General features: G+C 37.1%; 1 protein-coding gene across 2 annotated transcripts; it reads right to left on the reverse strand.

Moving 5' to 3' along the window:
- Positions 1 to 27,728: 27,728 nt before the first annotated feature.
- PROS1 (protein S) lies at positions 27,729 to 108,939 on the reverse strand. Of its 2 annotated transcripts, XM_028116947.2 has the most exons (16): positions 108,789 to 108,939; positions 89,084 to 89,241; positions 86,132 to 86,156; positions 79,634 to 79,720; positions 77,080 to 77,202; positions 76,849 to 76,980; positions 73,238 to 73,363; positions 70,258 to 70,379; positions 67,264 to 67,379; positions 56,955 to 57,144; positions 49,039 to 49,206; positions 47,568 to 47,736; positions 43,605 to 43,753; positions 41,317 to 41,542; positions 38,008 to 38,202; positions 27,729 to 28,120 (listed from the first exon to the last, which is right to left on the reverse strand). In XM_028116947.2, the coding sequence occupies exons 1-15, from the start codon at positions 108,862 to 108,864 to the stop codon at positions 38,042 to 38,044; spliced, it is 2,028 nt and encodes a 675-aa protein (XP_027972748.1). In that variant the 5' UTR covers positions 108,865 to 108,939; the 3' UTR covers positions 27,729 to 28,120; positions 38,008 to 38,041. The 2 variants fall into 2 exon arrangements, with proteins under 2 accessions (XP_027972748.1, XP_027972739.1); XM_028116938.2 differs by lacking the exon at positions 27,729 to 28,120 and having other exon boundaries at positions 37,831 to 38,202.
- Between the last annotated feature and the right edge of the window lie 3,749 nt (positions 108,940 to 112,688).

Here is a 112,688-nt window from a genome sequence, read left to right on the forward strand (position 1 = left end):
CCCGAGGCAGGAGTGTGCTCAGCATTTTGAGGAAGAGTAAGGACGAGCAGAGCAGGCATGGAGAAAACGAAAGGAAGAGAAATGTTAAAAAAGGGCAGAAATCATGAGAGCATGAGCTTGCAGGGTCTTACCTTTGTATATTCTTTGAATCAGTAATAAATATGGCCTAGAAAATAATTAGAAGTTTTATTATCCTACAAAATATGGACTCCAGATTAAGGTACCCTAGACAGAATATTTTAAAGGAGGAAATATATATATTATAATATATATAATAGAAATAATATAATTCATCATATATATGTAAGGATAGGTAGATATGTATAGATATATAAATAAGGACAATTACTTAACAGACTTTAAGGACCATTTACTTGGAAATGACTTTTTGATATTCAAACTCCTTATCTGCATGTGTATTACTTATGGTGTTTTCTATACGTCATCCTTTTTTAAAAAAAGATTTATTTGAGAGAGAGAGAGCGTGCGCGCGCACATGCACGCGCACAAGCGCAGGAGGGGCAGAGGGAAAGAGAGAGAATCCCAAGTGAACTCTGCCAAGCTCAGAGCCAAACGCGCGCGGGGGGGGGGGGGGGGGGGGGGGACGGGTTGTTCTTACGACCCTGATCATAACCTCAGTCCAAACCAAGAGTCAGAGGCTTAGCCGACTGAACCACCCAGGTGCCCCTCATTCTTCTTTTAATCTGAAGTTAGAGCTACATATTGGAGAAAATATGACCATTGAATCTTTTTTTTTTAACCTTTTGAGATAAATCACAGGGTTATTTACTTTTAGTTTAAAAATATGGCAGAGATTATATCGGGATAGTCTATAAAACAGAACCGACTTCAAGTAGCAGTTAAGCAGTTCTACCCCCGTAAAAAGACAGGTTACTCCCCATGGGTGAGGAGTCCAAATCCGTAACACTCAGTGAAGAAGATTCCTTCAGAAACTCCTTCAATTCACCGTAGGAGAAAATTATGAGCAGCAGACCGTTGACATGGGTATAAATGATCTAATTCCTTTACAATTTTAGGACAAAAAAATGCTCAAATGAAGCATGAGAACTTTTCACCCCGAAAAGACAAGTACCCCGGGAAAGAGTGAGGCACTGAGAAGTCTCGAGGTCCCCGGACATCAGTCAGGCCTGGGAGGAGACTCATGCTGTACACACAGAGGAGGAGCATTACCATATAAAGGAGGAGACATATATTTCTTTAAAAAAATTAAAAAATGAATTTTAGAACCAAAATGAAACCAAATGTTTACAGGATCATTTTTATAATTTTAAATATGAATTTGCTGAGATGAAATAGAAATCTTTAGCTAGGATATATGAAACAAATACAACTTATTCCTCTAAGCAATACTGTATTTCCTTAGCCAGTGAGCAGAAAACATGTTCAGTTTCCCTTACATTTGCTTCCAAAATTCTGAAACTAGCACACTATGTCAAGAAAATGGGAAATCCAGGAATGCTGTTGGATCTATGAATTAGCTTTAAAAAGTAGCCTCAGGGGCGCCTGGGTGGCTCAGTCAGTTAAGCTTCTGCCTTTGGCTCAGGTCATGATCCTGGGGTCCTGGGATCGAGCTGTAGGTCAGGCTCCCTGCTGGGTGGGGAGTCTGCTTCTCCCTCTGCCCCTTTCCCCTGCTCATGCTCTCTCTCACTTTCACTCATGCTCTCTCTCTCTCCCTCTCAAATAAATAAATAAAATCTTTTTTAAAAAAAGCCTCAATTTATGACCTTTTCATTTTTGACAGTTATACAGCCTTGTCATGCTTAATATAAACTAGCATTTGATACAAAATAAATTTTGATTCAGTTAGTAAATTGCTCCCGTAAAACTAGAGAGGCATATTTTTTATAATTTGGCAAATTATGCCACACTTACTAGGTATTATAACTTGTTTTCAGGTATCTTCACTCACCGCCACCAACAAAAATATGGATAGAGGCCATGAAAACTATTGTGTAGGCCCATCTGACCATAGAGCATGAGTTTCCCTACAGTTACCTCATGTCTGAACAATCCATTTGGGTTTTTTCCCCCTCTGAAGTGGAAGAAATGAGAGTTATCAAAAAGCCACTTGCAGGGGCGCCTGGGTGGCTCAGTCGTTGGGCATCTGCCTTCGGCTCAGGTCATGATCCCAGGGTCCTGGGATTGAGCCCCGTATCGGGCTCCCTGCTCCGCGGGAAGCCTGCTTCTCCCTCTCCCACTCCCCCTGCTGTGTTCCCTCTCTCGCTATCTCTTTCTCTGTCAAATAAATAAATAAAAAATCTTTAAAAAAAAGCCACTTCCAAGTAAATTAGCCTAGATGTCTGATAAATAATTGTCCTTCTCTGCCTATCCATCCGCATCTATATATACATACATACATACACACGATGAATTCTGTTACTTCTGTTATTCCTCTATAATTGTAAGATTATAATATAATCTAGTACAAATCAATTCTGTTGCACAAAATTCTATACACTTCCTCTCACTACCAAAGCCATAGCTAGTCTTCTCCTTTCCTTGCAGCATGACTCACTTCACACCCTTAAAATGGTTTCCCATAACATTCCTGTTGAAAACAAAAACCTTTTTCTCAAATGTTCACTTGAATTCACACTGCCCTCTCTCTTGTTTTCAGTGTCTAACTCTCTTCCACTCTCTCCACACATTCTCCTCAGCAGCCACTATGTCAACCGTCAGTCTTCCCAGGATCGCTCTCTCCTCCCTGGAGCTTTCCATAGCATAGAAAGAGGTTGGCACATTCCTGCAACGTAAAATCCCCATGATTTCCCTTCTACCCTTTTTTTCCAGATTATGCACTCTCTAGCCTTTCACACATGTCATCAGTTTCAAGTGCTTCTCTAATTCATTATTTTTTTAAATAGAGCTAAGGCTTTCACATTTTACATGTGTTTACATATTTAATCTTCACAACCACTCTATGAGGTAAGTACATTGTTAGTCCCATTTTACATGGGAAGAAACTGAGGCACATAGAAGTTATTTGCCAAATGTCACCAGTTAGTATGTAGAAGAGCTTGTATGTGAACAGAGACATCATGGCTCCAGAGTTCATGTTCTTAACCAGTTCACTAATCTGCTACTTTGTGTTCGATATTTGTCATTTGTTTATATTTTTAAAGCCTACGCCACTGTGTTGTCTGTTCTAGCATACTAAAAATTATCGTTACAAAGACGTTGTAGCTTAATTCAAACTATATTTGAATTTTTTTAACTTTTATTAATCATTAGGAGCTAATGCGTTCAGAGGACTAACTGACTTGGCCGGTGCCATACGAGATGTTAATACACAAGGAAAAAAGACAAAGAAGAGACAAGAGAAATATGATGAAGCTGTATAAATAATATATTGGCTGAGATTTTCTTTAGGAAATTCATCATCTCCTTTCAAAGTTGTCTACTGCCTCAAACCATTGCTGAAAGATTATATTAATATTCTAGTCCCTTCAAATGGATTACTAGCTTTGTCAGCAATATTTGTGGGGCTTTTTTTTTCCCTTGGAAACTAAAATACACTTCAAATGTTAAAATTGTGTGGCTATTTACAGTGTATTTTATATAGACAATATCAGCAATGACTTCTTCCTTTTTCCTGACAAGGAGTAAGTAAAGATGACGTAAATATGAGAACGAATTTCTTAACGAAAACCTTTATTTTTAGCAAATGAAAGCAGTTCCTCATGATATACATACATCGTGGCTTTCCCAAGAACTAAATATCTATCTTAATCGATAAGAAGGTTTATAATACCATTGCAGGACCAGCATTTTTTTTGTGTTCGTTTCTGCTAAATAAATTCAAGGCAAATGAATGAGAAGAGTTGGGAGCCAGTATCAATTGGCACACAGCGGTAAGTCAGGTACAATTCTTTCTTAACCATGCTCTTAACATCTTATGGGAACATATGTAGGGCTAAATCACCACATACTGAAAAACTCTCACACGTACACACACATAAACACATGTAAATATAAAAGAATCATTTTATTAATGTATTAATGTGTAAAGTTCTTTAATGAATTTTTTCATATAGTAACAGCTGATAGAAAATAAGTAGGTGGTCTCCTATCTAAATTATTTACTCCTCAATTTCAGAGAAAATGTGTTAGGTTTAACAAAACAACTGCTGCTAAGCTAATTATGAGTGAATTTACTTTGTATATATTGTGCCTCCTTGGATTCTTATTATTTGGGGGGAAATTTTATACTTTTTATATTGTTTTTATATTTCATACTTTCAAGGGCACTCTTCAACTGAATTCACAATAACAATAACTTAAAGATTTTTACTAGTCAGCAAAGAACCGTAGGTGAAGTTAAGAACCTCATTAAAGAAAAGATCAGTAATGCCATTCTTTATTCTGCAACCAATAATTTTACAATTAACAGGAAATAGGTCAGTTGTTTCTCCAGTATAGACTTTTTCATAGGAATTCTTGTGATGTGATTGCCAAGAACAGATTTCCACATCTGCTTCGTGGTCACTGAAGAAATGATACATTTTCAAAGTTAACTGATCTATGTCTTCAGAAGCTCTCTTACTTTAATATAATAAAAACAAAACAAAACATATAACCAAGGATTCTAACATGCATAAAGAATGTTTCAAAGTCCAACTTTTACACCCATAACATAAATAAGCACCCAGTGTATCTCTAAATTGAGAAAAAGTTATTATTCTCCCTGAGCAGGGGACTAAACCACTAGCTAGGATACACACCAGCTTCATGTCTGTGAGTTTGCCTTTCGCAGAAAGGGAATTACTCAGCACATTTTTACCACCAAACAACACAGAGAGCCCTCAATTATGTTTAAGACAAATCCATATCGTGGAATCCAACAATCATGGCTGTATTAAAATTCTCAACTAACACAAAGATCGTGTTAACATACAAAATCAATCAGATTGATGTTTGAAGTCCACAAAGAAGTCACTGTAGCTATTCTTCAACTATTCCTTTGATTTTTCTTTTTTGCTTCCTTCCCAAAAATCAGACCCTGATACTGGCAAGTTGAATTAAAAACCTGTCATAAGACATCTGTAAATGATTCTGTAACCAATGGCCATGGCCAGACCCCAAATTTAATTACGTGTAAAATGATAAATAAAACAGAAAAAGTTCCAAACTTAATTAACATGGTGAACATTAAATAGCTTCAGTGGATATTATATCTAGAAAGGCCCAGCATTTAACAGGCACATAACGCAAAGGCGGTATTTTTCTTTGCATCACACACACTGGTCATGAATGAGAGCATGCAACAATTGATTTAAAACCTTTCTGAAATTGTGGGTGTGTTTTTCTCCGCACAAACACATCATTGATACTACTACACAGCTCCATTAATGAAGAGGCTAGGCCAGTGCCAGGCTAATGATATGAAGAGAGAGGACAGTTCCTTCCTTGTCACCAAGCAGAACCTGCTCATTTCTCCTTCCTCTGGGCTCAACACAAAAACTTTCATGTCACTCAGATTTCATTTCTTGTTTGAGATATTTTCCAGGAGTTTATTTTGGTTCAAGTGCTTGAGGAATGGTAACATGTTCTGGTCTTTGGTTGGGAATGTAATACCTGCAGAGATCGCTGAGAGCAACTTAGCAAAGATGGCAAATGCCAGCATTTCCTAAGTGGTGAACTGGCTGCAGCAAAAGCATGCATGCAGTGACAGCAACTAATATTTGCAAGGCAGTAGTGATTAATAATAAAGAACAAAAAGCCCTGGAACCAAGGGCCTGAGTTCAAGTGCCTGTTCTGCCACTTTTGGTACCTTTTGCCAAAGTACTTAACTTCTCTGTACTTCAATTGCCTCAATATGTAAAAGGAGGATAATTATAAAGGTGTTATGAAGATTTAAATGAGTTCCTATATATATAAAACTCTAAAAAATGTTTGCTATATTGTTATATTTTATAATTTATAGTTACTCAGAGGACATTTTGATTGTATGACACTGTAACTATTTTCTCTATTCCCAGAAGAAAATGAAACTTCTTTATGCTACTGGTTTCAAACTTGGCTACACACTGGCATCATCCAGGCAATGTTTGGAAATACCATAACTGGTATAGGCTGCAGCCTAGGCATTAGAATTTTTAAAAGATTCCTAGGTTATTTTAATGTGCAGCCAAGCTTAAGAACCACTGATCTATGTTCCTTCTTACCTAACTGGAACACCTGTAAAAAAAATACAGCCAGAGTGAGGTTGTAGGTAGATGATTCTAACTCCCAAGTTTCCCTGTGGCCTATGACAATTGTTCTTAATCTTTAGTGTGCATTAGAATTATTGGGAGGACTTATTAAAATAAAGATTGCTAGCCACACCACAGAGTTTCTGAACCAGTAAGACTGGGATACGGCTCAAGGATTTGCCTTTCTAACAGGTTCCCGTGGAATGCTCATGTTGTTGGACCAGTGACCAGGAGTAGGGGCAGATAAGCCCATAGTAACCACCATGCTTTTCACATCTGAAGTATGGCCTGTACTAGTCAGGATTCTCCAGAAAATGGAACCAACAGGATATGTGTGCACGCGCGCGTGTGTTTCCTATAAATGCCTTTGACTGATTGGGTAAGACCCACCTGCATTATGGATGGTGCTCTGCTTTACTCAAAGTCCACCAATTTTAATGTTAATAACCAAAAAACACCTTCACAGAAACATCCAGAGTAATGTCTGACCAAATATCTGGGCACCGTGGCCCAGATCAAGTTGACACACAAAATACACCATACATGTTCTCATCTGTCCACAACTGTTGAATCCAATATGAAAAAGAAATAATTTCTCATCTCCAAATCTCTTTATTATTGCAAGTTACCATGGAAAAAGTTCTAATTAATCAAATGGTGATAGAAACCATAAGAAAATTGAATGATCCAAAAGTGATGGAGTTTGGCCATAGTCAGTGACAAAATTCTGTGTATTTAGTGACCCAACAGGTACAGCTTTCTAAATAAAATTTTAGGATGCTTATGAAAAACAGACACAGGACTCATTCAAGGTATTGAAGCTGACTCTTCTCCTTTCCAGCACTCCTCTGCCAGGTGACAGGACTCCAAAACTGTTTGAAGCCCTCTAGATTGTCCTGTTCCCTCCATCAAAACCTATATGTCCTGTGTTCCTATCCCCAAATTTCCTAATCTCAGCTGTAAATATTATAACAAATTAATATGCCATGAAGTACAGAGATAATATGATGATATTGACTGATTTTGGAGGCTTAATAAACCAAACGCCTGCCAACATTATTTTTCCAGAATTGCAAATGGACAGCAAAACTAAGAACATGAAGGAACTTATTTTTCACACTGGGGTCTATTACAAGATTAGCATTAGTGGGAGAGCTTTTTCAAAACATAGACCATGTCACTATGCACACAGGATATACTGATATGCCCAGTGATGGGTTTGTTCCAGATAATTCAAATAAAATCCCTCTCCCCCATCAGTAGTTCTCAGTCCTAATTATATATTAAATCACCTGGTGAGCTTTTATTATATACAGATGCCAGGGCTCCTCCCTAATCCAATTAAGAAAGAACATCTACATCTAGGATGGCTGGGGAATCAATGTATTTTAACAGCTCCCCCAGTGATTCTAATATGCATCCAAGGTTGAGAACCACTGCCTTACATTAAGAAGCGACTGTAAACCATGAAGTCACAGAGTTTGTAAGGAAAGCAGACCACACTATTTATCATAAAATAAACAAAACCTTTGTGGTATCAGTTTTACAATATATAGTTACAAACTTTATACTTATAGCCAGCTGAAGTTAGAAACAGCCTAGCATGGGAAGAAGCTTTGGGGGAACTTGAAGATCTTCAGCACCTTCTAACCTCTCATTCTCTCAGCTTTATCATTTTTATCCATTGAAAAATTCTTACTCACTGAAAATTACCATTGTAAATATGAAACATTCCAGGTACTTAGGCAGAACAATTTTTTAAATAGAATAATGATTCAAAATAGAGGGATTTTTTTTCCCTCCTCATCGGGCTTTTTGTTTGCTAGTCTAATGTGCTTAAAAGACAAATGCCCTGCAACCATCCTGAAGTTTTCTTGTAACCTTTGATCAACTAGAGCAGGGGGCATGTCCTAAATCAATTGAGGCCTCCCTGCAGTTCAAGCCCAGACAGGAGCTCAATAAGTGTTATTGATTGGCTGATGGAGGATGAATTGTTTTAACTGGTTTATTTCCATTTTTAAGGTATTTTAAACACATATCTTTTAGTGCATATTTTTAAATAAGATATATACTTAAATACTTTAATTTTAGAAAAGCAATGTAAACCTTCAGAAAACATTTATACTGCAAAAGATTTTGTTGGTCTCAAAGAGGTAAATTTGAAAAAGATTGAAAAACCAATGCATACAAAGAATAGGAAATACTAGATTGTACTCAAAGTATTTCAGATTTTAGATTTAAGAAAGTTTTAGGTCCTTGGGGGGAAAATCATCACAGCTGTTACAAATCTTTATACAAAGGAAACAATCTTCAAATAAAATAATACACGTTTGAAATTGTAAATGAAGTTGGTCCTTATCCACATAGTGGATCATAGAGGTAACTGGCATTATGCTATACTTCCCCCTCAAAACCATAGCAATTATGACTGAAATCCCACCAATTTTGTTAAGTATAGCTGTAAGCATGGATCACTTACAGCAAATACTCCTGAGAAAACTAGTAGTCCCAGTGAATTAAAGTAACTTTACTGGGCTCTGCACTTGAAAGCACCTGGTGTGAAGAATGGGATTAGGGGCTCCCAGACAGCATCAAAATCCCTTTGTCCCCTTTTCAGAAACTGAAATTATGAGACTCACACACACAAGTCTCTCTGTCTGAAAAGATGTGAATAACACTGTGGAGTTCTGGAAAGCTGAACTCACGATTAGACATATTTGAACATAATTTTTAAAGCTGGAAAATCTGACAATCTAATATATTTTTCATGTAACTTTAAATGTAGAAGGAAATACAGAAAATGTTTGACAAGGGTGCCTGGGTGGCTCAATTGTTTGGGTCATGGACTCTTGATTTCGGCTCAGCTGGTGATCTCAGGGTCATGGGATTCAGCCCCGCCCAGCCTTACTGAGTGCTGAGTGTGCAGCCTGCTTGGGATTCTCTTTCTCCCTCTCCCCCTGCCCCCAACTCATACTCGGGCTCTCTCTCAAAAAAAATTCTCTCTCCCTCTTCTTTTGCCCCTGCCCCCCTCCCGAATAGCACTTGGAGCCCTCTCTCTAGAAAGAAAGAAAGAAAGAAAGAAAGAAAGAAAGAAAGAAAGAGAGAAAGAAAGAGAGAAAGAAAGACAGAGAGAAAGAAAGAAAGAAAGAAAGAAAGAAAGAAAGAAAGAAAGAAAGAAAGAAAGAAAGAAAGAAAGACAGAGAAAGACAGAGAGAAAGAAAAAGAAAGAAAGAAAGAAAGAAAGAAAGAAAGAAAGAAAAAGAAAAAGAAAGAAAGAAAGAAAGAAAGAAAGAAAGAAAGAAAGAAAGAAAGAAAGAAAGAAAGAAAGAAAGAAAGAAAGAAAGAAAGAAAAAGAAAGAAAGAAAATGTGTGGCAAGAACAGTGTACTCAATAAAACTTGAGGGAAGACATCAGGGTAATTAACTTGTTAACAGCAAAAAGAAAAATTTTCAAAGACTACCAGAATGCCAGGGGCTAGTCTACAATAAATATGAACACCACACTGACATTATTTCAGTACATTTTAAGATGACACGGATCATTAATATGCAATTTTCAAGTGGGTAAGGCTGGTGACGTTTTTAATGGTGCATTTTGTTATACTCATTTTAAATCATTTAACTTTTCAGTAATGTTTCATTTTGTTTGCAGTTGTGCTATGAAATAGTTGCAACCATATTTGCAAATAGGAAAAGCATGAATGAGATTGTAAATATAATTAATTTGCATAATATTAGTAATTATTATATTTATGTGATTTATATAATTTTATAATTGTTTATTTATACAACTACAGATAATAATTATATTACAATATTAATGATACTGTTATAATTAAATGAAAATGCTAAGTATTTTAAATGCACAAAATTAAAGTATTTGGCCATATCATATGTATGTGTTATTTGTACGAATCAATTTTGATGTCAACATCCTAATACCACTTCCTTCCTAACCTTGCAATAGAAGTTTTTGTCTTATTTTAAAAAATGATTAAGAAACATTGCATTCAAACATTGAGTTCAATAGATCTCTTTAGGAGTAAAACTAAACTGTCATGGAAAACTTATGTTAATTGCTCTTCAATTTTAGAGATACATGGTAAAATGGTAATTGAATTTGAACACGTAATCGATAAATAAAACATGAATTATTATGACCCAAAAAAGGTTTTTGATTTTAAATCTCTTACAGTTCACAATTTCAGTAAGTGGATATACATACAGACCTCTGTAAGTGAGAATTCCCCACCGGTGTTTAGTCAGCATTAATATGCCTGTCACTGTCTACATAGTGCTGGCCTTGTTATCAGCAAGTTTCTAAGATCTCAAATTAAGATATCTTTGAAAGAATGAGAAATGCCATTTATCAGGCAAATCCCTTCATTGATTTCATTGCAAGATTTAGGAGACACAGAGTCAGAAGAGAAATTGTTAACCTAGTTTATGATTTAAAATGTTTTTATATTAAAACTAATAATAATACCATGGAGAGAAGAATAAGATAATTCCCCAGAATTTTGAGGATTAAACAGGATATATCAAACATATTTGATACAGCCGCCTCAGGCTACCCTTCAGCCACATGCACTTACCCTTCAGCCACATGCACAGCCACATGCAAAGAAAATTAAAAGTGGTACTAAAGGGGTGCCTAGGTGGCTCAGTCGTTAAGCGTCTGCCTTCGGCTCAGGTCATGATCCCAGGGTCCTGGGATGGAGCCCCACATCGGGCTCCCTGCTCCGCGGGAAGCCTGCTTCTCCCTCTCCCACTCCCCCTGCTTGTGTTCCCTCTCTCGCTGTGCACTTACACATGCACATGTAAGTAAGTGTCCCCCACTGGGGACAAAAGTGGGCAGGGATAAGCACACAACACTTTAAGATTTGTTGTTCCCATCACATGTGGATGCTTAGTTTCAAAATAATTTACTGTTAGTATGTTTTGTTTTGTTCTCAACTCCAGGCTCTTCAGTGACCCTGGGTGGCTGAGTCGTTAAGCATCTGCCTTCGGCTCAAATGACCAAACAGTCATTTGACTGTTGGTCAAAGAAACAGTTTGATCAAAATATGTTTCCTTCTGCTTCAAGGAAAACATATTTTGAGAAGTACGGCTGTGGTCCCTTCCTCTTGTTCATTCAACTGTCAACTGCATCTCTTACCCTGCACAATGCAACTAAAACTTCGCTCTTTGATTAAATTCAACAGGTAATGTGACCTTATTATGAACCTGGCACTTTAACATACATTCAAAGAGATACTCAAGGATAAGACACAATAATTGAGGAAAGAAAGAAAGAACAGTAACTTTTATAGCTTAGAAACTCAATAGGCATCTAGGACAGATACACATGCAATAATGCATTTTGGTAAGCCACACAATAGTTCCCACAAGTGATGCAATAATTACTAATCCCATATAGGAAAGGGAGACAGACCGGAACACTGGAGGGAGCGTGGGCAGTACTCTCAGGCAAAAGACTTACTTTTGTTCTTAGAAAAATGGATAGAGAGGAAGGGGCCAACCTTCCCCATTTGGAGGAAAAACTTGAGTAAAACTGTATCACTGGCAATAATCAAGGTCCAAGAAACATTGTAAAGGAAGAAATTACTGGGCATGAAATACCAGACAAGGGTGAAGACAAAAAGAAAAGATTATTTCTAAGGCCCAAATCTGGGAGACAAAGAGAACAAAGTCAAAACAAATCTGAAGGGAACTTTCACAAGAGAAAAGCTTGAGTTGGGCTTGCATATGTTGAATTTTCAACCATTTCTGGGACAACCAGAAGAAAATTAAAAGTGGTACTAAAGGGGTGCCTAGGTGGCTCAGTCGTTAAGCGTCTGCCTTCGGCTCAGGTCATGATCCCAGGGTCCTGGGATCGAGCCCCACATCGGGCTCCCTGCTCCGCGGGAAGCCTGCTTCTCCCTCTCCCACTCCCCCTGCTTGTGTTCCCTCTCTCGCTGTGTCTCTCTGTCAAATAAATAAATAAAATCTTAAAAAAAAAAAAAAGTGGTACTAAAGCTTGGCCAACATGGGAAGTAGTGACAAGAGATCACTACTACCATTTCTGCTACAGGGAAAAGCATAATTACTAAAATTTTTAATTTTTTGATCATAGCATCTCTTCTTTCAATATGAAACACAGAGCAGTGAATATTTTCAGTGAAGGTTTCACTGGGATCCCTAGAACTCCTGAATTTTCAGCATCTCTGAGGAATGAAGTTCAATTCAGGAACATTCAGTCAAGCCTCCTTCTATGACTTTTCTTATAGGGTCCCTTTCCTACACTCATCAAAAGTTGTCCTAATTCTTCTAAGAGCCTTCTAATTCATTAACTTGAAATTTACCCCAAGAATGTGAGAAAACTATGTGTCTAGTAAAGGGACCTAGAGTATCAAGGTGAAGAGTAAGTAGCATGATCACACTTCCATTCTTGTACTCCCTAGAAAGATGGCATGGTGCAAGCTCCCCAAGAGAGACACAAAATGACCATAAGCTTTGCCTACATTTGGCAACCTGATGTCTTCTAGAAATCAAGAGTAACTCAGCTACCAACCAGGCTCATATGATCCAGGCTCAGCTCAGACTGTTGGTCAAAGAAACACAATAGTGTAACCAGAAGGAAATAAAAGACATTCAAATTGGGGCACCTGGGTGTCTCAGTCAGTTAAGCATCTGACTCTTGATTTAAGCTCAGGTCATGATCTCAGGGTTGCAAGATGGAGCCTCTCACTGGGCTCCAGGGAACCCGCTTGATTCTCTCTCTCTCTCTCTCTCTCTCGGCCCCTCCTCCCACCCCCTCTCTCTAATAAAAAAAAAAAGACATTCAAATCATTTAAAGATGTCCTTTTTAAAAATGGTGACAAGATGGAAATAGATTTTAAAAACCACAAATCATCTGAAATATTCATTCTCCCCATCTTTACAAATCTTAACATTCCCCACATGGATAGCAGCAGCTCCTAAAAATCTTCCTCTCTGACGCTCTCAAGGCCCCACCACCATCCCGTGAAGGGCTTTGTTTTTCCTTCTAACGCTATTCTTTTTTCTCTTCCCAAAGTAAATATTCCATCTTCCCTTTTTCAGTTCTTTTTTTTTTTTTTTTTAATTCATTGGCCCAAAACAGCATCAAAGTAACATAGGAATTGAAAGAATTTTCCTTGGAGATCAGAGGCAAGAAGAAAATCTGGGGACAAAAGTGGGCAAGGATAAGCACACAACACCTTAAGATTTGTTGTTCCCATCACATGTGGATGCTTAGTTTCAAAATAATTTACTGTTAGTATGTTTTGTTTTGTTCTCAACTCCAGGCTCTTCAGCGATCCTGGGTGGCTGAGTCGTTAAGCATCTGCCTTCGGCTCAGGTCATGATCCCAGGGTCCTGGGATCAAGTCCCTCATCGGGCTCCCTGCCTCTCCCTCTCCCACTCCCCCTGCTTGTGCTCCCTCTCTCTCTCTCTTTCTCTGACAAATAAATAAAGAAAAATTAAAAAAAAAAAAAAAACTCGAGGCTCTTCAGAAGACAATTCAAACTCAGGAGATTTCTGGGTCATTCTCTTTTAAGATCCCTTGGGCTTTTGGAATCAGTAAGAAACTGAATAGAAATCTCCATCGTTGTCAAACCACAAAGACCTCAAGATGTCTTTCATCTTCAGTGCTTCTCTGGCGCATGAGATGAAATGCTGGGGCACTGTGCAGTGTCAGGTTCTCACTGGTCTGTGGCTTTCCACATTGCCACTCACCAGAAGACAAGCATGGAATTTCTGTCTGCTCTAAGAATTAGTGCTCCACGAACTAGTGCAACATTTCTATGTTGCCTGTTTTTCTCACACAGACTGTGTTTTTGTCCTAGTTTGCTTCTAATGAGTAAGAAGTTTGATAACGTGATTAATCAAATTTTATTTAATTTTTTAAGTGTTAGAGTACTACCAAGAAAGAAAAAAGCTATAAAAATGTAGAATGTGCTTTTTCTTTTCTAAATTGTCCAAGGAATTTTAGGTCATGGGTAGTGAACATCTAGTTAACTAAAGATTGTGATATCAATTAGTAGTTTCTATGACATAAAGTATAAAGACACAACAACAACAATGTGTTAAATATAATTCAAAGTATCCTTTGGCACACAGTGAGAGCTCCATAAATATCCATAAATGAATCATTCTCCCTCAAGAGACTAAATTATTGATGGTGATTGCAGACAATATTCTCTTTGCTAGAAAACTAAAATATTACCTTTTTCTGAAAAAAATTTAAGGAAATTTGTTCTTAAGGAGTTCAGTTTTAAGTAGCTTATTTGAATCATGTTCTCTATAATAATTGTTCTTTAAAATAATAATTATTATAGATGTACCAGGGAGTACTACACTCTTAATCTCCATTTACAGAACAAGAAACCAGAGGATAATGAGTCCAGAGAAATAAGGGTTCTAACTATGGTAGACTATGTACTTCCTACTCCTTCAACCTGTCTCACACTATTTCAATGATGTGGTGTATAACTATCCATTATACCTACACAACTGTTTATTCAGCTGAGTAAAGAGACCTCAACCTAGGTAGCACCAAGCAGTTTCAGAGTTTACCTAAGTCCTAGAGAACTTTAAAGACACCAATTAATTAAAATTGCATAGCAGATAACAATTACACGAAATAAATGCAAATCATCCAGAATGAATGAATTCTTATTTAAATCACATTATGTACCATTTAAGAGAAATGCTTGAAGTGGGATGAAAGAAAATTTGAAATAAAGTTCCTTAATTTTAGATAGCTATTCTGTGAATGTATATTTTAATAGCATTATAAAGTATCACTTCTGAAACACCATTATATTTGCAGACAGCATATTCTTAGGTCACAAAGTTATGATTCATATATATCAAGTCACTTAGCACTGCTCGCAAGTGTTGCCAGCCTGAAATATAAAACAGAGAGGATAATAAAACTTTAACAAGCAGCAATAAAACTAATGAAATATAATCTCAAATATACTACTCTAATTCATCCAGAGAGGAAACACAATCACCCAATCCTGGGGATGAGGAAATGAAGCCAGCTCCATAAAAACACATACTCATCACAGTAACATGGATCATTTTAGAATTAGAATCAAAGAGAATTCAAGCTGGTTACAGTAGTGTAATTATCATGGCCAAGTAGATGAGGATGACAGGATGAAGCAACAGATCACAAAAGCTTATTTTGGCTCCATATTTAAAGCTATGGAAATGAAAATATTGATATTATTTTTAACAGAGATAATCTTCGGGGCTGAGGACAGAGAAACTTCATGATAGTCAGATTGAGCAGCATTTAGGAAGTTAAGACTTCCAAGATCAATATGCAAGTGGGTCACGAGTTTATTTACATACAGTTCACATGTGCCTGTAATAACCATGCAATCTAGCCCAAAATAACTTCCGGTTGATGTTTATTACTGTGTCCCTTGAGGTTGTAATTTAACAATTGTGAGTTTCCCGCTCCCCATGCTCCACTTATTTCTTGTCATTCTCCTCTGTTTTTGAGAACCTAGATTTCCAAATTGAAGGAGAAGCGAGGAGAGGGCAGGAAAGGAAGGGTAAGAAAGAGCAGAGTGAGGAGGGAAGGGGGCAGAGGAGAGGTGCAGTTTGTGCTGTGAGCCCTTCCACGGGAGCTTTGGTGTTCTGCACACAGAAGTGATTTAAGGGAGCAAGCTAAAGAGAGCACAGACCTCTCCAAAGATGAAATCAGAAAAGACAGGTTTTGTTTTGTTTTGTTTTTCCTTTTCAGAGACAACCTGCATGATTGTGCATATAGTATAGTTTACACAACCAGGTAAATTAGTAAAGGGAAACAGGTTAGCAGCTGCCATTCTCAGAAGCATCCACAAGACAACGAAGAGTTCTGGGCTTAGTCCTCCACTCTGAGAAGATTTAGGGAAAAATTAGAGGAATTTGTATCAATGATTGATTTCTTTTATCTAAGGAGGCTGAGGAAACACAAAATGTCAAGGGGGGGTCAAAGAATGAATGAGACAGGATATGGAACTCTGTTCAGGTGTGTTTAAGAGAAAAATAATGGAGAAGAGTAAAATGTGTACAGGGATTATATAGGAGTTTGGAATTTCTATTAATCAAAGGGCAACTTGGTGGGAGTATTTTCCTAATAGAAAGAACTCACAGAGAGTCAGATTATCTGCAGCAAGCTGAACTGACTAAGGCATTTTTAAAAAAACTCTTAAAGAGTTTTGTTGAAAAACAACAACGGAAAGAAGATGTCACATGAAAAATGTATGAAAAATATGGAGTTTCTTCTTCTGTTAACCCTACATTTAAATGAATACAAAACAGAATATGAGGTTAAATTCAAGTATTAATAACCAAATTCATTTTCTATGTCTCACTTTTCTTTACAAAATATGTACACTTCTACCCATTGGCTTTATTTCAGTATGTTTGATAGGAGTGCTAATGTCGGCCTCGAAATTATTCCCTTGGAAAAGACAGTTTTCACTATTTCCCACCTGTCCTGAAATTTTAATATCTAGGTACATGACTTTCCATCTTTAAAGTGGCAATTATTTAGGGGCACCTGGGTGGCTCAGTCAGTTAAGCATCCAACTCTTGATTTCAACTCAGGTCATGATCTCAGCGTTCTAAGATTGAGCCCTGCATCAGGCTCCATGCTGAGCGAGGACTCTGCTTGAGATTCTCTCTCCCTCTCCCTCTTCCCCTGCCACCCGTGCTTAATCTCTCTCTCTCAAAAATAAATAAATAAATCTTAAAAAAAATAATACAAAAGGAAAAAGCACTTTATAGAAATGAAATAATAAGGTTTGTAAGAGTTATAGGTTGATAGTCAATGCTATTATTTTCCTTCTTAATATAAATGCCTGATAATTCTTTTCACTAGAAATAAAACCAAAACAATGCCTTTAACATCTACCTGCTTTCAAGGTTTACTAATAATTCTATCAGCCTATGGTGGGAGAAGGGGAAACTTCAATATAAAGAGCATAAGTCGACAATATTTTCAATATGAAGGACGTTCCGTGGCAATTGAGAACTGAATCAGGCCACATTTATGCTTTAAGTGAATAATTTCAGTTGTTAACATTATACAGTTTGAAAAGGGGCCTTTTTAGGGCTTGCTTTCATTGTAACATATTCGTGTAGCACCATCGTGTGGTAAATCAAGCACATACCAGCTTATTTAAAATAGTGCAAAAAGACCCCAAAAGAGAAAAAATGTGCTATTTGTTTGGGTTCATTCTGATCATCTTCATTTTAGCCAAGAGAGCTTAGAAAGAGTTACCTGCGCTAACTTCATCCCACAGATCTAAGCCAAGTGCTTGTTTACTAGCAGGCTTAGATAGGCTGTGCTTGAAGTCAGAACCACGTCAACATAAATGACGAAAATACAGGGAGCAAATAACATTTTCCATTTCAAAAGTGTTTAATATTCTGGGTCTCTTGTACAAAAGGTCTATCAACTATTCAGAGTTGGGTCTTTTATACATTTTGAAAATCACAAGTTATAGTTAAAATGATATTTTATAACCACGGTGCCTCTCTTATCGGACTGAAGAAAAAAAAAAAAACCTGGGTACATGAATGGACAAGTTTAAGTGCACATATAGGGTGTTTGAAAGCAACTTAAATTAGAAATGTTAAACATACAGCCTGCCATCACACTTTTCTCAATTAAATCATTGGCATGCATTTTCAAAAGCACAAAATCAAACTTTAGTTTTAATTCTCTTCTACTTAATTTTCAATATCATCTCTAATACTGAGGAATGGGTATAATTATGAGATTATTTTAACACATTTATATTTTACAAGTTAAAATTTTTCTTCCAAGATCAGAGCATGGAAATCAAAAACACAAGTTGGTAAGGCAGTTATTCTGGATTTAAATACAGAAGTTCTTCCTATAAAGCATTTAAAATTTTTTTCAGAAATAAAACATAATTAAAATTTAAATATAGCATATTTAAACTATAGGAAAGTACAATTCTGTTAATGATTTCTCTCACTTTAGAAAGTATTAAATGAGCTGATGAAATTTTTGCCTTTAATTAATAATGGAAGGAGAGAAATGTAATTATTTAAACTCCATTATCTTCATATATTGTTTTAAGAAATGACAAGTGCTTTCAAATATATTGCCTCAGATTATTAATTTAAATACAACAAACAACACTTAACGTATTTTCTTCTTTTCCTTTCACCACTGAACACCAACCACAAATTGCTTTTTAGATTTAAAGATACAGTTATCAACAGATATAAAATCAGAATAGGAGAGAAAAAAACACCTAGTAAGTAAATAGCCTAATGTAGAAGGAAAAGAATGTATTGAGTAGAGATGGAGATGATCTAATCCAAAGATTAAATAAACACTATTATTGTGGTTATATGAGTGTCTATTAGGGAAAACAAAACAAACCCAGTAAATAGACATAATAAAACAAGTTGAACACCTAATGGAATCTTGACACTCTTAAAGGACTTAACAATTAAGGGAGGCAGGACCACAACTAAGACAGTCCACTAGTTATTTAATTGCCTGCCAACGCCAGAAAATTTTAGTTCAGTCACGGTGGCTTTGGTTCAACAGGAGGGTCAAGGGCAGCTGCCAATGGCAGGGCTACAAATCTAAAGTCTCCTGAATCTTCAGCCTCATGAAGATGAAAGGCTTCCCAAAGATCTGACTATGAAGTAATATCAAGGAAGGAGCACTGTCACCTTTATAGATACGTCTGTTGTCTTAAGGAGAATAATGAAGGCAATCTTGGTCAACATTCTTTTGACTGCAAGTTACAGAAACTCATTTAAGATAGTTTTTACACAGAATGGGCATTTTGTTACAGGAATAGAAGTGTATAGCGCTACTCAAAGAGCAATCCAAAGACAATGATGGGATTGGTTATGGAAGTTTAGACTAAGTATTTAGAAAGTCGTATAGCATTGGATACAGTACTCTTTTGTCTGCTGATTCTTTAATAAAATCTGTATTAGTTTCTGATGGCCATAACAAACTGCCACAAATTTGGTGGCTTGAAACAACAGAGATGCATTGTCTCATAGTCCTGGAGGCTACTCCAGCCATCTTTTTTCAAGAAGGGCCTTGAGCCAGTGAAGCATCTTAGCCAGCATAAGCAGAGAGCAGGAAGTGCTTGAGAGTTTACAATCACCACTGCCTCCCAAGATGGCTGTAAGCCAACAACTGATTAGTCAGGGAGTATGGAAGCCCAGCAACTTTGCTTGAATCAGGACAAACAGTGTATTGTAACACATTCCAAAATTCCCCTGTTGAATAAGGCTGTCACCACCCTTGCTTGAAATAGCACCCTTGCTGCTTACCTTCCCTCTCTTGCTTCCCTCACTCCCTTACCAGTTTATCTGGGAGCACTTTCTTAATAAATGACTTGCATATGAATCCCTTGCTTAATGTCTTCTTACACTGAAGAAAATGACCTAACACTAAAGGTATTTCACAGAGACCTTGTTTAATGTCCCCTTAGACTGGGAAATCCAAACTAAGACAAAAGTGATCTAATATAAATGAATGGCAATATGAGCATCCAAACCTCATTGAAGAACCAGAACCAAATCATCCAGCACTCTCTCTGCGCCTCCCGAGCTTCATGAACTGTTCTCTTCGCATGCCTATTTTATTTTTGTCTCTGCATACATCCATATCTGTTTTCCTGCACATGACCATAACTTTCAATCTAGCTTTCTGGTCTCTACTTATAATTTTCTTCCACTGAATATAGTAACTTTCCACAATCTGTTAATGACTTTCATAATAGTTTTATATAAAAGAAGCTTATTTTAATGAACTTTAATAGAAGAAAAGGATCACCCCACAGCTTCAGAGATTACAGTACTCTTCATAGTGTTAAACCAGATCAATTACTTCTCAGTCTCATTCAACTGTGGGATAAAGGTGGATCTGACTGACCCGGATTCTGTTGAGATGATAATACTGGGTAGGATCAGTAGAGATATATAGTATACAAATGACTGTCAAGTTTCATCCCTTTAAGACAGCTCTTCCCTTTTAAGAAAAGAGGTACATGCCAAAATGAATAAAAATAACTAGGAGTAAACTTAACCAAGGAGGTGAAAGACCTGTACTCTGAAAATTATAAAACGTTGATGAGAGAAATTAAATAGGGCACAAACAAATGGAAAAATATTCCATGCTCCTGGCTCAGAAGAATTAATATTGCTGAAATGTCCATATTACCCAAAGCAATCTACAGGTTCAGTGTAATCCCCATCCAATTACCAACATCATTTTTCACAGAACTAGAATAAATAATACTAAAATTTACATGGATCCACAAAAGACTCCAAACAGCTAAAGCAATCTTGAGAAAGAAAAACAAAGCAGAAGTTATTACAATTCTGGATTTCAGGATACACTACAAAACTGTAGTGATCAAAAGAGCATGGTACTGGCACAAAAATAGATACATAGATCAACAGAAAAGAATAGAGAATCCAGAAATAAACCCATTGATATGGCCAATTAATCTACAACAAAGGAAGCAAGAATACACAATCAGGAAAAGACAGTCTTTTCGATAAATGGTACAGGGAAAACTGGGCAGCTACATGCAAAAGAATGAAACTGGACCATTTTCTAATACCAGACACAAGATTAAACTCAAAATGGATTAAAGATCTAAATTTGAGGCCTAAAACCATAAAAATCCTAGAAAAGAAAACAGGCAACAATTTCTCTGACACTGACTGTGGCAAAAAAATTTTTTTTGGATATTTCTCCTAAAGCAAGGAATATAAAGCAAATATAAACTATTGGGATTTGCACAGAAGAAAAAAAAAACATCAAGAAAACAAAAAGGCACCCTACTGAATGGGAGAACATATTTGCAAATAAACTCCATTAAGGTGTTAATATCCAAAATTTATAAAGAACATATACAACTAAACACCAAAAATCAAACAATCTGATTAAAAATGGGCAGAGTACCTAAATAGACTTTTTTGCAAAGAAGACATATAGAGGCCAATAGACACATGAAAACATGCTCAACATCATTCATCATCAGGGAAATGCAAATTAAAACTATAATGAGATATCACCTCACATCTGTCAGGATGGCTAAAATCAAAGACCACAAGAAACAAGTACTGGCGAGGATGTGGAGAAATAGGAACCCTGTGCACTGTTGGTAGAAATGCAAACTGGTACAGCCACTGTGGGAGATAGTAAGGAAGTTCCTCAAAAAATGAAAACTAAAACTACCTACCCTATGATCCAGCAATCGCACTGTTGGGTATTTATCCAAAGAATACAAAGACACTAATTTGAAGGGATACATACACCCCTATGTTTACTGCAGCATTATTTACAATAGCTGGATTATGGAAGCACTTAAGTGTCTATCGACTGATGAATGGATAAAGAAGAAGTGGTATATATATTCCACTATATATGTATACATATAGTGAAATATTACCCAACCATAAAAAAGAATGAAATTGTGCCATTTGCAACAACATGGAAGGAGCAAGAGAATATAATACTAAGTGAAATAAGCCAGTCAGAGAAAGACTAATACCATATGATTTCACTCATATGTGGAATTTAGGAAACAAAACAAATGAACAAAGAGAAAAAGAGAGAGAGACAAACCAAGAAACAGACTCTTAACTGTAGAGAACAAACTGATGGTTACCAGAGGGTCTAGGAGTGGGGGATAGGTGACAGATGAAGGGAATTAAGACTACACTTATCTTGATGAGCACTGAGAAATATATGGAATTGTTGAACCACTATACTGTACACCTGAAAGGACTATAACTGTACATTAACTACACTGGAATAAAAATTGTATATATATATATATATATATATATATATATATATATATATATATGGCATAAAATGTTTGGCCAAAAGACAGACAAGAATGATTTATTCTTTCTAGAGTAAAAATAAAGAAAGAAAGAAAGTCTTCACAGAAAGAGCATTAAACATGGACTTGAAGAATGAATAAAAGTTCACCAGGAGGCAAGTGATATTTTATGCAGAGAAAATAGCATAACCAAATCTGTGGAAGCTTACAATGAAGCTCTGAAAGCAGAAACTCATTTGGTGCTTTTTTTTCTATCCTCAGTATTTATCATAAGGCTGGTCATAAAGTAGCTGTTCAGTAAATGAATTGTTCAGAAAATAAGTGCATCCAGAGTTACCTGAATTGTGGAATGCATAAAAGAAACTCGATATAGAACATGACAATGGAAACACAGGCAAGAAGAAATGCAAGAACCCAAGTGAGAGAGAAAGTGAGCATCGGGCAGAAGAACTACAGTGGTGAGTGAGAAGAGATAACAAATCCCAAAAATATTCTAGTGGTAAAATTGACAAGACATGGTAACCAAACGAATATATATGAGGGAAGCGAGGGGGAAAAGCAGCATGAGGTCACAGAAGAAAGGATCCAGGAGAAAGTGCCCAAGTGAATGACGATCCTTTTATTTCAGATAAAGAACACAACAGGAAAAAAAAGACTTGCAGGAACTAATAAAGAATGCAATTTCAGGCTCTGTTAATTTTGAAATGCCAGGTGTCTGTTGGGGATATTCTAGAGATACAGAACAGAAGCTCAACAGAAGTCAGGCCGGAGATACACCTTTGGAAGTCATCTCCAAAGAGTTTGACCTCTCAAAATGGAATATGCACAAAAAGGGTATGTATACTCAGCAAGGCAGCAAGTTTACAGTAAAACACAGGAGATTAAAGGGTGTTCTAGGGCAACTGATTTCAAGCATTGGCAATGGGAAAACAAATTTTCACTAAACTCACGGTATGTAGTTCTTGCTGAAAGAATTCCATTTCCAGGAAAAGGTTAAGATGATTCTCAGAACATGTAGATAAAGAAAATCCGTAGAGAGAGAAGAGGCTGAGGCAAATGGAAAAGTATCACATGATGGGTTAACTGAGAAAATTTATGAACAAGAATGGCTAATATCAATTTGTAGTTACTTTTTTAATAGTCGTCATCAGGTGCATCAAACCTTTATTGAGTGCTGCACCTTCAAATTCATTGTGTCAGCAACAGTTGAGAAACTCTGGAGAAAGAAATGGATCTTCTGCACCTGGGGTGATACTGTCCTGATAGGGCTGGATGGTACTAAAAAGACAGTGAAATCGTATGTAAAATGAACATTAGATGCAGCAGGAACTCGAAGTCAGAGGTGACTACAGAAAGCTTCCATGCCTTTCTCTGCCACACACAGACACCAGGTCCCCAGTTCCCAGAGAGACGGAGAGGGACTCAGAGTACATGTACATGGTACGTTTAAGCAAAAACAATAATAATTCCCAAGGACAGACTACCTCATCTGACATTTTAGTTACAATTTTACAAATTAAACAATGGTAAATATAGTATCAATTACAGTATAAAATCTACCCGAGTTAAGATAAAACTCAGAACTTCAGTGTGGTTTTGTGCTTAGGGTGAACGACTTCAGGTTATGTTTCCAAACCTTCAAGAGACAAAAGCTCATTCTCATTTGCTGTCGGAGCTGTTTTTTCAGTTTGCCAAACAACCAAAGGAGAAGACAGGAGATGTAATGAGAGATTGTGAAATCAACCACGGAAGTGTATAAAGTGAAGAGAAAGCCAAACACAAAGTTTTGAAAAAATTCATACCTAAAAGATAACTTTCCTAGAGTTGCCAAATAAAAAAATTTTTTTTCAGAGAAGTTGGAAAAGAATCCTGAAAGACACATGACACAAAACCGAAAGACTAAGAGTATTTCTAATCAAACAGGAGGCCCTGGTCAGCAGGGTCAAATTTGGTTAAAAGGTCTTCGAGAATTACGATTAAGATCTTCAGTTTCATAAATGGGAGGTGACTTTTACAAAAGCAGTTTGAGTGGACTAGCTGATGTGGGCCATGGGTTAAGTTGTAATAGGTGAGTTTTAAAATGAGCAAGAGAATATGGATTACTCTATTGAGAAGTTTAGAAAAACACACAAAACCACATTGAAGTTCTGAGTTTTATCTTAACTCAGGTAGGTTTTATACTGTAATTGATATTATGTTTACCATTGTTTAATTTGCAAAAGAAATAAGAGATAAGAATGGACTCAAAGCCTTTTACAGAATGGATAAATAGTGAATAGGCTTGTACACCAGGGGAAACAGTCTGAAAGAAGAAAGGACTGATTAAGAGTGCTTAAGGAACGGAGGGTATTTGGTGGCACAGGGTGCCAACAAAATGGAGGCGAGGAGATAGGAGACACACCGCATTCCCTCTGTGCAGAAAACGAAGGGGTACAGGAGGGTAGAAAACGCGGTAGTCTGGGAGGCCTCTCAGATCATTTAGACCCTGCTTATCTGGGGAGGGCTGAAGGCACAGGGTTGAACTCAGTCACGAGGAGATAAGAAAAGTTTGTTAAATTTACAGTCACCGAGAGAGAGAAACAAAAGAATTAGGGAGTACATTGCAAATGCGCTAACTGCCACCGAAAGACTTTAAAATGGCTAATTTTATGTTCTGTGAATTTGACTTCAATTAAAAAAGAGAAAGTGGTGAGCAAAAGTGAGAGCCTGAAAAGCACACAGTCGAGGTTAGTACAAAACAATAGGAAAGAAGAAAAATAGGATGCTCAAAGCCCATGACATGTTCTGCCAAAGACGTTACAGTTCTATTTTGACTGTACTGACCTGAAGCAAAATTAAGACTGAAATATGAGTCTATCTTCAAAGGCAGACAGAGAGAAAAAGCAGTATTGTAGGCAAAAATATATGAACAAAAGGAGAAAAATCTAGTCAGATACTGGGCTTTTAAATCGGGGGGGGGGGGAAACAGGTCTGTTAAATGTAAATAATGGGAGATTTTTTTCCTTTGTGACTGAGTAGAGTTCATTTGAGTTATTTCCAGGGATGTCAGAGTCATGATGAAACACTCCTTTTGTAAAAGTATTTGAAAAATAATGACATGTCCAGGTTGATAGGAAAGTTGAGGATTTTCTTTGAGACAGTTGTGGCAAGATTTGTGGGTGTGGGCTGTTCTATAGTAATATGAGTCATCTGTTTTGCCTGGGACATGAAATTCCAAGAATGAGGAGGAAAATAGGAGGCATCTTTGCATGTCAATATCTTCCTTACATGATAATCTCTCTTTAGAGTGCAATGCCTTTTGCCCTAAATCATCTGGTGTGGGCTTGCGTAGAACTGGCTCGTTCTTGCTTCTTTATATGGAGAACAGAAACACAGAAGTCTTCAATGTTCCCCTTTATATCCTGCAAAAGTTCTGCCATAAACATTCAGCTCCAAAAGACTTCATTATCACGATACTTTGTTTTAGATGAGGTAACAGGTGAAGCGTAACAGTAACATCGTCTCCATGTGCTAAAGAAATGCTAAAACTCCCATGCCTTGTTCTTTTCCACCTTATTGCTTGATCTCCATTTGACCTTCACTACTGTCCCATGATTTTCATGAACCTCGATTTCTCAGGTATCCATGAAGTCATTGGTATTTTAGGAAGCAGAGAGGTAGTCCAAAGGCATCTGTGGATTCAGAAACAACAGTGGGTATTTTCCAGCTGTGTAAATGTTTGCAAACTTGTTGCAAGTTGGAGAGGAGGTAAAGCAAATACGTATCAACAAAAGAATCTATTTTTTTAACAAATATATATTACTTAGCAAATGCCAGGCACTAGGGCACAGATAATGCCCCTCCTTTCATACAAATTACAGTGTACAAAAGGACACATTGTAAATAATCAGAGTATATGGAAGTAGGTAAATGTGACTCAGTGCTACAAGGGAGAATGGATGGCTGTATTTGAGATAGTCTGAAGAAAAGTAGGGAGGGCTTTCTCGGTGGAATGAAAAAGCGAAAGGATGAAGACAAAGGGATTAAGGGGACTTGTGAAGAGCCACAGTCACTGACCTGATGAGGCAGAGATAATGGCTGCACCAGGAGGATGGAGATAAGATGATGAAGGACCTTGGAAACTTTGGAGAGAACTTAAATATAAAACAAAGCAATTCGTGGCCAGGGAATGAGTCTGTTTTTTGTTTGGTTTTGTTTTTTAAATGAGCTTAACCAGACTCATCTCTTTTGTCTATAATGAGGATTTACTCTTCGCCCTTTGACTGGAGAATTTTGCAGGTGAGGAAAAAGGTAGGCGTCAGAGAAAGCTACTGAGGACACACAGCAACTTGTCATTTTGTCCCTAGTTGCCACGGGTTTTACTTATGTACTAAACTGAAAGCATAAGTGGACAGAGAGTGGATGCAAAGGGCTACTTTAAAATCTAAGTTATGAAGAACAAAAATGAAAGACATCTGATCATAGTATTGAATTTGGACAATTCATAATAAATATTTTGAGCTGGTTTTCTCAGTCCTAAGATTCACTTTTATATAGTACATTTTATCATGCAATTGATGGAGCTAGATATTTTTTCAACTTGAGGTATTACTGAGTAGTGCCATATGTAGAGTAATAGGGAATCCTTAGACTAACTTTGAAATACATATTATTTTCCTGACTTTACCTCACCATGGTCATGAGGTCATTTTTCGGGATCTGATAGTCTGGCACTTTCTAGTTTCTAGTCAGGAACACAGCTTTGTTAATTAAAACTGATTTTTTTCTTACTAATTATTTGAATTATTTAGTATCTCCCATTTTGCCCACGCCAAAGTCCCAGCCACCTTGGCAGCTGCTCTTGGTTTGGGCCATCGTACACCTAAGGCAGCAATATGGAGGCCACAAAGAAGTCAAAAAAGTCGCTGGAGTCAATCAACTCTAGGTTCCAACGTGATATGAAAAGTGAAAAGTTATCTGCTGGGGTACAAGCAGACCCTGAAAATGATCAGATAAAGCAAAGCGAAACTGGTCATCCTCACCAACTGCCCAGCTTGAGGAAATCTGAAATAGAACACTGCCCCCTGTTGACTAAAACTGGTGTCCATCACTACAGTGGCAACGATACTGAACTGGGCCCAGCGTTTGACAAATACTGCAGTGTGCACACTGGCTATTGTTGATCCAGGGATTCTGATATCATTTGAAGCATGCCAGAACAGACTGGTGAAAAGCAAATCATACAAAATTTTTCTTTAATAAAACTGGCCAGAGCTTTTTTTTTTTAAAAAAAAGAAAGAAAGAAAGAAAGAAAAGGGGTTTTAAATATTAAAAAGCAGAACAGAGCATTAAACAATAACTGCCTATGTAACTGGTTACATCAGTAAAATAATTTTTATTTGAACAAATCTCTCTGGTCAACAAATGAGGGTCAATTTGAAAATGAAAGTGTAGAGGTTTTCTTTTTTTACTTTCTAAACCGCCTAATTAGCTATCTGAAAATTATATAGAAAAGCCATAATATAACAATGTTTTAAGTAATTCCTAGAGGAAGCACCAAAGACATTTTAATACTTTCAGAGGAAATGCATCTAAATGAATTATGCAAGTTAATTATAGTTTAGATTTCTTACCTTCCCCCTCCCATAATTTACAAGAGAGTCAGAATCTATTTTTTTTATTAAATGAAGATTAACATGAGTACTTAGTGGATTAACATTTCTGCTCTTGCACCATTATGAATCTGAATGAATGTTCTAGCCGTAGTGATTAAAACTGTGATGGTGAATGCATCTTTCAAGGTCTTCAAATTTTGCTTTTTCCTAAATCTGGCACTATTGGAGAAAGGGACACAGTTAAGTCCCATAGTTTTGATCAAGTAAAAGGTATACAATCTCTTATCCGATGCAAAAATGGAACCAGGAAAACAAAGCAGCCTGTTACCATTTTCAAGACAGGCCTGAGAAAAAATTGGAATGTATCAATGAATGAAGTTGGATCTTTAGGAATCACTTCTTCAAGCCTAGTTTGTGGACTTCCACATGGCAAGTTTCTGGTCCTGCAAAGTAGAAGATAAGACTTTCAACCTTTAATAAAGACCATTATTTTAATGAATCTTGGGAATCCAGCCAATTTTCCTCTATTTAACAATAACAGTAATAAAAATAATAATAACGAACACATATCACTTACTATGGACAATTTAATCTTCACATCAACCCAATAAGCCAAGTACTATTATCTCACTTTACAGATGAGGAAAGAGGCGCAGAGACAATAAACAACTTAGCACTAACAGCTACTTAGTTATGTAACTGATATTTAAACTAAATAGTCTAGGGGCACCTGGGTGGCACAGTTGGTTAAGTGGCTGACCCTTGGTTTTGACTCAGGGTCCAGCCTCTCGTAGGGCTCCACGCTCAGTGCGGAGTCTGCTTCAGATTCTCTCTCCCTCTCCTTCTGCCCCTCCTTCTCATGCTCTCTCTCTCTAAAACAAATAAAATAAATCTTAAAAAAATAAAATAAAATAAATAGTCTGGCTCCAGAATTCATATCCATAACAATAACAACATAATATTCCTCTCACTTTCTATCTCTGTTCTCTTAAATTTTAACAGCAATCCAAAATGAATTTTAGACATAGAGTAAGTGTCATGGGATGAATGGTGTCCCCCCCCACCAAAAAAAGATATGCCTACATCTTAATTTTTTAAACTGTAGGTGTTCCTTTTCTTGGAAAAAGAGGCTTCTTGGGTATAATTAAGTTAAAGATCTTGTGATGAGATCACCCTGGATTATCTGGGTGGGCCCGAAATTTAAAGGCAAGGGCCACTGCAAGAGACAGATACACAGAGAAGAGACGCCACGAGGGGAAGGCAGCGTAAAGATGGAGACAAAAATGGAGTGACTTGGTCACCAGCCAAGAAAACCGAAGAAAGCCGACAGCCACCAGAAGTGGGAAGAGGTAAGGAATGGAGTCTCTTCTAGAGCCCCCAGAGGAAGCAGGACCCTGCCAGATCTTGACTCTGGCCTCCAGAACTGCCAGGGAATAAATTTCTGTTATTTTAAGCCAGGAAGTCTGTGGTCATTTGTTACAGCAGCCTCAGGAAACTGATACAGTAAATAATGTGTTGCTTTGGGATGACTACACTGGAAACACATTTTAAGAAACTATTGCTACTGATATGCTGGAGCCAGCTCAGACAGACTTGCAAGAGCTGACTTACGAATATTCGAGAATTTCGCAAACTGGTTGTGAAACTGCTACCAATCAGGCGTCCCCTTAACCCAAGGAGTTACTTTGCCGGTTCACCAGCACCTCTACTTTAAGCAGTGCTGGAGCTAAGCGGTTCTTCCTTGGCCCCAGTCTCGTCTTTTCAGTCCTCACTCACTGAGGCTAGCAGCGCTCTGAGTTCGGGCAATAAGAAAGTTCTCCTTTCTTCAGGACAGGCATCTTATGCCCTTTAGCAAGTTTTCATTATTCCTGTTAGTGTGTATGGGGAGAGGAAGACGTGTGGATAAAGCAGGACAGGAATATGAAGTGTTGCTAAATACCAGGACAGGGGCTTTTATAACAGACCTGTTAGAAAAGCTGGTTAAGTGTTGGCATATTCAACCCCTCCGCGCAACTTCTGTCTACTGGTCTCAAACACCCAAATACTTACTTCTATTCTAAGATCAGCTTTGTATTTTACAGGATAGAACAATAAAATCAGAAAGTGTGGTAATTTACAAAAGAACCAATCATGTAAACAAGCTTTACCAAGACTCTCCAAAGCAGTATAAAGATAAAATCAAGAGAAAATCTGATACTGCAATCCAACATGGGTTGTTTTAAAACATTTCTTTGGGGGCGCCTGGGTGGCTCAGTCGTTAAGCGTCTGCCTTCGTCTCAGGTCATGATCCCAGGGTCCTGGCATTGAGCCCCACATCGAGCCCCACATCGGGCTCCCTGCTCCGCGGGAAGCCTGCTTCTCCCTCTCCCTCTCCCACTCCCCCTGCTTGTGTTCCCTCTCTCTCTGTGTCTCTCTCTGTTAAATAAATAAAATCTTAAAATAAAAAAAAATTTCTTCGGAGTTACAGCAAGCAGAGCATGGCAACTACAGAAGAGCTGGTGACAGCAAATTCCACTGCCAAACTGTTGCTTCCTACACAATGGAGGAAGATAATCTAGAAAAAAGAGTTCTTAGCTAGAATAAGTGTAATGCCAAAAATTTGGTTTGTTTTAAAAGCATACACATTTTCAGACTTTTATTTCTGTATGAAAAGTATAAAGTTAGGGTTTTTTTTTACACAACTATTATTTTTATAAGGTGTATATATTGCATGCTAGATAGAGTAAGTTACTTTTCTTATCGTAGAAGAGATTTTTTTTTGATATTTGTTTTAATAAAATCAGAAACATGGCAATATAAGACATAAGTTAAAAATGGGTTGTAGAAATGTAACTTTTACTGGATAACTTAAGAAGACTCCTTAGAAACAACAGAAAGCTTTATTTCATAGTGGGCATCTATAGGTGGTGGCCAGGACCCCTTCTTTGCAGTTGCTTGCACACCCACCCCCCTCCCAGCCACCTTGCCTCATGGGCGATGCATGTTTCTGTGATGTACTTTAAAATCACCTGTAGAGTTTTAAAACTCTCCATGCCCAGGATGCACACCAAACTGATTAAATTAGAATCCTGGGCTGGAGGTTGGAGCCTGAGGAGTTGGGGGGAGGGGAGGGGAAGGGAGATAAGTGGTCAGTATTTTTAAGGATCTGCAGGTGATTTCACTGTACAGCCAGGTTTGAGAACCACTGATCTAATGTAAGTTCACTGTTGTTGCCTTCCCACCATTTTTGATGGTTCAGAATGAATACTTGACCCAGGTTGGGCAAGTCAAATATTTCCCTTGGAATTCTGGAACTGAGGATGAAAGATAAAAATTATTATTGATCTGCCATTTCTGAGCTGTATGTGACATGAACACGTAAATTCAGAAATGGTTGGCAGCCATATTCTATGACGTTCCAACTGAACAGTTGAGGAAACCAGTATGTATTATTACGGCAAACTCTAGTTGGTCAGAGAGAAACAGCCATGAGAAACAATGTGAGGAAACTTCCTTAGTTCATTACAGCAATCCAACCCCCAGGAATAGTTTTTATCCCTTAAATTCTATAAGTTAATCAAACACTTTTCAAAAATTCTCTTTTCGCTTACACTAGTTCCAACTGAATTCCTGCTGCTTGCAACCAATAGAATCCTAACTCATTTATGGCTGTAATAGAGGAGCATTTCGTGTTAAGTATGGAGATTCTGATTTTTTTTTTAGAGTTTTCTAAGAAAGCTGACTGTGACAGATATGAAAGCATGCAGCTTAGACCACTTCTAAGAGACCCTGCTGCATGGAACACAGCTGACTGATAGCTGAAGTTATTATCTCTCTGGATCCATCTGGGATTCCTCCCAACCAATGACTCAGCACAGTCACAGTATTTCTGCCAGGCCACTCCTGCCTGATGCAGAACTCTGCTGAGGAGCAATACTTCCAAGCATTCCTCATTGACCTAGCTGAAACTTCCTCAGAACTGCACTGAGATATGAGACTCTTCCTATCAACCTATTTCCTTTCTCCTTGTCCAGGTATCAGACATACCTTGTACTTGAGGATTCTCCCTACTCATTCCTGCTCTCTCCCACTTTTCCCTTCACTGGTGATTCTCCCAATAAATCTCTTGCCTGTGGTATTAGTTTGCTACGACTGCCATAATAAAATACCACGTACCAGGTGACTTAAACAACAGAAATTTGTTTACTCATCGTTCTGGAGGCTGTAAGTCCAAAGACCAATGTATCAGCAGGTCTGGTTTTTCCCAGGACCTCTCTCTTCTTTGGCTTGCTGATGGCTGCATTCTTCTTGCTGTCCTCATATGGTTTTCCCTTTGTGTGCGTACATCCCGGGTGTGTCTTTCTCTTATAAGGACAGCAGTTGTATTGGATTAGGGCCCCACTCTTATGACCTCACTTAACCTTAATTACCTCCTCAAATGGCTTATCTCCAAATGCAGTCACATTAGGGTTTAGGGCTTTAACATATGAATTTTGTGGACATGCAATTCAGTTCGTAACAGCTGTCTATTACCTTCTTGGTATCTGCTTCTTGAAGCTTCCAAACTAGGGCACTGAGCAAGGAGGAAAGTGACTTTCTTAGACAAATAGTGAGCCCTGCATCTGTGAAGGTGTTCACACAGAGCCTGAAAGATCACTTCTCAGTGATATCATTTGGTCCCACTGATTAGGTTTCTATCTGAATTCCAGACCCACATAACTTTTTTTTTTAATTGAACATGAACAGTAAAAAAAAGTAACCTGAAATCTGGAATATTGAGGTAAAAGCTGATTTTACTAAATCTAAATGAAAAACTAAGCCATGATATGCAAAGAGTCATAGAAGATACTTTTGCTTTCTGGATTTGACCTCTACAGTTCCTTTCTTTTCCATGACCATTTTTGTACATAGGCGAAAGGATATTCACTCAGAAGCCCAAGCACCTAGAACAAAGTTTGGCATATTATATGTGTTCCACAAATACTTGTTGAATCAACGAATTTATTGTTGCCCTCCAAACATGTCCATAGTTATTGTATAGGTGCTCAGATTCTGTATGTTAAAAGAATTGAATTGGAGAATTATAATGGTAAAGATGTGAACAAGAGATCAGAGGCTAGTGATTTTACTGATTTTTCTCCCTACATTGCCTATCCTGGAAAGTTCAGCCCAGAAAACAGAGTTAACTGAGAAATCTGGGAAGTTTTCCCATAATGATGTACAGTTGCTTGGCCTTTGAAAACCCCCCAGGTAGTTCTCTGGGGTAGACAATCTGATCACCAGGAAAACTTGATGGTGTCATGCCAATAGCTTTAAGTAATCAGGGCTTACCAGCTACAGATCCCTAGTCTTTTCAGGCATTTCTAGGGTATTTTAAACAACAGAGGGGAAAATACCAAGGAGTGTGAGGGCTCAGCTCAAAATGGCCTGGCGTGAGAAAAATTTCTTTGAAAAACTACTGTTTTTAGTTTCATATGCATTTGCCAAAGCCTCTCAAGAGAAAGTTTCAACAGCAAGTTTTGTGCTTTGGGGAGATTCTGGAAAAATGTGGTGCCTGAAAGAAAAAAAAAAAAAAAAAAACAATACTTAAAATTTCCAGACTAATTATTCTACATATTTGGGGGGCTAAAACAAAGACAGGAATTTTAGAAATGTAGAGGAGCTCTTCCGAGGAAGTAGAGAACACATACTGAGGAGGATGCTACAGCATCACCTCAACAATCAGTTCTACCGGAGGGGGCCAGTCAAGCAAGCTTCTTCCCTCATGGACTATGATAGATATGACACTCTCTCTAACTCAGTAGCTTCATAAACTTGTCATTTTGGCATACCACTGGATTTTCTTCCCTAACACTCCCAGGAGTTGCATGTGTATATAACTAGCCCACTATTAATATGCCAGCCATAGCCTGTGATGCTTGGATTCTCATATGGCCATAGGCCTGAAAGTTCTCACTGTTCTAATTCTAACGTCGACTTCACACCATGTTGAAGAGAGCCCTCTCTCTCCTCTGCATTTCCCCAGATGTAATCTCCCTTGGTGACCACTCTCTTTGGTATAAACTGGCTAAGCCCGCGATTTCAAGAGGTCTGAAATAAGGCAAGAAAAGGCCAGTGATAGTGATTGCAAGCCCTTCCACCATTCCTGGCAGAATGTTACAAGACCATCCTTATGAATTCCTACAGAGGATTCCTTGATGATTGACTTTGGAGACACTTTGGCATATACACTCCCTAGCAGCTACTTGGCCGAGAGCTCCACCCCTAGGACATGGAACATCATTTCCACACCCGTCTTACAGTTGCCATCCTCACCTTGGATAAACTAGCTGAGTTCCTCTCCTTCCTTCTTGCCTCACTGTTTATTTCCGTATCTCTTTTTCCCTTTTAATTATTACCATGTTCTTCTTGTTTCTGCTTTCTCTTCCCAGACACATTCTTCTTGTTATTTCTATGTCTACCTCTTTCTTGTTTTTCTCCTGGCACTCTTTCCCTCTTTCTTTCCATTTATATTTGGTCCTTCTGTCTGTCTATGCTTGGTTCATCTTTCTCTACCTATTTTTTTTTCTCTTTCTATGCTCATCTAGTCTTTTGTTTCTCCCTTTTTCCTTTCCTAACCTTTTCTTCTTTCACATTTTCCTTTCAAATTTCTTTTCTTATAAATTTCTCTCTCTACTTAATTATCTCAGTCTCTCTTTAATTTCTTTAATTCTCAGATGTTACTACGAATGTCACCGACTCCTACCTAAGTGTCTACAAAAAAGTAGGTATTTCTTTTTGTATTTTTTTCTGTCTCTATCCTCTTCACCCAGTATCATTCTGTGTCCTTTGCTTCTTCTTTTTCCTTTTCTTCTTTATTTTCTATCTTACCAAATCTTTCACTGAATCTGCTTTCGTATCTTTCTCCTCGTTTGCTTCTCTCTTTGTCGTCCTTTTCTCTCCTCCTGGTTTTGTTCACACACACGCACTCACTCTAACCTGTTTCTCTCCCTTTCTCCTGTCTCTACTTTCCACTCATTTTTTGTGTTATGTCTGCCCTACTATATGTGTACGTGTGAACTCACATGCACATGGGAGACATAAGAAGACAGAAGGGAGTGCATGGGGTTAGGGAAGAACCCAGAGCCTGGATCTGTGGTTTGCTACTCTGGTTATCCATGGGAATCTTCTGATTCAGTTGTCTGCAATGGGGTCAATGAATCTAAGGTGACTCTCGGGTTGAGATCTACCGGTTTAATGATGAAAGCCCTTGAAAGCTAGGATTAATTATCTGTACTTCATGCAATAATCAATAGGGAAATAAGGGAGATTTTGAGAATTATTGTGAAATACGATCTCTGTGTGAGAGATTATCTGAAAACATTGTGGGAAAGACGACTTGGAAGCAGAGAAACGGAACTTCATATATATTTTATTGAGCCTAATTCAAATAGCACTTCTCTAAGCTTCCATTTGTAACCCATTTCTTCCTCCCCATAACCCCCTGCATACGGTTTATTTCTTTGTTGCAGCTTTACCAAACTCAGGCTCATATTTGAATTACTTGTCCCACTTCTCTGCTATCTCCTAGACTGAATTTTTTGATGGCAGGACTAGAGCATTTTCTCCATTGTTTTCCTAGGACAATATGTAGCCCAGAGTTCTAATTATAAAAGTTTTCAGAGTCATTGTCAGCATTTCCTTAATTTAATTAAATAATACCACATTTGTCTTCAAAACCATTAAATTGATGATATTATCATCTGAGAATCAAAGACACAGCAAGTTATATATAGAGCTAAGAAAGAATTTGTTCACTCCAACAATTAGCATTTACTGAGTGATGGGATAACCAGTAAGAATAGAGGAGCAGTATAGAGTTTCGAATTTGGGCATGGACTCTTGATTCAGACATCCCTGCCTGGTAACCTGCTAGCTACATGTACAAAGAAGGCTACAACTGTATCTTCTAGAATAGCCAGCTGTTAGTCCTGTGTGGCTGCCTTGTACATGCTGAGTTGATTCAGTAAGACACTCATCCCTGAAGGCTCCAGCTTCAACCCCAGTGTTCAATATGACTCTGTTTAATTAAATTTTTTATATCTACTATACTTATTTATACTTATATAAAATAACTTATTATATTTATTTATTATTTGGGAACTCCAGATAATAACCTTAGATTCTTCCTATGTCATTTAAATATTGGCCCAATCACTCTTCTCTTAAGATCAACTTGAAGAGGATCAGATGTATCAAATGGTTTTTCTATCTGGAGACTAGTTACAGAATGAGATTTTAGACTCCATCATTTAAACCTTTAGCAGGAAAGAGGATGATTTCTCTTGTTCCACAGCAGAAGATCAGATTTTCAAATATAAATTCTCTGGGAAAGCCTGAAGCCAGATATAGCAAGTAGCCCGTGTGTAAGATCATTGTCAGATTCTCATTGGTAAGAAACACCTCCCCACCCAGCCCTCGGAGCCATACCTACATGCATCTCAAAGAGAGATGAAATTTATAAATGGGTCTCTGGAGCCTCTTTGAAGATCACTGCATGTTGGAAGTTTTCTGTTTCTGATGGGAAGTATGGGATTGACCCCTGTAGTTGTCTTTGTATCTGGGCATAATTAAACAAGAATCACAAAACTCCCCCCCAAGAAAATTCATTTTTCCTTCCCTTCCTTTCTTTTCTTCCTTTTCAGAGGCTTTCAGTTTTTCTACTGCTTTGCTTTTTTACACCAACATAATTGTCAATAGTCGCTTGCTGAAATTCATCACCCACAGTACATGGTGGTAAATTGGGAGAAAGATTACATCAAGGAAGATGAGCTAGCACAATTTCTGGCAGGTGTCAAAGACTCAACATAGGTCACCTTTGCTTTTCTTCCCTTTCTGAGCTCCAGTCTATAACTCAACCATAGCTACTGATCAAATATTTGAGCTTTATATCTTTCAACAAAAGAACCACTGTGCTGCAGGAAGACTTACATGTATGTTATATGATTTTATGTTCTGTTCAAAAAGTTGACAGAATATAGATATTATTCACATAAATGTTTGCAATATACTCTAATGTATTCTGTTTCATGTGATATAAAATATCTATAGTAGAAAAAAGTTTATTTTCTAAAACCATCAGTCGAGACATCTGATCCATACCTAATGCGACTGGTAGGTTTGGGAGTGATAAAACTACCACTTGGAATGCATTACCAACAAGTACGTGGCACTCTAACCCCCTTACTCCAAAGATACAATATTAACTATGTCCTTCTGTGGTTATCCTTTCATTATACCTTTTCTAGCTTTCAGAGCTCTTTTTGTCCTTCAACAATCACATCTGGAAACTTACTCTGGTAATTAAAGTTGGATTCAAGGAAAACTATGCACTTCCAAGTTATTCATTCTCTCATTCGTTCTTTCCATCTTAGGTTCTGGCTTTTCTAGTCTCAAGCTCGCGTGACCCACAGCCAAACTTAAGGACGGTACCCATCCCAGGTTTTGACACCCATTCCAGCACAATCTAGTATGTCTTCCTCATAAAATCCAATTAGTAACCAGCAAGATTCATGTGTTCTCATGAAAATTTGTCCCACTTGTTTTTAATTCAGGAAAGCTACTGGTTCAAATGTGAAGCTAAGTGAAAGTCCCCCTGAGGAACGATTTTCGGAGTAAAGCTTTAAAGCCTTCCACTCAATTCTTGATAGGCCGCGGTCTCTCCTTCTGCCCTCATTAGGGAAAAACAAAAATAAAGAGTAACTGCTATGATCAGTAGTATTTAGTCACATGCACTCTTGTTTGAGTTTACTTCCTTGCCTTCCAAAAAACACAGATATTTCAGCACTAGCTCATGGTGATAAAATTAAATTTTACTTTGGGCACCTGGGTGGCTCAGTCGGTTAAGCGTCTGGTGGCTCAGTCGGTTAAGCGTCTGCCTTCGGCTCAGGTCAGGATCCCAGGGTTCTGGGATCGAGTCCCGTGTCGGGCTCCCTGCTCAGCGGGGAGCCCGCTTCTCCCTCTGCCCCTCCCCCCCACTTGTTTTCTCTCTCTCTCTCTCTCTCTCAAAAATAAATAAATAAAATCTTCAAAAAAATCAAATTTTACTTTTACAAACATAAAAATGAAGAAATGTCATTTGTAGCAAAAAATTCAAATTAGAAATGTTTATATATTTCATTATTTAATTTCTAGGCAGCAATAGAGGTAAGAATTTTAAATGTGATTTGTACCACAAGAGGATCTTGTTCTTCTTGAAAAAGGACCTTTCTTAAAATTCCAGGAAAGCCAAAGTACCATAAAAAAAATCAAGGTCTGTACATTGCAGGTAAAACCCTTCAGCTATTATTGAAACATAAGTATAATTACATACAGGAAAAATGTATTATCAGTACAGGAAAGAAGCCTTAAGAATTCTCTGTGCTTTTTGAAACTGATGGACACGAGTGAGCTCTAATATCATTATGCTTAGAAACGGCTTCATCCAGATCCAACTGAACACCATTAATGTTCACTTCCATACAGCCATTATAAAAGGCATTCACTGGTATGGCACTGAATGGAATATCTGTAAAAACAGAATATTAAAATATTAACCCAAGACTTTTGGCATCTTATTTGCTTACAATTAGAGGAACTATTCAAACTTCCCATTTCCAACCAAATTCTAATCATAAAGGAAAAATTAATAATGTAATTATTCAATAAATTTATATTAAGTGACTTCTATGTATATAAGGTATTGTGCTTGGCACTGGATTCAGCATATCATCAGTTCCTCTGATTTCATAAACACAATCAGTCTCATTCAAACCTAAGATAGATAAACACTTTAAAAAATAAAAAAGAGCATATTCTTACCTGTGATGTTCTATTTTATTATTTTCTTTTTAAATCTGAGCAACAGTTTAAGCACTGTTAAATCATTTTTTCAACTCCAAACTATAGCTACATGGAAATCTTTTTAAAATGCCACGATAAATGTATCTCTTTTATTACTGCTGGAATAAAAGCAGATTTCTATATTTTCCTAAAAATAACTTCTTGCTGAGCATCCAATGTCAGGTCATGATAGGAAATTCACTTTATGTACTGTTTAGTGTTCAAAAAATAATTTTAATAATGCTTCAGTGAATAGGGCCTTTGGGCCTTTCAACACTTTCACTCTCCGCATCAGACTTAATACTTTAGTAACACCCTTGAATTCCTAAGAACTATGGTTCATTTCTCTCTACTTGCTTCTTTTTTTGGCATCTCCTCCCCATGAATTTAGTTCCCAATGGACATTTTTCAGCCTTTATTCTTCTTTCTTAGTACCTTATGCAAAAAACATACAGTTCAAATTTTCCACCTTTAATTTGCCAATGCAGTGAATAAAGTCCATACTTTTCTAGGGGCTCACAGCATTCTTTATGAAACCCTTTCAAGTCTGGCTGAGCATCAAGATTATGCCACTATTATAAAAATCCTCAGAAATAGCAATTTCCCCTGATTTCTAATTCATAACATGCAATTGAATATGCCTATTTTGCATATCAACTGGTAATTTACCTATCCCACTGTTTACACTCCTAATATCTCAATTGTCAGTTCTCCTCAATTTTCCTCACTCTTTCTCTAAACACATCTTGCCTGAAGTCAATCTTCAGTGCTGATGCCAAAGTCCTGGAACCATTAAAATTTAATAGCTTTACTTCTTTTCAACTCTCTCATTGTTTGTCTGATTTACTAAAATGGCATTCAACTAATTTGCAATAAGGTGGTAAGTGGATTTCAATATAGAATTCATTCATTTGAACTATAATTATACTTCCTAATAATTAACCACAGTAACTTAACTTTCTAATAATTAACCATGCTAACTTATCTATTTATCTATCTATCCGTAACTTTTAGAGCATCCTTACTTCTATTCCACAAAAACCCAGATAAAATTTCCATATATGAGAAATGAAGGTCCTGAACAGTTAAAAGTAAGAAAATGAAGGTTACTAGAAGTCCAGACATCAGACTCAGAATTTTCCCTGAGAATAACCTGCAAATGGTAATTGAAAATATTTCTCAAAAACTTTCTGCCTCAATTACTTTCTGCCATTTAAAGTAAAATGTTGACGCCGATTTCATATTTTCCAATATTAAGTCAGAGATGAATGTGCTTTTCCTCCAGTTTTCTCCATCTTATGGTAAATGGACTCTCCACCACGCAGCTCCTCATGGTGGATACCTAAGAAAGAGATCCTTACACCTGCCTTTCAATCATTAAATCCTACTGATGTTGTTTCTCACATGCATCTCCCACCTAATCACTGTGCCCATCCTCACTGCCGTCATCCTAAGTCCAGCAGCTTCCTCATCTGTAACATGGGGATAATAACAGCACCTGACTCACAGGTCTATTTTGAAAGTTAAATAAGCTGGGCGCCTGGGTGGCTCAGATGGTTAGGCGTCTGCCTTCGGCTCAGGTCATGATCCCAGGGTCCTGGGATCGAGTCCCGCATCAGGCTCCCTGCTCCTTGGGAGCCTGCTTCTCCCTCTGCCTCTCTCTCTCTCTGTCTCTCATGAATAAATAAATAAAATCTTAAAAAAAAAAGAAAGTGAAATAAGTTGATCCCTCCTAAGCACTTTCAATGATGCCAGACTATTTATTACGCACTGATTGATGGCAGTATAGTTGTTGCTTCAGTTACTGTTATTGCTTTCCATCTGGACCACTTCAGCAGCCCCCAGCTCCTCTCATCCACTTTTGCCTCCTACCTGTCCATCTCCATCCATCATGTGGGGTGGGTTTTTAAAGTGATAATATTGATATACCATTTCCCTGTCTAAATTTTTTTTTAAAGACTCCCATGGCTCTTGTAATAAGACTCAGGACCCCAAACCAGGTCTACAAACCACCCCCCCCAACACACCCAGTTCTCAGCTTCCTCATCCTGTATCTCCCTTGCTCAATGTGTTTTCACCACACTCATCGTCTATATATTCCTCAAGCGTATCCACCCCCCAGTTTGCCCACATGTAGACCATTTTTACTTGCATATTAATTCCAATTCCCATCCACCACTTGGTTAAATTTAACCCTTCCATTTATCATATTTATATCTTAGCCTTTTCTTCAGAGCGCTCATTCCTGGCTGGCACAACCAGGCCAAGTCCCCATTTTTAGGCTCTGAAAGCAATTCATACTTTTCCTTCATTGAAGTTATCACAATTTAATTATTCTGATATTTTCTTAATTGGTTATTTGATGTCTACCTCTGTACTAGATTGTAAAAGGCTTAGCAGCAGGGATCATATCTTCATTACTATAGCCCTACTACCTGGGGTGTAGGTTCTTAATAAATAAAAGGTAAATGATGGATGAATTAAAGAATAAAGATTGAACTCACAAGACTACTGTGAAGATGAACTGAAATAATAAATACTTTCTAACTAGGATAGTCAAATGCAACAAAACTTGGGTTAGTTTTAGTTCACCATTAAAAAATAAATAAACAAAATATACCCACAAAATGTCAATATAAATCCCCAGGAAAAGAAAAATGGATACTGGAATTTTGTCTTCCCTTCTGAGGTCCTTTTACTAAGATTACATATTTAAAATACTATCAATTTGATTAAAAATATACTTTTTAAAACTTTTTAAATATAATTTTGAAAACAAAAAAAAAAGGTAAGAAGATACCTGGAAGGCCACCCAGGTAAGTGGTCACTGTCCCTTTCATTGCTTTGTCCAAAATGGCCAACTGTCCTTGAAGGTTTTCAGAGGAGATGATGTCTTTTTTAAGTGGAGTGAACAGCTCCAGATTGTTTCTGTTGACTCTTAATTCCAGATGGAATTGCTGATTGGAACACAGACTGATGGCCTCTACCCGAAACATTACCATATTTTCAACAGATAGGAGGATATCCTGAAAAACAGAGCAAAGATTCAATATAAGCAAGTATTAATGGTAATGCCAATTAAGAGTGACTTTTGAGTCACATCACAATTTTTAAAAATACATTAGTTTTACAAATTTCAGGTTCAGCTAAGATATAAATGGTTAGTGGCTTCTGAAAATTCAATACACCAAGTTGTTTTACCAAAGATGGGAACCTAAAGTAGTGTCTTAAGCACTATTTTTCTGTTTGTGAGCCTTCCTAACTTCAAAACTTACATGTGAAAAATGAAGGAGTTGAATCACTCTTTGTTGGGGAAAAGGCTTGGAAAATTTCAAGTGCTTGAGTAAGCACATGTCAGCAAGACTGAAAGGTCTGTGTGTGCCACATAAGAAATCCTATTAAGACCTGGAGCAAAATGAGTGAAAAAGTCCTGAGAGGGGAAAGTCAGGGATCACCAGCAGTAAGTTACAGAGTATTTACCAGAAGATATTCAAAAGAGAAAATGTATTCATTTTGCTGAACTTTTCAAACTGCTGAGACACAGAATTACTCAACTTCTTGACAGGGATCTATGCATATGCATATACCTTATATATGTATAGAGGAAATGTAAAAAGATAATAAAATCAAGGGGCACCTGGGTGGCTCAGTAGCTTAAGCGTCTGCCCTCAGCTCAGGTCATGGATCTCAGGGACCTGGGATCGAGCCCCATGTCAGGCTCCCTGCTCCAACCGCCCCCCTGCTTATTCTTGCTCTCTCTCTCAAATAAATAAATAAAATCTTAAAAAAAAAGAAAAGAAAATCAAAACTAGGAACATGGACGTTATAAGATGGTAGAAAGATAGTCTGAAGTACCTACTTAGGAATCCAAGTCCGTACTTTGCAAATACAGGTTATTTGAGGAAATCTGTTACTATTACATATCCATATCCTTGAACTCACTAATAATCTTAAAATGGTCAGCTGACAAACTGTTCCAGAATGATCAATAGTATGTGGAATTATGTTATGAAATACTGTACACAGATATTGAGAAGGCAATCTGACATGGAGAAAAAAAAAGGAGCCATGGAGTCAAACACAGAAAAGATAAAATAAATATCAAAGACATGGCATGCATTAATCTCCTCTACTGCTGGGATATAGTGCCAAAGATAGGATTTCCATTTTGTTTAAAAAAAAAAAGTAAAGAAAAAGCTGGAATCTAAATGTAGCAAGCTCCTGTGGTAGACTGAAATAAAAACTCAGCAGGATCTCCTTAGGTAGCTTATGCTTAACCACTAGAAACTCCCTGCAATCATCATTAAGCTGAAAACAACATACCTTTTTATTGCTACAGACATTATTCAATTACATGCTTCTTTCTAAAAGCTACAGAGAACATCCAAGCCAACCTTGGCACAAACGCAAGCTTCTTGCTCTAACTTGTTGGAATCCACTGTGGATAACACATGGTCAGAACTATTAGCCTCTAGTAGAAGGCTGAATAATACAGATCTTCTGATAACGCTCATGTTTCCTTTTATCCAAGAGTTTTTTCCTGTTCTTCCTCTTAATTTCAAATGAGAGTTGCCAGCAAGAAGCCAGGTGGACTGGTTTTAGTTTTCTCCAGTCCTTCCTAATTTACTCATGGGAGAAAAGATTAAGAGTGCCAGAGAGCACAAAATATTATAATTAGGCACAGAATATCTAAGACTGAACTTTAATCAGACTCACTTTTATTTTGTTAGTACAGACTATGACTCCCATAATATTTCAAGGATTTAGATAAAGGTGGATCTTTATGTACTCTGGGAAGGCTCCAGGCTGCCTGTGTGTGAGTCTGCCTGATCTTGGCTGTGGATGCACAGTAACAGGCTTTTCTCCTCTCTACTTCCTGGATCAGACCTTAGAAATAAGCCAGCAAAAAAGTAATAATAATGGACATTTTCTGAGTCCTTAATGATGTGCTGGGGACTCTGCTAAATACTTTACATGTTATCTCATTTAATCACCAAAATAACACTTCAAGGTAAATACTGCTAATATATCCATTTTACAGATAAAAAACAAAACAAAACAAGAATTACAAAAGTTTAGTGAAGTTACCTGAAGCTTTTCAGAGGCAGAGTCTACCAAGGACAAGGCAAAGGGCACAGTGTTACCAGAAACCAAGGCGAACATAACACCAGTGCCCGTGGAAGGGCGAATGTTCAAGGACACATTTACTTGCCAGTCCTCAAGATTGGATATATTACCTGTTTAAACAATCAAACAGAAGCAGGATCAGTGTACTCCTAAAGTATGCCAGAAGGAGTTATTACAATCCTACTAATACTCAGAGCCATTTTTGTGGAATACTAAAGATTTTCATTCTCCTTCCTCAGTGACCTATAAAACCAAGGCAAAAAAAAAAAAAAACAAGAACCATTTTTTTTAAGTGCAGGCAAGAAACACAAAAATGGAGCCCCAGCCTTCTGGTCTTCCCAGAATAAAATTCTAGATGTGGTGTTTCAGAATATTATGAATTTCTCCCGTTTGCTCTTTTACAGGTATTCTTTCTGCCTCCATATTCACCATTGGTCCAATCTCAGAGTGGTCATATTTTAAAGTACACATTTAGAAGGAAATTCAACAAATTTATTGTAATGTTTCTGAGGGAACATTTGGATATGGCTGCCGTCACCACCCTACCATTCCTCATCCATAAAGGGGTCAGTTCAAAGCAGTGGGAAAGAAAAATATGACTTATACAAATAGGGGAGTTAGTTTGATAGTAAAGAAATATTCTGAAATCAACAGCTAACTCTAAAATTCTAACAGGAACTCTTCTTCTGTGATTCTCTTGTCATAATAGTTAACACTCATTTGCTTCATTACTAGGTTAATTGTCTATCCCACTAGAGTGCAAGCCCTACATGTCTCTATGACCACTTTTGTTTCCACATTAGTCACTCAACAAATAGTTGAATTGATATGTTCCAAAATAGTTTAATTCCTAAAAATACTGGGGCGTCTGGGTGGCTCAGTTGATTAAGCATCCAACTTCGGCTCAGGTCATGATCTTAGGGTCCTGGAATCGAGCCCTGTGTCAGGCTCCCCACTCAGCAGGGAGTCTGCTTTCACTCTCCCTCTTTCTCTGCCCCTCCCCCATTCATGCTCTCTCTCTGTCTCTCTCAAATAAATATATAAAATCTTTAAAAAAATATTAATTCACATTTTGAGTGAAGTCTTCCTTATTTAATATGAAGTAATATAAAAAATACCTCAAATACCACTTACAGGTTTTGAAAAGGTGAATGTGAGTGGAAAAAATATTTTCCCCTTGACAAGATGATCTTCCATTTAGCCACAACAAATGCTATTACATTGTTCATTTATAATCTTTTTTTTAAGATTTTATTTATTTATTTGTCAGAGAGAGTGTGTGCATAAGCAGGGGGGGAACGGCAGGTAGAGGGAGAAGCAGGCTCCCTGCTGAGCAAGGAGCCTGATGAGGGACTCGATCCCAGGACTCTGGGATCATGACGTGAGCCAAAGGCAGACGCTTAACCAACTGAACCACCCAAGCGTCCCTATTTACAATACACTCATTTATATACATGTATATTTATATACAATATAATCATTTTGAAATAAGTAAATTTACTATAAGGTATTAATGAACTCAAACTAAAACATGCAAACGTACAGAAATTATAATGTAACATTAAATATTAATTTAAAAGTAGGTCACTTTCAAGTTATCCATGAAGTAACTAATTACTTATGAAAGTAATTTTTTTCAGATACAATAGAACTCTTACTTTCATTCCTTTTCAGAGAGTTTTTCCTTTGAGCAAATTATTGTGGGCCTAGTTTTTTCCTATATTCAGTCATCAGCGCCAATTAAAAAAAATTTTTTTAAATCCTTCATATACAGAACAGAACTAAAGTTAAAGACATTGCATTACTTTATGTTAAGAACACAAAAAGTACTAGTGTAAGATTCTTCCTTAAAACTGTAGTAATACTTTTTTAGACTGCAAATAAACACATTTAAAATACAATTTTTCCTTAAAGCAGAGATATCAGATTAACACTAAATTTATAATACAAAGTATTAGTAGCTCAAATAATGAATTCCTAAACAGAAAAAGACAAAGAACCTAATAAGATAATTAAGATATAAAAATAGCTAATAAACACATGGAGAGATATTTAACAGTAGAAATTGGGATAATAATATTTAAAACTACAAGATTTAATTTTTCAACTCTCAGATTGGAAACAAATCTCAAGCATACATTTTCTTATTCTGTTGGTAGAAGTATAAATTGAGGAGCACCTGGGTGGCTCAGTCAGTTAAGCAGCTGCCTTCGGCTGAGGTCATGATCCCAGCGTCCTGGGATCGAGCCCCGCATCAGGATCCCTGCTCGTCCGGGAGCCTGCTTCTCCCTCTCCCCCTGCCCCCCCCAACCCCCCACCCTGCTTGTGATCTCTTTCTCTCTCTGTGTGTCAAATAAATAAATTAAATCTTAAAAAAAAAGATGTATAAATTGATAAAACATCTTTGAAAGAGACTCTAACTTAGCAGTAGGAACTATATATTTGCATAAACTTTGGTGGACATAATCTAAGATTCTCTCCTACAGAATTAATCATATAAAGGTATAAAGATGTATGTCCAAGGGTATTATGGAAATACTATTTGTAAAGGCAAAAACCTGGGTCAGTCTGGCAAGAGTTCCTGTTCTGCTTAGACTACAGGAAACTGGAAAGAGCACTGCTCCTACCCTTACAACAACAACCAAAGACCAAGTATCTAGCTTCCCCCCTCCTGCAGGCCTGGAGGAGGGGAGCAGCAACCTGCAGGAAATGCACAAAGTCCATTCCTTCTCTGTCTTCTCTATACAACAAAAGCCTTACAGCATTGGGGAAAAGGCAACAAACACTGTGGCCATTAGAACACATGCAAAGACCCATTGCATCTACAGGTTAGGGAAAGGAAACTGGAAAAAACAAAACAACCAACGAAAAACCATTTACCACGGAGAAGGTGCAGAAAAACATCTGGAGTCCTGATCATTAGATATCTCCCCCACAAGTGGTTGGGAGGGGGACAATGAAAAGTTCACACCCCTGAGACCCAGGGATACAATACTTGCCCAAAATTGAATCTGTATCAGAACATTAGAGAATGTTCCCCACGCAAGAGCATTCTTTTGGGGTGAAGCAAGACCATGGAGAAACTTTCTTGAGGCATATCATAAACAGAATACCTAAAGCTAAGGATAGATCAGCTATTAAGAAAAATCCTCTGGCAAACCAGTCACTACCATAAGCACAAGGTAACAATAAAGGAATTTGAAGGGTACTCAATGGAAACAAGAAAGCTTAAGCAGTTCAACTCTTGACTAGACTGATTCAACCCCTTTATAAAAGACCTAGCAAAAGCAGAAATACGCTCCTCTCCAGACATATATATTATTTACCTGCCTCTACTGTTCTACATAAGGTGCTTATTTTTTAAACCAAAAATCATGCAATACCAAAGGAAACAAGGAAAAATAACACATGGGCAAGAGACAAAGCAATCAACACGACATTGGGCTTATCAGACAGGGAATTTAAAATAATTATGATTAATAAGTTGAAGCCTCAGGTAGAAAATGTAGACAACATGAACAGATGGAAAATTTCAACAAAGGGTTGGACATTTTAAGAAACAATCAATTGAAATTTTAGAAATGAAGATGAATCCTTTTGAAGCATTCATCAGTAGACTCAACTGAGAAATTGGTGAACCTTAAAATAGGTTAATTGAATTTACTTGCAACTAATCAAGTTATGTGCCAATAATCTTTTTTTAAGTAATATTTAAATAGTAACATAAGCATATTCTACCACCTTTCCCCCCCAATATACTGCAAAAATTTAATTAGAAACATATAGCTATATGAATAAACCTAACACTATGCCTGGCATATAGTTAAGTATTCAATAATGTTTACTGAAGGAATTTTTGCTGTTTGTCAATGAATAAATGTAGTCATTAATGAGAAAAGAGAAGTAAAATGAGAAATCACTTACCATAATCTATGCTAAATTGAGCAACACCAGAACCAGGATAGTAGGAACCCTTCTCCACAGTGACAAGACAATGCTTCCTTTGTTTTTCTTGAATAATTTCATTTACTCCTGAAGCTCCTTGATCCATCAAATTCCAGCCTCGTATACATCCATCTAGACGAGGGGTTATCTAACAAATTAAAATATAGGTAAAGGAGTACATCTTAAACTTAAAAGAGTCAGACTCATACATGGCTTAATTGATTACACATGCAGTTTTCATTTAGAGGGAAAACCCTTTCTTTGATGACATGTTAAAATACTTTAAATATTTTTTTAATATTATCTAATTTTTTAAGGTGTCCTTCAGATGGGCAGTCTTTTTCAGTTATAGTGAGTTTATGCCATCACAGACCTCCACTGCGATCCTAATGATTTTTAGCCCCTCAAGCCCTACCTGCCTCTCCTCTATCCTCCAGAAATAATTCTTCTGCTCTCAACTTCCATATATGCTTCTAGCCGTGGCCCTGGGCTGTAAGTTGCTTTCCTTAACTGCATTTATATATAGGTTTGTTTTGCCATCAGACACTGAACCTCTTCAGGAACAACAGTGTTTGCACTCTTTAGTCTCCATCAAAGCATCCAGCCAGACTCAAGACCCATAGTAGCCATTTCATAAATAGTTTTTGAATAATTTATTTTACTTTTAAAATGTCTTGATATATCAATTTCAAAGGAACAGATGCATTCACTCTGACATGGATTAACTAATTCAGGTTTTATATCATACTGCAGAAATCTTTCAAAAGTTAAGGTAACTGAATTGCCATGAGTAAAAGATGGATATAAAATAGTAAATATTTAAGTTAAATCAGTGAGTATAATTGACAGGCCCATGACTTCAAATGAAATTTTTAAAACTCTTCAAGGACAGTGATTAGTCTCCTTCATGAGACCTATTCTACAGTTATTAGACAAACATCCTATTCAGAAAATCATCTATTATATATAACTTCAATTTATGATAGGATGAAGTTATACTCCCAGCAAAGATTTTTTTAAAAAGTTCCACCTTTATATGCTATTTTATTTCCCAAATTTAAGTCCTAACATAGACCTAAGAAAATTCTTTGACTGGCTTCTACAAAATGTTGTATTTTTGGACTCCAATACACGTATTTATATTTGTAATAGCTGAATATGGACAGTTATCATGTTAACACTGAATTGATGCTTAAGAATTGGGAAAAAATCTACTTTCCCATGAGTAACGCTGGGGATTTAAGTGGGCTCAAAAACACTACACTTATTTTCTTATTTCCTTAATGTAATTTCAAGGATCGCTGTGTTATTTTTCCTTGTTCATTTCAAGTTGTTACAGTTGGTGTGTTCAACAAAATAACTTCTTTGACTCTCAGAAAAACACATCTTCAAATCTATTATGGACAAGAGGAATTCATCCATGATGAATGATAGAAGCTTGGATCATTACCGGTCTAATGAGGGCATTCTTCATTTTCCGAGGTAATCCTGCAAAATATACTTTAGTTTCTAGAAATCCATTTGTAGGCTTAAAAAGGCTTTCGGGTTTATTTATATTCATTACAGCTTCTTTAGCTATTTTTACACTAATACTGTGTTCTAGTTCTTCCACAGAGACCTATAATTAAAAAGACAAAAGTTATCAAACAACCAAACATCACTGCATGTCATTTGAAACGCTAAGACTGAAAAATCCTGTTATTATTCCAGTAAATAATTTTTCAAAGTAATCATTTTAATGTAATTATTAATTTGTTGTAATCCATTTGAAATGTCTAATTAGTATAAAGGTGGTAAAAATTGTATTTTAAAGTGATAATTCTTGGGCGCCTGGGTGGCTCAGTTGGTTAAGCAACTGCCTTCGGTTCAGGTCATGATCCTGGAGTCCTGGGATCGAGTCCCGCATCAGGCTTCCCGCTCAGCGGGGAGTCTGCTTCTCCCTCTGACCCTCTTCCCTCTCGTACTCTCTATCTCTCATTCTCTCTCTCTCAAATAAATAAAATCTTTAAAAAAATAAATAAATAAAGTGATAATTCTTGACTGAAAATTAAACAAACACCATATTTTAAAGTAAAAAAACACACAATATTCTTTTAAATTTAAACATCCAATTATAATATACACATTTCAAATCCAGCATCATAAAATTAAGTGAGTCACTCTACAAAATCTTAGAAAACTTTTTTTAAAGATTTTTTATTTATTTATTTGAGAGAGAGAATGAGATAGAGAGAGAGAGCATGAGAGGGAGGAGGGTCAGAGGGAGAAGCAGACTCCCCACTGAGCAGGGAGCCCGATGCGGGACTCGATCCCAGACTCCAGGATGATGACCTGAGCCGAAGGCAGTCGCCTAACCAACTGAGCCACCCAGGCGCCCATCTTAGAAAACTTTTAAGTGTTCTTATTTTGCAATTGTCTGAAAGTATACATATGGAATCAATGATGGAAATAAATTCTTAATATAAAGTGTGAGAAATCAGTACCTCCAGTATTCTGTTCATTAAACAAATTATACTTTATTTCAAAATTCAAAAAGTAATTAAGGTCATAAGGAAGCACAATACAAAAAATTAAATTGGGTTTTACCAATTTTGAAAGTAGTTTTGTTTTTATTTTGTTTTTTTTAAGATTTTATTTTTATTTATTTTTTTAAAGATTTTATTTATTACCTATTTGACAGAGAAACAGAGCACGAGAGCAGGAACACAAGCAGGGTGAGTGGAAGAGGGAGAAGCAGGCTTCCTGCTGAGCAGGGAGCCCAATATGGGACTCGATCCCAAGACCCTGGGATCATGACCTGAGCTGAAGGCAGACGCTTAACGACTGAGCCACCCAGGCACCCAAGATTTTATTTATTTATTTATTTATTTATTTGACACAGAGAGAGAGAGAGAGAGAGCACAAGTAGACAGAGCAGCAGGCAGAGGGAGAGGGAGAAACAGACTCCCTGCCGAGCAGGGAGCCCAATGCGGGACTCGATCCCAGAACTCCGGGATCATGACCTGAGCCGAAGGCAGCTGAATAACCGACTGAGCCACCCAGGTGCCCCAGAAAGTAATTTTGTTTTTGTTTTTTGTTTTTAAGTATGCTTCATGCCCAGCATGGGGCCCAACATGGTGCTGAGACCCTGAGATCAAGCCCTGAGCTGAGATCAAGAGTCCGACGCTTAACCAACTGAGCCACCCAGGTGCCCTGAAAGTAGTTTGGGTTTTTAAAAAAGGTTGAAAGTGATGGTAAACAACAATTAAAAAGAAAAAAAATCCTCCCAAAAAGGTGATTCAAAGAACCACTGCTGCAATCTCCTCATGCAAAACTGTAGCACTCAAAACGCAAACTCTTCTTTTACTAATCAACGATGGAAGCAAAAGAGTAGTCCTATTAAAGCACCGCTATGGGAAGGGGAAAACTGTGCTCTAAAGTAAAATAACCTTGGTAACATTTACAGATTTAAAGTTAGTCAGTGCACTGTCCTTAATATAGCCAACCAACATCATTTTACTTGAATGACAATTCCCTCTTTGAAAGATGTTAAGTCAGCCTCTAGAACCTCAGTCTCGCTTGCATCTCTACATTCTTGCCACTCCCTCTCAGCCTCCTTGCTGGCTCTTTCTCTTTTCTCAACGTCTATAATACTCCAGAGCTCAGCCCCCTAGACCCTTTCCCTCTAGTCATGCAAATATCTTTAAATAGGGGTCTACAGCTCCACTCTAGGGCATTTGGAAAATTTAGGGGTAGGGATGGTACTTTTAGTTGTCACAATGAGTAGGACGTATGCTGACACTGCAAGATGCTGGACACCCTGTAATATGCGGACAGTCATGCAAAATAAGTAATAAAATATTCAATATCCTGCAAACCTCCTGAACATCCCTACAGGATATTCATGTAGGGTATACTTAGGCTTATCTGAGTTTCTCTATATATGAACACAAAATGTTTTTTGTACCAATTCAGCACATTCACTGAATTTTTCAAGAATAGAAGTCTTGTCAATCAAGGATATATTGATGTTTGTTTTGTTTGGATCTTTACTAAGAGTTTCTCACTATTTCGGAAACTTACTTTTACTGATGGCAATACCATCTATGCACTTTGAGTATTTGAACTGTCAATACAAAACTCCAGCATAAGTCTTCATTTACAGTTTTCACATTATTCTACATATAGGAGCAAGCTTTGACAAATATTGTACTTGTACTTGAGCATTTATATGTTGGAATATATATTATTTTCTTATAAATGACTTTCCTTTATTTCTTTGTGTAATAATTAGAGCGTTATATTGGTTTCTATTAGGGATATGCAAAAGTAGCTTACATTGTTGATGCATTTCATTATAGGACAATAAAGGAGCATTATGAATACGTGGGCACTGGATGAGTTAAGAGTTTAGAAACACAGATTAACAATAATCAATCTCACGGCCTTTGAGACCCTCTTTATGATGAATATTCAAAAGTTTTTATCTACCTTAAATTGAAGGCTGGACCTTAAGAGTATATCCAGAATCTGACCACTTCTCACCACCTCTCCACTGAGTTACTGCAATGGTCTCATGACCCCATAATCTGTCCCATTCTTATTCTCTACTATCCAGTTTCCATAAAGCCATCATGTCCTGATATGGATTACCTTTTAAGATACATGCAAATTACATCATGTCACTTTTCACAATCATCCAAGGTCTTTCTACTTAGCATAAACTCCAAGTTCTCACTACAGTCCCCATGACCCTACCTGGTCTTGTTCCAGAACACATTTCTAACCTCATCTTCTGCCCTTCCCTCCCTCCTTTATTCCCCTGCATCTACACTGACCTTTGTGTTGTTACTCAAATACAACAATCACATCCTCTCGCCTGATGCTCTGTACTTGCTCTTCACATGGCACAGAATCATCTTCCCCAGAGATTTCTCATGATTTGTGCCCTGGTCTCTGGTCAGATATAATCTCATCGGAGATGGCTTTCCTGATTCCACATGAACACGCACCATCATCACTCTCTGTTGCCTGGCCTTGCTTTTGTTTCTTCCTCCTAGCACTAACCACTATCCGACATATCCATTTGTTCATGCAATTTGTGGTTTACATCTCACCCCTAGTATGCAGGCTCCACAAGAGCAGTGATTTTGTTTTATTCACTGTTGTAGCCTCACCATGCAAAGGAGGAATAGCACATAAAGTGCTCAATAAATATCTTATTAAATGAATAAAATTATGATCCAAATTACAGATTTCTCACCCATATTAGAATCATACCCAAACATGAGATATAATAATGACTTATAATAGAGCAATATTTATTTCTATGGTTTAGAGCCATTTTAATTACTTAACAATTACACACATTCTATTTATCTGAATTACAAAACAATTCTACATTTTAATTGCTTATTTTTAAAGTATTTTGTTTGAAATTTTAAAATTATTTAAAATTAGTGAAACAACTGCTATCAAGTGAATAGTCCAGTTTATAGATTAATTTAACTTTGTCAATTAAAATGTTTACTTAAAATATATATCTATTTGAGCTAATTTCTGTGGTTGCATAAATTTGTCTGAAACAGTACAGTTTAACAAGCCATCAAGATTATAAAATGGTAAAAATATTATGCAGTAATTTTTTCAATGAAAGATCTGAGGAAAAGAAATCCCATTTATATGGTGGAGGTGAATATTCATAAATTGTTAAAATATCCAATTAAAAATTCTTTTAAAAGAGCCAGCACCAAATTTATTACCAGATTAAAGTTTTTCTCTGACTTGCTAATTGTTCTTAAATTTTTCATGTCAAGTTGTATTCGGTTTATAAAGGGAAATTTTAATCAAAATATGGGCATTTCATTAAATAACAATTTCTTTTTAACGAAGATCATAAACATAGGAGACAAAATGTGTGGAACTGAATAGCCGCCTTCTATCCAGCCCAAAATCCTGCCTTTAACCTATTATGCATGGATAATTCATTACTAAATACTACCTGCCCCGTAAGATGTTAGCCTCACAGGTAAACATTTACCTTCTTTATATATATTCTGTACTACCTAGAATGTGTCCAAGTTCTCCTTCCAACAGATAATATTTTCAATTTGTATCAATTAATCAGAGAAAATTCTGTTTGCTCTATTTTGCTGAAAAGTGATCTTAGTGATTTTTAGATAGGAGATTTGGGGACATTAGGCAATAAAATGTATTCTTCAGTACACTGGAGGAAGAGGTGTATGCATCAAGCTGTATGCATACAGATGGAGTACATGAAAGATGTAGTGGTAAAGCTACATACACTGACGAGAGCATCTGGAGAAGCCAGAGAATTTTAGCGATAGATACTCTGACAGTTGTATCTGATCTTGTGCAGACATTATTCTGGTAAGAGTCCAAAATCTATGGCTGTCAAAGGATGAATAGCCCCATTTTTGGTAAACCACATCTGTGCCCAACTGTACTTTATTACCACCTGTACTTTAACGATTTCGCATTACATTGCATTAATTCATAAGGCAGCACTAGCTATTAAACTGTGAGGTACTAAGTAAGCTCAAGAGCAAGGAAAATCTCTTGCCAGAGTTCTAGCACCTTGAACTTAGGAACTTAGCATTTTAAAAGTGCTCACTAAAAGCTTATGGAATATATGAGTGCATGAGTGAGTAAATAAAGAAATGAAATAATTTAATGATGACTCACATGTCTTTTCAACATGGACCTCCTGGCAGATCCCTTAGGCATAGAAAGTGTCTCTTTTGGGTACCACATTCTAAGGTGAAGCTGATCTCTCAATTTTTAGCTGCTGAAAGCAGCAATGACTCTTTTGCAGAAAAGAATTCTCCCCATTATAGACTGGCAGTAATCCCTTCATGAAAAATTCCATTTTAGGCTCACTTTTAGGGATTATGTAAAAATGCTCATTTTTCTTTTTTTTTTTGAGATGAAAAGTAATGTTTATTAATTGTCTAGTGACTTTTCTTCCTATTGGTTCTCATCTCTTCTTTGAAAGGAGTCTAAATAAAAATCATTGCATCTGCTTTTTTTTTTTCCCCTTCTTCTTCTACAAATGCATCCATGGTGTCATATATTTGCAGCTGCCTTCTTGAATCACAGGTAATTGTGTATGTGGGTTCTCATTTACAACAACGAACACCGTCTTTGAAGAAAAAAGGGAAATTTATGCATGGGTTCTACTTATATGCAGAGCCATGATTTTATTTACCTAGGATTTAGCAAACTACTTAAAGACATTTAGCAGTTTGTTCATCTGCCCCAATATATTCTCCAAGTATCATAGTCTCAATGACAGGTTATGCTAATTACCTAAAATTCTGAATAGATTTCATGCTCATGCTAATATAATCAAAACATGTATTTAAAAACAACTTTTTTGATACATATAGTACAAACTATAATTTTTACATGGTGTTTTAAAATTTTGCTCTGTTTAATAGTTCCAAGAAATATATTAAGGCTGCTATATCAAGCCAACTGGTAGGATGGAAAAATAGGAAACTTTCCCCTACCAAAGAACTTAGTTGTTTTCTGCTTATATACTGGGTTCCTATATAATAACACATTTTAGGGAGGATTTCCCTGTTAAAGAATTCAGAAAATTGCTACCTAAAGTTTTACACTTCAGAGTATACTCATATACAGATTCTGTTTTAATTTTTCTATAACTCACTGTCAAACCCTTGGCACCTTATCTATGTCATGACCGCTCCATGATTGCATCTTATTAAATTCTTACTACCAAACAAAGAATAACTATTATTCCTTTCCCACATGGAAGGAAGAAAATGGAAAGAAAATAACCTATAAAAATAATGATAGGTATTCAAGTTGTATTACACAACATAAACTGATCTGACCAGAAGGAGGAGATTTTATTCCTCACTGTAAGAGTAATAAAAATAATTAGTAAATTCCCTTCTGCTTTTTTAAATGGGAATCTATCACTTAGGATTAATTTCACCTAAAAATAATGCAAATACAAAGTTAAATGGGCTAAATCAAAATATTTTTCTACCTCATATAAAAATCGAGAAGAGGGCAGTCCAGGGCTGGTATGATAGTATGATTTCTTAAAGTCTCCAAGAATCCAGGTATCCTTCAGTATTCAATCTGCCATTGCCAAAGTTTTATTGCTGTTATTATTATCAAGACGTTAGTTTTTTAGAGCAGTTGGGGGAAATCGGAGGGGGAGATGAACCATGAGAGACTATGGACTCTGAGAAACAAACTGAGGGTTCTAGAGGGGAGGGGGTGGGGGTATGGGTTAGCCTGGTGATGGGTATTGATTGGAGCATTGGGTGTTATACGCAAACAATGAATCATGGAACACTACATCAAAAACTAATGATGTAATGTATGGTGATTAACATAACATAAAATAAAATTTAAAAAAAAAGAATGGATTTTCTGGATCTAATATTTTTGTTTTGTTTTGTTTTTTTCTCTAGAACACAGAGTGCCTATTCAATATGTAGATTCAGTCTTCTTTAGTTCTGGGCATTTAAAAGTATAATAATTAACATTTGTTGAGTATTTACTATGTACTTTATGCATTTATTCAACAAATATTATTAGAGATCTATTGTATGCCTAGTGCCCTTCACTACTGGGAATAGAGGGGGAAAAAAAAAATTCAGACAAAATTTCCAACCTCACTGAGCTTGCATTCTAGTCAGGGAGGATAAAAAAGAAACAGCACAGCAGAGCCCGATATGGAGCTCGATCCCACAACCCTGAGATCATGACCTGAACCGAAATCAAGAGTTGGACACTTAACTGACTGAGCATGCATGTGCCTCTCCCCTCAATTTTGCTGAGAATCTAAAAATGTTCATTTCTAAGCACTCTAATTGGTACTAGCTAGTGTATACTGTTTGTACAAATTGATTATCTATATGCTAATATTTAAAATTGAGTTAATTACTATATGCATTACTCTTTCTGTGTGTATTTCTATGTTACTGTGTGTATTTCTCTTTCATTTAAAAAATATAGGTGGCTCTTCAGTATGGCTGTCCTTGGGCAGTGGTATCTTTGCATAAGCTGCTATGCCTACTAATAATCCCGAACCTATTGGAGAGACGCCACTAACAGCCACTAAAAAAGGTAAAAAGTCAAAGATAGAGAAGTCCAAGCAAATAACTGAAAACAATTTCAGTTCCAGGAAATCCTAAATATATTATGTGAGGTTATCATTTCTCAGAGGCTGTTTCAAGGATTTACAGTGTATGGGATATGCTTCATACAACATCAAATAAATCCAGCTCCATTTAGATTTGGTATCAGTATAAAAATAAGTTACTAATGATGTTAAACACACTGTGTCAAAGTAGGGATATTCTTTGTGAAATATGCAAAACCTACCATATTCCATTGACCGTCATTAATAACTTTGCCTCCAGTTGTGATTTTGGTTGTAAATTCATTCTTAAACTGAATTTCAATCTTTCCATCACGAAGTGCAATCAGGAACCAAGCTGAGCGGTCAAGAGATTCTGCATACAGTATAACACCTTCTGAATCATATGTCCGGAAATCAAATTCGGCTGAAAATCTAAATAATGGACAAAGAGAAAGCCTTAATAGAGAAATATGGAAAGCTCAATAATTATTCTTTTTCTCTTACGCTAGCAAACAGCAGTATGTTGAAAGAACCAACTATTTCTTTCTTTACTGGAATTAAAGGGTAGGGTAGAATTAGACTGTTCATGCGTTATCTCTGGTTCCATGTGTGTTTAAAATCAAGTTATTATATTTTCTTGCTTATTCTTGGAGACTTTTCCCCCTGTGAACAGATGCTTTGGTAATTTTTCATATTTTTTGGCATTTGTTTTTTTTTAAGATTTTATTTATTTATTTGAGAGAGAGAATGAGAGATAGAGAGCACGAGACAGAAGAGGGTCAGAGGGAGAAGCAGACTCCCTGCTGAGCAGGGAGCCCGATGTGGGACTCGATCCCGGGACTCCAGGATCATGACCTGAGCTGAAGGCAGTCGCTTAACCAACTGAGCCACCCAGGCGCCCTTGGCATTTGTTTTGAAGGCCCTCTTTTAAATGCTGGAATTCATACACATGTACAAATATGAGATATATTCTATCTCTCCCGGAGCTTTTTATACACTATATAATCTGACATTCTGACATTAAGATTCCTATTTTTTTTTTTTTTGCTGTGTCCATAAGTGATTAGTAAAAGATGTTACAATTTCATGATTGGTTTATACATCAAAAGGCCCATTTTCCCTGTAATTTCATATATGTCAGGAAGGAATCACTCACAGAGATATAGACAGCATCTGGATGACTGCAAGTATAATTAAGCCTTCATGTGTGGTAAGAAAGGTAAAGTAAAAAACTTTAAAATATATCTGTTAGCTTGATTTCAAAAGCTCTCCAAAGCTCTAATTGTATATATCACTAAAGCACATGAAAGGACAGCTTGAAAGATGTAGTCTAGCCATGTGCTTGGGGGTATCTGAGCTCTGGCCATGACTGTTGTTATTAAGATCTAGATATATATATGTAGCTATTACAGGGGAAGAAGTATCTTAGAAATGCTGGATTAAAAAATAACATGTATTGATTAGTGCCCTAATGACACTGTAATAAGAATCAGCCTTAGTGGGCGGAGCAAGATGGCGGAGGAGTAGGAGACCTAGATTTCGTCTGGTCTCAGGAATTCAGCTGAATAGGGATCAAACCATTCTGAACACCTACGAACTCAACAGGAGCTCGAACAGGAGAGTAGCAACAACTCTCTGAACAGAGAAGCGACCACTTACTGGAAGGTAGGGCGTGCGGAGAAGTGAATCCGAGGCGATATTCGGGAGGATAGACAGCGGGGGAGGGGCCTCCGCCGGCCGCTTCTGGCAAGTGCTAGAGCCGCGGAGCACAAAATCGGACCTTTTAGAAGTTGGCTCGGCGGAGGGACGTCGCTCCAGTGGCTAAGCGGGGGGTGGAATCCTCCCGGGACAGTGTGGTCTCAGGACCCTTGGGGTCACAGAGAGACTGGGGGTGCCTGAGTGCGCCAGAGCTCCCAGGTATCGGAGCAGGGAAGCCGGCTGCAGACACGGAGCAGAGTCGCGGGCTCTCAGCTCGGGGTTGCCATAAACTGTGATCTGCGGCCCAGTCGGGGCACGGCTCCCCCAGCAGGGACCCAACAAGCAGCAGATCCGGGGAGACTCCCCTTCCTTCCCGGGGAGGAGCGGTGCGGGAACGCACTGCAGGGATCTGCTGGGTTTGGAGACTCCGCGCGGGGTCGGGTGCCAGAGATAGCAGCGCTCGATCATGGGCCAGGTGAGCACAGAGTGCGGCCGGAGACCGGGGACACGGAAGTGACTGCTTTTCTCTGGGGGCACACTGAGGAGCGGGGCCCCAAGTTCTCGGCTCCTCCGAGTGGAGATTGGGAGGCCACCATTTCTGCCCTGGTCCTCCAAAGCTGTACCGAGAGCGTGCAGGGAACAAAAGCTCCTGAGAGCAAACCGGAGCAGCTTCCTTAGCCCGGACCGACAAGGGCGGGGCAATTCCGCCTCCGGCAAAGACATTTGGAAACCACAGCAACAGGCCCCTCCCCCAGAAGATCAACACAAACAGCCAGCAAGCCAAGACCAAGTTGATCGATCAAGGAGAATAGGAGAACTCCAGCGCTAGGGGAATACTGCACATAGATTCATGGCTTTTTTTTTTTTTTTTACCATGATTCATTATTTCATCAAAGTTAATTTTTGTTGATTGTTTTTTTTTTTTTCTTTTTCCCTTTTTCAACCAACATCTTATAAATCCCTTTTTTTAAAAAAAAAAAACATTTTTTATTTTTCATTTTTAGAGTCCTATTTTATCCCTTCATAGTAGTTACCCTTATTTTTGGCATATATATATAAGTTGTTCTCTCTTTAAAATTTTGAGGTACAGTTTCTTCTAACAGATCAAAATATACCCTAAATCACTAGTGTATGGCTTTGTTCTAGTCTCCTGCCTGATCACATTCTCTCCCTTTTTCCTTTTTTTTTTCTTAAATCTTCTTTCTTTTTTCAAACAACTTATCTTACCAAGTCCTTTTATAAAACCTTTTATAATTTTCATCTTTACAGTCATCTTCCATCCCTTCATTGTATCAACCCTTATTTTGTACATATATGTCTTTCTTCCTTTAAAATTTTAGGAGGCACTTTTTTCTAACAGACCAAAATACGCCCAAAATCTAGTGTGTGGCACTGATCTATGCACTAGCCTGATCATATTTGATCATATTCTGCCTTTTTTGTATTGTTTTGTTTTTGTTTTTATCTTTTTTTTTTCTTTTTCTCTTTCTTTTTTCTTTCTTTCCCTTTCTTTTCCCCTGGTTTCAGGTCTTTTCTGATTTGTATACAGTATATTTGCTGGGGACGTTGTAAACCTGTTAGCATTTTGTTCTCTCATTCATCTATTCTCCTCTGGACAAAATGACAAGACGAAAGAAATCACCTCAGCAAAAAGAACAAGAGGTAGTACCGTCAGCCAGGGACCTACTCAATACAGACATTAGTACAATGTCGGACCTAGAGTTCAGAATCATGACTTTAAAGATACTAGCTGGGCTTGAAAAAAGCGTGGAAGTTATTAGAGAAACCCTTTCTGGAGAAATAAAAGAACTAAAATCTAACCAAATCGAAATCAAAAAGGCTATTGATGAGGTGCAATCAAAAATGGGGGCACTAACTGCTAGGATAAATGAGGCAGAAGAGAGAATCAGCGATATAGAAGACCAAATGATGGAAAATAAAGAGGCTGAGAAAAAGAGAGAGAAACAACTACAGGATCACGAGGGCAGAATTCGAGAGATAAGTGATATGATAAGACGAAACAACATTAGAATAATTGGGATCCCAGAAGAAGAAGAGAGAGAGAGAGGGGCAGAAGGTATATTGGAGCAAATTATAGCAGAGAACTTCCCTAATGTGAGGAAGGAAACAGGCATTAAAATCCAGGAGGCACAGAGAACCCCTCTCAAAATCAATAATAATAGGTCAACACCCCGACATCTAATAGTAAAACTTACGAGTCTCAGAGACAAAGAGAAAATCCTGAAAGCAGCTCGGGAGAAGAGATATGTAACCTACAATGGTAGAAACATTAGATTGGCAACAGACCTATCCACAGAGACCTGGCAGGCCAGAAAGGACTGGCAAGATATCTTCAGAGCACTAAACGAGAAAAATATGCAGCCAAGAATACTATATCCAGCTAGGCTATCATTGAAAATAGAAGGAGAGATAAAAAGCTTCCAGAACAAACAAAAACTAAAGGAATTTGCAAACACGAAACCAGCCCTCCAAGAAATATTGAGAGGGGTCCTCTAAGCAAAGAGAGAACCTAAAAGCAGCAAAGAGCAGAAACGAACACAGACAACAGACAGTTAACAGTCACCTTACAGGCAATACAATGGCACTAAATTCATACCTTTCAATAGTTACCCTGAATGTAAATGGGCTAACTGCCCCAATCAAAAGACACAGGCTATCAGATTGGATTAAAAAACAAGACCCATCAATATGCTGTCTGCAAGAGACTCATTTTAGACCCAAAGACACCCCCAGATTGAAAGTGAGGGGGTGGAAAACCATTTACCATGCTAATGGACACCAAAAGAAAGCCAGGGTGGCAATCCTTATATCAGACAAACTAGATTTTAAAACAAAGACTGTAATAAGAGATGAGGAAGGACACTATATCCTACTTAAAGGGTCTATCCAACAAGAAGATCTAACAATTGTAAATATCTATGCCCCGAACATGGGAGCAGCCAATTATATAAGGCAATTAATAACAAAAGCAAAGAAACACATTGACAACAATACAATAATAGTGGGGGACTTTAACACCCCTCTGACTGAAATGGACAGATCATCTAAGCAAAAGATCAACAAGGATATAAAGACTTTAAATGACACACTGGACCAAATGGACTTCACAGACATATTCAGAACATTCCATCCCAAAGCAAAGGAATACACATTCTTCTCTAGTGCCCATGGAACATTCTCCAGAATTGATCACATCCTAGGTCACAAATCAGGTCTCAATCGGCACCAAAAGATTGGGATCATTCCCTGCATATTTTCAGACCACAGTGCTTTGAAACTAGAACTCAACCACAAGAGGAAAGTCGGAAAGAACTCAAATACATGGAGGCTAAAGAGCATCCTACTAAAGAATGAATGGGTCAACCAAGAAATTAAAGAAGAATTAAAAAAATTCATGGAAACCAATGAAAATGAAAACACAACTGTTCAAAATCTTTGGGATACAGCAAAGGCAGTCCTGAGAGGAAAGTATATAGCAATACAAGCCTTTCTCAAGAAACAAGAAAGGTCTCAAATACACAACCTAACCCTACACCTAAAGGAGCTGGAGAAAGAACAGCAAATAAAGCCTAAACCCAGCAGGAGAAGAGAAATCATAAAGATCAGAGCAGAAATCAATGAACTAGAAACCAAAAGAACAGTAGAACAGATCAACGAAACTAGGAGCTGGTTCTTTGAAAGAATTAACAAGATTGATAAACCCCTGGCCAGACTGATCAAAAAGAAAAGAGAAATGACCCAAATCAACAAAATCATGAATGAAAGAGGAGAGATCACAACCAACAGCAAAGAAATACAAACAATTATAAGAACATATTATGAGCAACTCTATGCCAGCAAATTAGATAACCTGGAAGAAATGGGTGCATTCCTAGAGATGTATCAACTACCAAAATTGAACCAGGAAGAAATAGAAAACCTGAACAGACCTATAACCACTAAGGAAATTGAAACAGTCATCAAAAATCTCCCAAGAAACAAAAGCCCAGGGCCAGATGGCTTCCCAGGGGAATTCTATCAGACATTTCAAGAAGAATTAATACCTATTCTCCTGAAACTGTTCCAAAAAATAGAAATGGAAGGGAAACTTCCAAACTCATTTTATGAGGCCAGCATTACCTTGATCCCAAAACCAGACAAAGACCCCATCAAAAAAGAGAATTAAAGACCAATATCCTTGATGAACATGGATGCAAAAATTCTCACCAAAATACTAGCCAATAGGATCCAACAGTACATTAAAAGGATTATTCACCACGACCAAGTGGGATTTATCCCTGGGCTGCAAGGCTGGTTCAACATCCGCAAATCAATCAACGTGATACAATACATTAACAAAAGAAAGAACAAGAATCATATGATCCTCTCAATAGATGCAGAAAAAGCATTTGACAAAGTACAACATCCTTTCTTGATCAAAACTCTTCAGAGTATAGGGATAGAGGGTACATACCTCAATATCATAAAAGCCATCTATGAAAAACCTACAGCGAATATCATCCTCAATGGGGAAAGGCTGAGAGCTTTTCCCCTAAGGTCAGGAACGCGGCAGGGATGTCCACTCTCACCACTGCTATTCAACATAGTATTAGAAGTCCTAGCCACAGCAATTAGACAACAAAAAGAAATCAAAGGCATCCAAATCGGCAAAGAGGAAGTCAAACTCTCACTCTTTGCAGATGATATGATACTGTATGTGGAAAACCCAAAAGACTCCACCCCAAAACTGCTAGAACTCATACAGGAATTCAGTAAAGTAGCAGGATATAAAATCAATGCACAGAAATCAGTGGCATTCCTATACACCAACAACAAGACAGAAGAGAGACAAATCAAGGAGTCGATCCCATTTACAATTGCACCCAAAACCATTAAATACCTAGGAATAAATCTAACCAAAGAGGCAAAGGATCTGTACTCAGAAAACTATAAAATACTCATGAAAGAAATTGAAGAAGACACAAAGAAATGGAAAAACGTTCCATGCTCATGGATTGGGAGAATCAACATTGTGAAGATGTCAATGCTACCTAGAGCAATCTACACATTCAATGCAATCCCCAACAAAATACCATCCACTTTTTTCAAAGAAATGGAACAAATAATCCTAAAATTTGTATGGAACCAGAAGAGACCCAGAATAGCCAGAGGAATACTGAAAAAGAAAAGCAAAGCTGGCGGCATCACAATTCCGGACTTCCAGCTCTATTACAAAGCTGTCATCATCAAGACAGTATGGTACTGGCACAAAAACAGACACATCGATCAATGGAACAGAATCGAGAGCCCAGAAATGGACCCTCAACTCTATGGTCAACTTATCTTTGACAAAGCAGGAAAGAATGTCCAATGGAAAAGAGACAGTCTCTTCAACAAATGGTGTTGGGAAAATTGGACAGCCACATGCAGAAGAATGAAACTGGACCATTTCCTTACACCACACACAAAAATAGACTCCAAATGGTTGAAAGACCTAAACGTGAGACAGGAGTCCATCAAAATCCTAAAGGAGAACACAGGTAGCAACCTTTTCGACCTTAGCCGCAGCAACTTCTTCCTAGAAACATCGCCAAAGGCACGGGAAGCCAGGGCAAAAATGAACTATTGGGATTTCATCAAGATAAAAAGCTTTTGCACAGCAAAAGAAACAGTCCACAAAACCAAAAGACAACCGACAGAATGGGAGAAAATATTTGCAAATGACATATCAGATAAAGGGCTAGTATCCAAAATCTATAAAGAACTTATCAAACTCAACACCCAAAGAACAAATAATCCAATCAAGAAATGGGCAGAAGACATGAACAGACATTTCTCCAAAGAAGACATCCAAATGGCCAACAGGCACATGAAAAAGTGCTCAACATCGCTCGGCATCAGGGAAATCCAAATCAAAACCTCAATGAGATACCACCTCACACCCGTCAGAATGGCTAAAATTAACAAGTCAGGGAACGACAGATGTTGGCGGGGATGTGGAGAAAGGGGAACCCTCCTACACTGTTGGTGGGAATGCAAGCTGGTGCAACCCCTCTGGAAAACAGTATGGAGGTTCCTCAAACAGTTGAAATTAGAGCTACCGTTCGATCCAGCAATTGCACTACTGGGTATTTACCCCAAAGATACAAATGTAGGGACCCGAAGGGGTACGTGTACCCCAATGTTTATAGCAGCAATGTCCACCATAGCCAAACTGTGGAAAGAGCCAAGATGCCCATCGACAGATGAATGGATAAAGAAGATGTGGTATATATACACAATGGAATATTATGCAGCCATCAAAAGGAATGAGATCTTGCCATTTGCAACGACGTGGATGGAACTGGAGGGTGTTATGCTGAGTGAAATAAGTCAATCAGAGAAAGACATGTATCACATGACCTCACTGATATGAGGAATTCTTAATCTCAGGAAAGAAACTGAGTGTTACTGGAGTGGTTGGTGGTGGGAGGGATGGGGTGGCTGGGTGATAGACATTGGGGAGGGTATGTGCTATGGTGAGCGCTGTGAATTGTGCAAGACTGTTGAATCACAGTTCTGTACTTCTGAAACAAATAACGCAACATATTTTAAGAAAAAAGAAAAAGAAGAAGATAACAGGAGAGGAAGAAAAGGGGAGTATGTCAGAGGGGGAGACGAACCATGAGAGATGATGGACTCTGAAAAACAAACTGAGGGTTCTAGAGGGGAGGGGGGTAGGGGGATGGGTTAGCCTGGTGATGGGTATTGAGGAGGGCACGTTCTGCATGGAGCACTGGGTGTTATGAACAAACAATGAATCATGGAACACTGCACCAAAAACTAATGATGTAATATATGGTGATTAACATAACAATAAAAAATTTAAAAAAAAAACCTGTAAAAAAAAAAAAAAAAGAATCAGCCTTAACATTTCCAAGAAACCAGCAAATCAAAATGATTGAAAAAAGACAAACATGGAATAGAAAAAATAGCTGTATAACTATTAGTCACTTGAGTTAAGCTAAAATAAAGGTAATTTAAGCTAAAAAGTCAGGACTTCAGATAATTGCCAAGTAAGGCAAGAAAGAATCCCACAGCCTTATCTCCTAGTAATAGTAATAGGAGTACCATATACAACTTCTAACTTCAAATGGAACAAAGAAAGGCTGATAAAATAAATTTTTTAATCTTTAGAATTCCAAAGACATATTTAAAAGTGGTCATGTGGGGTAAAGTATGTTGGACAGATAACAATGTAGTAGTAATTGACTGAACTAAGATTATTTTATTTTTTTATTTGTCATTTTTTGCTTAGGATAAGGACCTCTATTCTCTTTCATAACCACCACATTTTGCTGATGTCAAACATGTATTATCTTGTCAAAACCCAAATCTGTGTATGCTCAGGATCTTCCAGAAGTTGGTCCTATTATGGAGGTAATTTCCTTCTCTTTGCAAAATCATGCTAACCCAGTAATACAGAGTTGTGTTCTGCATCTTTCTGTCTGGAATATTTCAGCATACATTGGGGAACAATTCATTCTTTTTCTGAAGTTTTGTAGAATGAAAAAGATGAGTGAATTTGTTAACTTTAGGATAGGATGAATATTTGATCATTGGAAACAGAGCTGAAGGAATTGGCAAAAAGGAGGAGAAAAAAGCAACAAAGCACTGGCTGTTCTTTGTGTTGCTTACTTACCAAGTGGCAGTTTCTAAAAAAATTCATCAAGCTGTACATTTAAGATACGTGTATATTTCTGTATATGTATATATGTTATACTTCAATAAAAAGTTTAAACTAAATAAATAAGGAACAAATAAATAAATACTGAAGAAATAATTATTTGATCCAATGTTAGAGCCCAAACTGTTGTGAGTTGTCAGAACTGAATCACCCTGAACATGCCTAAGTGTGTAATAATTAACCTTTTTCTCTCTCATTCTCATTATTCTCTTAGCAAAGGAAATGTCTCCAGTCCATGTCACTAAATCATATTTGCACTGAGATGTTAAAAGGGAAAACCAGGTCGTGGTGGATAAGGGTATTGAAGGAGCACAATTGTATCAGTGAATTTTAGAATACAGTTCAATGTTCCTTAATGATGCGATTTCTATGAATTTAGTTGAATTATTTAATGAATAATCATTCATATATCTAATGAATTACATTGTATGTATGCATGCTTATCTAATTAAAATATTTTAAAATATGGACTCTATAATCAGTCACAAATACGTTTCCTTTCCATTATTCCAACAAAATTCCAATTTCTTTTTTCTAGTTCCAACCATGTATCACTCTGAGGAAATATGGTAATTAAAGTAGAATCATGACTCTAAAATACAAACCACTATTCTTTCCATAGAGGCAACCTAACTGTAGGAATAACAGAAAAGGTACTCAGTCAACTAAAATCATGACGTGTTTTTTTAAAAACCACCTAAGCAATCTTATGAATTTTCCTTAATAATTATGAATATAACTATATTCCAAAAGCAGTACTTTGAGTATTTTCTCATTACTTAGTTTTTATAACACGTATGAAGAATGAAAATTTCACAAATATATTAAATCTACTTTCCCAACCTCTTAGTAAATACGTATTCACTAGAAAAGGAAGAAGGATGTATTAAAGTAAAATGACAATTGGGGAAGGTCAGCCTAGAATGACCTTTATAATGATTCTAGCATGACAATTACACGTGTGAAGGGGTAAATCAACTTTAGTGTTCCCCAAATCATCTGATTGATAATATCCCTAAATTATCTAATTGGAAATGCAATTTTTTACATTTCAAACCTTTTCGGTCACTTATCTTCTGTCCTTACCTGCTTACCTCTAGAGATTATCATGGACATTGGTACCTCACCTGGTGATTTCTGGCAAACGAAATTTTAAATATAAAGCCACGCCTACAAATTGCTCTGCCAAGTAAAGTAGTTCATAATTTTTGTCAAGGTTCAAGGGAAGGCACACTGGAACAGCCTGGAGAAAAGGAAAGAAAGCAAAGAAACAAAATGTATAGGTTATTGCTTGCTGTTTGTGTCAGGTTAGGCATTCCTTTCTCCGATTCCTAATGGTCTTGTCAAATGGATCCTCTGTGATATGTTCATTAAATTAAGAACACCCTTGGTAATAAAGCAACATCCTTTTCTTCCTTATATAGTCCATCAGTATAACGTCCCAGAACACGTGTTTTAAAAAGTCTTGCTCAGGGGCACCTGGGTGGCTCGGTTGGTTAAGCAACTGCCTTCGGCTCAGGTCATGATCCTGGAGTCCCAGGATCGAGTCCCGCATCAGGCTCCCTGCTCAGCAGAGTCTGCTTCTCCCTCTGATCCTCCTCCCTCTCATGCTCTCTGTCTCTCATTCTTTCTTTCTCAAATAAATAAATAAAATCTTTAAAAAAAAAAAGTCTTGCTCAATGTGTGCGGCTTATATTTTTGTCCTTACTATTTCCTTTGCAAATCTCAGCCCAAACACAACCTTTTTCTTCCAGTAACAACACATATCTCCTTAATTAACTGCAGCTGTGATGCCTTCTCAGCATTACATTAGGAAAAAAAAAATTTGGAGTCAGAAATCATGGAAGAATTAGTATACCAATAAGTAGCACCTCATACATTCACTCATTCATTTATTAAGAAAAATTTTCTGAGCAAAAATGTATTATCTAGATAATGAAGGCGAGGTAGGGAAGCTGAAGGGACTCTATTTTAGAAAGTCTCCATTTCTGCAGTTTTCTTGCTCAGCCCTATTTACTCATGTTCTATATTTCACCTCGCATCTGCGTAAAAACCAAAGAAGCTATGTTCCCACTCCAGGGGGGAAACAAGAAAGTTAATCATTCTCTGAGTTCTGTCCTAGGACCAAAACATCTGATAACATCTAAGAAGACCCAGTTCCCAAAAATACTGTAGGACATTAGCTTCAAACAAACCTCAGCTGACACTGGCATCAACACCCCCTACCTTCGATGATTTATAAAATAACACCTATTACTCACCTGTCACTTGCCTTTGATGGGACCCTACCCTAGATTCCTGAAGGAACACATACCCTGGACTCCTTTCCAATATAAACCCCTAGCCCTAAATAATGAAGAGACTCATCCTCCTTTCCCCTCTGAGTCCCCCAGACACTCTGTCTGCTATATTCTGTCATTCACACTATTCAATAAACTCCACTTTCACTTTCCCTGGCTCACATTTGATTTCTATCCTGTGGGAAGCCAAGGAACCTCTTGGCTGGTCCTGTGGGAACTCCCCTACCCCACCTCCCCAGGTTCTCAGACTCAGCCTGCCTGCATCAAAGGAAATGCTGGAAATTCTAGATGGGATAAACATAAATTAGGATACCATGTTAGTCTCCAAGGAATTTACAGAAAAAGTGATTCAGAGACATTAAGTTTAATATCAAGTTGTTTTTTTTTTCTAAGAGTAAAAGCAAACATTAAAACAGAAAGTTTTTTAGGGATAAGTTCTTGGGCATACATATAGGGATATTCAGGGGGGGATCTGTGTACATGGCACGTATTAAATCAAGGTCCAGAAAAAACATCTCATTTCCTCTTAGGAATTCAGTAAATCTATTCCAAGGTAGATGGTGATGTGTAACTATTACAAATACTAAAATAATAAAAGATTAAATTACAAAACAGACATTCACACAGCATGGCATTCAATTAAGTACAGTTGAAGTTACTGCATATGCCAAATATCTCACCTTACCTTCCTTTACCAAGTAGGTGGCATTTATTGAATGTTACATTTTTGGACATACACAGTTTTGTCCTAGTAACAGATATGGAGGTATGTGAACACACATGATTAAATCACCATTTAGGTGGGTTTTGTTTTGTGTTTTTACTGTCTGCCTCATAATCCTGTGAAAAAGAATGCAAGAGTTGGACGAAGAATCACTAACACATGATCCTTATATACAGGAAAAAAAGCTTCAGATGTTGACCTATTTATTTCAATGAAGGAAAAACTACCCCCAACATTCAATTCTCGGGTCAATTATGAATTAAATCCAAGTAACTAAAAGCAAGTTTGAGAGATACAGATTAACAAAACTGACCTCTCTGAATTTTGATATACTTAAACCCCACTAAATTCTAATCTGACAGTTATTTCCACCTGAGATTTTATGAGCACTCTTTCAAGTACTGACATGCCAAAGTGCAATCAAACTTGTCAGAGTGGGATAAAGAAAAGTACACAGAGGAAAACCTTAGTTTCTGCTAAGGTTTCTATGTAAGTTTTTTTTTTTCTCACAAAGAGAAGTATAAACCTCACCTTTTCTTAATTTTTAAATAAACACACACATTGTACATTGTACTTTGTAAATGTACAGCCCATACAGATGAGCACTTTCTGAACTATGACCCTGCAGTCGGTTTTTTTAAACCTAGTCACTAATTATCCCCGATATTTATGGCTTACATGACCAAAATTCGTAATTAGATTGTGACTCACAGCCTGCTAGACCTATAGCAATTATTATAGAACATCTGTATTTTCCTGGGGCACCTGGGTGTCTCAGTCAATTAAGCGTCCGACTCTTGATTTCGGCTCAGGTCATGACCTCAGGGTCATGAGATGGAGGCCCTCGTGGGGTTCCATGCTCATTAGGGAGTCGGTTTGAGATTCTTTCTTTCCCTCTCTCTCTGTCCCTCCCGTGCTCACTCATTCTCGCTCTCTCTCTCTCTCAAAATAAATAAGTAAATCTTTTAAAAAAAATGCATCTTTTCTTAAACAAAGAACATCTGTATTGTCCTGACTTATCCCAGCTACGTGGAAATAAGTACCCCAGTCTCTCATTTTAGAAAAGAGATGGTAAATTTAGCATTGCAAAATGTTACCTCACAGCTCTTGTGATCTTGGGCAAGTTTGAATCCTTTTTTCCCATCACAATAACAAGAGTAACCTCCAGGGTAATTGACACAAAGTTGAGCACACATGTTCTCAGAGCATTCGTCCACATCTGGGGTAAAAGAGAACATAGATCTTAATATCTTCTAAATGTTCAATCCAATAGGAGTATTCTGATTTTAGTATAAGATAATCAATGATAATAAGGGCGCCTGGGTAGCTCAGTCGGTTGAGCATCTGACTCTTTATCTCAGCTCAGATAATGATCTCGGGGTCTTGAGATTGAGTCCCGCATCAGGCACCGTGCTCAGCGCTGAGTTTGCTGAGATTTTTCTCCCTCTCCCTCTGTCCTTTCCCCTTCTTGTGTTCACTCGCTCTCTCTCCCAAATTAAATAAATAAATAAATAATCAGTGATACTAGATTCTTAGCAAAAGAATCTCTGTGACATGAAATCACATTTCAACAGTTGGCATGGAAATTTAAATGGGTTGCAAGTGTAATTTCTATTTACACAAGTGAAACAACAAATTTAATGTATAACTTTCAGTAATAAATAATTAATACAAATATAACAACTATACTAATTTTCCAATTTTTGAATTTGAAGGAAAAAAGCCTGAGAGTATCAAGGCAACAGTCATTTCTAACTAAATGAATTCCATTGAGACTGCCTCCCAATTGTTTGCTTTGACAAAAGAAAGGGAAGGGTAAGGAGGGGAGAGGAGAGGAGGGGCGAGGAGAGGAGACAGGGAAGAGAAAGGGAGGGGAAAAAAATCCCTCTTAACTAAAGGTTTATTAATCAGGTATTACATAATATCAAGAACACCTGACATTCCATAACGCAGTGGTTGATAGTGGCAACAAATTTAAGGATATATCTTTATTTCTTATCATTTAAAAAAGAAAAATAAACCTCACTGTGCTATTACATCTCATATTGTGAAATCTATATAGCCCCATATTTTGAGAAAATCATCCTTGAAAAGTTGTAATAACATGCTTCAGCTAAAGTCTACTTCAGAGCTACATGAGATCCTTGATATTTTCAATGCATGCACCCTGCAATCTTTGAAAATTCGCAAGTACATAAATGCAAATATTAGTAGCATATAAATTCCCCCATAACATGTCTCAAAATACAACTGCAAAATTAGTGATCCCTTAGCATTAAAATTAAATTGCAGATAATTAAAGTAATATGAATACTGTACCTATGTGTCATACATACAACTTTTTAAAAAAAATCTGTCATTCATTGTATAAAACTACAATATACATGATGAAGTTGGCTAATAATAACTCTGAATATTACCATAGTAATTTCTATCTGGAGTTGTGGGAGAACAGAAATGGTGTGTGGAGGGGATATTTTTTGGTGAGTGCATAGGAGGTAAAACATCAAAATATCAACATAAGCAGATACATTTGAAAAAAACCTATTCTAAAATTACTATTGATTTAGGCAAATTCATAGAGACAGAAATTAGATTAAATGTTATCTCCCAAAAAGTAGATTCAGAAAGTAGATTAGAGTTTGGGGGAGGGAGGAGGGGAAATTTATTGCTTAATGGTTACAGAGTTCTGGTTGGGATGATGAAAAACTTTTGGAAACAGAGAGCAGCAATGGCTCCATAACCATGTGAAAGTAATTAATGTTACTGAATTGTACCCTTAAAAATGGTAAAAAGGGTACAATCCTATATATATATATATATATATATATATACGTATACATATATATGTATACGTATATATATATAGCCATAATAGAAAATCACTATTGATTTGATTAGTTTTAGTCATGATATTAAATTTACCTTGAAATGTTTAAAAATTGAAAGGAGGATATGAGATAATTTGCATTTATCTATGATAAAAAAAATCTCCCTAATACCTCCATGCTACATGCACACCTGGCAGCACTCTTTTGGCCAAATGAGTCCAAAGGGTTCTCCCAAATCCACAGGTGCTGACAGTACTCATCAATACTTCTCAAATTTCTAAAGCTCAGTTATCGTTTAATTATGATGAGATTTTTCTTTTATATGCATTTAATTATAACAGAACTATGTCACTTTCTTTTTTTTTAAAGATTTTATTTATTTATTTGAGAGAGAGAATGAGATAAAGAGAGCATGAGATGGGGGAGGGTCAGAGGGAGAAGCAGACTCCCTGCTGAGCAGGGAGTCCGACGCAGGACTCGATCCCAGGACTCCAGGATCATGACCTGAGCCGAAGGCAGTCGCTTAACCAACTGAGCCACCCAGGTGCCCCAGAACTGTCATTTTCTATTTAAGAATAAATGACATATGGATACAAGCACAGAAAATTATCAAAAAGCTTCGTATAAAACTGAAGAATTCGTTTTGTTTTTTTTTTTTAAGATTTTATTTATTTGTCAGAGAGAGCACAAACAGAGGGAGCAGCATGCAGAGTAGGCAGAGGGAGAAGCAGGCTCCCTGCTGAGCAAGGAGCCCAATGTGGGACTTGATTCCAGGATCCTGGGATCATGACCCGAGCCGAAGTCAGACGCTGAACCGACTGAGCCACCCAGGCGTCCCAAAACTGGTTTCTAACCATCCATGTAACACCTACGTGATTTTTAAATTTGTCTTTCTTTTATATGTGTATGTTTTTCCTTCCAGGTTGAAATTCTTTTTATCTTTGAATATTATTTAAATGATGCGAAGGTATGTTTATTTTGCTTTTATCATACATGGGAGGTCTCCGATTCATACGCAGCTTAGAGGACAAACAGAGTGCATAACTCTAAACCTAAAGACCATGTGTCTTACATACTTTTACTCTGGAAGAAAGCCAACGACTACCCAATTGGCCAAGCTGTATCATGGAGCTTGCCATCTCAGAAAATCTGATGGTGGATGTCAAACAGAACCAATGCTTCTAATCTCAAATCAAGGTTCAAGCCCACCCTCTCCACCATTAACATGATACCACCACAACTCTACCTTCACAAGACTTTAATACAGGATTGTATCTGTAGCCTTCAGCACATTCGCATTCAAAGTCTCCCGGGATGTTCTTGCACACAGCTGTGCCACAAATGTCTGGCATTATAGAGCATTCATCCACATCTATAAATTAAACCAAAAAATTTTTAAAAAATTTCCCATACCAGAGGATACTAGCAAAGAATGCCTGATTTGTGTTTCCTGGATCTAGTTTAATATATGTAATGAGACAACAGAGTGGCCTGGGAATAACAAAATCTTAAATCTATCATCAGGTTTTAGTTTGCTAAACATGATTTCTCCATACAAACATATAGGGAATGTGATGTTTGCTATGTTCTTTATAGTTATGTAAAAGGAAACGGCTTTAGTTATTTTCTTACCTGCCAAGTTATATTACATGAATAAATGGGAGAAAAGATTCACCATATTCTTAATATATATCTTAAATACATGTTTTTGAAATATGTTCTTAAGGTAGATTCACTCTGTATTATCGCAAATATAAAAAATAAAAATGAGGTGGCTCATCAGTCATGTCTTCCTTTGGAAATGGACAGTAGCTAAATCAGCATACTATTACTGTTGGCTAAAGTATTCAAGAGTGATTCAAATTTAAAAAGGAATTGAGTAAGACCTCTAAGTATTTATAAAATTCCAATACAAATTTTAGTGCTAAATTAATATCCAGAAATTTCAGATGCATTTATTATATTACATGGTAGAGTAGGAAACAAAATACTGATTGCGACTAGCCACTAGATAAAAGCATCTGTGAGGAAAAACAAAACAAGTGACAGAAATAGTTCAATGGAGATGTAATTATTAGTGAACTTTTCTCATCTGTACTCTCTGGAGACAGACAAGTTCAGAATGGAAAATATATTTTGTACTCTATAAAACTGAGAGTTTAATTTTCCCACAGACTAACCAAAATTTCAGACATTATTTTATTTTATTTTTTTAAAAGATTTTATTTATTTATTTGAGAGAGAATGAGAGAGAGAGAGAGAGAGCACATGAGAGGAGGGAGGGTCAGAGGGAGAAGCAGACTCCCTGCTGAGCAGGGAGCCCGATGTGGGACTTGATCCTGGAACTCCAGGATCATGACCTGAGCCGAAGGCGGTCGCTTAACCAACTGAGCCACCCAGGCGCCCTCATTACTCTATTTGAAAAGCATGAACATAAATAACTGAATCAATTCCTGTATAAGGGAATCCTCCTGTATCATGACAGTATCAATGTCAATATCCTGGGTGTGATATCGTATGACAGTTTTGTAAAATGTTACTATTGGGGGAAACTCCACAAAGAGTACATAGGATCTCTTTCTATAATTTCTTACAACGGCATGTGAATCTCCAATCACATCAAATAAAATATTCATTTTTTTAAAAGAGCTATAAAAGCTATATTTTAAAAGAAAGTGAAGACATATGACTAAAATTATTTGGTTTGAGGCATATGGCAGAGCACTATTTAAATCATATGAGTTCATGGGCGCCTGGGTGGCTCAGTTGGTTGGGCGACTGCCTTCAGCTCAGGTCATGATCCTGGAGTCCCGGGATCGAGTCCCACATCGGGCTCCCTGCTCAGTGGGGAGTCTGCTTCTCCCTCTGACCCTCCCCTCTCTCATGTGCTCTCTCTCTCTCTCATTCTCTCCCTCAAATAAATAAATAAAAAAAAAAAATTAAATCATATGAGTTCAGGTTATAGTACATTGATTTTATTACTCTACGCTGACATCTAACATCTGATGAAAAGTTTATTCTTGCATTGTAGAATAAATTACTGTGGACAATTACTGGCAACGTGATCTCAAGCATATCCACATCTTGGTGAAGGCCCTATTGTAATAGTTGTATGCATATTCTTCTATCACCTAGTTCATGGATAAAGTCTGTGTAAATGAAGTATACAAGAAAATATGTTGTGGTCATCAGGGACATTCTTATGTGTAAGAGGACTTTTTGTAATAATTTATATACATGTATATTAACTCGATGGATAAGAATTAAATACTTTTAATTAAAAATATAAGTCACAACTTCTTTAGAAGAATAGACCACTCAAATACTTAAGTGCAGAAGTATGAATGGATATTATTTGCTTAGAGAATGCATATGGTATCCTGCATTATGACGGTTTTCTATAGTGTTCTAACAGTATTGGCATTCTCAATTTCTAACCTCCAACAGATCTTGAAATAGGCAGACAAGAAAGAAGTATGGTCACAAATTGGATAATGGTTTAGGAGAAATTGTTAGTTAACGCAGCTCACTTCAGAGTCATTTAACTGAACTTTAAATAATATTATAGTAAATTATACCATACTAAACACTATAGCACAGTGAGGGTCAGAACATCCCTTGAATATGAATTCAATTTGGGGATTTCCCAAAGCAGATATGAATAGAGTTGAACAAGGACACTTTATGTTTTAACTTACTACATTTTTCCACCTCGTAGCAAAAAGGAGAGGGACAAGGAAGGTGGGCGGGAGGGAGGGAGGAAGGAAGGAAGGAAGGAAGGAAGGAAGGAAGGAAGGAAGGAAGGAAAGGAGGGAGGGAGGGAGGGAGGAAGGAAGGAAGGAAGGAAGGCAGGCAGGAAGGAAGGAAGGAAAGGAGGGAGGGAGGGAGGGAGGGAGAGAGGGAGGAAAGGAAGAAAGGGAAAATTATTTCCATTTTCTAAAGGCAAAACTTAACTCCAGGCTGGAAAATTTCATTTTTAGTCATCCACATGTAGCACAACTATTTCAAGATTTAATTACGGCAGCTAAAACAGTCAAATAGAAAGGAAATAGGCAGAGGGAAAAAAAGCCAAAATTGGAGGGAAACATAAGGACAAAGAAAAACAAAGGAAATACACTAGTAAAATGACTTATTGAAAAGCTAAACTTAAAAAAAAAAAGAAAAGCTAAACTGACAGGGATTATTTAAGTCTGAAGAGAAAAATAGTTATGACCAATTATATATATGAGAAATGTATAAAGAGAAAGTATATGTATAAAGAGAAAGTATATGCATAAAGAGAAAGAAAACTAATTCTTCATCTTTCCCAAAACCACAACAGGAGATAAGGTACAAGAAGAAAGGTTTATATTGGATATTTGACAGGTATATCTAACAAAGAAATATGAAATACAGTGGAAGAGGTTATTAAGGATTATGATGGATTACTGTGTATAGCTGTTTATCTTATGGAATAAAGGAAATAATATTATAGTGTCTGAAAAAAATAAAAACAATGATTTTGCAAAGTCTCTACTAAGCAAGGACTTGCACCGAAACTTCACTTTATCACCTTTTAATGGAATTCTTTATTCAAACGTGTACATGCACACACACCCACACACAGACGGTAAGAAAATAGTAAAATACTCAATAAATAATAAAATACAATAAGAACACAATGAAAAATTCTATAAATAACAAAATAATCTATAAACATTAAACTAAAAGGCAGTCCCTTAGTATCACGAGGCTTCAAGGTGGGTAATAATGTATATTTATTACAAGCACTTATAACCAGAGAGTTCCAAGAATTTCCTGGGGAAATTCCTCTAACCGAACTTTGCTCTCATACAGTAAATGCCTTCTTACTCTTACCTTTGCAGTCCTTTTTATTTAAAAGCATAAAAAAACCACTTCTACAGGAACAGTGGTAACTTCCAGGTGTATTATCACATATCTGGCTGCAACCTCCATTTACATTTGAGGGATCTTTGCATTCATTTATATCTAAGAAGGGAAAAATAAATTATTTTTAAAGCAATAAGGCCTTTGGAGAACTTTCCAGGAGGCCAATCCTGATGAGTCAGGTGGGTTTTGTAGACATACCATATTCACACTTGTCTCCTTGCCAACCTGGTTTACAAATGCAAGTGAATCTAGCTTGGCCGTCTTTGCAGCTCTTATATCCATCTTCATTGCATGGCAGAGGACTACATTGGTCTGGAATGGCTGAAGGAGATAGACAGCTATTTAATTGTTACCACATGCCATTGTAAAAAAAAGAGTTATATACCCTTTAAGAGAAATCCTGTGCATGGAGCCTGTAATCAATGAAAAAAATTACAACTCCTGCCTTCAAATAATACTTTCTCATAGAAAAGTGAGTCCGTTATTTTTTCCTCTATGATCATCAGCCTTGTTTCCCAAACTCCTCATATGAGTGAAATCACATGGTATCTGCCCTTCCCTGACTGACCTACCCTGCTTAGCATAATACCTTCTAGCTCTATCTACATTGCCACAAATGGCAAGATTTCATTCTTTTTTTAAAAAGAGAGAGGCAGACCAAGAAGTCAACTTTTTTTTCTTTCTTTCTTTCTTTTTTTTTTTTTTTTGCTTAAAGACTTTATTTATTATCAGAGAGAGAGAGAGCACAAGCAGGGGGAGCGGCAGGCAGAGGGAGAAGCAGGCTCCAACACTGAGCAGGGAGCCCAATGTGGGGCTCAATCCCAGGACCTTGGGATCATGACCGGAGTCCAAGGCAGGCACTGAACCAACTGAGCCACCCAGGGGTCCCAAGCCAACTCTTAACTATGGAGAATGGGCTGATGGTTGGCAGAGGGGAGGTGGGTGAGGGGACGGGTTAATGGGTGATGGAGATTGGGGGTGCACTTGTGATGAGCACCAGGTGTTGTATGTAGGTGTTGAGTCACTAGACTGTGCAACTGAAACTCATATTGCACTGTATGTTGGCTAATTGGAATTTAAATAAAAATTTTTTGGAAAAAAAAGTGAGTCCATTAGACAAATCTTTGTAATTATTTTGCAAAAGGGAACTACTTTTATATTTGCAAATATATACAACTATACAATATATATTTACAACTATAATTTGCTATTTTTTCATATAAATTGCCTTATTTGATCCTTAAAACAATTCAAATGTGGTAGGCAGAACAAACAAAACTATGCAGTATCAATACAAAAAAGAATTTGGGACTTCCAATTTGGGCTAAGATGAAATAACACCAACTAGATTTATCTTCCTGCCTTAAATAAATACAACTCTGCTCAAAATACATAAAACAATGATTTCCAGACACTGGGCAATAGGCAGCAGAGTACCGGTGATTCCTAGGGGAAGGCCATTTTGTTCATAAAATGTTACAGCACTTTATCACCAACTTAAATGATATGCCCACTTGTGTATTTATGGTTTCTCTCATTAGGCACAGCAATGGTCCCTTGGTTCCTGCACATTTCCACCTGTTTCTCAAGCCTTCCTAGTTAACTCTGCAAGTTCCTTCTAACACAGTCCCTTTTGCTTAAAGTAGCCTAAGGAATTTTTTGTTACATGTTAAAAAAAAAAAAAAAGTTTTAAACCTAACCAAACCCTAATTACCAGATTTTCAACAAATGTCCTCATAAAATCAAGTTTTTTGAAAACTGCTAATAAATTTGGTATTAGTTAAAATTCTAGAAGACAAGCTAATCAGCAAATTATCAAATTACTTTCATATCTGGGACACCTGGGTGGCTCAGTGGGTTAAGCGTCTGCCTTTGGCTCCGGTCATGATCCCAGGGTCCTGGGATCGAGCCCCACATCAGGCTCCTTGCTCAGAGGGAAGCCTGCTTCTCCCTCTCCCTCTGCCTGCCACTCTCCCTGCTTGTGTGCACTCGCTCTCTCTATCTCTCTGACAAATAAATAAATAAAATCTTTAAAAAAATTATTTTCATATCCTTTGGTAAATTAAAAAGTAAAGTATGGATTAAATATACATGTTCAGGCAAACTGTTTTACTTGCATAATTACAACCCGCTGAAAATTAGAAAAAATTCAGATAAATGAATATTTACATAATGCCAATGCCACATGTAAAACATTCACTAGATGAACATCCCAATTTACACATTGCCATTTCACCTTTTTGTCTTTGACTCTCAGCTGGGAAATTGGGAAATTAGAGACAAATAATCTACCAGAGTTATCACTAGGCCCTATATGAACTTCAGAGGGAGAAGGCTAATTCAATATTCTAACATTTTTCACATTTATATGATTGATGCCAAAAATTAGAAGAATAAACATGGCTCCACTTTGACCTATTAATCAACTGTACACATGGTTATGCAACAACATCTAAAATAAAGCTGTGGGGAATAAAATTCTGAAGTCAATGACCTAAAGCTTAGTAAACAAGGAACACTGTTCAACTTAAACATTAGGTGGAATATTTATTTTGAGTAAGAGAGCAGCATTTACATTTGAAAAAAAATGCTTTCAAATGATTTGAGAATATCTCCTTGCTAGGCACACAACTCTTATAGGGCTCATTGTTGATTTTAAACATGAGTTATGTTTACATAGTGTATTTTATTTACTCGCAGGTTTTTACTTTGTTTTGTTTTGTTTTTTTCAATGGATGATAGAGGTGTTTACCAGTGACACAGCTCCTGAGATCAGGGTGAGCATCAGTGGACTGACGTGCAGCAGTGAACAATCCAGCTCGGAAAGAGCCAAGACAACCTGTAAGTACAAATAAATGTAATCTTTTTAGAATACATACACTTACTTCATCCAAAATCATGGTGGAGGTAGAAATTATCCAAAGTGACAGAATATTTATCTTCCTCTGGATTGACAGGATTCAGCATTCAAAACATCATCCCTAAATATTGCCATCCACATTTTTGAAAAATTAAAAATTCTACACGCAAGATTATAATAAATACAGAATCATGAAAAATGGGTTTGTGGAGGCTTCTTTTTGGAGAACTTTAAAGCAAGAAGTGAAAAAGATCTTAGATTAACAGAAAAATTCATTGGCAAATAAATCTATGCTCTTAATTCTGCAGCAGAGACCTAGAGTTACCCTCAAATCTGTAGACCAGAGTCTAATTTAAAAGTGTCTATAATTAAGTCAATAGATTATGTTAGTGTTTCTCGCTGCTGCAGGCAACTTCTAATTCTCCCAGTGTTGCAGAGAGACTAATATAATAATATTTGTATAATGCCTCAATATTACAAAGTAGGTTTACTTCATTCATTTTATTCCTCACTATAACTCTGTGAAATTAGATATAGCAATCTGGCAGCAAAAACAGCTGAAATAACAGATAAATACTTATATACCTCAACTAGGAGACATTCAGTGTCAATAACATTTCTTAATAGCCTCCGAAGACAACATTATTGATTGATAGATAGATAGATAGATAGATAGATAGATAGATAGATAGATGCAGATATAGATACATCACTTCACTGTACAGCTAATCACAACTTACTAAAGAAGTGGTATTTTGATTATCTTTTGCCGAGTAAACAACCCCCAAATTAGAAACTTAAACAATCCCTCTATTTTGCTCACAATCTGTGGGTCAAATATTAGAAAGGGTTTAGTTGGGCTCTTTGTCTCTGTTGCACATAGAGTCAGCCAGGGTAGATGAGATTGGAAGATCCAGCTCTCAGATGGCTTTTCACTCACATGGCTGACAGCTCAGGCCCCTTGGCATCTCTCTCTCCGCATGTGGTCATACTTCAGGGCTTCTCAATGTGGTTGAGTTTCTCTTAGCATGCTGGTCCTACAGTAGCACTTCTTTCATGGCAGCTAGCTTCCAGGAGGAAGAAAGCAGAGGCTGCCAGGCCAAAGAAGAGGCATTTTGTCACCTGCACCACAGTCTATTGATCAAGGCAATCCCAGGGTACATCCAGATTCAGAGAGCAAGGAGGCACTATATGTTTATAATCACTCCATGCTACTGCATATAAGTTATTGCTTCTAACTTTTTGCTTGTTAAACTTTACTCCATTGCAAGCAACCACCATTTTTATAATCCCCTCTACCCATGAAAGATACTTAGATTGCCCCCAACTTCCCACCTCTACAAGTTGCACTGCAATGGATATCTTCATGTGTCTCTCAATAGTACATGCATAAGAAATAGATACCCAGGGGTTTCAGGAATTGTGGGATCATTAGATAGGCAGGTTCTCTGTGGCTCTCCAGAGGTGCGTTCCCACCAGAGAGCATAAGAATTTCTATACCTTGGCTTTCTAATTTTTGCCATAGTAGGCAAATAAGTGATATCTCATATTGTTTTTCTGATTTCTAGTGAGATGGAGCATACCTTTATGTCATTTAAAAATTTTTTTCCTCCTCTGAAAATGTTCCTTATTATTTATTAACTATTTTTATATTGGCAGTTATTTATTGTTCAGGTGGGCTTGCAGAATTTAAACATTTATGAATACCATCTCTCATTCTGTTACCTGTCTCTTAACCTTACCTTTTATGTCTCTTTTAAGAGAAGTTCCTAATTTTGTTGAAATCAAATTTACCAATTATTTTGTCTTCTGGTTTGTGCATTTGCAGTTTTTTTCCATGCCATTGATTACAAAGATATTCTGTATTATTTCTTTAATTTCATGGTTTCGCTTTAACATTTTTTGTCTTTATTCCAGCTAGAATACACCATTACATTTGGTGGTACTTACAAACTCAAATTTCTATTTCTGATTAGAGTTAGTCAATCTCCCCCACACCATCTTCTCAACAATTCACAGTGATTTGTGGTGTCATCTTTATCAAATATTAGGTTGGCATATATACATGAGTCTGTCTCTGAACTCTTTAGTTTCATTAGTCTGTGTTCTTCTGACAATATCATATTGTTTTCTTTCTACAGCTTTGAATTATTAATATTTGATGAGGTGCTTCTTCCCTTTACATTTTTAAATGTTTATTTAGACATGGGTGGACTTTTATTTCCTGATTTAAAGGCTAAAGTGAACTTACTGAATTCTTTTTAAAAAAAATCCATCTGGAATTCTAAATGGGATTGCTTTTAATATATAGATTAATTTGGAGAGAACTGCTCTCCCTATAGTATCACTCAATCAAGAACATGAAATGTCTTTCCATGATTTCAGTACATCCTGTATATTCTTAATTTGAGTTTTAAAATTTTCTCTGTAGATGTCATATGAGATTTGTTGTTACAGCAGGAGGTATCACCTTTCATTTTCCACTGGACTGTGTAAAGAACTACCACTGACTTTTATACGCTAGTCTTAGAGCTATCTAAGAATCTCTCATGTGTTCTAATATATTGTCTATGAAGCCTATTTATTTCTATGTATATAATCATATCAATTATAAATAATGACAGGTACATATTTTGCCCCTTGAGCTATACAGTTCTCATTTATTTTTCTTTCCTTATTGCATTGGTTGTAACTTCCAGTGCTTATCTTCTTATCCTTAATCATAAAGAGACTACATCTAATGTCTAACCGGCAAGTATAATGTTTACTGCAGATTTGGTGTTTTTTTCTTCCTTTTTCCCTTCTTCCTTTCCTTTCTTTTCCTTTCCTTTTCTTTCTCTTTCCTTCTTTCTCTCTTTCTTTCTTTTTTTCTTTGTTTCTTTCTTTCTTTCTTTCTTTCTCTACTGTTGTGTGTATATCATTAGAGTGACCATACATGCCAATTTTCCGAGAACAGTCCTATTTTGTTCTTTTCTACCTGGCATTTATCTATGGTAGTACTGGTCCTGGACAAAAGTATCAAAATTGGTAAATTATATGGTTATTCTGTATAACCTTTACCAAGCTCAGAAAGTTCTCCTATAATCACAGTTTGCAAAAAGGTTTTATATTAAATGCTGAACTTTATCAACTGTCTTTTCTGTATGAACTGAGGTAATAATACACTCTTTATGTAGATAATTAAATTGATAGATTTTCTGATGTTAAACCATTCTTGAATTTCTGGAATAAACCCTACTTTATTATGATATATTATTTTTAATACACTTTAGATTAGATTGGATATCATTTTATTTAGAATTAATTTATAATTGAAAAGGAATTTTATTTTTATTTTTATTTTCTTGTGTCGTTCTTATCTGATTTTGGAATCAAGATTACACCAAACTTTCTGAATAAGTTCACAGCATAGAATCTTATTCTCTCTTCTAGGACAATTTTATAAGAGAAAGTTTAACAATTTTTTTTTTTTCAATTTGGAAGAAGTCATTTGTAAAACATCTGGGTCTAGATTTGAGGGGTGTCATGGAAGAGGGCTTTGATTGAGGTTTTTCTGGTTTAGTAATTATTTGTAACCACGTTATCTACTTCTTCTTGTAAAATAATGTTTTCTATTTTTCTGGGAATGTATCCATTTTATCAAGTTTCCAAATATATTTTGGTATAGCTATTTGTATTATTTTGTGATTATATTTTATTTTATGATTATCTATATTTTACCATTATAAATTCAATCTATGTTGGGCTTATAGTAATTCTTTTTATCCTACACTTTGTGTTTTGGCATTTCCTTTTTCGTTCTTTTTCTTTTTCCTTAATTATTCTTACTATAAGTCAATCTAACTTACTAACCTTTTCAAAGAATGAGATTTTGCTTTTGTGAATCTTTTTTGTTTTCCTTTTAACTTATTTCCATCCCTATTTTTGTTATTTCCTTATTTCTTGCTACTAAGAGTTTGCAGTATCGTACTTTAAAATTTTTTCTTGATTTGTATGATTAGGTCAGTTTTTAAATACTCCAAACTGTCCTCTTACTGCTGCCTCAGCAGTCAGCACCCCACTTCCCACACACACATACTAGGTCAAGCCAGCCTTCAGTTTATCCATGGATTTCTCACATTTCTTGTTGTTTTTCATTTTGTTTTGTTATCATTAGTGTCTGGAATGCCAGTGTTTCTCTGGAGATGATTTTAAGAGAAGGAGTCAGCAATCTGGGCTAATTCACCAACTTGGCAAGAACCAGAAACTAAAATTTATTTCTAATGTTTATATTTAGGCTCAGAACTTAGCATTTTTCCAAAGACGTTTGTCTTCCATTAATACAAAAATCCACTCTATCAGGTGATATTTTAAAGGCCCACATAAATAGTAGGGTGATTCGTTCTATTTTCTAAGGAAAGAACAGAACTTAAAAACTTAACATTTGTATAATGAAACCCACAAGTATTTTTTTACCAAATTCCATGTTTCCAATGCAGTACATGGGATATGTGGATAAACTGAAGTACTTTCTAACCCCTGAAACTCTAAACCTAAACACTGCCCACTGTGTGAGTATTAGTGATCTAAGTTCTTGGGTGTCCCTGTCTCACTGTAAGGAGATTCCTGATAAGCTGGGGTTACTAGTAAAGTTAGGTTAGGTTTGCCAAGGACAGGATCATAAAGTTTTCCCCCCCAATTAGGGCCATTGGCCCATAGAATATATACATCAAATGATGTAAAAGTTAAGTAGAGCATTTCTTTTCTGTTTTCAATAGTGGAATTCATTGCATATGCCTAAACATAAGTAAAGACCAAAATATAAATTGTGAATCAAAAAATAAAACATGATAAAAAATATAGTTCAAATTATGGGTTGGTTAAATATTAATACTTTACATTTGAATAAAAGTGTAAAGTAAAAAAATCTATCTACATACATACACTTATTTGGTACTCCCAACAGGTCCGAAGTTAGAGAATATAATTATAGTGCACATTTAAATACAGAACCTGAAAAGCAAAATAACTTGCTTAACCTGACACAGTAGAAATTTTTAGATCTGGGAGTAGAGCCCACATCTTACAGGTTTTGTTTTTGGTTTTTGGCTTTTGGTTTTCTTTTTTTGTTCTTTTGCACTTGGTTATTCTACCATGCTGCCAAGTAAGACAAGCAAAGAGAAAAGAAAGTTGAGTAGAGCCAGAAAAGAGGAAGCTGAGAAGGAGAAAAGGAGAAAAAAGAAAACCATTTTATCCAAGGAATTTTCCCAAAATACATAATGTTGTATTAAAAAGTTATTTATGGGGGCTACTGGGTGGCTCAGTCGTTAAGCGTCAGCCTTCAGCTCAGGTCAGGATCCCAGGGTCCCGAGATCAAGCCCTGCATCAGGCTCCCTGCTCAGCGGGAAGCCTGCTTCTCTCTCTCCGACTCCCCCTGCTTGTGTTCCTGCTCTCACTATCTCTCCCTCTGTCAAATAAATAAATAAAATCTTTAAAAAAAAAAGTTATTTATCTTTATCCAAATGTACTCTGTGATCAAAGGTATGTACTTCTAGAGTGCTGATGCCCACAAAAACAGAGTTTCATTACATGGACCTAAGAAACAAGGATTAATACTATATTTTTTAATGCAAGCTTTTAATTTTAATAGCCAAATATCTTTTTTATAAAATATTTAAGCCCCTACCTAAAATTGAGAAGCTGAAACAGTCTTGACATTCTATTTTTTCTCCACGTTAATTTAAATTATAATGATTTATGTCATAAGCTTTAGAGAGTGTAGAGATCTTTTCTTTCAGCAACAGATAATCCATAAGTTCCAATTATAGAGTAAACAAGTCTTAGGGTATAATGTATAGGATGGTGACTACAGTTAATAGTACTGTATTGTATATTTGAAAGTTGCTAAGAAAGTAGATCTTAAAAGTTCTCATCACAGGAAAAAAAATGTAACTATGTGTGGTGATGGACATTAACTAGACTTACTGGGTGGTCATTTTGCAAAGTATACATACATATATTAAATATTATGTCGTATACCTGAAACTAATACAATGTTACATGTTAATTATATATCAATATTAAGAAGATAACCCATGACAATTCATATGCTTCTAAAGAATGTCCTGATACTTAAATATAAATTATCATCAGCCTATGGACCTTTATGACAAAGACAAGAGAATAAAAAAGACTAAAAGTCAAAATGCCACACATTCATTAAAGAACCATTTCAAATTTGCCTACATGTCCTTAAATAAAAGGACAGCAAAACTCCATATAAAATGAACTCTTACTCCCAAGGCTAATTAAATTATATTGGCTGGAATAGATGGGTGGAAGATTGGACTTGATCAAATCTAAATTCCCTTCTATTTCTATGATTATATGATTGAGATTCTTTGAACTTACCTAAGTATTTTGGATAAAAATAATCCTAGAAAGAAAGAAAAGAAAAAATACATCTTAGCAAGTCTAAATTTCACTATATAGTTAAAACAATCTTATAATGTGTTTTATATTAAATATGCAAATATATTACATATAATTATCATTTCCACATTACAACATTTTTGCTATAGTAAAATATGCCAGGAGTAGATAACTAATAACAATAAGCCAGTAAGACACTTAGCTTAAATCAATATTAAGCAATAAAATCATGTTACAAAAGCTTCTAATCTGAAAACAGGTTCTACTGAAGATGTTACATGCAATATATGCTCTTTATTTATAAATCCTTTAATTTTTCCGTAACAATCAGATACCCATTTGACACATTTCATGTCATGCTGATTACATATGCCACATTTAATGTTGAGTAAGAGTGACATAATTTGAAGTGAATTAAAGTGAATATTTATCTTTTAGCATCTTATGTACATGTAATACCTTACTTATAAATCGGTTATGTACCAAAAGTTTGTCTGTAAATCAGTAATTTGGACTAAGGAATGTACTTTTCCAAAGGGAGAAAAATTTATAAATGATTTCTGAAGGTACGGTTCTTAGGCTGGTTCCCCAAAGCCTTCTTAAGCCATAATATATCTAATGTGTAACATTAACAGCACAAGAACACCTCACGAGAAACCAGTGTTTCTACACAAAAACATAAGTAAGGAATATACCTCATCCAGTTCAGAGCCAAAGTCTCCGCTCTTGCCTCCTCTCCCAAATAAACCTATACAACACTTGTCTACTTGTTTGTAAGGATGGGATCTCCCACTAAGTAATTCAAACAGTGGTGTTTTTGTCTACAGAACAAAAGCCAGGAAAATAAGCAACAATGAATAGGTTCAAAAGGAGATGATGCAGGTGAGAGGAAGATATTAGGGACAGCGGTGAGGTGAGCAACAGGGTGGAGACTAGGAGTGTGAACCATAATATTAGGGACGTGGACGGGGAGAGGCGGGGGCAGGATAGAAAATGAGAAGCAGGGGCGCCTAGGTGGCTTAGCTGGTTGGGCGTCTGCCTTCAGCTTGGGTCATGATCTCAGGGTCCTGGGATCGAGCCCTGCATCGAGCCCTGCACTGGGCTCCCGGCTCAGCGGGGAGTCTGCTTCTCCCTCTCCATCTGCCTCTCCCCCTGCTCATGCTCTCTCTTGTTCTCACTCTCTCTCTCAAATAAATAAAATCTTTAAAAAGGAAAAAGAAAGAAAATGAGAAGCAGTCACAAATGTTTCTTTTTCCTTGCCTTTCATTTCTCCCATTTTTTCTTTACTCTCTGTCATCCTTCCCCTTTGTATATGAGACCAATGTCAGAAAGTGGCGGGAGGAAGCACATAAATGAGTTTCCCTTCTCAACTAGTTTCCCTTCTCTCCACTATGGTCTTACACCTCCACCTGCCATTCAGAGGCTGAGCTACAAGAACATACCTATAATGTTAGAAATAGATACTCATGTATTTATGGGCGCTGTAATAATATGATATCTCAGGGATGCAGGCTTGCCTTAAATGATCCAGCAAAACAAAACAAAAATTAGACTGGGTGGGGTAGAGAACAGACAAAACAAGAATGGCTGATTGTTGATAATTGCTGAAGTCTGGGGAGCTATATGGGGGCTTATTAAATTGTTCTGACCACTGTGGTATATATTTAAATTTCTACAATAAATAATATTATATTCTATTGTGATATATATACACACCCTGCACAATAAGAGTACTAATCTGTTATATAGTGTGAAAAAAAAATATTTTGTCTTGTCAATTGCTTATCCACAAAAAGCAACAAAACTGGCTCAATCCTGTAGAGTATTAAAAATGATTCTTTGGGTACCTTAGAAAAAATATTCTTTGAACCTATTAGAGTAGGTAGAAATAAAAGGATTAAAGAGGAACTCTGGAGAACACAAGCTGTTACTGTCTTGGACAAGTTCTCTAACTCTAGAAAATGTTTCTGCTCATTATCTCTCATCTAGTCTGATGGTCCCATGAGCCATGGCTGAGCTAAAGGAACTACTTTGTATATGTTTTCTCCCCCATTTCCTTTGGGTTACATAGATCATCTCAGGAAATATATCTGAGGTAACCCTGATGGCTATCATATTTGAATTCTCAAGGTCAACTTCATCCTAATTTTTACAGGCACTGTTTATAATCCTGTTGTCCACAGGGCGTATTAGAAAACATCCTTCCCTAGGAAAATTAGGAGACTAAAGATAAGGTCTGGGGTCCCATATTTCTATATGATATTTAGTGGTCTTTATGATTAAATTCTTCTAGACTAACTTGGAAAAATTTATACACTAAATATATAAATTCTAACCCCAGGAATTAGTGATCATATCAAGTGGGTTCAGGAAACTTCCCAAGGCTTTATGGAAAAAATTATACTTAGGGAATACAGTACTGTAATGAATTCTTCAGTAAGCATTCACTGAGTACCTATGATGTACCAAGCTCTGGATTAGATAGCCTTGTCTTCTAAAGCCTGGTTAAAAATGCCAACAGAGAGATTTAATGAAGTATAGTGATAATGCAGTTACACACACACACACACACACACACACACACACACACACATATTACAGGGAGATACCTTCCTCTCCACCTACCCAATACTAGCAAATTCCAGTTAGGAAAAAAGTATTTACAAACTATGAGGTCAAGACCACTTGCTGATAATGAAGTATAACTGAATTATAGTTTGGTCAGAGCACAATGCTTTGACAATAGTGTCTTCCTAACAAGCCCACTTCCCTCTGAAGTTATTTTTTCTGAAATGCTTCAGTGGTTTCATGTAGAAGGCAATATACACAATCATTACTTTAAAAAGGAACACAAGGGAACACTGACTCAAGCTGGAGATGTTCAGTCTTATGTCTAGGTATGTTAACTAATTAGATTTCATAAATTCTTACCGTTTCAGGGTCATTTTCAAAGACCTCCCTGGCTTCTTCTTTATTGCACAATTCTTCAATGCATTCTCTTTCAAGATTACCCTTTTTGGTTTCTTCAAACATAGAATTTGCACGGCGTTTCCTAACCAGGACTTGTGAAGCATGCTGCTTTGACAAAACTGAAGGAAAAAATAAGTTTTTATGAGTAAGCTTTTCATTTCTCCACCTAAAATATGGTATTTTGTTAAACAGTGAGAATTAAAATCTTTGTCTAAAAAAAATAAAATAAAATCATTGTCTAATTGTGAACTGCATAACATTTAAAATCAGTATAGAGAATTGAGAAGAAAAATATGCAGATACATAAGCACTTTGATTAACAACTCAGACAGCAAGTTTGGTGTGCAAGCTACAGCACTTATATAATGATCTACATGAATCATTCAAGTTCATTCATGAGGCCAAACACACCAGACAATATTTAATATTTACCTTATTATGACTACACTCGGGAAAAGCAGCATGCTGAAATGACTATATCAAAAGTTATAGCCACACATCTTTAAAGCTAGAGTAATAAGCTTTCTCAATTTTAATGGAAAACCACATGACCTCTGTAAAGATAGAGAAATGTGGGAGTACAGTCCAATCATCTATTTAAAAGATACTTGATGAACTAAAACATTTCATTTATTCGTACAAAGGGAAAATAAAAATCTTTGGAAAAAGGAAGACCATGTGCAAAGCACAAAATACAGAAGGCAAAGAGAAAAAATTTGGTAATATCAACTGCATAATGAATTTCAAACAGGTAAACAACAACAACAAAAATAACAAAGTTCAACATCAAATGACAGATTAGAAGAAAATATTTCATAATATAGAATGGAAAAAATTACATCCAGAATGTATAAATGACTTTTGCAAATTAAAACAATAACAACAACAATAATAAGCCAACAGATAACAAGAATGTGTGCAAGATTAAATACAAAACAATATAAAGAAAATAAGAGAAAACACTATAATCAAAGTCATATAAACGTCACTAAAGAAGAAAATAAAAATGACCAAAAATATGTGAAAAGATGTTCACTACAAATTTTTTAACTAGATTTTTGCCCATTAAATTTGCACAAACGTAAAAGACTAACGTAATGGTGAGGGTAAGAGGAAACAAGTATTCTTGTATATTGGTGGTAGGAATATGTACTAGGTAGCATTATTTTAAGGTAATCTGGTAGTAGCTGAAAATGTAAAGCACACATATTCTTCAATTCAACAATTCTGCTTCTAAGAATGTCCTGCAGATATGTACCTGGGCTGGAAAAGGTGTATATAGAATGTTTGTTGAAAAATTGTAATATCAAAAAAATTAAAAACAATAAATAACTCTCAAGAAGGGAATAGAAAAATAAACTATAATACATCTGTACTGTGGATTAATATGCACCTTATCAAAGAGAAGGAAGATATTCCTGTACTGAAGATCTTCAAGATATATTATTAAATTAAAAATGAAAATTGTGGAATGTCATACTATCATGTAACCCTATGTATATCAGCCATACTTGTAGATATGTAAATATCATGTGGACAGATACATAGAAAATAGTTTGGAAAGACACTCAAACTACTGATTGCAATTATGTTGGAAGAAAAGAATGGACAGCATGAAGCTTTGGCTTTATTGTTTTAGTATGTAAACAACACTACTTTTTAATGAAAAATTTTAAAAGAAAAATAAAATCTACAAATAATTTTTAAATCCTGATTTAAACCATAATAGTGCTCTCACTAAGATGAGTAAGTAATATAAAAAGATAAATTTGTTTTTCTCTTTTTTATCTTATTACTTGGTGAAAAGGGCATACACAAAAGATGACAAGAGAAGGAAGAAAAAGAAAAGCAAAAGGACTAATTAATCAAGTCACCATAATTATTAGTTGAATAACTGAACATCTTTCAAGAATGAAGTAAGTAATGTTATTTTATTTCTCCTACTTGCCAAAACAGAAGTTTAAATGTGATGACTAACTAAACAAATAGTGTTTGGGTTATATCTTTAACCCTATGTCTTACCATCTTTATCACTGTTCATTAAGATCAAGATTAAATCAAGGTTGTGTGTGTCTAACAGATGCTATTCTGTGAGCACATTACCTGCCAAGTGTATTACTGACTGATAAATGGTAGCCCTATCCACAATGGAAGAATCTGACATGGCCAATTATCTCATTTATTTGAAGTAGTTTTAAGGATGCTACTTTATAATAAATATGGCAAAAACTGGACCCTTCTGAACCTCAAAGCAAATATGTATCTTTCTGGGGAAAACAATAACATTCTTCTCTGAAAGATAAATACAGTGATGTAATAACAAAAAAATCAATGTCAAATGCACTTAGAAAACTAACCATAAACATCACTCTTTTCCATTTCTTTCTTATGGAATATTAAGTTTTGGAATTTAGATCTTAATATTGACATTTAGGAATATCTCTTCCCCTACAAGTGACCCCACTGCAGGACACAAACCAGGTTTGATAACAAGTACCGTATTCACGTTGTGAAAGGGGACGTTCTCAAATATCCACAGAAAACTAAGGTGGACATTTAAAGGGATGCTCACGTAAGTTTATAGAAGGAAAAGGAAACAAAATAGCCTCCATTATTTCAGAGAAGATAGTACTCACATAAAGAGCATGCAAGATAGTTGTCCTAAGTTATAGTGAATAGCAAAATTAGGACTTAGATCCCAATGTCCAGACCTGTGACTATCCATTACTATCCGCTGCTTCTCAAAAAACAGCCAGAGGTTTCATTTTCTCCACTGATTAGAGGAATCTTAAAAAAGGAAACTGTTACACCTCTACCCTAAAGGATAATGAAGTTAATAATAAAAACCTAATTTTGTCTAAATTTGAATGCTTATGTTTTATTTCATCTAGGCTCAAGCCAATAATGTTTTAAATTGGCATGGTACTTAATAATTTTCAATGTGTATATTATTTCATTTGATCATCACATAAATAATGCCATAAACCAAAGGAGAGAATTATCATCCCGACTTTCCTTGAGTTACTTGAAGAAAATGAAGCTGAAAGAGGTTACATGATTTGGCCCAAGGTCACAGAGCTAGGATGTACTGCTAATGGGACAAGAATTTAAATATATCCATCTTCCTAATCCAGTGCTCTTTCTTCTCTATATCTGCCACTCAAATGCCAACAACGTACTTGATTTTAAAAAAAGAAATTATGTGGTTGTGGCATGGACAAGTTTGATATCTTAAATAAGACATTTACTGTCCTTGGCGCGCCTGGGTGGCTCAGTCGTTAAGCGTCTGCCTTCCATCAGGTCAGGATCCCAGGGTCCTGGGATGGAGTCCCGAGTCCGGCTCCCTGCTCAGCGGGAAGCCTGCTTCTCCCTCTCCCACTCCCCCTGCTTGTGTTCCCTCTCTCGCTGTGTAGCTCTCTGTCAAATAAATAAATAAAATCTTAAAAAAAAAAGAAAGGAATTTACTGTCCTTTAGAAAATAAACCCATCCATTTAACAAGTGTGCTTTCAAAGGAGTCTACTATTCTTTGTCAAAAAAAATATAAACATGACATCACAGATCCAAATTAAGAACTACAGGACTGTAGGATGAGAAAACTATGTGCGTTAGAAGTGGTTTTTAGGGAAGCCTGGGTGGCTCAGTCGTTCAGCATCTGCCTTCAGCTTAGGTCATGATCCCAGGGTCCTGGGATCGAGCCCACAGCAGGTTCTCTGCTCAGCTGGAAGCCTGCTTCTCCCTCTCCCACTCCCCCTGCTTGTGTTCCTGTTCTCATTATCTCTCTCTCTGTCAAATAAATAAATAAAATCTTTAAAAAAAAAAAAAAAAAGAAGTGCTTTTACCAGCTGCCTCAGTCTATCTACCCAGAAGCATGCACCCTGCCAGACTGCAGGAATGTCTACAAAGTTCCATTATTTATCATAATAGTCATGGCATATAAGCAGGTATATGCTGTTTTTACATTATCTCCTTTAATACTAATCACAACTGTTCTAAGTAGACAGTAATTTTCCCATTTTATGCATGAACAAACTACAACTCAGGGAAGTTGAGTTAACCTTACCAAGCTCACACAGCTGAGAACAGAAGCCTGCCTCCAAAACCTGTTTTCCTTTTGCATTACTACACTGTCTCTAATCACTTGTTTCACTTCTTTGGATTAAGAAGTTTTTCAAGAAAGTCTGTTAAAACCTGAGTATGTTGCTTGAAAAGTGTTACCTTCAGATTCATATTGTTAGGTATAATGTTTAGTTATGAGTCTTTCAAGTTAGAAGAATGACTGAACTATTTACATTTTTAACTTATCTAAGTCTTCCCTCTTCAAAATAGTGACCATAGCAGTTTGAACAATTATGTCAATAAAATAACCATTGTTCAAACATTAACTGGAATTCCTTTTTGAAACTGTCTTAACAGCTTTCATATGTTCCCTTCGATATTTTCTGTGGGGGCAAATCTCTGTTTTTTGAGCATAAGATTTGATTGTCTTATCCTCAGAAAAGTCACTTATTGTTACTGGTACTTCATAAAAGTACCTGTAATAAAGATAGTGGGGTTAGCACTGCCTCTGGTCAGAGGAGAATTTCCCAGTGTTCAATTCAGTTCCACCTGGTCAAAGGGAGGTCCTTTCCTGAGGCCCCTCTTCTGCCACTGGAGTGTTCAAACTTGCCACCCTCTGTTCAGGGGGCGTGGTTAGGACCACTGATCTGCAGGTTGCCCAGTACTGATCAGTCAGATGAGAGTGATGCTGCAGATGAAGGAGATACAAGCTTTGGGATAACCCATCCTCTGAATCTTTTCATTTTGCTCTCTTGTCCTTTATTGAGATGGTTCTCACATTCCTCCTTCCAAAGCTCATCTCTTTTTTAGTTCTGCTTTTTGTCTCTCCTTTTCCCAGGCCCTACTTGTCTGTCATCCCAAGAATGAAGAACTACCCCTAAAAAACATGTGTCTGAGAGAAAATCTCTGGCTAGAATGCGGGTTGGCAGAGTGTTTGAATCTTTGTTTCTGCTTCAGTGTGGGATGAAGCAGGGGAAAATTGTTTTCAATGTACAAATAGAACAACTAGATAATACTTTGAGATGTAATTGTGCTTCATGTGTGTCAACTGTTGAAATGGCATGTTTTTAGTCAAAGCCTGAAGAAAAACAGAACTGCATGTAATATAGAAACACCGTTAATTAATAATGATGGGAAAACATATGTCCAGATATTACCAACTCTATTTAAAATACTCACATAGTAATCAAACATAAAATCTTTCATTTTTTTCATAAATATTTCTATCACGGAAGATTTCTAATTGAGGAGGGATATTTAAAAAGGTGAAGATTGCAAGGACTATGAAAACCAAAAGATAGATTTTTAATTAGGAATTTGTTGGCCTATATAATTATTACTAATTTTCAGAGAAGCTTGTGTTAGACTTCAGGAAGAAATGCCATGTCTGGATGCATGCTACACTTCAATCTTTTTTAAGTTAAATTTTTAAAGAGAACTATTACACTTGCTTTCCTCTGAAGTTCTTATTTTCGTTTATATTGAGGACTAGGCTGCTGAGCAACTGAGTGTTCTCATATTATTATGTTAAAGGTTAGGAAAGTGTTAGAAAAAGTATTCTCTAAAGGTGAACTATATATGCATCCATTCTTCAAGAGGACTAAGCAATAAATAGGCTGATGAGAAATACTTTAAGAGTCAAAAATCATAAAGACTAGATCTGGATAAGAATTTAAATCTGGGAAAGAAAAAGAGGAAATAATCTATGAGTTATATGTTGTACATATAAAGGTAAGTCCTAAAACATTTGGATTAAAAAAGATGAAGACTGACGTTTATTTATAAGTAGAAGAAGCCATTGGTGCCATTAAAAAAAAAAAAAAGTGACTATCAACCCCCATTCTGGCTGAGTAGGGAAACAATGCCTGAACTGTTTAGCCACGACAGGAGTGACATGGACCTCTCCTTACTCTGAGATTTAATTATAACTTTAATTTACAGTGCCTAGTCTAGAAAAAGAAGAATAAATCAAACACTCTGCCATTGTATCCCCAAGGTTAAAACCTTTTGATTGTAGCCATAGACAGAGAAAGTGCTACATATCTGTTATTCCTTCCAAAACAACAAATAGTTCTACCCAAAAGACAGAACAGGCAGCTTAATAATCCCCCCAAAACAAACAAAACTAACAAAAAACCCAAACACAACATTAATCATTTCTTTCATTTGATCTGTCTGCTCTTGATGAGTGATAAATTATAGTACTTCGTTTGAAGGGACTCAGAGTTCAGATTTTGGCAAGGCGGGGAGAGGGATTTGCTAGCCCTCTCTTTCCTTCTCCAGATAACTACGCTGCAAACTGGTTATACTTCCTGAGGCTCCAGCAGGAGGCCTCCTTTATGACGTGCAAAAGATCTTCCACGCAGTCAGCTTTCCTTGTCTTTTTCATCTCCGACACCCTAGGACACCAGAACAGCATCTGCTTTTGACGTCATGTACCAAGAGGTAACAGCGCAGGAAAAGTTGTGTTTTTGTTCTATTTGACCTATTTGTTAGGATAGCATCAATTAATATTATTAGTTCACTGGCCTGTGTCTGTGTTTATGTTTGGAAAAGCAACAGGCAAACTGTTTCTGGACATTTTTAAAGGCAACAGTGAAAGAGTTGGCCTAATTCTGCACTATCCTACTTCCTTCATATCTCCCAGATATGAAGCAAGGCTTAGAAACACTCTGGATACATCCCTTTTGACTCTTAAGATACATTATTTTTAAGCGCTGATGTGGAAATGAGATTATTTGGAATATTGGTATAGTATTGAGTAGGTGCTTATAATTCAATTTCTAAATTTCTGCCAGACCCTCAGAATTCCTTCTTGACTTTCTAAAAGGCTATAAGACACAGTCTAAATAGCAATGGAATAAAATAATTTATTAAGGAGAGAGGAGAAAATGATTTGGATAAGGATTTGGGGAAGAAGGATAATAAAACAAGTAATAAGGAAAGGTACATTTAACATACAGAAACTCAGGCTCACTTAAAAAATTGGCCACAAAGTAAACTAAACCTACTTCTCCTCTTCCACAGTTACAAAAAACAAAAAACAAAGAAACAAACCAAAAAAAACACAACAGAACTTGTGTTCTACTTGACAAGGCATATGGACTGAATCTAAATGTTTGGCATTATGGTCTGAATGTTTGTGTCCACCTCCCTGAATTTATATGTTCTAGTGGAAATCTCCACTGTGGCTGTATTTGGAAAAGGGGCTTCTAAGGAAATAATTAAGGTTAAATGAGGTCATGCAGGTGGGGCCCTAATCCTATAGGATTCGTGTTCTTATAAGAGGAGACATTAGCGAGCTCTCTCCCTGTAAGCATACAGACCCTGAGGAAAGGCCATGTGAGAACATAGTAAGAAATCAAGGTCTACAAGCCAGGAAGGGAGCCCTGACTAGAAATTAAACTGGTCAGCACTTTCATCTTGGGATTTTCCAGCCTCCAGAACTGTGAGAAAATAAATTTCTCTTATTTAAGCCATGTAGTCTATGGTATTTTGTCAGAGCAGTCCAAGCAGACTAATATGTAAGGCAAGGAGGTTAGCGACTATTTCTAGCTGCTCTTTAAAGTTAATGTATGAACTGAAAAGTAGAATGGACTACTTCTCCCTCACCCCAAAAAGGTCACCCCCATTTTTATTCCTATTGCATTGACAAAGATTTAAAACAAAGTTAATGTTCAATGTTGGCAAAGATGAGAGCAAGTAGGCACTCTTAAATACACTTTTAAAAGCAAATTTCCAGGGAGAAATCTAACAATATGTATTCAAAACCTTTAGATATTCAGCTAACCATTCTATTTCTAGGAAATTAATCTGAGGAAATGAACAGGACATATGTAAAGAAATATGCATGAATATGTGCATCACAATTTTATTGATATAAGCAGAACACTGGAAATAATCTAAATTTCCAAACATATGTTTTTGATTAAATATATTATGATGAACATATATGAAGAAAAACTATAAATCTGTTTTAAAGTGTGACAGATTTTATTGACATGAAAACCATCATCATATTTTTAGGTGAAACATCAAGTTAAAAATATTAGAAAAAATAGTATTACAGCACAATTCCATTCTTGTATGTATGTATTTTAATTTCTAAGAATATATATATATATGCAGACAAAGTTGCTTAGCAGAATATAGAGCAAAACATTACTTTGGCTAGTGGGACTACAGATGCATTTTTTTTAGTGCATATCTGTATTCCCAAATTAGATTATATTAATCATGGATTACTTGAATGGTTTAAAAATATTAGGGAGTCAGTAGGATATAGTTAGTAATTTAATCTAAGTCTCTGTCTCTCAAAAAAAAAAGTTAATAATAATTACCATTATTTAGGATGAGAGCCAAAATGTAGTTGATTTAACAATAGGATCACTGTTAATATTCCCGATCACCAAGACCAGTGGGAGGGTGAGAAGGAAGAGAGGAAATAGAGACTGCTAGAATAAACCACTTCCTCAAGAAGTTCAAATGACAGCAGGAAGAGAATGTGGGGTAACCACTCTCGGTAGAGGGTGAGTAAAGGTAACATTTTCCTAAAGTTGGGAAGGTGCATCACAGAACAGTTGTGAAACTCAATGAGAAAATGCCAAACCTGCCATTTTTTTAATTACTTATTTTTATTTATTTGACACAGAGAGAGAGACAGTGAGAGAGAGAGAGAGAGAGCACAAGCAGGGGGAGCGGCAGGCAGAGGGAGAGGGAGACGCAGGCTCTCTGCTGAGCAATGAGCCTGACGCGGAGCTTGATCCCGGGACCCTGGGATCATGACCTGAGCCAAAGTCAGACGCTTAACTGACTGAGCCACCCAGGCGCCCCCAAATCTGCCATTTTGAAAGATGGAAACTATCACACAAAAGCAGGAAGTTATATTTTTACCATTTCTATAAAGATTTAAAAGCCATTGTTTTTGAATGTGTCTTTTTTAAGTCCATTCCAAAAAATGAGCAAGAGGATAAGAAGAATTATACTAATGGCCTAGAACTAGTGAGAGCCAGTTCCTATTACTTTACTCACTGTAGAAACACTCAGAATCTAGATAAATTATCCTTGTTTCACTTCCCCTCAAGCCTGGAGGACTCAATTTCCATATTTAGAACAATGTAATATAAATAAAACTCTTAAATGAAATGGTGTTCTCAAACTGAAGTTAGTAACTCAAGTTATATATTTTTTTAAAGATTCTTATTTATTCATTTGAGGCAGAGATACAGAGAGAGAGAGAGAGAGAGCATGAGCGGGGGAGAGGCAGAGGGAGAGGGAGAAGCAGACTCTCCACTGAACCAGGAGCCGAATGTGGGGCTCGATCCCAGGACCCCGGGATCATGACCTGAGCTGAAGGCAGACGCTTAACCATCTCAGCCACCCAGGCACCCCAAGTTATTATATTTATTAAAAGCAAAAAGGTAAGCAAGGAATAAAAAGCATCATAACTCTACTTTCTAAAGACACTATTAAAATGTTATCCATTTTCTTCCAATTTTTTGTGTACAGTATTTTCTTGTCTAAAATTACTGAATTCTTGCCCATCCCCCAAAATTATTATAATTATTTACTTATATGTATTTCCCAGACATATGTAAAATAAAATAGGAATATTTAGGTAGAAAGGATTTGCATCACCCAATAGAAAAAGAGTCAAGACCTACTATTTGTTTTTGCATCACCAAGGTGAGTTTTTTTCTTCTAGCATTAACAAAACATTACCCTCAATCAAAGCTTTAAATTTAAAGATAATCTGAGTTTTGCTAATGTCACATATCATCTTGTCCTTTTTGATTAACTGACTGGGGTCCTAAAACCCCAATCCCACACCTGATAAAAATTCCAATGTCTCTCAAGACTTCTTCATCCTAGGGCACCTGTCGTTAAGTGTCTGGGCTCCCTGCTCAGCGGGAAGTCTGCTTCTCCCTCTCCTACTCCCCTGCTTCTCCCTCTCCTACTCCCCCTGCTTCTCCCTCCCCCACTCCCCCAGCTTCTCCCTCTCCCACTCCCCTTGCTTGTGTTCCCTCTCTCGCTGTGTCTCTCTCGGTCAAATAAATAAATAAAATCTTTTAAAAAAAGAAAAAAGATTTCTTCCTCCTTTTGGAGCTGAGGTTCTTAAGGTCACTATTGGCTTTGAGTGTTAGCTTTCACTAAACTCTTCACCTCAGTTGTATCTTATGGAACTATTCTCTTCTCTTCATTCTTAATCCAGTTAGATATGGAAATCAACCTCTTCTGAAGAAACCCTGAAGGTAGGTGGCAGGGGGGAAGTACAAAGGGCTATAGTTTACATTAAAACAACTTTTGCAATTTAAAGTCAAGTCTTAAGCCAGTTCCTAAAGGTCCTCTGTCCACCTCACATATAATAATTTCTTAATGGATGGGGCGCCTGGGTGACTCAGTCAGTTAAGTGTCCAGCTCTTCATTTCAGCTCAGGTCATGATCTCAAGGTTGGGAGACTGAGCCCCACGTTGGGCTCCATGCTCTGTGTAGAGCCTGCTTAAGATTCTCTCTCCTTCTCCTTCTGCCCCTTTCCCTCTGTCCTCCCCCGAGGGTGCTCTCTCTTAAAAAAAAAAAAAAAAAGAAAAGAAAAGAAAGAAAGAAATCTTACTGAAGACATTCCTAAAAGCTGCATTGTCTTGCCATATGGCTCAGCTTCTTTTCTCCCTTCTCTGACATCTTCTCCCCTTCCCTCTCCCTGGTTGCCTCCTACTTCCACCCCTGCAACTTCTATTTACTTCTCATGCAGAACCATATACCAACCTTTTCTCCTATCTCCTTAGACACCAGCATGATTCAAATTTTAAGTGTGCATAGGAATTACCCGGGGTCTTCTTAAAATGAATATTCTAAATCAGTAGGTCTGGCATGGGGCCAGAGATGCTTCATTTCTATAATAAGCTCCCAGGTAATGCTGCTGTTACTGGTTCATGAAGTACTCTTGAGTAGCAAAGTTATAGACCATGTTTTCAGGACTTCACTTTCTAAACGTAAAGCCACTTTTCAAGGTAAAATAATAAGAATTCTCACAAAAGTAATAATTTCAGTATTAACTGTTATATTTTTTTCACCCTGCTACATTAACAGCCAGTTCAATGTCATTATACTATGTCCCCAGCTTAGGTCCGTTGGGCATAGTTAATTATGCCCTCTCTATTTAACAAACAGATAGTTAATACAAGCTCACATTTTGTAATCTATATTACCAAAGGTTAAATGAGCAATATGTGTTTGTCCTTCTCTTAGAGGAAGAAACAGTAATCTTAACCCTAGGGGAAGAATATTTATAACAGAGACAATGCTGACCAAATATTCCATGGGCTTCCTTAGGTTGGGGCTATTAGAATTATAAATGGAATGGAGTTTTGTCACTTTCATGCACAAGCAAATGTCCTCCCTTGATCTCTCTCCTTCCTCTCATTGGAGAGATCAATACACTTGGAAGAGAACACCGCAGGTGAGACCTCAGCTCTGGTGAACCCCTTGATCTTAGCTTTGTGAGACCCTGAGCAGGTCCCTGGACTTGTACCTGGACTAATGAGTTAATAAAATGGGGGCGTCTGGGTGGCTCAGTCGTTAAGTGTCTGCCTTCAGCTCAGGTCATGATCCCAGGGTACTGGGATCGAGCCCCGCATCAGGCTCCCTGCTCGGCGGGAAGCCTGCTTCTCCTTCTCCCACTCCCCCTGCTTGTGTTGCCTCTCCCGCTGTCTCTCTGTCAAATAAATAAATAAAAATCTTTAAAAAAAATAAAATAAAATAAAACTCAAGTAAAAATTATTTAAAAAAATAAATTATATTGTTTTAAGATGCTAAGTTTGTGGTAATTGGTTACACAATAGAAAACTAATACAAAAAGGCATATGTAATTTTGAATTAGGCTAAATGTATTAATATTGCTGATTTCATTCCATGTGCTAGCTAGAATCACCAGTTCCAGTTCAAACAGTTCGCTTCGTTGGCTAATGGCATCCTAGACAAAACTCTGGCACACACTAAATAACTCTGAAAGCCAGACATTCCTTGGCATAATATTAAAGAAAGAATTCACAAGGACTAGGAGATAGATTCTGGCTTAGATCTTTCACGTGGTTCCTACCTATTCACTTTCTCACTTATCCATCCCACTCCCCATTATGAAATAAAAGAATGTATGTTCATGATTATCATAGATATCAATTAGTAAGGAAATCACTGGGCTTGCTAAAAAGCATTTTACTGGATGTTCTCCCTAGATTGGAAATGCTAATGGCAGGGGCTGCAATGAAACAGGGCTCCCAGATCTCAGGGGGAATGGGAGGAACCCAGGGTGGCTGAGTTAGGTGGCAGCTCATATTCACGTGAATCAAAGTCAGGGTGAGTGTAGTGATCAAATCTTGGAGAAAGAATTAACAGGTGAAGATTTCCCTAGAATGAGATGGGAAAGACAACCCATAAAATTCCTCATTAACTTTTGTATTCAAAACTCCCTGGGTTAGTAAAATAGAGGTTGTACAATACAAAGAAATCACCACCTCTCCTTAATTACCACTCTTGAATCAGTTGATGGATCCAGAACTTCTAGAATGAAGGAGAGGAGAGATGCCCTTGAAGAAGTATTCTGTATACAGTGAACTTTTTTTCTTGTTTTCTCCCACGCAGATTAACTGCACTGGGTAACTGCACTAAGGGAAGAGATTCCAAAAACTTCTAGTGATTATTAGATATTGGCCTTTAGAGAAGAAAAAAAAACATCTAAAATCTAAGGTTTGCTGCTTAGAACTGAGGCCCATGGGGGTCAGTTGATTAAGGGCATTGTGTCCTACAAGTACCTAACTATAGGTCCAATAAAACTCAAACTCCAAACTGTGCTTCCTTCCCCAGGCATGAACTATTTTCAGCAGCAATTTGGTCATGCTGGAATACTCCTGCCCAAGTGAAAGACAAGTTTTTATATACCTGGGCATTCAACACTGAGATGGAAGCATACATATCAGCGGACCCCTTACTGTTGAGGCATATTCCATTTTTAGGTACTCTACTCTGCTCTATTTATCATATGAGTCCAAAAGCTGCCAGATGTAGATGGAAACCAGAATAAGAAAATGCTCTCTAGCTAGTTCAAAGTTCTAATCAAGCAGTCTGTCAGTCAGACTAGCCAGTGACCCATCAGATCCAATTATGTCAAATTGTCCCTAGGACGGCAGGGTCCTCTGGTACTATCCAAGGTACCATAGCAAGTCCCCAAAGAAGAATTTCAGAAGAGGTCCTTATGATTTGAGAGCAAGTCACATTTCCTTCTGCCAGTAATTAGTCTGCCCTTGAGAAACTGTTCTTGGCATCCTTTTGGACTTTAGTGAAGTCTGCAAATACAACCACAGGACACCTGGTGACCAGGTGATTTAAACAGCTCATTGTGAACTGGATGCTACCTTTTCGATCTAGCCAGGAACTTAGTTGTGACAGAAGTTCAGCTGTGACATGTTCCAGTGGTGTGAATAGAATGGGACTATAGGCACAACTAAGCGGTCTATGAAGGCTGCTCACTCTCCTGACGTGAAGAAGTCTTACCTCAACTTCCCTTTAAAGTCTCACGAGGAAAAGCCTATGACCAACCGAGTGAGGATGAAAATCAACCTACTGAAGACAAAAACTCTAACTGACAGATACTTCTTTATGACAGACCAACACGAGCCAGAGGGAGACCTGCTATGAAGCCACAGCCTGCAATGAACAAACGACAGCCTCTCTCAAGGGTGATCCTGAGGAGAAACAGAATGCTTGGAGAAATGAACACCTCACAACGGGCAGACATATAAGCAGTATTTCTCACTGTCCACTTTGCTTAGAATGAGATCTGGATCTATTCTGCTTCCTGAATGGTTGTAAATGGTCTGTCTATATGTTTAGAGACCCATAAAAAGCTAGATATCAGGTTGAGAGACAAGGTTGTTTGGCAAGAATTGCCCAGAGCTGAGACTGTTTGTGTTCCAGGGGAATACTCACAAGATAGCCCCACACCAGAGAAGTTCTTAATAATAAGAGGGGACAGAATGGTCCACTTAAGGATTGTCCATCATGTTTCTTCTCAAGGCAATCTAGTGCAAGGGTCCCAAACTCCGAAATCTACAAGCGTCAGATAGGTTCCATAAACAAGGGAAGAGAATGTCATGAAAGACGACAGGGGATGCTCGAAATTGTGGCAAACTAGAGAGAGTATATCCTATCTTAAGAAGGCAGCTTTGAATCTTACCATGTTAGAAGGTGCATGCAGTGTTGCCAGATCTTCCTTCATTTGTTTTTCAAGAGAGGTCATAAAACAAACCATTTAGATGAAATTTCCTGATTTTTAAAATGCCATGTGGGCTAAACACACAAGTCTGTGGGCACATTTGGTGCTAAGGCTGTCGCTTGCTGTGTCACTTGGTCCACTGTTGCTAGATACTCATAAAAAAACCCAGCCTGAGTGGCAAGCATGGAGACGACATATTGACTCAGCTATACAGACTTTCCTCACTAAGATACACTAGGCTCTCACTACTAAAAAATACAACATTTGCCAGCAGAACCGCCATTCCTTCTGCTGTTAGACATTGGGCATATTGCAAAATCCATCAGATCCTGGTGGATGGTTGATTAGTTAGGGCTCTTTTATCATGCAGGAGCAGCACACTGTACTCAAAGATAGAGATAGTCATTCTGGATTTGGATTTAATTTTTCTACTGGTACCACTATTGGTAGACTTATTTAATGCCTTATGCTAAGCCACACAGCTTTATCTCCAACAAAGGAATTAATTCCACAGTTAAGGAAATAAGTCAATGGGATGATTATTATCGTTTTCATGGGTCTTACTGTGCATGCTAATACCTAAAAGGAGCTAGCTGTATAGGACGATAGACTGACCAATTATTGAAGGCTCTGTTACTGCCTTTTCAGACCCAACACTATCTTCCAAAATGTGATTTAAAAATTGTGGTATGTTTTGGAGGCCCCTCACTGGTTCAGTCAGTAAAGCAGGCAACTCTCGATCTCAGGGTCCTGAGTTCAAGGCCTATGTTGGGCATAGAGCTTACTTTTTTTAAAAAAAGGGGTACTTTTTTTGTACCAGACATCATTAATACATAGTGCTTTTATTTCCCTAAAGCTAAAATACACAGATTAGAAATAAAGGTAGAAAGGGAAGAAGAACTTGTCATGATATGATGCTTAGTGACTGTTATGGATTGAATGGTGTCCCCTATGAAGATGGTAACATCCTTAATCCCCCATTACTTGCAAATATGATCTTATTTGGAAAAAGGAGTTTCACAGATGATCAAGTTAAGACAAGGTTATAAGGGTGAGCTCTAACCCAGTATGACTGATGTCTTTATAAAAAGGGGAAATTTGGAAGAGAGACACTCATGTACAGAGGGAAGATGATGTGAAGACATAGGGAAAATGCCATCTACAAGCCAAGAAATGTCTGAGGCTACCAGAAGCTGAGGAGAGAGGCCTGAAACAGATTCTCCTTCACAGCTCCCAGAAGGAATCAATCCTGCTGACACCTTAATCTCAGACTTCTAGTTTCCAGAACTGTGAGACAATAAATTCTGTTGTTTAAACTACCCAGTTTGTGGTACTTTGTTATAGCAGCATAAGAAACTAATTCAATGACCTATTCTCATATCTTTTGCTTTTTTTCTTCCCTTGCATCTGTCTTTTGCTCATCTAGAAATTGGTAAACCAAGAAGAAATGCATTCACTATGGGACCTAATAGATTTTCCACTGAATTAGAAGCTGAGACTGCTATGTAGCCATTTCAAGTTCTTTATTCCTGTTGAAAAAAAAATTAAAAAGAAGATTATACTGGTATGACAATAATCAAGGCAAAATGATGTTTTTGCCATGTCTAAATCAAGTCTAGAAGGAGTGCTACTCCTTCAAGATGACTATTATACACAATAGAAATTGTAAAAGAAAAGATGGACACAATCATCCATAGGTAGGAACAACAAGGCTCAGGCTCTTCCTGAATAAGGGTGTGGTTCATCTCAGAGAGAAGACAAAAAAAATCCAACATCAGCGAACTGTGTGAAAGCTAGAGAGAAGTGAATTGGGGAGTGAAGGAGGGGGTCATAAATACCAGCTCCCGCTCAAAAGGAAGAGAGGCCACCCCAACGTACTTGTATTCTTTTGCTTGTCTTTTTAGTATGATTGTCTTTTGGTATACGAGATGGATTATAACAATGTATTGTTTCATCCATAAAACACAGAACAGTGACATGGGACTGTGACAGAACAAGATGAGGCACGGACATCACTTGATGACACTAAACTAAGAAATGGTAGCCATGAGCCTTCCTCTTTGGGTGCGGTGACTGGAATCTATTAAGGAGAAGGTCCTTTCTGCTATTCTCAGTTATTTGCATTATATTAAAATATGTGCATTATACTTGAAATACTTCCAAATGGTGTATATGGAAAGAAGGGTGTGTGTGTATGTTGTACAGCCAATAATTAGCATGTGTAGACTTCTTTGTTTCTGCTTCCTTTGCAGCTTCCATTCCTTTGTGGGAGTTGGGTAGACACTTCTCCTGATTCGAGGGAGCTGTCAGTCACAGGACTCCAGAGACATGTTAAGCCAAAATGATCAAGTTCTCTCTTCTGGGAATTTCAGTCACGGGCAGGGACACCCAGGACTAGAAGACAGTTAGAACCCAGTCATCTGATAGCAGCTCCTAACACAGAGAGCACGTGACTTCCCGTCATATAGATCACTGAAACGCCTAAGTCCCTGGCTTCTGTTGGCCTAGTTATTCAGCATGCCATTCAGTAGTCTTCCAATAAACCCACTCGGCTTCCTTCCTTCCTTCCTTCCTCCCATCCTTCCTTCCTTCCTTCCTTCCTTCATTAGCAAGAGTTCATTATTGTTGCTTGTAGCTAAAGACTACTGGTATATGTACTATCAGGCTTCTCATTTTTTCTCATAACATCTTGAAAGTTTAAATATAGATCATTTAGCCATAAAGAGTATATTGAACTTGGTGGACAGAAAAGGTTTATTATGAAGCATTACTATGTATCCTGATGTAGAATGGATGGTAAGAGAATATAGCACAGGGTATCGTTGCTATACCAGAAATTGTCTCTAACTCTTCCTAACCCTAATAAAATCTCTCCAACAGTGCAACATTTTGAACTCTGAAATAAAGGGATTTAAAAAAAAAAAGACAGATAAACAATGAATAGTTAGAGAAGGAAAGAAGACAGTAAAATAGGGAAAGCAGATATGAGTCAGTAATGTCAAGGGTAGACTGCATCCACCTAGCAGTGGAAGTCTGGATAGGACCAAACTAGCACAACCGGAGAACATCTCTTTTCTCCTATTTCTCCTCATCACAGCCCTTAGTGGCAAATGATGGAATATGTAGACAGTATATATTTTAAATCTATCTCTCTGCCCCTTTCTGTCTGGCTCTCTCTTATATTTACTAAAAATTTAAGAGATAGTAAAAATATCTTTCATATACATAAATGTCTGCAAAGTCAGTTAACATCTCTGACCAATTCTTTATTATTAAAATGAAGAAGTTGAACTGTGATAGTTTCTAACAACTCTCAAAACTAAAACCTTTTTCAGGCACCTGGGTGGCTCAGTTGGTTAAGCGACTGCCTTCGGCTCAGGTCATGATCCTGGAGTCCCGGGATCGAGTCCCACATCGGGCTCCCTGCTCAGCGGGGAGTCTGCTTCTCCCTCTGACCCTCCCCCCTCTCATGCTCTCTCTCTCTTTCATTCTCTCTCTCAAATAAATAAATAAATAAAATCTTTAAAAAAAACACTAAAACCTTTTTCTTTAACTAACAACTATATTTCCATGGACTAAATAAAATATTTAGAGTTCTAATTCTATCTCAAATTTAAAATCTTAGGGAGTAAAAACATTCCATCTGTACCTCGGTTTCCCCATCAGTTAACCAGAGATTATTTTTAATCCAATTAAACTACTCATACTTTTTAAAATAAAGTCAGTATAGGGCCAACTATTCTTTATGTCATATATTTGTACTATTAATTTCTCCACTCTATCACAACAAGTATATTTCATCATCTATATGGTTTGATTACTTGTGTGTAACAAGCACAGACATATACATCATTTTTAACTGTGTCTAGATTCAGTGAAAATGTAACAATCTCTACAAAGGGTTTAGCACATTCCTGTGATGACAAGCAGTGAGTGCGGGAAGAAACTTTTGCCTCTTTGGTTACCAAGCAAATATTTGATTGTTGTAATGAACTATATAAATAATGAATTTATATGCATATGGCCCACATACAGGCTTAGTGATAGTGGTTTGAATAGCAATGCTGCTATTGCAGCTCTTTAATAGAAGATCAACAAATCATGTTTAACCTTTAAATTAGAATTTTAAAATACCTCAATCATCCTAATCAGTTAACTAATACAAACTAGTGGAATGTTAGTAAATTCCTACTCAAGTCTCCTAAAATTACCATCTTTGAAAAGTTTCCACAGGAGTTTTTAAGCAGCCTAAAAGTTTTTGCAATTCAGAGTTTATCTCTCCCATGCCATTTCCTGAGAATAAAAAATGTAGCACAAGTAAGCATTTTTAATCAATGACCATGCTTAAACTTTGAAAACGAACAAATTAACTGGCAATCAAAATGTACTAAATGCCAAGGGGCGCCTGGGTGGCTCAGTTGGTTAAGTGTCTGTCTTTGGCTCAGGTCACGAAACTGGAGTCCTGGGATTGAGCCCCTTATCAGTCTCCTTGCTCAGCAGGGCGTCTCCTTCTCCCTCTCCCTCTGCCCCTCCCCCCAACTGTGCGCTCTCTCTTACTCTCTCTCTAATAAATAAATAAAATCTTTTAAAAATGTACTAAATGCTTTGATATTCCTTATATACTTTTCAGAGAAAACTCAACATCCTGCCTTGAATCCACCCATGGGAACATAAAGAACTGGAAATACAAAGATAAAGTACAGAGAATTCATGCCATGACCTCAGATCGGTGACAGTGTCAAAAATACTTTGTACAAAATGATCTGAGAAGCACAACATTTAGCAGTCCTTTTGATTTCAAGGTTAGAAAATGACATCTACCTCCTGCTATGCAAACCAGCAGTGATCCTAAAACAATTGGTTTGTCAATGTTGAGATAAGCAAACCAAGCTCAAAGTCCAGAAATTGCAAAAGGGAGGTAAAATTTCAGCAAGGGGTGTTGGCTGGGGACAGCCGCTTGTACCAAGAGAAAACATAGTAGGCTGCCTTTTTCTCCCTATTGTTATACTGGAAAGTGCTCATCCTTGTCCTCTGGGAACTTCAGCTGTTGAGGGCAAATGGGTAGGTGTTGTAATTCCTTCATTGTTATTTAGTGTCCCCCAGGTTTTTGAATCTGTCCAGTAGCCAACAGTTGACTCCTAGAGCAGGGCAAAAATTGCCCCTGCCCCACCGTTACAGTGCCCGCTAGATCCACTGGCTGCTTCCGTCAGCCCGGAGATTGTCGGGACTTACTGGAAACTTTCTAGCTGGCTTGCAGCCGGAGCAAAGAAAATCCTACCAAGAGGGCTCCGGGTTCAGTTGCGCTGCTGCGGAAAGAAGACAGCACTCTATTGATTACTCACAGTTTGCCTCGGAGACCGGGAGCATTAGGATGAGGCACGCCAGTAGCGCCCCGCAGCGCCCACTCAGGACCCTCATTGCGAAGCGGGGGGAGGCGCGGGCGGGGACCAGGACCGTGGCGCGTCGCGGCGGGGACCTGCAAGCCCAGGCGCCGCTCACTGAGGACTGCGGCGCGGCGGCGCCTGCGAGCGAGCGCTCCGGCAGAACAGAGGGAGCCGGGGGCGGGGGGACCGCCCGCTCCCAGCCCCCAGCCCGAGAGGGGAAGTGATAACGAGGACATTTCCAGGAAGCTTTTCAAAGCTGGGGGCAGGGCTCAGGGAGAGTGGTGGAGGCCTAGTAAACACTGTCGAGACATCCTTCCTCGTCCCGTGTTTCGTTCCCTGTCTCCGCACGGTGAACTTTCCCAAGGAGAAGGGGAAGGAAACGTAGTAGAAACCGCCAGCGAGCTAGGGTGAGAGGCTGAGTGGCCCCGGGGAACTTTGAGGACTCCGACGACGGGGTGTCCAGGTTTAGGAGGAAAAATCCTGCAGACACAGACTGGCGTTGGGATGAAGACGTTAATCAAACCTAGAAGCGAGTAACTTCATGAAGGCGCCTGAGGACAGAGATAATGGAAGCAAATGGGATAGTTTTGATCATCCAGTTTGCTTTTGTTCTTGCATTTATGGTGTTAAAAAAAATGTTTTGAGAAAAAAATGAGAATGTGTCAAATTCCATCACCTTCAAACAGCTCATTTTAATTTTTGCAATATAACCTCTACATTTTGTGCTTAGACATACACATCTGAAATGTTATGTGATGTTTAAGGCTGCATCTGGAGCTAAAACGCCTGAGTCAAATCTCAATACTTTAATCACTTACTAGTTCTGTAACTTTAAGCAAATTGCTTAACCTCTCTAAGCCTCAGTTTTATCTTCTGTAAAATAGGGATAATAGTGGGTTTTCATAATGTTAATATAAGGATTTAAGAGATAACACATGTAAAGCAATTACTGTGCATTAAATAGTATTACTGAAGGCATATTTACTGTTATCACTTCTGGAATTTCTGCCCAGATGAGCCTGTCAACTGATTTCCTATGTGTGTGTGTGAAATTCCATAGGCTGATCATCTTTCAAGGGGCTCTTCTCGTTCTAGCTTTCTGTGGTTCTGTGACCCAACTGGATGGAAGTTGATATTAGAGTCACTTTTTCTGATAAGATCAATTGTGAAGGGATTACTGAATATATCTATTACGCTTCCCTCTTTGAAATTCTTTTCCTTCTTACTGTGTCTAACTCTGCCATATTAATCTATTCACCAGTTTATTCCTAGCCCCAAGTGATTTAATTTTTAATATAATTCTAATCTCTGTAGAATTGTTTGGTGTGCTGACAATCATAGCATCAAGCAAAATGACCTTTAAGTAATATATTTAACTATTAAATTTAAACACATTTAAGCTAGGAGTCTTTCAAGTAAAGGTTTGATTTGGGAATCTCCTCATCTTGTGAGGAGGAATTAAGAGCTGAATATCAATTTTGAAATCTCAAAATTTCACAAGGAGAGAAAACTTCCAAAATCATGAATCAACAACATTCATAGCCATCTCTAATATCCTCAATATAAAAAAGAATATAAAATGTTTGAAGAAGGAAATGTTAGAGAAGCATAAGTTGCCCAAAAGAAATCTTGCTCTCCTGAAAAGTTCAAGAGATTAAAGTGATTATCTTTTTAATACCATAAAGGTGCAACACAGTGTCAGCAATGTGTCGGTGATGAAAAATTATGTATCTTACCTCTACTGTAATGTCAAACTTTGAAAAATCATATACTGAGATGTTTAATAATAAAATTTAATGATGCATCTTTGGATAAAATTTTCAGGTTTTTAACTTATCTCAGAAGTTTACTTTGTGAAGATGACATCTGGCTTCAGCTCAATAAATTAATACTTAGTCAATTTCACTTGCCCCAAATTTATTTTTAGTACATTTCTAAATATGTTTGTAAGTTTGTTTTAAAAGGAGTAATTTCCATTGTTTTACTTTGAGAATGTTACCTTGTTAAATGTTTGCAAAATGGATTAGAGCAAGGAAAGTTTAGAAACCAAGTAACATGTATACAAGAGACAAGTGTTGATGAAGATGTGGAGAATGGTAGGAATGTATATTTATGGAAAATACTATGGAAGTTCCTCAAGAAACGAAAAATGGAGCTACCATATGATCCAAGAATCCCACTTCTGGGTTTATATACAAAGGAATCATTACCGGGAAGCCATTTCTGTACTCCCATGTTCATTAGAGCATTATTCACAATAGCCCACATAAGGAAACCACAACCTAAGTCTGATCAATGGATGAATGGGTAAAGAAAATGTGATATAGAGATAGAGATAGATACGGATATCTCACATTTAGGCACTATGCTAAGTGAAATAAGCCAGACAGAGAAAGATAAATGCTGCATGGGATCACTTATATGTAGAATCTTAAAAAAAAGGGGGGGGGGCGATTGGGTGTCTCAGTCAGTTAAGCGTCTGCCTTTGGTTCAGGTCATAATCTCAGGGTCCTAGGATTGAGCCCCACGTCGGGCTCTCTGCTCAATGGGGAACTTGCTTCTCCCTCTGCCCCTTCCCCCAGCTCATGCTTGCACTCTCTCTCTCAAATAAAAAAAAAAAAAATCTTAAAAAGAAAAAAAAAAGCAAATTCATGGAAACAAAGAATAGGTTGCCAGGAGCTGGGGAGTAAGGAAATGGGAAGAAGTTGATAGGGTATAAACTGAAAGTTTATATACCCTTTCACAGCATGGTGACTCTAGTTAATTATACTATATCATATACTGAAATTTGCTAAGAGAGTAGATCTTAAGTGTGTTCTCAAAAGAAAAAGAAAGAAAGATAACAATGTGAGGTGATGGATGTGTTAATTAACTTGATTGTGGGAATCATTTTTACCATGTATGCATATATTAAGTCATCATATTGTACTTTTAAAATACAATTTTGTCAATTATCCCTCAATAAAGCTGGAAAAAGAAATCAAGTAACATTTAAGATGCTAAATAATCCCTGGGGGATTAAATAAGAGTCTTAGCTAGAATGACAGCAAGGTTGTTTTCATCATTCAGAATAAACTAGATTACACTATGGTGAAATAGTCATGGAATTACAATGGTTTAAGGTAAGTGTTTATTGCCTACTCGTGGGAAGTTCACTGCAGGACTTTCTGGGCAGACATCTTCATTGTGTTGGCTCAGCATTCCACACTGTTTTGATGTTACAGTATTTCAAAGTTAATATAGTCTTCCACAATTTCCATTTCACTCACATTTCACTGGACAAAGCAAGTCCCATGACTTCTAGAGGGTGGGAATAACTATCTCATATGTTTGGAAAAGGAAAACTGAAAATAGTGTACAGTGCTTATTTCTACCAAACCACTTAATGTATTGAAAAACCAATAGTCAACTTAGTTTACTAACTGACCGACTGTATTTCGGCACCAGAAATGTTTGGTAATGTATCATTCTCAGGGAAGACATGAAGTAGAGGTGGGGTTAAATATATTTTGGGGGGACAAGAGGGGTGTTGAGTATAGTTCCAGAAATGCTGAAGGAACATCTGCATAGTAAGTCTCTTCAGGCATAGGAGTAGTAATTGGACTTCAAGAGAACACGTTTTTAAAAAGGAATACAGAGGGATAAGGTCAGATCTTGGAGAGTACATATGGGAAGCCGAAGGAGGAATAACTAGTGAGATCCAGAATAGTACATAATTGTGAAAAGCCAAGGGAGGAAAGAGTTTTAGAAGAGTTAACACTATTAAATGTATTAAGTGATGAAAAAGAAAATGACAACTGATTTAGTAATTAGGAAGATATAAGTTACATTAAAAAATGTGTTTTGAGTAGTTCAATG

This window comes from Eumetopias jubatus, unplaced genomic scaffold, assembly GCF_037043125.1.
Source record: "Eumetopias jubatus isolate StellerSeaLion01/CBP00866 unplaced genomic scaffold, mEumJub1_p1.0 scaffold_1, whole genome shotgun sequence".
Lineage (NCBI taxonomy): Eukaryota > Metazoa > Chordata > Mammalia > Carnivora > Otariidae > Eumetopias > Eumetopias jubatus.

What these genes read in the sequence shown, in the direction of transcription:
- PROS1 (XM_028116947.2), bottom strand. Translation starts at nt 108,864, where the DNA reads ATGAGGGTCCTGAGTGGGCGCTGCGGGGCGCTACTGGCGTGCCTCATC. An exon ending in AGGAGACAAGTGTGAATATG is followed by an intron (nt 76,981 to 77,079) that starts GTATGTCTACAA and finishes TTCCCTTCTTAG; the next exon opens with ATATAAATGAATGCAAAGAT. An exon ending in CTGCCTCTGAAAAGCTTCAG is followed by an intron (nt 41,543 to 43,604) that starts GTAACTTCACTA and finishes TCTGTTTTTCAG; the next exon opens with GATATCCTCCTATCTGTTGA.